At 36.2% G+C, this 144,179-nt stretch overlaps 11 protein-coding genes and 1 non-coding gene across 12 annotated transcripts in view; 5 read left to right on the top strand and 7 right to left on the bottom strand.

The window, feature by feature from the left end:
* LOC146148505 (cytochrome P450 20A1-like) overlaps window positions 1-2,901 on the top strand; it is a 10,915-nt gene extending 8,014 nt beyond the window's left edge. Inside the window, exons 7-12 of the mRNA XM_083387385.1 lie at window positions 254-439; window positions 830-947; window positions 1,642-1,753; window positions 2,063-2,127; window positions 2,291-2,392; window positions 2,461-2,901. Of these exons, the coding sequence (XP_083243511.1) occupies window positions 254-439; window positions 830-947; window positions 1,642-1,753; window positions 2,063-2,127; window positions 2,291-2,392; window positions 2,461-2,662 (785 nt within the window). The 3' untranslated portion in view covers window positions 2,663-2,901. The remainder of the gene's footprint in view (window positions 1-253; window positions 440-829; window positions 948-1,641; window positions 1,754-2,062; window positions 2,128-2,290; window positions 2,393-2,460) is intronic.
* Window positions 2,902-8,181: 5,280 nt separating this feature from the next.
* On the bottom strand, window positions 8,182-20,555 carry LOC146148504 (trifunctional enzyme subunit beta, mitochondrial-like). Its single transcript, XM_083388590.1, has 13 exons — window positions 20,367-20,555; window positions 18,166-18,301; window positions 16,637-16,751; window positions 16,408-16,525; window positions 13,941-14,062; window positions 13,690-13,764; window positions 13,040-13,220; window positions 12,330-12,454; window positions 12,060-12,139; window positions 11,581-11,716; window positions 11,227-11,301; window positions 9,542-9,706; window positions 8,182-8,803 (listed from the first exon to the last, which is right to left on the bottom strand). The coding sequence occupies exons 1-13, from the start codon at window positions 20,425-20,427 to the stop codon at window positions 8,765-8,767; spliced, it is 1,428 nt and encodes a 475-aa protein (XP_083244716.1). The 5' UTR covers window positions 20,428-20,555; the 3' UTR covers window positions 8,182-8,764.
* A 2,586-nt stretch (window positions 20,556-23,141) lies between these two features.
* On the bottom strand, window positions 23,142-30,193 carry LOC146148503 (uncharacterized). The gene is made up of 4 exons (XM_083387824.1): window positions 30,076-30,193; window positions 29,587-29,676; window positions 25,002-25,108; window positions 23,142-24,416 (listed from the first exon to the last, which is right to left on the bottom strand). The coding sequence occupies exons 1-4, from the start codon at window positions 30,134-30,136 to the stop codon at window positions 24,216-24,218; spliced, it is 459 nt and encodes a 152-aa protein (XP_083243950.1). The 5' UTR covers window positions 30,137-30,193; the 3' UTR covers window positions 23,142-24,215.
* A 1,299-nt stretch (window positions 30,194-31,492) lies between these two features.
* LOC146148502 (bifunctional arginine demethylase and lysyl-hydroxylase JMJD6-like) lies at window positions 31,493-34,552 on the bottom strand. Its single transcript, XM_083386729.1, has 7 exons — window positions 34,157-34,552; window positions 33,919-34,069; window positions 33,644-33,772; window positions 33,442-33,569; window positions 33,235-33,370; window positions 32,921-33,053; window positions 31,493-32,486 (listed from the first exon to the last, which is right to left on the bottom strand). The coding sequence occupies exons 1-7, from the start codon at window positions 34,432-34,434 to the stop codon at window positions 32,401-32,403; spliced, it is 1,041 nt and encodes a 346-aa protein (XP_083242855.1). The 5' UTR covers window positions 34,435-34,552; the 3' UTR covers window positions 31,493-32,400.
* A 19,826-nt stretch (window positions 34,553-54,378) lies between these two features.
* Window positions 54,379-55,668, top strand: LOC146148501 (kelch domain-containing protein 1-like). Its single transcript, XM_083386995.1, has one exon. The coding sequence runs from the start codon at window positions 54,403-54,405 to the stop codon at window positions 55,666-55,668; it is 1,266 nt and encodes a 421-aa protein (XP_083243121.1). The 5' UTR covers window positions 54,379-54,402.
* Window positions 55,669-55,677: 9 nt separating this feature from the next.
* Window positions 55,678-64,152, top strand: LOC146148500 (EP300-interacting inhibitor of differentiation 3-like). Its single transcript, XM_083386994.1, has 7 exons — window positions 55,678-56,505; window positions 57,463-57,602; window positions 59,324-59,448; window positions 59,692-59,822; window positions 60,073-60,257; window positions 60,394-60,596; window positions 63,984-64,152. The coding sequence occupies exons 1-7, from the start codon at window positions 56,444-56,446 to the stop codon at window positions 64,083-64,085; spliced, it is 948 nt and encodes a 315-aa protein (XP_083243120.1). The 5' UTR covers window positions 55,678-56,443; the 3' UTR covers window positions 64,086-64,152.
* Window positions 64,153-70,159: 6,007 nt separating this feature from the next.
* Window positions 70,160-81,636, bottom strand: LOC146148499 (betaine--homocysteine S-methyltransferase 1-like). The gene is made up of 7 exons (XM_083388049.1): window positions 81,385-81,636; window positions 79,925-80,116; window positions 79,305-79,467; window positions 79,054-79,227; window positions 76,000-76,130; window positions 74,331-74,428; window positions 70,160-70,256 (listed from the first exon to the last, which is right to left on the bottom strand). Exons 1-7 carry the CDS (start codon window positions 81,634-81,636, stop codon window positions 70,160-70,162), a joined length of 1,107 nt encoding a protein of 368 aa, XP_083244175.1.
* Window positions 81,637-90,706: 9,070 nt separating this feature from the next.
* On the bottom strand, window positions 90,707-94,121 carry LOC146148498 (betaine--homocysteine S-methyltransferase 1-like). The gene is made up of 7 exons (XM_083388047.1): window positions 93,870-94,121; window positions 92,885-93,076; window positions 92,651-92,813; window positions 91,790-91,963; window positions 91,596-91,726; window positions 91,409-91,506; window positions 90,707-90,803 (listed from the first exon to the last, which is right to left on the bottom strand). Exons 1-7 carry the CDS (start codon window positions 94,119-94,121, stop codon window positions 90,707-90,709), a joined length of 1,107 nt encoding a protein of 368 aa, XP_083244173.1.
* A 3,115-nt stretch (window positions 94,122-97,236) lies between these two features.
* Window positions 97,237-106,190, bottom strand: LOC146148497 (betaine--homocysteine S-methyltransferase 1-like). The gene is made up of 7 exons (XM_083388046.1): window positions 105,939-106,190; window positions 105,351-105,542; window positions 105,114-105,276; window positions 104,188-104,361; window positions 103,809-103,939; window positions 103,634-103,731; window positions 97,237-97,378 (listed from the first exon to the last, which is right to left on the bottom strand). The coding sequence occupies exons 1-7, from the start codon at window positions 106,188-106,190 to the stop codon at window positions 97,237-97,239; spliced, it is 1,152 nt and encodes a 383-aa protein (XP_083244172.1).
* Window positions 106,191-113,692: 7,502 nt separating this feature from the next.
* Window positions 113,693-128,053, bottom strand: LOC146148496 (sodium/myo-inositol cotransporter 2-like). The gene is made up of 13 exons (XM_083388045.1): window positions 127,955-128,053; window positions 123,423-123,659; window positions 122,742-122,913; window positions 122,562-122,681; window positions 121,999-122,222; window positions 119,716-119,824; window positions 119,505-119,639; window positions 119,261-119,411; window positions 116,213-116,381; window positions 115,494-115,612; window positions 114,929-115,025; window positions 114,784-114,862; window positions 113,693-113,811 (listed from the first exon to the last, which is right to left on the bottom strand). The coding sequence occupies exons 2-13, from the start codon at window positions 123,600-123,602 to the stop codon at window positions 113,693-113,695; spliced, it is 1,674 nt and encodes a 557-aa protein (XP_083244171.1). The 5' UTR covers window positions 123,603-123,659; window positions 127,955-128,053.
* Window positions 128,054-135,830: 7,777 nt separating this feature from the next.
* Window positions 135,831-135,905, top strand: Trnaa-ggc (transfer RNA alanine (anticodon GGC)). Its single transcript has one exon. It is a non-coding gene; the product is annotated as a tRNA-Ala (tRNA).
* A 2,684-nt stretch (window positions 135,906-138,589) lies between these two features.
* LOC146148494 (CYFIP-related Rac1 interactor B-like) overlaps window positions 138,590-144,179 on the top strand; it is an 11,174-nt gene continuing 5,584 nt past the window's right edge. The window contains exons 1-8 of the mRNA XM_083388471.1: window positions 138,590-138,946; window positions 140,635-140,711; window positions 141,903-142,024; window positions 142,473-142,578; window positions 143,147-143,283; window positions 143,427-143,633; window positions 143,706-143,785; window positions 143,899-144,025. Coding sequence (XP_083244597.1) covers window positions 140,642-140,711; window positions 141,903-142,024; window positions 142,473-142,578; window positions 143,147-143,283; window positions 143,427-143,633; window positions 143,706-143,785; window positions 143,899-144,025 — 849 coding nt within the window. The 5' untranslated portion in view covers window positions 138,590-138,946; window positions 140,635-140,641. The remainder of the gene's footprint in view (window positions 138,947-140,634; window positions 140,712-141,902; window positions 142,025-142,472; window positions 142,579-143,146; window positions 143,284-143,426; window positions 143,634-143,705; window positions 143,786-143,898; window positions 144,026-144,179) is intronic.

The following is a 144,179-nucleotide window of genomic DNA, read 5'->3' as shown; positions in this document are numbered from 1 at the left end:
GTTGCCACAGTGCTTTTACAGTTTGTTAAGGTCGCAAACCCTTTAACAAATATATAATGAGGCTCTATTATGCGAAGAAAAACTTTTTTAGGTATTTGAACAGCGATTTAAGCAAATTATGGCAACAAGAAATACAAGAAGTTTGTGTTCATGATGACTTAAACTTTATTTAATATGTTTCAGTGTTTCTTTTCTATACCCAAGTTACATTTGTATTTAGTTATACTGTATTATAAATACCTCTTTTTTTCAGCCACTGAAGATTTGCAAATAATATTCCAAGATGCCATAGAACATCAATGGAAACAACACAAGAAATCATCCAACCTGTCTATTATAGATGGCCTGTTAGCTGGGTCTAATGTTAAATTAACAGATGAACAGATGCTTAGTGATGTCATTACACTTTTTACCATGGGGATTCAAATAACCACTGCAGGTGACATATTTTCCTACTCCTTCGCATGTCATATTCGATTGCTGAAGGAGAGTGAACTTTTTCTCCTAGCGGACCCAATTTTGTTCCTAGGAATAAGAGATTAACCCATTAATTTATTTTACTAATAATGTTGAAAAAAATATGTTACTTTAGTTTTCCTATAGCAAACTTTAATAACGTTCATCACTCTAACACCAGTAAGGTTTTAACTTAAACTAAATGATTTTCGTTTTGATCTTAAGCTGGGAATATTAAGACTAGATTTGTTCTTAGATTGTTTGTTAAAGTTGGAAGTCCGAATTTCATGAAACCCTCAAAAGTTACTATTAGTGGCAGAACTATTTAATCTGTACCCTGGTCCGTTTTCAAAAGTATTTACCTTTCTTGCAGTGTTAACATGGACTATGTACTATCTCGCTGTTAATCCTAAGCCACAAAAGAAATTAAGAGACCACATGAAGGATGCCATTTCAATGGACGTAATGCCGGGCACCCTCGTCGATAACACGTAACTTTGTTAATAACTTTTTTTCAAGTTAACGCTGGTTGAATAGTATTGTTTATTTAAATCAATTAACACATATTTATAGTTTATGTCAGATAATTTGTTATTTGCCCCCTTTTGATATGGTATACACGCATAACTTGTGATCTTAAATGGAAAACAAATACATAAAACTGTGACTTTTGCTATCATTAATTTTATAACTTAAGTTGAGTTTTTTGCCTTTTTTGTTACATGTTTGAAAAGTTCTGTGGGAATCTTTTTAAGACAAAGACCCCTCGCGTATTTTTTTTATTGCCTTTGTATTGTAAGTAACACCTGTCTATGTTGTTAAGTCCTGAACTCATCTGTAGTCTAAAAAAATGGCTATTGTGTACTTAATAAATAAACTCCTTTGAATACCAGTCATTGGGCATATGTATATTTAATGATGTGATGTGATGTTAAGGAAGATGGTAAACAACTTGTGAAGTTGTTTTGTACGCTCATAAACACACGTTTTAATGTATAATTCTTTGTTATCGCCCACCGAAACCTTTTTAGTTAGTTTTTGACCCTCCACTATATATTAAAAACATATGTTAAACTATGCATATTTTGTGCAATTTGTTTTTGTCTATTTTTTTGTTGAAGCGAATAATATTCCAAATGTTTACCATAACGAGAGTTAATCTTTAACGGGATATTTTTATTATAGTTACATGAAATGTTTGATAAAAGAGAGCATACGTTGTGGAGAAATATTTTCATGGGCCGGTCGCCAACAGGACATGGATTTATCAATTAATCAGCATGTTGTGGAAAAAAATGTGAGATAACATGAAGAAATACCTAATATTTAATATTTTGTTAATTTTTTTATTTTTGGAAATATTGCTTGTCTCGATTTAGTGATTGATACGTAATTTTTTTCGTTTAAGCGTTGGATATGTTAAATTAGGTAACGATGTTATGATTAGTTAGTTAATTTACCAACCGTTCTCATAGTAACGAAGTATGTTGAAATCACTTAGAAAACTGTTCATTGTTAGCTTGTGAAGATGAACTTTATTGATTTTATTCATTCTGTTTAGTAGGCCTACTTTAAATTATTATCACAAAAAATATTTTTTACGCAGACGCCGATCCTTGAGGCAATATCAGTTTTAATGAAAGACGAAACGTTGTTTCCTGAACCATGCTTGTAAGTTATAACGTGTATATTGTTAAATGTTGTACAGGAGGTATAAGACGTCAATTCTGCACAAAACAGTGTTTTGTGAGATAATGTCATACTAGCTCTTAGGTAACGTCGTGTTGCCTCGTAACCGGGTTCGACTAGTGAATTTGTATTTCATTTATTGAAGGTTTGACCCATCTCGGTTTTTGAAGCATAACCCGGATGTTCCAGATCCGCGTACTTTCATACCGTTTGCATTTGGCGGAAGCAGAAAAAATCCAGAGGAAAGGTAACACTGCCTGCCAAATAGAAGCACCAGCAGTTTAAAGCAAGCAATTGACAAAATTTATTTTGCAGTCTCGTGTACCTGCTTACGTCGATAACCGTTGGTTCGATTCTGCGGGAGGTTGAACTGCGTAACGCAGGAAACGACGGCGATTTCATCGAACCTAATTGTGAGAGTTTCGTTACCATGCCGAACAAAGAGGAGACTTGGATTACCGTTGTAAGCAGCAGCAATGGAGGAGACGTTGAGATTGTCGGACAGATTGAATCGTAGATCATATGTTTTTTTGTTTCGCACGCTTTCTGCCATACGTTGTTAACTTGTACAACACACTTGTTTTTTATTATGGTTTGTGTATTTTCCACTTACTATTGCGCTATTTTGCCCACGATAATGCTTATCTTTTCGTGGGAGATACCAAACTGCTTTGTAACTTCGTTGGTAATGTAGGTGCAATTTACGCGGTGATCAATATACTCGTTAAGGCTTAAAATAAAGTTTTATTACTTTTTCATTCTTTGGCATTAACCGAGGTTTCCAAATATTAAACATTTTATTCACCAATCTGACATGTTCAAATAATATTTTGTTTTAATTTTTAACGGTTACATATGAAGACAGTTTCTGTATCGGGGACGAAGTGTTTAGCTTCAAGAGCTCTATTCACAAATGCAGCGGATTATAAATGAATACAAAGACTACAAAACATGTTTTAGTTAATTATATCAAAATTTACATAGAAATTAGTACATTGCTGGATTTTTACTAGGTACTATTTTCGGAGGTTTTAACGGGTATATTTTGCAAGGTCTTTAAAACAATTTGAGAACAATTTTAGGTTGAAGAGTGGAACAACTATAGATAATTCTTGTTCAGAATTCGACATATTAAAGCATACAGTGCGCTAAGTTTGTTGGACCGACTTTTCCCGCGCAAAGTTTTTAAATGGGAAAAAAATGATAGACATTTGTTAAATTATTGGGTCTTAAATTAGCCTATGCAAATCTTGTTGTAATATAGTCCTCGTTTTAGCCATTCATATTGCGATGAGAAACTAATGCGGATATGTAAATTGAATAAAGGAAATTCTAGTTTTAAAATGATAATTTCCAATCTAATTTGTCGTGCCGTCCGAGCTGTGGGCGATACATAAGCATGCCAACACTATGAACATTAAGTAAGACACTTTTCTTGCACCTTCACATCGTTTTCTGTGTAGTAGCGGGCTTTATAAAGCTGCAGCCGTGGTTTTCGCATTGTCCGGTTACAGTGTTGTAATGGCTTAAGTCAATGACTTGACTTAAGTGCACTGTTTTTAAATGACTTGACTTGACTTAAGTCTTTTGGGCAAAAAGACTTGACTTGACTTAAGTCTTTTGGGGAAATGACTTGACTTGACTTGACTTAAGTCATTTGGACAAATGAATTGGGTTAAAATAAATTGTTTAAATTAAGCAATTATTTATAAAATTGCATTATTTAGCCCAATCTTTGCACATAAAAGAACTTGCTTGTTGTATGCTGCTTTTATGTTATTTTTGACTTGAGTTGCTCATAATAATCGGAGGAGTTTGCCGGTTTTCATAATTTAAAGTTTTATTTATTTTTGACAAGGGCTGGACTTGAAGTTGACTTGCTCTAATTATGACTTGACTGGGACTTGACTTGGGCAACCGATGACTTGGACTGGGACTTGACTTGTACTTAAGTTATTTTCCGAATGACTTAACTGGGAGTTAAGTCATTTCAAAATGACTTGTTTACAACACTGTCCGGTTATCGGGTGCTTATATTGTTTTTCGCGCCTCGTTGTTTAGAATTAGAAACGTGGTCCATTGTTCTTTTTCTTTTTTGGTTTGTCTAATATTATTAGTCTACTAGACATATTTCTATTTTTCGCCTATAGTTGCAAGTATATTGCCCTGAAGAAGATTGCCCGAATATATAGGGGAGGTGCGGGACCCATGTAACGGATTTTATTATTTCGGTGACATTTCGTACTACAACTCAAAAACACTCGCGATTATTTTCTTTGGAAAGCTTACAGCCGAAGGTACCTACAAGGACAAGGAAATTAATGAAATCACAAGGAAATTAATGAATCTGACATATCCTTCTAAAAACTGCGCTGAGTATTGCTAAAGTGCAGAACTGCCCTCCTCTCTTCACAAAAAAAATTCACTGCTTCAATTACATAAAGACTATCAAAACACCTTACGAATATCAAGCTGACAAGTACATTTTTTACCTCGAAAAGTAAAAAATTGTAATTAATCAACCATTTCCCAAAGCACGCTCCTGAACTTTTTAAACAAAGTTGTGTACCCAAAATCTCATTACCACAACCAATTTTATCAGTTTCGCCAATAAGTGGTTCAAGCGTTCCATTTCCCGCACTCACCCTTATCGAAACGTTGGCACAGCAAATTTTGGCGGAAAAGCAATTTGCAACTAATTTTTAAAAAAGCCTAAAAAATTGTACTTGTCCTGAACCAGGCGCTCTTAATTACACTTATCCTTCTGCCACCTAATTTAAGTAAAAAAACTCGCGACACTTCAGGTTCAACAGATGTTTATAAAGTTCCCGTTGTCTGCGTGTATAAGTGTTTGATAAAGTAATTTGCAACTACGTTGAAGATATCGGTGGATCAAGTATTTTTGCCTGAAAGAGGCCACGAAAAAAAACGCGACATACTTACGAAACCTTCTGTGCTCCAAACTCGTGCGGAAATGTTCACCTAAATTAAGACTTTTGTTATCTGGGATCTATTTACTAACCAAAAAACTTCCAGCTTCTATATGGCCTTGGAAAATCCTTTATTTTTGATTTTTAAAAAGGCTGCCAGGGTCATTTCATGTCAATTCACCAGATCACATGCAACACATAGTTTCGGATGCTTGAAATTGCTATTAAATTGCATGTAACATGTCTATTCAAAAAAGTGATGTAACGTACTATCTATTTCCCTCAAGTGCTCTATATATATCCGGAGATATGGCCGGTTTCATAACTTCACTATTGTGCTCGTTAAAGCGTAACTAAAAAAGTAAAATTTTAAGTCGTGCCAGTTTATTGCATTTATCTCTGTGATATGACCTTTGGTAAGGTTCAAATTGGGGATTCGAACCGAACCCGAACTTTTTGAAGCGGTTTTGAGCCATCTTTCCCGAACGGTACCGTAACCTAGCCTAAACCGTTTCTTGTAAGATTTTGAGGCGCCGAACCGGAACTGAATATTTTGGAAAAAAATGAATCTTATCCGAACCAGAACCTGTCGAAAAGCGGTTCACGTCACAACTTGTATTTCACAGGGTCAAGTTACGCCATGCTCGAAATTTTATGAAAAAAAATAATATTTATCAGATAAAACGTTGCTTTTTAATCAGATAAAACGTTGCTTTTAGATATTAAGTGGACAAGCGAGTAGAAGCGTTTGAAGAGATGCCTACCGCAGGGATATGTGTCACAAAGATGCAAAACACAGGAACTTTGCATCCGTCGCTTGTCGCGAAAAATGTGATGAAAAACAAAGAAATTACCGCGCCGAGCAAGGACAGTTCGGGAATTGCTTGGTCGGCGGAAAAGTGACCGAGAAGAGTTCTACTGAGGAAAGTCAGTTGCACAACGAGGCATTGGAAACGACAAACGAAAGTTGTTCTGACGACGCTCAGTTGTACATCAAGCTTTCGAAAACGGAAAACGAAAGGTGTTCTAAAGACGCCCAGTTGTACAGCGAGGCTTTAGAAGCGACAAACGAACGTAGGGTTGAAGACGTTCAGTTGGGCCACGAATCATTGGAAACGGCCGACAATCCGAAGGTATTGAAGTGCGTGGAAGCGGATGATGTTCGAAAGGCAGGAATGGGGGTCACGCTTTGCACCTCTTTCTCTGAAGATGACGTGGAGCTGGAGGCCGTGTGCATTGCGGATAGTCCACGGGCGCTTTCGAAGGTGGTTCCGGTTGAAAGCAAGGTCATTACGCCGAACAACATCGACCGGATGTTTGACATGTCACCGGTTGCGCACTATGTGCGGCCCTCACCGGCCAGAGACAAAATTAAGCGGCGCGCGTTTAAATGGGTCATGGCGATGACCAGAGTTGTTTAAAGTTTAAACGACTGTACATGTGCATGTGATGTTTCTCGTTTGTTGTTTTTCATTTCGTAAATTTACCTTTTTTAAAAAAAGGTAAATTTCGTATCATGTATGCGAATTTGCTAGTATGTTTGTCTTGAATTTGCTGGTTTTCTTAGATTTGTGTCTGGCTAAAATGTAAACATTGCAAAGTCGTCTTAAGTTGGGGTAAAGTGTGGACTGTAGTTTGTTTAATTTTTGCTGGAAATTTGTGTTGTAAATTTATTGTGTGCCATCGCGAAGTTAATTTGGGTTAAAGTGTGTATTGTAGGCCTACTTTATTTTTACTTCGCTTTAAATTTGTGTTTTGTTAAATTAACCAATCGCAAGGATTGTCTTTAAGAGGGGGTAAATGTCACAAATTTAATTATTGTAACCCTTTGAAGCATAACTAATGTGTTAGGCCGCGGGAACTGCCGTCCGGGTCGGCTACCCGCCGCCACGGTTTCCCCTCAGGGACAGAACTTTGTGTGAGTTTTGGTAGCCTATGTGTCGATGTCGTTTGCTATTGCGTGGTGTCGTTTTGATATTATTCGTCGGGTGGATACCGAGAGAATCGGACGCATTTTGAGCAGTTTGCAATCTCGTTGGTTAGAGACAAGCTGTAGCCTAATGCGAGCACTTGGTGTGCATTGTTATTTGCCGTATACTGATTGTCGTACTGTACAATAAACGTCTTGCTCGAAAAAGTAAAGTCATTCCAATCCTTAGCAGCTACTTTGGGGATTGTGTCCCGACCTAGTCTGCGCCAAGCTGCTTGCGAAAGATTTATACCAGTTACAATTCAAATCACGCTCTACATTTATTGACCTACATTTTTAGATTTAACGAAACTTGTAGTGTATCCGAAACGAAACTTTATGAACCGGTTTTAAAATAACAATGGTCGAACCGGAGCTAAACCGGAACTTTTCAATTGCTTCGAAACGAAACCGAACCATATTCCGAAAAAAAAGTCTTCAACCCGAACCGAATCTGGATCGGTGACTTCCTGGTTCAAATATAATGTAAACAAACACCACGACGTGTGCGTTTTAAGTTACAGTGAAATTTGTTGTTTATTGTCTAATGTTTTTAGCACAGTTTGCGTAATCATTCAAGCAGTATAATAGTCTAATTAGCGTTTAATACAAAATCTATATTTTCATGAAGCCAAATTTTTTTGTTCTGCTTTAAATTTGCTGGTCTTTAAATACAAAAAAGTCTTGAGTCAGCCGAGAGGGATTTAATGTTTTGTGGAAGAGGCGCCGAAAGCGCCAGGGTTTGACGTTTTTTATTCCCTTATTACCAATTGGTGTTTGGGCTACATTCTTCTGAAAAGTCTAAAGCGATCTGCGTCGGTTAACCCTTATTTGTGGGTTTTAACAACATGGTATTTAGAAAATGAAACCCAAAACTTGTTTTTTGCATTAAATTCTAAAATGGTCTTTCAAGACACCAAGCGAGATAAATTTATATCGCGAAGTCGATAAAGACAATTTGACAATAGCCACTTTTACAAATCGTTTGCATCAGTTGCGAATACAGATTGGTCTTAGGAATCACGCTTTGGCAGGCCCAGAGGGTTAAAAACCATTAAAGTAGTATAATTTGGAAGACCTAATCATCTTGAAGTAGAGTTTGTTCCGAGATAATTTAAAAAAAAAAAAACAATATTTGTAAAACTTCGTAAAATATTACGTAAATCGAAGGGTATGTCTAAAAATGACAGGCATTAAACAATAAAACCCAAACATTAAATTAGGAATTTTATAATTAAAATTTAGTTTTGTATTTCAGCGACATCTGGTTCGTCTTTCAACCATACAAGCAAATGTAGAGTATAACACGAAACTTTTGGGAACAAATCTCAGACATTTTTTCTCTAATAAGGACTAATTCTGATCTAATCTGATTTAATATTTTTCAGCTTGGAGTTTAGTTTAATTTAATTTAACTTTAATTTTTTAGTAATTTTACTGCATAGCCTAAAAATATTTTCTGACAAATCTAGTAACTTCTAATTAACATTCAAGGCGGTTAGATTTTAACAAAAACACTACAGTCAGTTACAACAAAACTCTTGTTGGAAACTATGCGCTCGTTTGTTCGTGAACTTACAACATGAATCGCCCTTATTTAGTTGCATCCCAAAGAGAAATGGCAAAGGGCAAACTTCACCTTATAATTATAGAATTTGCACAGACCGTAGGAACGTACATTGAACAAGAACGATACAAATAAAACGGTGCCGAGGTAGGCCTAATAATCTGGGTGGCGTTCAAGTATCATCGAATGGCCCTGAAAGAAATAGTAAATTGCAGTCAATTTAATATATTAGTTATACGTACTGTCGCTCCATAGTAGTTTTAGTATAATATAACAAGCAACATCACGTGTTTTTACTTTCGTAGCCCGCTGAAAAAACTTCTAACTCATAATAATAATTAGCCTAAAAAGCTAACGACGGTCGGTAATTTTAAATCAAAACCGATACAAGATGCTATAAGTAGTACACGTCCGACATTCAGGGGTTATCAGTACTAATTCTACCCCAAGTCAGTATGCCTATTTCGCCCATGGTTTGCGATCCAACGAAGCGTTTGTACCCTGAACAAAACTCTTAAAGCTGAAGCAAATATTGGCCAAATACTCTGCTAAAAAAATATTCCATAACGTTTTCATTTCATCCAATTTTCTTGTTGGGGCATAGCAATAACGTATGGCGCCGTTTAATATTGAATAGCGATACTTTTTCAAACATAGCCTATCCGGTATCGCAATACAATGTCAAGGGTCAAGTATCAGACATCCCTACATTTAGCCATAAAAACACGTGTTACGTCTTTTCATTAAATTAGTTTTAGAAAGTACGCCATACAGGAAAATTAATTGAAAGTGGATGCAGCTAAAAAGCGTACGAACCCCTTCCCTAACCCAACAAATATCGTAAAGAAATTAAATGAGCAATAAAACAGTGCTTATAAATGAAGTTTTCGTGTGGCTGTCGTGTTTTTAAACGTATACTACAACACTTACGATTCCACCAGCGGCACAAGCGGCTAGCAGCGCAAATTGTCCGTCTTCGTCCTTTAGTCGATTTGCGGCAGTGGTGACCAGGCGACATCCGGTGGCACCGAACGGATGGCCAATAGACAAGGAGCCTCCCCATAAGTTAAACTTCTCCATTGGGGGTGCACCGACCTTGAGGGTAGGTATTATAAGTCTCAACAATAACAACTACATTTGCATTGAAAATTATAACACGAATATAAAAGTAGTGAAATAAAATTTATCGTTTTTTACAACACGTTGTCATATCTCTACTTAAAATAATAGTTTACACGACTAAATAAAAAACATCTGGGTATACGCTCTTTAAAATCTTACACCTTTCTGGTTTCCCAAGGGCAAAGTAACATTTAGAGCAGAGGTTCCCAACGTGGGCGGTACCGCCCCCTTGTGGGCGTTGGCGAGTTACAAGGGGGCGTTTTGGGTCCGTTTATAATTGGGGGGGCGCTGAATGCACTTAAGGGGGCGTTACATAAAACCACTTATAGGCTAAATTTTATAAATGTTCACATAAAAATAGTAACAAACAGGACTGTAGGTAACTTTTAACCTTAAATGGCAACTTTCGTACTGCGAACTTGTAGCAGTTTTCCGACCATTGTTACGTAATAAATGTAAAGTTGTTGGTTGTTGTTGCGTTTCACAGTTTTATACGCGGCAAAATCTTTGTATATTTAAAGCAGGGGTCGCCAACTTACGGCCCGCCACCTCTTTGACAACTATAGACACTAGTCCATTTTAAATACTTTTTGACTATTTTAACATAGTACGGGCAAAAATTTTTCGCGCCTCGCGCGAATGGTCTTTCTACGTCCAGTTTGTTTACGTTTTCATGCTGTTTTTGGAATAGATTAGCGCTTTTTTACCGTTGCGGACAAACGAAAACCGTATTCAAAAATATTAGACATATATTATTTAACAGTTTTTGATTTTTTTCGGCAATGTAATGAATACTAGCACGAAATTTAAAAGAAATGTTGGTATACCCCGAAAAAATTGCGCTCGCTACGCTCGCAACGTGCGCCAGGCCTTAAAGACCTTAACAAACACTGAATTACACTATCTATAAACACTAAGGTTATCGCGTTTCCTCAAACTAGCTTTATTACACTATTAGTAGTATGGATGAAAAAAATCCTTGGTCCGCCTGATTCACAGTTGTTCTAACATTCCAATAACACAATTCTTAGCGGCCCACAGAGACCTTTCTGAGTCTGATTGGTGCCCCTGACAAGAAAAGGTTGCCGACCCCTGATTTAAAGTATTGGTGCAGAAAGTTGAATTTTTCCTGGTAATGACATAACCTGGTGAATTAATGTATCCATAAATTCCTATAGTGAATGTATGTTAGACAACCTAAAATATGACTGACAGCTTATCGAAACGAAAGTGAAGACAATAAGTGTTAGGCAACGATTAATATAATACTTTACTGTATGAGGGGGCGATATGAAATAATACTGAGCCCAAGGGGGCACTAGTGTCAAAAAGGTTGGGAAACACTGATTTAGAGCATTACACCTAACAAAAACACCCTTCAATTTGATGTGGTAAATACAATTATATTATTTGTACCCCTAAATTATTTGATTTGATAAATAATAATGTAATATTTTATTGCAATTATTTTTCAACCCAGTATAGGTCTTTACCTTTCCGGGTCTATTCATATGTTTCTGGGCAAAGTAGTCAGATTCCATTGCAGCAAGATTCGCCAAAATTTGACCCTAGTAAAACAAGATTGTTATTTTAGCAGGTTAACAATGCTGTTGAAATAGTATATGTACTAGGCTGTATTTATGTAATCACACAAACTGTTAATACCTTACATCGTGTAAACAACACCAGGAGGTATTATGCAATATTGCATTCACCCAAGTTTAATGGGATAAAATATAATATATATTATATAATTATAATATATCTGTATGTACGTAATTGAAACTTGTAAATACCCTATTTCACTAAGTAGCATCTAATAGTTTGGCTGATTTATGAAAACTTACAGCAAAAGCTTCATGGAACTCAAAAACATCAATGTCGTCTAATTTTAGGCCGGCTTTCTCCAAAACAGCTGGAGTGGCATATGCGGGTCCAAGTAACAGTTGATCTTTGGGGTCTTGTGACACATATGTGTAGTTCCTAAAATGATAAAACAGTCGAAATTTAATAAAGCTGTATGCAAAATATTAAGATATGCATCCGAAAAAAACAGGGAATACCAAGACAGTTTTGTTTCTGTTAAATAGGTGTTTTCAAACTATAGGTGACAACCCTTTTAAAATGATACCTACTTCTCTATAGGCTTTAAATTTGAACTTAACGGTGTGTTAAATATTTGTTTATATTTTAATAAAAATACAGACCACATAATATAGACACTAATTCCATTTTATTTAGTAATGAAGAAACAATAGAAACAAACGTGTTTTCCAAAAGTAAACAAACAAAGTAATGAATTTGTAACCATTGGACTTCTACATACCTTAAGTATGCTTTTGGCTTAAATCCCATCTCTTTAGCCTTGGTTTCTTCCATCAAAAGAACAGCACTGGCCCCATCACTCTAGATACATCAATATAAAATTAAAAAATACAGTTATGTACACCACAAGGTAAATAAAAAGTTAAAACTTTTGACTAAAAAATAACAACCCATGTAATAATACAGATAAAAGGACCACCCTTGTTTTACTGGCTGCATAAAATGTTTACTGGAGTTCTACTATGATCTACAAAATAAAACGTGAAACTACCAAAAAAGATGAATTAGCAGCTGTTATCGTTCCATGTGGTTTAATAAAAGCAGCTCGCAATTTTGCCATCTTCTCCATTGTTGAAACCCGAATTCCATTATCCATTGTAACTGGTTCAGCAACACCTTGTTCACAGAAAAACAGTTTCAATTTTTTTTTTTAATTTTTTGAGAATACTTAACAAGATCACTTGCTCCAGTGGTTCTAAACCTTTTCTGTTGGCAAACAACCTAGTAAATTAAGATCTTGTTATTAGAGGTAGCCACAGGTTTCAAATTATGGGTTGGTAAAATGCAGCGGTTCTCAACCAGGGTGCCGCCCTGTTGTGTCATTTTAAATGCTCAAGGGTGCCAATAGGTATTTAAGAACTTTTAGGAATCTGATTTTTGCTCAATTGGTAAGCTTCTTGATACAACTATGTGTGTGTTAGAGGGTGTCACAAAGTAAATTTATGAGTTTTGAGGGGTGGCGTAAGACATAAAAGGTTGATAATCACTGCAGAAGTGGTACATACACCAAAAGTTAAGAACTATTGTCTTAGTAATTATTGTTCAAATTAAAGAGAAATGATTTAAAGAGAATAATTAAAAGCATCAGCATCTTGGACTATGCTTTGTTCCACAGCCAACATACTCTCTATATATCAATGTATATACATTTACCATGTAAAACATGTAAACTACCTAGGCATAAATATTTCATTTTTTTACCTGGAACCTTGTAATGAATGACATCCTGGAGCTTTCCTTCATCTGTTGCTTTCTTCGCAAACGAATGAGAACGGAGTGCAAATTCATCTTGTGCCATGCGAGAGATGCCGAAAGCAGCTGCAAGTCGATCAGCTGAATGACCCATAACTTCATCTGTTGAAAATTCTGCTATTGCTGGTAACTGCAGAAGTAAACAATTTTATTTTTTTGTAGCAGTCCCGAATGCTTTTTTTTATTTGCTATTCAAGGCTCAACACAAATGTATTGTGATACAGTAGCATCCCAAACGAACTATTTTTAAAACCAACTAATATGCAGCTGAAATTGGGTCCAATCGTGTTTAATATGAAAAAAAATTGTTTAAATTGTTTTAATTTGGCAAAACTGCAATTAAAATAATGTGATGCACACACACATAAAAGAGATTAGTTCATTACTCATAACAACATATATAGGCTTATTTAACAGAAATTGGACTTTATAGAGTTTAAGTAGCATGACACAAGAATATAACTTGAACAGACAAAAAGGACTAGTTTAGGTAGGGGCATGCCTGGTAACCCATGTGAAGCAATAAACTGTAGTTTAAGGGGTGAAGCAATAGATCACCTTTAAACTACAGATTTACATTTAACTTTAAAGCAATGTACCTCGGGGGTAAAATAACGTGCGGGACTCCCTGCAATTTTTGCAACTTGTCCAAGAAGCTTCATTGTTGACTTTGTCTATAACATATTAAATACACGACCTATTTCAATAAAAATAAATAAATAAATAAAAATGCATATTGCAGTAGCTTTAAGAATGAAGGCTATTTTAATTTAACCAAAAAAATATAAATCACACAGTTACTATGTAATGATTTAATTGATTAAAATCTAATTTAAAAAAAGAATCGAACCTTGTTCATTTGCAGCATCATTTTTCGCATTTTTCGATTGTAGCGAATTGGAACATCAGACATAAAATCAACACCTCCAGCCATAACCACATCACAATTGCCACTCATAATCATATTTAAGCCTGTCAATAAATCAAGCACTTTAAAGTTGCTTACATAAATAATATTCATAACAGGCAAAACGAAGAACAAACAATATTTAATATAACAAAATTAAATTGAATTGACTGTAAGTGTCAAATATACATAATGTTTATTTTTGGAGGTTTGTCTGTTGGTTGTTGTTTTATTCAGTGCAAGAGAAAGGGTGTTAAGAAAGCGCAAGAGATTAGCCAGCAAACCACAGGCATTGGGGGTAGTTGAAGAGAATAGCCAGATGACAAAATAACACAGTAGATTCTTTATATGTCTGCAGATTGGCACACTTTGAATAAGCTCTTCTTACAACCAATTGAAACACACCTATACAAGCTTAGTTAGAATCTTAGTTCACCTTTGACTGTAAACAACTTTCATGTTCTTAGTTACCATGATCACAATCTTCCCCAAAAATTACGGAAATTACATTGCAATGATCCAACATAATATCTAATAATTATTTAGGCCAGTGGTTCTTAACCTTTTTTCCTGCTAATTCTAACTGGGGAGATAAGCGGCGCATGCTGCTAGCCTTTGAAAAAGTGGCTTCTCTTAGTAAAACATATTTTATCACAAGAAATATTAATGCGAAATCTGGTGGCGGTGTAAACCTCTCTGTGTTGTTCCTAACAAACATATCAACTAAATGTCAACTGGTAAACCTAAGGCCCTGCAAAACCTTTATTGTTGCTTTCTGTAACAATCGTGGTAGACCTCATTGAAATTACACTTAATATTGCGGTAATAAATAAAGAGGCAGAGCCATATAATAAATGTTAACCGATTATGGAATGCAGGGAAGCATTAAGCTTTTCAGGGTCAAGTGCCAGCTTGTCACCTTCTCTGGGAATTGGGTTTTTGTTTTGGAGCGGCAAAAATCAGAATAAATTTAAAGTGAATATTTTGGCTGCAAAATTATTTTAATAAATTAATTTTGCATAGTCTTTACCAAACTAACGTAAATGAAAATGGTTAGGGCGCGGACTTTTAGCCCATATCTGTTTTTGCTTGCAGAAACAAGTTTAAGGACACTATATGGAGCATGCAACACATATACTAAACCACAAACCAAAGTGCAGTTACTAATATTTAAAAGTAACACTGGTAAACAACGCTATTTACACACTGACACTTCCAAACCCCCATGAAAACTAGCCCCTAAAAATATACCCTGTGACAAATATAGAACAACCGCAACCCCGTATAGTTGTTGTGTGGACTTGATTTCGACCAGCTGTTAAGGCAACTGGTTGTTCAGTACCCTATACCTTTCGGTACCCTATTCGCGAATTTGTGGAGCTACATAGCCATCCAAACGGTTGTTAATCCAACATTAATTCATTTATATTTTATTATTATATTCCACTTCTAAGACTACAAGTAGTTTAACTAAATTAATCAAGGTAGTGAAAAACAGAGGCGGGTTTGGCTAAACTCAAAACATTCAATTTAGACCATTGTAATCGAGGCCTCAAACATGGCGGCGGTATATGCATGATATTATGTGCAAATGCCCCATTTAGCGAGGTTGCGGCACAACATAATTGTCAAATAATGGTAACAAATTACTGGAGCTACTAACTTTGTATTTTTTGCAACATAGATATATACAAGAATATGTTGAGTCAAAGGGTGAGCTAGTACAAAAACAATTGGGAAACACTGGTTTACAAATTCTAAAAAAATACCGAGAAAAATGCTGCACTGGACCGGGATCTAAGTAGCAATAACATATTTTAAAACATTATTAAATATTTGAACTGTTTGGACCTAATTTAAACAGTTATTGGCTGATTTTTAAGCGAGTATTGTTTCAATACACACACTCATAAGGGCCACAACACATGTACATAACAATTTATTGAGTAGAATTAATGTTATCTGTAACAAACAAATTAAGAGATAAATAAATTTAAGAATTCAAACATTCAATTTAAACATTTTTCCAATTTGGTTATGTTTTACTGCATATAAAAATCTTTTAAAATGTAATTGTAGAAAAAAAAAAAAAAGAATCATAATAAACCTGTATGACCAGACTCTACAGCCCTACAGTGAGCTCTATGTGGCCATAAGTGATGTGAAAACATTGTAAGCACCTTGTAGATTTTATGGCGTGTTGATACAACTCTGGTGTAGATGTTTGACTATGACACTAATGTCATTTTTAATGTAAGAACAATAGTTGTTTTTTGGAAATATTAAAAATGTAAAAAGTGTGCTGTGATGAAATAAATAAAAGTGCTGCGATAAAATACTTTTTATATTGTTTTGTCTGGAGATATTTTTATGTTTTTTTACTTCTCTATGGTAAAGAAAAATATTTTACCTGTGGTCATGGCTTGATTTGATGATATGCATGCTTGTGTAACTGTGTGGGATGGTGTCTTGTTAGAAATGCCAACACCAAGAGCTGCTTCACGAGCTACATTAGCTGTCTTTGATTCCTAGGTTAACAATAGAGTCTATATAAATGAAATTGAGCAACCTAAAAAACTAACTTATAATATCTATATATAATTTTATGTATATATAAATATACTGAAAGCAATATATACCTGTATAACAGTTCCCACGATAATATAATCAATAGCATCTTTGGGAAGGTGTGTTTTTGCCAGCAAACCACGGAACGCTTCTCGCTGCAGGTCATGTGGCATCAGGTTGTTGTATCTATATAAATAAACAGCAATTTCATTATAAGTAAATATTTTAAACACATTGCATGTTTTTGATCGGGGCCTCTGGTGTTGTTAACCTATGACAATGGGACACAAATAAATAATGGCTGCTTCTGGTAGGGCCTACCAAAAGTAGTCCGCTATTTTTGCACATCCTTGTTCTGCAATGAAACAAAAAGACATTTTTTGTTTAGCAATACAGGGTTACTTTTGAGTTAAAATTTGCACTCACCAGAACAAAATAACAGTGGCCAAAAATGCTGGCATGCGGTCTGCAAATATCCGTCCTATCAAATTGTTTTTAATTATTTAACATGCCTTTCTATTTTTGAAAATTCTCATGCCCATAAGTAAACAAGTTAACTGAATGACCAAAAATTTAACTATTGATCAATCCTCGAAACCGACTTATAGTCATTACAAACATATGACCAAAAATTTAACTATTGATCAATCCTCGAAACCGACTTATAGTCATTACAAATATCCTAAACTAAGTAATACAGGGATACATTTTTTTCTGTGACAGCCATAGTGGTGCCGTAATACCAAAAAAGCCGTACACAGTGGGAGATTTCTATGAGAAATAAGTTTTTTGAAACAAAATAATAAAAGTTCTCTGAGTAAACATCTTCTCAGTGTGGACATATAAAAAATATATATATTTACCTGATGGGAAATATTTTGGTGTGCAAGGCAGTGGCAGGAAGCTTAATTAAAGTGACTTGTGTCTTAAACAAACTGCATACCTAATCTTATTAATCTAAATTGTTGAAATTTAACTCAGATTATTAAACTTATAGGCAGGGCTAAGAAGTTGGAGCTGCAGCCCGGAGCTCTTGAATCTGGATCCATGCATTTTCACTAAAACAGGAGTCAAAGCCATTTTTATTATTTTTGTTAAGCTGGAGCCAAGTTTTTAAATTAGTACAGATAAAGCTATGAATTTTTTAAGTGATCCAGCTCAAAAAAATTCAAATGCCTAAATGAAAACTACTAAACATTTTAGCAAAGCAAATTTAACTTGGTAAGCATAATATGCTAAACAACTCATAAAAAAAGAAAGCCGGAGACAATAGATATGTGTTTGGTGACTATGGGGTGGAGCCGGAGCCTTAGATATGTTTTTGGTTGCTCCGGAGCTGAGGCCATTGGGTAAGTGTTTGATTGTTTCGCAAATAGAGCCAAAGCTCTTTCACAGTTGCTCCCCAGCCCTGCTTATAGGCCCTCAAACATTTTTTTCTTGTTTCAGATGAGTTAAAAACAAGAAAAAAGAACTGAATATTACATCTGGAATGATTTGTGTGTCTTAGATCTGTGTAAATATATTTTCAGTTTCATGTATCTAGACAGCTCGAAAGAAAATATGAAAAAGATGAATAATAATATATTTAAACAAAACTTACTGTGTTCCAGACATGAGAAATGGTGTCCGTGCACCTTCAACAAGAACAACGTTTTTCTGGGTTGGTTTTGCCAAGGTAGCCTTTTTCTTAGCAGCATTGTGTTGACTTGAAATACTCAGATATCTTGAGGTGGCACCTGTTTGTTTTTTTTTGAGTAAATTTATTTAGGACAATATACTCGTATCTATTTAGGAACATATATTTTGACAAAAGATCCATTCAAAAACAAGAAGCATTTTCAAACATTTTTAATAAAAACTGGTAGTTTAGGTTGTTTGCTTGTTTAGTATAGCAATACAGTTTAATAGGAGCATCAGGAGCACTGTTATCCTTTAAAATCCCATCAAAGAAATTTATTTATTTACAACAATTAACTTCCAGATAAAAGCGTATTTTGGAGGGCTGCATGCCCAAAGCGCCTGTCTGGAAAGTATGGCAGTTGTTAAATCAAAAGTATGGCAGATGGTAAATCAAGCCAAATAAATCAGGGTGACCAGGTGCCCGAAGGTCAAAAGTACAAAATCATAAGGCATTTTGATTTTGGGGGGTAATACCAGTGTCCTGTGAAAAAAAAAGCACGCCATATAAAGTGGGCCTAGTTTGAAACCGGGTACATGTTTCCTTTTTTAAGGGTGCATATTTGGTCTGCTAAAAAAAAAATCTTACAGATGCCCTGGACATATTTCGCACAGCCAAAGGCACAGTGGTCAGAAGGCCGCTGCTGGTCTAGAATCCGGCGCTCTTTCACTATTGTACGTGAAAAGTTATGCAGAAAAAAAATATAATAATACTGCATACCACAACGCATAATGTTTGGGTTAGGGTGCTGGTTAGCGTTTGGGTGAGGGTGGGTCAAGTAATATTATGTTTATTATTAATAATAACTTGACCCACCCTCAACCAAACGCTAACCCGCACCCTAACCCAAACAATATGCATTGTGGTATGCGGCATTTGAAGAAACTTTTTTTTTCATTAATTTTTACGTACAATAGTGAAAGAGCGCCTAGAATCCCACCACATTTTTCATCTTGGGGTTTTTATTGCTAACAATATTTAAGTTACGGTGCAATTTAGCTTTTGGGTTTCAGATGGCCAAGTATTATTATTATATTTATTTTTTACATATTTATGCCTTTTTTGCAATTTAAACTTTGGCAATATGTTGCGTTAGTGTTAAAATAAATTTGGTAGGATTGTAGACTACAGTTCCTCTCAGAAAAAGTTTTGACAGGAAATTCTCGGGATTTCACGCGAAATAAGGACCCCGAATCTCAGGGAATTTTTTTATGATTGCGATTATTCGGCAACCTAGCAAAACTTTAAAAAAAATTGTAATTTTGACTAATATAAAGAAAAAAAATATTACCAAACCTACTCAAGTCGTTGCTTAAGTTGCTTTATTTGCGCTTACCAGCGAAAACTTAATTAAAATCTAGTTCTTGGAAGTGAAAAAATCCAGGAAAAAGAGGAACCCTAATTTTAGACCAGAGCCCCTAGGCCCCAGTCTGGAAAGTCTGGCAGGTATAGACAAGATCTTGCGGTTGCAAGGTCGAAAAATTCGGGTGACTGGCTGCAACCCAGTCTGGAAAGTATGGCAGATTTCGACGAGATCTTGCGGGTGCACGGCCGAAAAAATCCGGGTGACCGGGTGTAACAAAGGTCAAAAAAGTGCACCTCGGGTGCATTTTCGATTTTCCTGGTGCAATTTATGATCTTCCAATGCATTTATTGCACTGTAAACGTCTGACGCACATGCGTTTTACATATTTGGGGTGGAATTTAGAATTTTTTCAGGGTGCACTTTTAAAAGGAAAAAAAAACTTACGGGTGCACTTGCCATACTTTCCACAGTGGGCTGCAACAAAGGTCAAAAAGAGCACTTTCAAATTTCCGGGTGCACATTATGATTTTCCGATGCACTCTGTATTGGATACATTGCACTGTAAACATTGGCAGCACAAGCGTTTTACATATTTGAGGTGCAGTTAAGAATATTTTCAGGGTGCACTTTTGCAAGGTTGAAAACAACTCGCGGGTACACTTGCCATACTTTCCATAGTGGCCCAGGCCCACTATATTTACATTTAAACATGACTTTAAAAATAGCGGCGAGAAGTCGTAACTTGTAATGAGAAGGGAGAACTAAATCCAAAAATTTTTTTATAGAGTTAACACATCTAAAAAGTATTAATGTATACCTCTTGCCAACATAGCAGACTCCTTTAAGGTACAAACCGACTTTCCAATAGATGTCATCATTTTATTTTTAAGTTAAATTAAATATTTCCAAATGTTAACTAAACAAAACTGAAAGTGTAACACCACTACTTGGTTACAAATAAAACATACTGTGCTTTAGTAATAGCAATACACGGCGCATAAACGTTCGTAACTGTTTAACAGGGTAACAACCTTTTGACTTCGATTTGTTCTTCGAAGGACCAAAGTTCAACTTTGTTTAATGCATCACATTATTCAGCATATTTGGAATATTTAATTTGCCCCTTTTGGGGTGTCTTGACGGTAGACAACTATTTATCGTTTTACATCCAAAAGTCTTCAATTAATAAATAGAAACACAAATCAAGAAAAACAAGCTTATCTAAAATAAATGACAAAAAACAACGATTTTTATTGTTTTACAAATTACAAGATAAAATCTCCGTCCGTTGGCGAGGTTCAAAGGGCTATTTACCATTTTACTACTGTCATTCTCAACTTGTTATGATAAAAAAAATGCTTGAACTTAACAAAAATTTACTGAAGCCTCGTGTTATCGTCGAGGGTGAAAAGAATGATTGCACCAAAAGTAATTTAACGGATAGTTTAAACTCTAACATCTTAGTGCGGGAACACAAAATAAGACATACAGAGTAACAATATCTAAAGCAGATTAATGTGTGTTAACTCAATGATTTGCTACAATAAAAATACGGCTGTATGACAGTGATATTTAATCGACTTGCATAAGATTCGAAACCAATGGCAATCCCAAACTGTTCTCGGGTAGGATTAATAATCGAGGCGCTAACGTAAACTATCCCAAGTAAGAAAAATAACAACGACTGAGATGAGCATCCACGTCCTTATTGCGTTTATATTTTTTGTTTGTTTTGTAAAAAAAAACAGTGTTTTCCGCTGGACGGAAAACTGATCGAGTGCTGTCACGAACACATTAATGTGCCGCTACTTTGGAAATATTTCGACGCTTTTGGGCCTGTATACCCAGAGGTGTTAACTATTAGTTTCGCTTTCAACTTGGTTTTCCAGTCGAACATAAAAACACTCGTGTTTACCTTGCAACTTTTTTTCTATCGAACGCTCTGCGTTTAGTCTTCATTATTCCTAATTATCTTGCAGTCAAAATTTTTGGCGGAATGCGAAGCAGAAAACATCTTTACGAGGTTTAACAACCGGTGTATGTTAACGACGTGTTGTCTCCTTATAAGTTACTGTGTTATCCAAGGACATTCCAACGGAAAACGACCATATGTGAATGGAGGTATTGAAGTTTCCTCACGTCGAGAATGGAACGGTGACTGTTCTAATAGCCCATACCAGAGGTTCTTATACTGTGCCTCAATCGCGACTCCTGTGTTAATCTTCCAAAGGCGGCGCACAATGATTTCGTATCGAATCTCCACTGTAGTATAGATAATATGTTTCCAGATTACATTATTTCCTGACGTGGGCATTTAACTTATTATTATAAAAATGTACCAGAATTACATTTATCAATCGTGATTCTTTTCAACCGGCGACAAATTAAGAGTGAATAAGTTAGTTACCGTCCTTATTTTGAAAAGTAACGTCTTAGAAAAAATATTGTCCTTTTATTCCTAAGAAATGTCCTGTTTTTTGGTCTTTATTTTGACTTTATTTTCAACCATTACCAAACCTTCAATCTTTTTCCTCCGAGAATTTATGAGATCCCAATGCACAAGACTTTCTAAATATTAATATCAAACAAAAAATAAACATAGAGGCCTGACATGTCGTAAATTATAATTAAAAACATACAAATGCAATGATTGTGTAATATGTTGTGTTCAAGTGTGATAAATGAAAATAAATTAAGCATTAGGCTAGAAAGCGAAATAGATTATAGTTTAACACAATGTAAACTACGATAGTTGGTCCGTGTACTGTAAATCATTCTTTGAGAAAGGGAAGAAGTTTATAAGAGTTTAAGTTCTACAGACATGAACAACTAGATATCTATTTAATTTTATTTTAAATTAGATTAGAATTAGATCATTTTATTTTTTTTAAATTAGATTAGAACTATACCAATTATTAAAAACCGAAAATGAACTAAAATTTGAATTAGAATTATATTTAAATATTTTCAATCAATTTACTTTAAATCATAATTTGTTCTCATAATAATGTAACTGGCAAATATTTGTGTGCCAATTTTTATGCGTTTTAGCATAACTTATGCATTTCTCACTATAAGAATCACCTAGACTACAAGTCTTCTTACCGAAGAATATTAATTTAAATTAAGTAAGAGCCTAAAATTGTTGTTGAGGCAAAGTAGCCTAGCATTTTTGGCAAAGTGTCAATGCTTATATAAATGCAAAGATTTGTTTAAAACCGTTTGCTTAGTTTATTATGAAATGGATGCGCCGCAAGATCAACAAACTTCGGGCATCGCCAAAAAGTTGGGGTTTAAAGTCAGCCGTTGCCCTAAACTAAAGGCACACTCTTTGGGTGGACTTAGTTTGGCCCGGTTGTCCCGCCAATATTCCGTGTGGATTTCATCAATTCTCGAAAGGGTCTGCAGGAGTTAAATGCCTGCATGTGAGACACTGATTTCGGAAACGAAACTGTTGTGGCTGATTTTTCTACTTTGCGGGGAGACAGAATGGCATTTAAAAATTAGCCAAGCCAAAAAAAGAGTTGGCAACTGCGAGCTGTCTCTACCCTTGACCTGTTGATACTACATTACTGCCCGAATATCAATTTTATGGTCATCCAAACAGGTTCAGATAACGTACGGTACGGTACTTAGAAAAATTGAAGGTGAATAAGTTCTCGAAAAGAGGTTGAAAACACTGTTTACGGTTTACGAAACTTAGACAAAACGATATGTCTATAGGGCATGGGTGGCCAACCAGATGAGCCGCATTGGTTACTTGCTTAACCGCAAAGAGCCACAACAGGAGTTTTTTAAACTTGCACATTCGAAAGTTAAACGAGTTTAGCGCGAAGCGCGTTAATTTTTTAAAAATAAACTCAAATATTACTTGAACATAAAAGCTGCATGCGGCTTTAAGGATGCCAGTCGGCGGGTGGCGCGCATCTGTAATGACGAATCGCACAGCCAGTCGCATCGTTCAATAGTACGCCACAAAAGGTCAAGATAATTTATTTAGACCAGGCTAACATAATCGGTTGATTTCCGTTTAGACTAATTGAATCGTTTTAGTGTTTTAGTCCGTTTTAAGTAAATCCGTTCTATCAAAGGCGCCATGTATATTATAGCACGTTGCGCCGCGTTACTAACAAAATCTATGAAGTCTTATTTCTGTTAAGTTAGAACAAACATTCTGGTATTTATAACAGCATTGATTATTTTTACGTCCCTAAGTTTTGCTTTTAAACCAAGAAACGCATTTTTGCGAATTGTGCGATTAGACTAGATTCAGTTGCATATATTTCGCACGAATTCGTCTTTTAAAGATTAATTGTTTTATTACGTCACATTATGTCTTAAAAATTCTAATCGCGGTCGTGAGAAGAAAAAATTGACAATGCGACCGTCAACAGCTAAAAGGTTGTGCACCCCTAAAGTTTGGGTAACCATAATCCGGTTAAAAATGGTTTGAGTTTGGTTCGAATATTTTCCATAAGGGTAGCAAATTATTTATTTTCATCATAAATATCACCGTAACATGTTGTGTTACATTTTATTTTGGAAACGCGTGTATAAAATTAGGTGGTAATAGATGTTAATATAAAGTTAGTTAGCTACAGTTGCTTAAAATATAGTTTGACGCGGAAACATGTTTCAACATGATCTGCAGCCAAATATAATACTTTCACTTCTGTACGATAAGAACAGGAAAATTAGAGTGATGTGTCACGTGATCACTGACACTTTGAAGCAACGATCTCTTGAAGATGCTTTTGCCGGCATGTGAACCCATTATGATGAGATTGGCCCGCTCATCCGTCGCTATCTTAATGACACGATGTGCAACAGAGTCTTCATTTTCGATCAATTTAAACACGAAGGAAACCTGTAAGCATAACAAATCTTTCAGCCTATCATGCTACATCAACGTTAATTTATTTAAGTAGACTGCATGTGCCATGCAACAATAACTTGTATAGAAATAATTATTGACAGACTTGTATTAGATATTCTATTTTGGATTTGGATTTTTCTTCTTTTCTAATTTGGGTAATGTTTAGTCAGAGCAATCTGGTAGGATCTATGCTGTACAGTACACGGTGGTGGGAAGCTATTATAGTCTTTACCAGCTGCTCGACAAACTTTGGTCACTTGGGGAACCCCACAAATTATTAAAATTGTCCGCGGCACACCAATACGCCCATCCAAAACTATGATAAACACGAGGGCTAATATCGATAGATTGTTAATGGATATGTGTCAAAGCGCAACATTTCGACACAATATATTCTTCAAAGTCTTAAAACCACACGCTCATAGTCCTGTGACTGTTGGAGATATTTGTACAAAATAGGTGCGCAAAACCACGGGTTGCAATTTTTGTAATTAATTTCTTCATAAAACACCTGTTTCATCAAAACAATAAAACAAATATTTCAAATGATTGTTTAGGGTTAGACTTTTGGCCAACCTTTTTCTGTTGCAATGTCGCGGTGTAGTTGCTTTCAAGTTTCGCCACACTTTCGTTGTATTCTGTCATTAAAGTCTGTATTTTATCAGAGGGATACTGGCCAAAATCTACAAAAAACAAATAACAAGTTTAGGATATTATACTTAGGCAGTATCATTTGTTGCTAAAAGTAACAACAATACCCAAACAAACTTTAGATCAGGGACGGATACAGCTTGCCGTTGACATTACCTCCCAAAACCATATGTTTTGCAAACTTGAACATATAGAAATAGCGATTTTATGGCCTGTCGACTCAAATACTCTGCAAAGGTTTTCCGCGGTTTATGAAAATTCTATGGCGCCTTTTTCGTAAGTTTACATTTAAACCGATTTCAGGGCCACATTTAGGAACCAGCTTGACCGGGCTTTTACATGTTTTTCTACTTTAGGACATTTTGCTGTATTTATCTCCAGAACGGCTGATGCAATAAAAAAAACAAATTTTATATCTCCCCCTCCCACAGATATATAAGACAACTATAACGGAATCCGTTTGAATGTATTTATACTTAAATTTAGTCGCATATATGCACTATTGCATGTTCGATCATACAAGTCAGTTTTGAAGGTACGTCGCATGACGTTACGTGTTGACGTAACTTTATCCCCTAAACATCCCCCAAAAACAAAAAATATTAGATCAACCCCTGAATTCTGTTATTAATTTTGAATATTTGTGATAATACTTGCCCGATACTATGTTTCTTTAAAAGATAAATTTATCAAAATATAGTACGTAAACAACTGCAGGGAATTAAACTTTAAGGCTCAAGCAATTTTTGGCCCAATAACCTAACATAAAATATCTTTGAATTTTGCAATTTCAATCGTTTGCTTATTTGGGCATAGTACCAAACGTCATTTACTACCGGATAGGATCGCCATACTTCCTGTCCATAATATAGGGTATCGCTACGGAAAAAATGCAACAATGATGGGGGGAAGTATAGTACGTCATATGACACTTTCTAGAATGTCTGTTTTGCAATCTTTTTCCTGTAGCGCCAAATATTTTTCGTCTTTTTAGTATGAACATACCATGAAAGTATTTGTTACCTGTTTTCTGTGTGGCGACTATGACTCGCACTGACTTTTTTCCAAGATGCAGTTTCAGCCAAATTAATAGTTAAAGCATTTTTTGCGCAAATGGATATTGTCTTTATAATTTAGCAATTGCTTAAGCAACACTACTCTACCATAATTAAAAAAATGACGCACGGTTTCTATTTTACATGTTTTCAGTCTTACAGCTGTTGGAGTCAATAGTCCTCACAAATTGTTTGCTCATAACATATCGATATATGCTCGAATCGATCAACATGAGGATTTCTTAAATGTGCTTTTGATAAATTTCCAAATCAGTGGTGTGGGCCGCAGAGCCATTTTAGCGGGCCGCGAGTTAATTTATGAATAAGCTTAGTTTTAAAATGTAGTTGTAGGCCGCGTGATAGTCATACATCCATTGCACTTTATTTTAAAAGTTGGTGTGGCATAGAATTTTTAAATTAGCTGAGCTTTGAAAGGCCCACTTGCCAAACGCGGTTCCGGAAGCTTGTCGAACTACATTCTTGCCAACTTAAACTGTATGTAATCGAAAACTTTTTTATAGTATGTTTTACATCATGATATGGCAGTGTTTTGGGCACCAAGCCGTTATATATCACCTCAAAATCTAATATCCTAAATCCGCCACTTTTTCGTAGTGGTTTTACGTAGTGGGCCTTCAATTGCTCTGAAAAGAGTACTTTGGGCCGCGACAAAAAAAGTTTGCCGACTACTGTTCTAAATTAAAAGTTTTACCAAATTCAATTTAAGCAAATTTTACGTTTTTACGATGCTTTTGTAACATGTTACGTCCTGACCAAACAAAAATGTTTGATCCGCCCTTAGCACCCATACACAATACTGAACGTTGCCCGTAAAGCATATGCAAAAAATATTGCGGCACGTGATGCTGTCAACCTTGGATTACCCTGCTTTACACCAACAAACCATGTGCTTTCCACAACATAAAAGTTTAACTGCGTGTAACCCCAACACTACGTACTTCTTATCATATACACTTACACTCTACAGCAGAGGTTTCCAACGTGGGCGATGAGAAAAAGACCCAAAACGCCCCCTTGTGGGCGTTGGCGAGTTACAAGGGGGCGTTTTGGGTCTTTTTCTTATTTGGGGCGGAGGGGGGGGGGCGCTGAACGCACATAAGGGGGCGTTAAATGAAAGTACTTATGGCAAAATTTTGTAACAAGTTTACATAAAAATGGTAACAAAAGCACTGTACTTTCAACCTTATGGCAACTTCCGTAATGCGAACTTGTAGTAGTTTCCCGACCATTGTTACGTAATAATTGGCTGTCTTATGTAAAGGTTAAAGGTGTTGGTTTCTGTTGCGTCACCATTTTATACGCGGCAAAATGTTTGTATATTTAAAGCAGAGGTCGCCAACCTACGGCCCACCGCCTCTTTGACAACTAGGCACGAGTCCATTTTAAATACTTTTTGACTATTTAAACTTGGGAGGCCTACGTACGAAAAATTTGATGTTTTACGTCCGGTTTGTTTACGTTTTAATGCTGTCTTTTGAACTAGATCAGCGATTCTTTACCGATGCGCCGTGGAAGGCTGCCAAGTGCGTCGCGGACAAACGGAAAACGTATCAAAAAATAGATATATATTTTTTAACATTTTTGATTTTTTTTCGGCAATGTAATAAAAACTAGCAGGAAATTTCAAAGAAATGCCGGTAAACCCCCCAAAATTTCCTCAAAGTAGCTTTACACTTTTCATTAGTAGTATGGATGAAATAAAATCCGAGGCCCGCCTGATTCACAGTAGTTCTAACATTTTAAACCAAAACAATTATTAGTTAACATTTTGTGCGGCCGCAGAGACCTTTCTGAGTTTGGTTGGTGCCCGCGACTAAAAAAAAGTTGCCGACCACTGATTTGAAGTCTTGATGCAGAAAGTTGAATTTCTCCTGTTAATGACATAACTTTAAGTGCAGCAGCGCAACACATGTGTTTAAACCTTAACGCAATTATTGTTGAATTTAAATTACATGTTCTGTTACCTATACATGGCTTAGCTTTTTAATAGGGACTTACGTCAGAATTTTGTTGAATTTATACACATGCTCACGTAAATTCCTATTAGTGAATGTATGTTAGACAACCTAAATATGACTGACAGCTTATCGAAACGAAAGTGAAGACAATATGACGTTAGACAACTATTAATATAATACTTTATTGTAAAGCAAGATGAGGGGGGCGATATGAAATAATATTGATCTTAAGGGGCACTAGTGTAAAAAAAGTTGGGAAACACTGCTGGTGGGCAATTACCTTTGACTTTTGGCAGGGCGAGTAAAAACGAGATAGGAAATACACATAATATGAAGTGTGTTTCGTTTAAAGCAAAACTGTAAATAACCTTGTTTTAATAAGATGTTAAGCCTAGAGGTAGGTGATGATGCCTTACAATTGTACTTCATTCAGTAAAATATAGTAAAACAAATAAAAAACACTCAAAGGCTTATTTTGCCTAAAAAGTATTATGGAAAATAGGCCGCGGGGCAGATTAAGTTTACCTATACTTTTGGTGCATTTTATTTTACAGAAAGCCGCATGAGAAGCATAAAATGTTGTAGCGGACTTGGTCGAAAATAGGATTTTAAATACACACAATATGACGTCATAATGTAGCTTAAGAAACCTGCTATTAAGTTGGGAATTTTTCGTAAATGTGCAATTGAAGAAAGGTTGCACAGAAAACACGTAAAATTTAGGTAGAAGCACAAAAAAACCTACAAAGCGTTTTTCGTTTTGAGGTTTTGGGTTGCAGATGTGTTACTAACGACACAATCGCCATAAAACTAAGACGGTATAAATCGGGAGAAACAGGAAAAATGGCAAGTAAATTAGGTTAAAAAATGTAAATCAGGATGTATAATAGAAGAGAAAATGGTCGTTATACTAATTTTTGTTCGCATTGTAAAGACGGATTACATTTGATCGAAGCGCAAAAAATTGATTTAGGCTATAAGAATTTCGTCAAGCTCTCGTTTGGAACAGGGCCACGTACAGAAGCGCCCCTTGTCTGTAAATATCCCAAAAAACGCGTAAAACATACAAGAAAGACAGGTGAGAATCGCACGAAGCTCGAAAACCATTTACATTTAAATATTTTGAACAGGCAACAAGTAGAGCTTAGCTTGGTCATGACTCGATCCGTATCTGGTAACAGTAGCGTATATATTTTACAATAAAACTAATAAAAAGTCGGGCTTGTATTTACTTGTGTGTCTTACTTACTTCCTAGTGGACATTTTACCATGGTTAACATTTCTTTTGCAGAGGTGTTGTCAAGACTCAAGATTATTACAAAACAAAGAAAAAAGTGTTTTAGGAAAATTCACCGCGTATCAGATTGAATTACTTGACGAGCCGTATTTTTAACCAGGTCTGTTGAAGTGTGCTTCAAGCTGTTTGGTAAATCGGTTTAACACAATTAAAATCTAATATAGCTCAGATTTACTGACTTGTTCTGGAGAATGTTGGAAGTCTTGGCGGTGTCGGGCAATGCACCAGTATTACATAATTTCCTTCCTTGTGAATATATTTGAAGTAAACTGCACAGTATAAAAAAAATATAGTCAAAATCGTGTAGGCCTACAGTTGATTAATTTAATCGTTAAGAAGTCGATGAAGTTAAAGTTAATAAAAATCATTGAAAAACATCACACACCTGCATGGTGCGGCGTTTTGTACCTACAAATCTCTAAGACAGGGCGTATAATTTGGTTGAAACAAAACTTTTTAGGATTCATACAGCCTATTTTAAAGTAATAGTTATTTTAGTTTCTAATAAAATAGGACACGCTATATTGTTGCAAAATAATGTTGAATATAACAGCATTCTGTCCTTTGTCGATATTTTCCGATAAGTGAAGTTCTACGTCTGGCGAGCTGCAGTTTAATGTCAAATTAAGAGTTTTATTTCAGCTTTTTTTTCACCAATAGATACTTACATTCAAAAGCATATTCAGATATTTCCGACCCTTCAACTGCAATTAAAACACGTTGGTTCATGGTTTTTACTGTTGTTGTAAATAACGTCAATTTACTGCTTGGTAGTGGCGAAGTGGGTTTTTTCAAGCGCGAAAATTGCTGAGCAAGGTGTTATGCACGACTAGTTTCATTCAGATCGTTTTAACTGTAATCATGTCTAAGAATGCAAATTTAAAAAAAAATTATTAAACAATCATAAATTTATTTTACAAGTCGTAATCTTCATTTGTCCATTAATGACCTATAGAACCAAACCCTTGTTATCAGCCGATTTTTAAGGTAAGTCCAGGCCAATTTTCGAAGGTTTATATTGGAGGAGTTGTGGCAATAGTGATTAACGTTAAGCTGTGTGATGTTAAACCGAATACTCGTCCACAAGGATTCCGGGTTAAAGTTTTTTTCATCATACGGAAGGTTTTACTAGGCATTGAACCGGGTGACCTTGTCTATGATTTGCTTGGAATGGGTCTATTTTGCACTTCGCGCCGTAGCAGGCAGCAGGGCACGGCCAAATTGCACTGATCCGCAGGGATAGGATGGACGATGGCGTGACGCTTTTTATGATGCTGGGCGATTTCGTACATCTTATTATGACGGATTTAGATAATATACTGATGCTGTATACGGTGCACGGTATATTGTGTAATAAAATCCAAAATCTAGCGTTAATGCCATGATACTTTTTTTTATATTTGTCGAAGTTAAACATTCCGAGGTAGCGTTGATGTTTTGTCACCTGAATATGTTTCATTATATGAAATTAAAAGTGTGCACCGGTAGATTTGTTTATGTGTCCAAATCGTACGTTACTTTTGTGGTCGTTTATATGTTTTTCCCATCGTTTTGCCGGTTTCGACAATATTTTTTTGCCGGTTTCGACAATAAATAGCATACGCACATACAACGTTGGCTGTGTGACACAGCTACCATTCTGCTTCCCTTACACTTTACACAGCTTCCATTCTATTTTTTTATGACTTTGTATATTTTACTGTGTGAGCACACATCCACTTTTCCCCAGGGCAGTTCCCCGATTTTTATTCTTTCTTCGTTCAGGCTTCTTTCGAAAACTAAGAAAACAAACGGCCACTTTATCAAACAAGTCCACAATACAAACGAGAATAACTACGCAATTCCAAATACAAGGCCTCCCTGGTGCTTTAGATTAGATATCTATGTTTTTTTTTATATAATGATAATTAAATAGAATGCACCGTTGCGTGGTAGTTTTAAATTAATTAACCTCATCTGATATGATTGCTCACTGTTTGCACTACATCCAGATTCAACTGAAGAGGATAACAGCAGTTTTTACTCGGCTAATCGATTAAACAAAAATCTGTTTTGCAAAATTACTACTAAGCATTGCAAAGAAATATCTTTATTATGACTTTAACAAACGACAAAAAAGGCAGTAACCGCATGTCCAAACCTTAAAATTTAGTGAGATAAACCTTCGGCAACGGTAAAACGAGAAATGTATGGTTTTACTATTAGTGGCATCTTTTATATACATTATATACAAGGGAGTATTGCACTTGAGTCCCATCGACTTTGATCAGGTCTTATTGCCACAGGGCGACTTCTATTTTCCGAGTACACAATGATGTTCTATGCATAAAGTGACAGTGACAGGGGATTGGCGATTGCTGCAAGAAAAATATTATCGTTCACAAACATATTTACATAAAGATATTAAAACTGAATGAGCGGTGTAAGTTGCAATGGCCGTGACTGTTTATCGAGCAAAACTGCATTGGCACAAATAGCATCTCTACAGAACTTGTTTAGTTAATCTCGGATGGCAGTTTGCCGCGTTTACGCTTGGCAGACTTAACAGAATGCTTTTGTATAACATATAAAAAATTCTCATTAAAGCAATATTTTAAATTAAAAACAAAAACAACAACGTTTACAGCAATATTCTTGATTAATAAACTATACAAGGTATGTTTACATTCCACGAAAGTGAATGAAAACTACTGCATGTTGAACCTACATATTAAAGTTGAAGTACGTGTAGTTATTTTAAAATAAGTTAACCATTCCGCACGAAAAATAAACGCTTATTCGCACAAACTACATACAAAACAGAAAACATACCTATAGAATGGTAAACAACGATTTTTTTAATGAGAATACGACACTATGAGTTTAAAGGGCTACGCAAAAATATAGAAAAGGCGTAAACAGACGTCGAGTAAGTTTAGAAGGGTACCAGCTGCAGCATATGGCTTCATGAGCAATATGGCCGGCGCGAGCGTTTCCTCACTTCCTGATAAGAATTAAAAATACTCTGAACCAATCACGATGCTGGTATCGTTGCCGAGGATCTCCGTAGCGTGGTACCACTTATTTGTGTCCAAAACGACTGAAATGGAAAATTAAGTTTTTACTAGAGACAACAATAAGCAAGTAGTATATAAAGTTTATTCAACATTTGTTTCAAGCACAACTTCAGAAATCAACAAGAACGTGTAGCAACACTATGTGTTGTGCCATTTTATTTATTTTTATTGCGTTTTATTGAAAAAATTAGTGTTTGCAATACCATTGAATAATTAAACAATTTTACAAATGACTGCTTCTATGGGTGGTAATGTGTTAAAAAACGGTCAAGCATCCAGCTGCAAGATCTGTGCTGATTTAAAACTTACCCACAGCATCCCACCGATTTGCATTTGAGTTAAACACAAATGTGTTGCTAGGGTAAACAAACATTCAGACTGCAATTTATGTATATAGAACATTTTTAAAAGGTCTTAAAATTAACTATAAAATTGCTATATTGGTTTCTTGACTTACTAATGTCTCCTGGGTTGACAATAATCTCCATCCTGCTGATACAAGTTCCCCAACATTCCGGGGGTGTTTCTAGTATCCATTTTTTTGTCCCCTTGACTTGTGCTTGCCAAGATAAAGACCCAACAAAGTCAATCTAGAAACAAGTAAACTTAGCGTAAAACAACCTAGCAACCAAAAAGTAGTTTTTGTTTGTAATTTACAATTTATGACTACAAGTTTTAGAAACATAATATAGAAATGCCGCATTGGCTCACTAAGGGGGCAAAAATTAAACTAACACTTATAGAGTAATAAATTAGCAACCAACATCATACATGCATATTTGCTCCATATCCCGGTAATCCCATAAACACCCAATCAGTTTTGCTGTGATCAAGTTCCTTGGGTAAAAAGTATGGCAACTTATAGTGCTTTCGCAATTCATTTGCAGCTTTTCCATCACAGTTACTCCTAAAATACAGTACCATCCAAGTTTAAATATCTGTGTCTACTGAAAAGGGAATAAAACTAGGAAAACTTACCATCCAACATACCACGGTTTGCCACTACCAGCCACTCTATCATCTGACATGTTAAAAAACTCTTCCAAGTCTTTAAATTCAGTTCGGTAGGGAAAGAACTGACAGTCCTGTTTTACTCTCTCAAGTGCCTTTACAATCAAAAAAGAAAGTTCAATTTAAGCAAACACCACAAACTAGTTTAAAAAATAATTATAATGTATACCTCTGAGCCTGGCTTGTAAATTTCATTGAAGTATTTGAAGCTAAATGTTTCTTTAGCAGTCCAACCAGCCTGGCCATCTTTAATAAGCACAGGCTGCATAGAGAAGGCATAGTTGTCCAAAAAGTCATCCTAAATTTTTTTAAAGAATGTGGTTAGCAATGGCAAGAACATTCCAGAAAATAATTCCGGACATTCCTTCTCAATACCCTGAATATGTTTTCACACATACATGTATATATATTTATTTATTTACAAATGCTTGTGACAAATCTTACATGTGATAAATTGTAGACAGTCTTTACTCCAGTGACATTTGAACACTGATCACAACCAACAGGTGGGCGAAATGGGTCTTGCATTCCTTCAGGCATCATATATACACATGATTCACTTTCAGGTGATCCCAAACCCGACAAAGTAAAGAAACTAGAAATTTAAAAATATCAATTCAGATTTAAATACTTTATACATTTTACAATACAGTAGCATTTAAGTTAATTAAAATGTACGCACCTTGAAACAAAAAATCGTCCAACCTTGGTTTCCTGTTTAATAGACATGTAAACTGATGAAGGAATCCCAAAAATGATTAGGAAAGCTACACCAGCATACAGAACCGCGCCGTTTCGCCGTGACCATTTTAGTCCGTCGTTTTTGATCTGCTTTACCGACTTTGACCTGGCTACATCTTCGTCTGTTATACGTAACTCTTCTTGGGCGCTTTTCAGCAGCTTATAAAAGTCTTGCGAAGTAACAGGCAAAACCTGAGTTGCGTCAGTTTGCTCTCCCATTTGAATACCAGTTAAGTTTAAATCAAAAACTCTCTTCGGCTGATAGCTGTCTTTGATAGTGTGTGATTAATTGCAAACCCAACCAATACATTAGAAAAAAGCAGCATCAATGTGTAGAAGAAGTTTCTTGAGCGTGACATATGCGCATCGAGGCACAAGATGGCCGTCAGTTCAAATAAGGGCACCATACGTCCGGTCCACGGCTTACATCTGTGCCTGTGAGTACTATAGGAACGAATTCAACAATTCGCGTTGATTAGAATCCAGTGATGGCAGCATTTTTTCAGAAAATATTAAAACCATTGACTACTGCTGGAGTTCCTCACTGTTTTAGGCTAGGTAGGGCACTTGCAGGCTGCACTGGAGTCGCTTAAAGCGTGCACACTGCACATCGCATCAAATATTGCACCAATTATATCAATTATTAAATCAATCGCGTCATTTATATGCACATTGCATGAAAGTGCTTGCATATATATTGTCAAACAATAAAAATTGTTAAAGCCTTAAAAATATGCTGGATTCAGCATAGTTGCATAAGTAAGTCCTGCAAAAGTGTTTCAAACGGGGCAACTCGTAGCTTAATGCAAAATGACTCGCGTATTAAATGAAAAAAATAAAATGATTAAGTACACGTTACGTTAGTTTTTAAATTAAATAATTTTCAAGAAATCCAACAATTTGGCCCACATCATGGCTTTTTAAAGCAGTGGTTCTCAAGCGGGGTGACGCCGGCACCTTCGGGTGCCATTTCTAATCAAGGCTGGGGGATAGGTACGCTACATATTTTGGAATCTTTAGGTATCCGATTTTTGCTTAGCTCTTACAACTTTTTGTATTTGATGAGAGTGGAATAAATCCCATCATAAAGTTGATGTGTGTTGTTACAGATCCGTTTATTGTGACATTTTAGTGAATTACCTGCGGAAAAGTATTATAGGGGTGCCGCAATCTTATTATTTCTGAGGGGTGCCGCTAGCAGAAAAGGCTTAGAAACACTGCTTTAAAGAATCGACGCGAAAGACTGATGCAAATTGGATAAACTGAATAGCAAATTTATTTATTAATACAGCTAGTTCATTTAGGCTGCATGCTTTTATGTGTGTAGAGCAGTGGTTATCAACCGCGGCTCCGGGAGCTGTATGCGGCTTTCAAATATATTTTAGCGGCTCGGATAAATATTCAATAACAAACCACTTTTCTTTGTAAAATACTTGGTATTCCCTTATAAAAAATAACTTTAATCCCAATAAAATATACATTTTACTGTCCACCTTATAAGTCGAAAATATTACAGGCTTCGCATGTTACAATTAATAAAACGCCTCAGTAAATATAACATAAACGTTATATGACATCACAACGAAGACGTTATATGACATCACAACGAAATATTATTGGGTATAAACGAGGATGCTTTTTGTGCGGTCAAGCTACTGCTGCTGCAGTTTAAAAGCATAGCATATAGGGTTGCCATGCGTCAGGATTTTTCCTGACATGGCAGGCAGCATAGTGTTGAAATATGCGTCAGGGAGAAATGACAAAATCTGCTTATATGTTCGGGATTTGACCGTATCTGTATGAATAATATCGCCAACACATTCACAATATCGAAAACGATAATTGTAACTACTAAAATTAGTTCAAATCTTTATTCAGTTTAATAAATAGTTTTGTATATTCACATGATACGGTACGTGCAACGCTATTCATTGTTACATCACTTTACGACTTTGTTTAAAACCTTTTAATCATTTTGTTTTCACTTTGGAAAAGAGTTTTTGTGTATGTCGCAGTGTTGTAAACCAGTGATTTTGAAATTACAGAAGTCACAGTCAAGTCATTTGTGAAACAACTTAAGTCCAAGTCAAGTATTTGTAGGGGTATGGGTCCGATTAAATGAGTCTTCTGCGATAATTGCCAAGATGAATCGACCACACTCCTACAAGATTTGAGATGGCCTGTCTTCGTGAGGCCATTCAGGTCCAATTCTTTCCTTTAGTTCAGATACATGAACAGTCAATTTTGCTGTCTTAGTAAAAGCTGTAAAAGCCTCTCTGCACTAGGCAGTACTGGGTGATACTGGTTGATACTGGTTGATACTGGTTGATACTGGTTGATACTGGTTGATACTGGTTGATACTGGTTGATACTATTTTTTATTCGATTGTGTCACTATACTTATTGGCGAAAATATTTCTAAAATGCACAGGAAATATTGACGTAGATATTCTTACAATTTTCAATAATAAATCACGTGACAACAAGGCGTGGTCTAAACCTTTTTCTCTCGACTCTTATAGACGGAAATAATATTTTTGTCCAAATATGGCTTGAACAAAAGCGCTTCGATCTACATTGTGACGTAACTGGCGTTCGATTCTAAAATAATGGATTGTTGACAATAAGGCGAATTTCAAAACAAAGCGCTCACATTAAACGGATATACGTAACATCACATTCAGCTCTGACGCATAAAAATTGGTGTAACAAGGCATTCGTTGCAAGAAATCTACGTAACGGAATTTTACCGAAAACTTTCCGCTTATCGTTTGCACATTGGCTGCAAGGAGTAACGTAAACATTAGAATATGGTTACAAAGAATTTAGGCCATAGATTTTTACTGAAAATTTTCCGTTACGACACATCGATTAAAACAAAAATTCTCTGTGTAAACACAATATGACAAAATGGCTTCTACAAATATTCCCACGCTAGATTTTGGAACAGCTTGCATATTAAAAGCTGGTTATTTGTTTGTGAAATGTGTGTGGACACGTGGACGCGAAAATTGTTCGATCACATAACGCATTTGCGCAATTGTTTTAGTCAGATTCCTGATTCCTCGAGAAAGTTTTCTCTTTGGTGCCTGAATTAGCAACCGAGGACTTTGATGTCAGCGTTCGCTGAGTTGCTCGAAATTGTTGTGTGCTTGACACACCATTGCATTGCTGTGGATTGAGCTTTTCAGGCGATCTGTGCGGCAGCAGGGGAAACTCCCTGTTTGGTGCGTTGTAATTTTGACGTCACCGGAAAGCCATTCATTGTGCGCTGCGCTGTGCTGTGACCTTTCGCTGTCCAACGTGCTTTTGTATTCTGAAAAATGCGAAATATTTTTCGGCAGATATGTGTTCGTATGTCTTGAACATTTTTATTGCAACACTTCAAACTTAGGTTATTAACATTTTGGTTATAGACACACATATTTTTTATACTTATATATATATAGGCGCGACAGGTTACACTTAAAGTTTGAGACAATTAATTACTGGAATATATATTTATTTATATATTTTATATTTTATATAGTTTTTAAGCATTTTAGTAACATTAAGAAATCATCAATTAATCTATTGCAATAAATAATCATTCAATTTTACACAATATTTGATTCGTACAGTTTCTGCAAGATTTCACTCTATTACATTGGCGATACAATTACTTACATTCAACAGAGATTATAAATACGATTCATCAGGTTACATTTGTTATTCAAATTAATACAATACATATTCACATCATTTTGTTTAGTAAACGTCTGTTATTCAGTGTTCACGCAACATTCAGGTTTTCCTCTTATTTAATTATTCTTCGTCCTCCCCAGGTTCAAATGGGATTTCATTTTCGTTTGGTATTTCTATGACTTGCGGATTCGCATTTAAAAAGGGAAAACGTTGTTGAATATATCTCCTAACATTTTGTAACTGTGGGTTCATTATAGGCCGTAAGCGGATTAGACAGTTTCTTATCGTTTAAATTGTTAAGATTAGCCCCCACAATAAAGTTATTATTGTTAAGGTCGAGATTAGTGCATTAGCAATAGGGTTCGTTACCGTTGATATTAACATTAAGAAACTATTTCTCAGTAGTTTTTCTGGGCTGCCATGTAAAGGGTTCGAAAGGGCGTAGGTTGAGTCATTAGTTTCTTGCCCCTCTATAAAATATTTCAGGCGTTCTGCCTGAAGGCTTGAAGTGCGGAGAGTTGCAATGATCGCATTTAAATCATTTGCTTGATTTGAGTCATAGCCTAATTCCATGGAAGTTATGGCAAAATCATTGGCTATATGGGATACATTGATTGGCATTAGTGTTGGTGAAAGTTGCGTCACATCGTTCGATGTGTGCACTAATGTATAGTTTAGGAAAAGATAAAATGTTCCTTTTATCTTGAAACGTAAAATTCGATTAGGTTTGTACGTTTCTAAGTGGTCGATCGAAGTAGAGGCGTAATTCGCAGTTGTGTACTGGAACACCGTCTGATGGGGTTTATCGGTTGCTAGCTTACCGATTCTGTCCATAAGAGGGCGTGTGGCATATAGCCCTTTGTACGCCAAATGCCGCCGTAAGCGCAATGTTTCAGTTGAACAAGCGATTTCAGAAATTGTATCGCCAGTTCGAATTGCGTACTTTGGTGATCCTGATAAAATTGATAAGATCTGCGTTGGGAATAACGCAGCTTGGTTTTTTAGTGATAAGGATATGAGTCGCTGAAGTTTGCACTCTAGGTAATTAATTTGACTGGTTTGTGATTTTATAGTGTCTGTAAAATCATCTTCCAGGTCCTGCAGGTACGAGAGGAAAAGTTTTGGGACGTTGTCCCGTTTCAAGAGGGGAGACGCACTTTTGAATGAGTTTAATTCGCAATCATATGGAATCATTACGAAATCGCCGAAACCACAAATTGCGCCGCGATCAACGCATTGAGATTTCGCTGAACACAAGGTCCAGTGATGTATTGAAATTGAGAGGCTTTTTATCTCTAAACGGTACGGTATACCTTCGTCAGAAAAATGTAATGACAAAGTTGTATTTTTCGCAAATTTTATTTGCGGACATTTTAAGTTTCGGGGCGGTTGCCATATAAAACTTATATGGTTCAATTCGCAATGCCCGTTTCTAACATCGCAATGTGTTAGTTCTTGATAAGGGGAAATGATTTTGTTATTTTGATGGTCATAGAGGAGAGTCGATCGTGTCAATACAGCGTTGACAACAGTTTCATGAGTAGTAGTTGGCCAAACATACTTATATTTAGGACGGTTATGTGTTTTGAAAACACCTTCTTCGTTAGGCTGTAATTTTCCGATGCCATTGGCGTTTAGACTTTTATTCCACATATCGCATTCAATAGTGGAAGGCATATTATCATAATCGGTTATTTCGGAATGCGTTTTCGCACCAAAAAAATAATGAGTCATTTGTAATTTCGTTACTATTCGTTGACACGTAACTACTGGGATTTTAAGAAAGTGACGATTCGGTTTGTAAACAGCTACTTTGCATTGTTTAATTTTATGAGGAGTATGCGCGTGACAGGGAGGTGATGTTTGTATATCGTATTCCGCTTTCTTTAATTGGGGATTGCAAACTGGGAGGACGAACATAAACGATGCTTTACAAATATTTACATAAAATAATAAACACAATACTAACAAGCGTAGGGAATTCATTGTAGGTTAAGGGGCGTATTCTTCAAGGTAGGCGGGTCTCCTTGGAATACGTGCGCCGGATTTCCTTTGCGTTTGAGGTGTTGTATCAGGAGGTGAATCTCTAATATTTCGTTTCCGATTTCTGACTCGCTTGCGTTTGTTCTGTGGAGCAGAATGTTGGGATATTGTTGGAGTCTCATTGTCGGATATTTCATTATCACCAGCTGAATATTTTATTATCTCGTCTAGCGTTCGCGCTGCTTTTAATCGATTTATTGAAACCACGTATGGCTTAGAGTTTCTGAGAACTGTATAATACTTTGGCGTTCTACTTATTACGTTATACGGGCCGTCAAACATTGGTTGTAAAGGTCGTCTAACCGCATCATGTCGTATATACACTTGTTTGCAAGTGTGCAAGCGTGGGTCCATATAAGTTTTCTGTTGCGCTGATTTTCTAGGTTGGCGATATTTGAAACGCTCTAAGAACCTCTGCTGTCGTCTCATAAAGCGGCTGTCAGGCTCTGCCTCATCGCATGCATCATTACCTTCGAAAAACTGGCCTGGCAAACGCAAATTTGTACCATAGATTATTTCTGTAGGGGTTGCCTGTAAATCTTCTTTATAAGATGATCTAATAGCTAACATCGCCATCGGCAGGCAATGATACCAGTCTTCCGTGCTTAAAGCCGCTTTCAATGCTTTTTTTATTATTTGGATATTTCTTTCAGCTGAACCGTTCGCTTGCGGGTTATACGCGGTCGTGTGTATATGGCGTATGCCAAGAAATTTCATAGCGGAATCCCACTCTGCGCCCATAAATTGGCTGCCTTTATCTGTTGTTAATATTTCTGGGACACCAAAATTTGCCACCCAAGCATGCATAAAAGCGTTTAATACGGTTTCGGCTCGAATGTCTGAGATAGGCGCAGCGACTGGATATCGTGAAAATCTATCAACTATGACCAGAAGATACGAACATCCACACGATTCGGGTAACGGACCTGCTAAATCGCAGTTTACTTGTTGAAATTTGCGTGACATGTCGGGGTACTGTTGCCACGGCGAAACAGTATGTCTAGTTACTTTTGTTCGTTGACAAGCGTTGCATGCGGTCGCCCACACCGTTACATCTTTTCGTAACCCAGGCCAAACATAACGCTCTGTTATCATTTTTATTGTTTTCTTTACTCCTGCATGGGACATATTATGTACACTGTCAAAAATTATACGTCGGAAACCAATTGGAATTATCGGTCTACTGCGGTTTGGCATGCTTGTATCGCATAATAAGTTTTCGTTAGAATTGGGTACTTGCTTGCACTCTACTTTTAAGGAGTGGTTTCCTTCGAGGAACTCTATTAATTTATAGTCCTGTTTTTGTGCTGCCGCAATGTCGCTCCAATTGATTTGGGCTGCATGTTTAAAAATGTGATTTACATCGGGTCGTGACATTAAGTCAGCAACCAGGTTAGTTGCCCCAGGGAGGTATCTTATATCTGTTGTGAACTCGGATATATATGCTAAGTGTCTTGCCTGTCTATCGCAATCGGATACTCGCTCAGAGGCAAAGGCTTTGGTAATCGTTTTATGGTCAGTATAACAGGTAAATTTTCTTCCTTCAAGGAAATAACGGAAGTGCTTAATTGCCAAAACTATTGCTAATAATTCACGATCGAAAGTGCTGTAACGGCTTTGACATTGATTGAGGGATTTTGAAAAGAAACCCAGTGGCTCAACTTTCGAATCTATTTTTTGTTGTAGAACAGCGCCCACACTCTTATCTGACGCGTCGGTGACTAATGCGATCTCAGCATCCGGATTAGGATAAGCTAGCAGCGCATGATTCAACAAGCACTGTTTTGCTTTTTCAAACGCAAAATTCGCCTCGTCTGTCCACTGTACAATTGCATTTCGTTTTGACTTTTTACCCTTCATAAGGTCGTAGATTGGAGCTAAAGTTCTAGATAATAAGGGCACGCTGGGCGCAAAGAAGTTTAACATTCCAGCGTACTTTCTTAAGCCTTTTGTATCCCTAGGTCTAGGGAAATCTTTGATTGCAGTTACTTTTTCCGGATTTGGTCGCACGCCTTCGGGCGTGATCACATGCCCTAGGAAGGTTACACTTTTTCTACCATAAACGCATTTTTTTGCATTCAACTTTAGGCCAAATTCGCTTAGACGTTGGAAAACTAACTTCAAGTGTTGTATATGCTCCGCCTCATTTCTGCTGAAAACTAGGATGTCGTCTACATAGCAAAATACAAATGTCAATCCTCTCATGGCGCAATCAATTAGCCGTTGAAAATTCTGCGCGGATGTCTTAAGGCCGAAAGGACTTCTAACAAAATGAAATAGACCTAAAGGTGTCGCGAGAGCAGTTTTGTGCCTGTCTTCATTAGCAATCGGCACCTGATGGAAAGCCGATTTAAGGTCAAGGCACGAGTAAATGCTCGAGCCGTGTAATAAATCATAACTGGTTCTAAGATTAGGTAAACCGTATTTATCATCAATTAGTAGTTTATTCAATTCTCTATAGTCTCCTACAATTCTTAATTCCTTAGTCCCTGCCTTTGGAACAGCGTGCATAGCCGTAGAATAATGTGAACAACTAGGAACCAGAAGTCCGGAGTCTACCATTTCCGTAATTTGTTTTTTTAATTGAGCATAGCGTTCTGGGTGAACTCTATGCGCGCGAGCTGAGGGTGGTCTCCCAGGTTTTGTAGGGAGGTATTGCACGAAATTATGTTTGACTTCGGCGTGGAAGTCTACTGGGGAAGTGAGGTCTGGAAACTCTTTTATTAAGTTTTCGTATTGTATTTCAACCGGGATTTCGTTGCCATCAGTACGTTTAACATGATGTACGACCTTTAACTGCGTTTGTGATTTGGCGCACTCTAAAAGGTTGCTTGCTGAGTGCAAAACTAATTCATGTTCTCTAAGGAAGTTATAACCTAATATTGGCGTTTTAACTTCACATATATTGAAATTTCCTTCCATGGCGCCAAAACCTATATCAATATTAATTTGTTTCTTACCGTAACTTTTTATGTGACTGCCACTTGCTGTGCTAAAACGGGAGGGAACTTCTGTGGTATCGGCATAGGTTTTTGGTATAAAACTCTCTATGGCGCCACTATCAACCAAGTATATTTGATTTGAGATCCTATCTAAAACATACGGTAAGGTTTCATTAGATTCTAAGGCCACATATTGGTTACCTTTTCTTAAATGGTTTACATTTGGTCTGCCATAATTGCATGGCTGTTCACAGCGTTTTGCTTTATCTCCAAATAAATCATGATAATAACATATGTCTTTATTTTGTTGTGGTCTATGGGGAAAGTTCGACCTTTGGAATCCCGCGCCGTAATCTCTTTGCGCCCCCCTGCTACTATAATTTGTATTAGGCCGCGCGTCGCCGTATCGTTGACTCCGCATCGGGTAATGCCTTGCTGTTTGATAATATGAATTTTCGGGTTTTCGCGGGCTATTAAACGTGTTATTAGGTTTCCACGGCTGACGATAATTATTCTGATGTACATGGCTAGTTTTGTTACTCGTGGATGCACGCTGGGCAGTCATTAATTCATTTACTTTAGCGGTTAATGAAGCGATGGTGTCGGGTTCTTCAATCCTTTTAATAGCGCTACTAGTTTTTTTAGTAATGTCATGAAATTCATCTGCATATTTTCCTAAAACACGAAGGGTCTTACCTTTTTGGGCCTGTATTGTTGGTCTAATTATTTCTGGTAATAAATCTATAAATCTACTGTGCAATATTGCTTTGGCCGTCGCATCTGCCTCTGGGTCTAATGGGCAGAGAGCTAACAAACGGCCAATTAACATGGAGGGTCTCTCATTTGCCTCCGCACTTAAAGCATTTACCCTACGTACCCATTCGGTGGGGTTCGTTCCAAAAACATGACTCAAAATCGCCCTTTTTAACTCCGTATATGGCTTTTTAGCAAGGCTCGCTTCTGCTAATTGCGTAGCATATTTGCTAGATTGATCTGCGGTAAAACTAGCGGCCAGCAACGCGAACCTATTGTCCTCGTTGTCTATGCCATTCGAATCATAAAATTTATCCAAAAATACAAAATACGATTTAATTTTTGCGCTCGACCAGACGGACGGTATCTTGAGTAAAGAGTTTCTTAAACTTCCAATGCCATTATCCTCGTTTTTGCTCGAATGAGAGCTTGAGTCATCATTTGGGGTGCCTAATCCTGACGTGGTTGGGATATTATCGCTAAAATCAGGGGTTTGATTTTGTGGCAAAGCTATATTTTGGGTTTCTGGGGTATCAGTGGGATTTTGTATACCCATTGAACTAGCAGCCGCGACGGTGTCGCTGTCATCTGTTTGTTCGTTAGAGGCCATTAGTGCCTTGGCGTGGCTACGGGTAATTCTAGGCGAATATTCAGACGTTTTTAATTTTTCCTTTTTTTTAGAGGGAGGTTTGAAAGTTGCCTTTCGTTTAATTTTACTAACAGAAAACTGAACGTTGCGTTTCATACACTTAAAAATACGGACATTTACTTACTAATATTCAATTGGTCGAAAAGCACGCTCGTTGAAATCTCGGTGTACAGGGCTGTCGGCGAAAAAGATGTGCACAATTTTCCTTGTGCAGTCGGGTCGGGGTCGATCCAAAGTTCCGCGGTTGACGGCAAAGTATTTGACCAAGACGTCTACCTTCGTATCTGGATTGTTGCCTCTGGAGTTCTTCGAATCCTTCACTCGATGGAACCAATTTGTAGGGGTATGGGTCCGATTAAATGAGTCTTCTGCGATAATTGCCAAGATGAATCGACCACACTCCTACAAGATTTGAGATGGCCTGTCTTCGTGAGGCCATTCAGGTCCAATTCTTTCCTTTAGTTCAGATACATGAACAGTCAATTTTGCTGTCTTAGTAAAAGCTGTAAAAGCCTCTCTGCACTAGGCAGTACTGGGTGATACTGGTTGATACTGGTTGATACTGGTTGATACTGGTTGATACTGGTTGATACTGGTTGATACTGGTTGATACTATTTTTTATTCGATTGTGTCACTATACTTATTGGCGAAAATATTTCTAAAATGCACAGGAAATATTGACGTAGATATTCTTACAATTTTCAATAATAAATCACGTGACAACAAGGCGTGGTCTAAACCTTTTTCTCTCGACTCTTATAGACGGAAATAATATTTTTGTCCAAATATGGCTTGAACAAAAGCGCTTCGATCTACATTGTGACGTAACTGGCGTTCGATTCTAAAATAATGGATTGTTGACAATAAGGCGAATTTCAAAACAAAGCGCTCACATTAAACGGATATACGTAACATCACATTCAGCTCTGACGCATAAAAATTGGTGTAACAAGGCATTCGTTGCAAGAAATCTACGTAACGGAATTTTACCGAAAACTTTCCGCTTATCGTTTGCACATTGGCTGCAAGGAGTAACGTAAACATTAGAATATGGTTACAAAGAATTTAGGCCATAGATTTTTACTGAAAATTTTCCGTTACGACACATCGATTAAAACAAAAATTCTCTGTGTAAACACAATATGACAAAATGGCTTCTACATATTTTTAAAAAAGTCCCAGTCCAAGTCATCTCCAAGTCAAACCAATAATAAAATAATAATAACCATTAAATAGGACAATTAAACTCGTCCGATTATAAGCAATAATTAAAATAAAAAATAACAAAAATACAACATATACTAACCTAATGTTTTATGTTCAAAACTTCCGATAAATAGCTTAATTTTATAATAAAATAGAAAATGAATACCCTTAATTTCAACCCAAGTCAACTTAATGACTTAAGTCCAAGTAAAGTTATTTGTCTAAAAGACTTCAGTCAAGTCAAGTCATTTTACCAAAACGACTTAAGTCAAGTCAAATAATTTGAAAACAGTGACTTAAGTGCACTCAGCAAGTCATTGACTTAAGTCATCTCAACACTGGTATTGCGTTCTATTTAGTCAGTTTTAGTTAGAAACATTTAACTAGTATGTTTATTCATTTTTATACTGTAAGTTTAATAATGGCAAAACCTAGTAAGCAAGATTATATAGTATTTTTTGCAAATATAGAACTGCATATAAACACTAATCGGACCTAGCTAAATCTTTAGGGAGTTAGTTAGGGCCGGATTAAGGGTACTATAGGCCTAAGGCTACCAGGAAAGGGCCTATAATTTTGCAAACGAAGCTACAAAAAATAGTAAAAACAGATACATAAAAAATTAAAGTTATTTACTGCAAAATAACACAAACATAATATAAACATGTAATAAATGTAATTAAGTGTCATAGACTCATAGTTGTGGGACCAGTGTATCACTTTTAACATTTTTGCATCTTCAGGTTTTATTTGCGTCGTAAAATAGGATTTAGAGGTCGTAACGGGAGGTTTAATATCCCCTTCAACATACCATAGCTTTTAACTCAAAATGTAAGAAGAGAAAAGTTAAATAAATGCACCTACTTCCAATCTTGCCACTCGCAAACGTACGATTATGCGTAAAACTTTGCGAAAAAACGTAATAAAAGGATACAATATTCTACTTTGAACATCCCCACTTGCGAGTAAATCAAAGAACGTGTCAGAAAAATTAGTTACAATACGTTACAAGAAAGGTCATAATTGAAACCACAATTTAAGTTAACAGGCAAGTTTTATAAATAAAGACACTTGTGTAGTTGGGTTTTGCAAACTATGACCTAGCTAAAGAGTTATGCCCGTGGCCCCCCAATGACCTCTCCGTGGTTGAGAAACTATGTTCTAGATTCTAGAACAAAATACAAATTGTATTAGGCCATAATTACTTTTTTGCCTCAAAAATCGTTTTATTGTTTCAAATATTCGAATAACTATTTTAAATGAAAAGAGGAAAAAAGCTGACGAGTCACTGTTCCCTATGATTCACTGGTCCCACATCTCCCCTATTACAATGTAGCCTATATTTAAAATTACATTTTCCTTACCTTACAGCTAGCAACGTATATATAGGCTAGTTCATACGAAACGCGTTTTAGCGTACGACGCAACACCGGCGCCCTAATGGCGCAGGTCAAACTAGGTCGTCTAAACGTCGTTACCAAAACGACCCATGTCAGACCTAACCGAGCGATCGACCCTTACCCTCCCCCTACAGTTTCAGGCGTTATTTTGGCCATTTAGACAATATTACGATGAATTTAGGAATATTTTGACAGCTTTAGGTCTTATTCAGACGATTTGGATCTTATTCTGTACTGGGCAGTAATCTGCGTATTTGGCTTTATTATGTCATTGGTCTTAATACTATTGGTTTATAAATTTTTCTGCTTTAGGTATTGTTGCTTTTTAGGTTTTATTGTGTGTTCCCCTTAAAAGTGATAGCATAGAACATAAATAGTTCTTAACTCGTTTGCAGCAGAAATGAAACGATTTATTTATCTACTCACACACAAGGCACACATTGACTTGACTCAGTCATTCGTTTTTAAGCAAAAACTGTACTGTACTGGTATTAAATCTGTATCACTATCTGCTTACAAAAATTTAAACTTTGGAGGGCCGAAATTTTTAAAAATTAGGGCCGAATTTTTTCAGGACCTAAGGCTATAGCCTTATTAGCCTATTGGTTAATCAGGCCCTGGAGTTAGTGATGTACTTAGGGGTGAGGTTTGAGGTTAGTTAAAGTGCTGTTTAGGCCTTATTCTGACCTTCTGTAGGTCTTCTTCGGACGGATTTAGGACTTATTCCGATTTAAAACGGTGCCGGTACTAAGAACTGATTATTATGTCTTGGCCCGTTTTGTTGAAATCGGATTAGCCCGATTGTACCGTGTGTCTCATCGCAACCTCGATTATGAAATTCTCGTCAACTTAATCCATACAAAGCCATTTTTACGCTACACGCATGACGCAAGTGTTCATATGTAACTTTACGACGTAACTTGTGACGTCCCCTCTGATCTTGAGTTGGTCAACGCAGTTATTAATTTTCTAGGATTTCGCGTTTCAAACTATGGCAACCCTAGCATACAACAGTTGGTTTGCCAACTTTAACAATGAAACCGCTTAAATTTTGCGCGAATTCGTATTTGCGTTTTTTCCTGTTTTGTATATTAATTTTTTATAAATACCGGTATATCTCCCAAGTGCGTTTACATGTTTTCTTTCTTAACACAACACCAATATTATCGAATGAACGACGTAAGTATTACCTCAAATCTCAATTTTAGCCAAAAAGTCTTGTCTTACATCTTTTTTTCTAACTGAAAACAAAATATCGGCGAGAACTGGATTTTTTTTGCCGTTTTGAAAACATGGTCACCACATTGCTTGCAATACCTTTTGAATCAAATTTAACGCAATGTGCTTTTTAGCGCTTCGCGCGAACTTTTCCCGTGGTTTCTATATAGTCTTTTCCCGTGGTTTCTATATAGTCTTAGGGAAGCCTCACCAGAGGCGTAGCTAAGGGGGTGCTGGGGGGTACATATGTTCCCGGGCGCCAAGGTAGAGGGGCGCCAAAATGAGGCTTACAATTTTTTTACAACAAGGGCAAAAAACGACCACAAGCAAGATGGCACCAGCGGCTGTGGTAGACGTCATCTGATACGCAACCCACAACCAGACTGATGCTGTTAACAGCCATCACAGCAGCCAAGATACTGATTCTGGGTACAGCTGGTTTCGTCTAGCTTAGTGTTCTTAACCTTTATTAAACCGCGCCACCCTTTGGTAATTGTCCTGCGCTTCGCGCCCCCCTACGAAAAGCAATTCGGTATTTCGGAATTACATATTAGTTAGACAACATAAAAAAGAGTAAAGTGTATCGTTGGTCGCACGTAGCGCGAAAAAGTTCTGTTTATTTGGTTAAATTAGCTAAAATAAGGTTCGTGTCTCCGTGTTTCTAGCCTGTTATCATATATAAAATGGTTGGAAAAGGGATAACTTTTATCGTTTATCTATAAGTTAGCCAAACTATAATTTACATAGGACCGTTTTTCTTCGAAAAACATGCAATGGTACTCACAGAGACTTAATTGTGCTAAATACAACTGTCAACAAAACAGGAAAAAAAAAAATAAACGAGAACTTTTTAGAAGTTTCAATCGTTAAGTTGGGCAATAAAACGGAGTTTGTACAGGCGTAATAGTGGTGCCCAACCCAATTGCACAACTATAGCCTACCGTATAATTGTTCCGACTAAACATAGCCCTAGTCGGTCGTAAAAGTAGCAATTATAGTCCAGAAACTGAAAAACTATTAAAAATTAGTAGCGAAGCTCGCAAATAGCAAATCCATGAACTATGTCTTCAGTCACCTACACTTGCAATTTTAATGTAAAGTATAGCAGCGGTTGGCAACCGCCGGTCCGCGCACCGGTACCGGTCTGCGAGGAGTTTGCTACCGGTCCGTAGCAGGGTTGCCAAATTAAAATTTTGATTTAAACCCAAATTGTAAACACTTGAATAAAGTAAAACAATGGGTATTTTTATTATTAAAACAAGCTAAATGTTAGTCTGTGCTCATAGGCTCCCGCACGGGGGTGACTTGCCCCCCCCCCCCTGGAATTTCAAAATGCGAATATTAGTATTATTTTTAAGTGTAATATGTATTACTTATGAAGGTTAAAAATATTATACATTATCCATTGCCCCCAGTGGCGTATCGAGGGCCGCGGGAGTTCTTACCTCCTTTTGTAAGTGATATTATCGTTTTTTGTTCGCTTTTGTCATGGTTTAACAAACTGTTCGAAGCGGCGTGCTTTTTAAGTAATTGGGTCACGCGTCCGTATACGCTGGAAGTTTTTCTCTTTCGATATTTGTTTAGGTTGACTGATTACCAAGTGTGTATTCGACAATTGACAACGCTAAGTCAAACCTTCTTTCCTTTTTTCTCGCTAAAAAACGTCGAGTTATACGGAGTATGTTCCTCACTGTTCGGTCTCTGCGCTAATATCCGATGTTGGTGTAACATCGACATTTGTTTAACTGAAGCAGATTCTTAAAAGAAGGTATAATGGTGACTGTCGTGCGCGTTTCAAAGTCTCGATTTTTAAGTATAATAGTTAACGCAAAATTATGCTCTTTAAGCATACTGTAAGACCACGTGCTAAGTGTGCAATAGACACAGCTTATTTACCCTCAACCGCAGCTTGTAATTTAGCTGACTTGGCACACAGCTCGGCGCAGATGTTGCGCTAATCGTGGCATAATGACACCCGGAAAAAACGATCTTCGTTTAGTATTGCAGGTGGTGAAAGACGTGCTTGTAATTTAGCGCTCGTTCCGTTTCATGGACCTTGAAAAAGTCGAATTATGTGTGACTCTACCACAATTAGTCACACATATTTCACGGTCTTAGTTTGTTTTTTCGCCCCAAGTTAAAGATTGCACACTGTGATTTCGCAGGTGCCTGACAGGATTGTCGACGACGCACGCGGTCGCTTTTGCTGGACGTATTTGGCTGTTTCTAATTAGTTTTTTTATCAAGTCTTGCAATCACCATTCTATGACGTCTTACTGTCACTGTTTTATGACGTCATCATTTATTAACGTCAGACGAAAAATAGGGGAATTCCCTAAGTTGAAAATTCAGGACACCCCCTTTTTGATTTTCTGGTTACGCTCCTGATTGCCCCCCCTGGAAAATTTTCTGCGGGCGCCCCTGTCTGTGCTTCGTACATTTTTATATAACCATTATTTTATATTTTGAAATCAAAGTGTCGTGTATGGTCTGGTCAAAAAGGGATCTAAAATACATTAAATATAATACAAAGTGTAACTTATTTTAAAATAATGCTGTAAATACTCTTATTTTAACAGGCGGGTAGAAGTAGGAAAAGGTAATAATGGTATACAAGCAGTGGTGGGATTCAGCCGGTTCGCACCGGTTCTATACCGATCGACTCACAAAGATCATCCTGGAACCATTACTGTCAATGGATTTTTGCATCTAATCTTGATACACCGATTTTTGAGATCCTTTCAAAATGTGCGAAGTTCGCACGTAACAGTTATACATGGTGTTAATTTTTATAGTTTTAGTGATTTTTCTTTTGTGATTGTTTGTCTGGGGACGACTGCTGCTTTATTTTGCTATTGCACTGTCTTCTATTTATCTTCATGAAACGAAGTTCTGCCGTATATATAAAAAAATAATCAGTTTATTTGCCGAATAATATGACTTTTGACAACAGAACCAAAAAAAAAACTATGACTTTTCTGATAGAACCGGCTGACAAAATTTGAATCCTCCCACTATACAAGTGTAATTTAAGAAAAAACATTGAAGGCTTAAAAGTTTTATTGAAATGGGCCGCGGGCTTGGTTAAATTGCCAAGTTCAATAATTCCCAGTTGGGAACAGCTCTTTGAGCAAAACACTCTTAAAGTTCGCATTGAAAAAAGTTTTTTTTTACGACTAAAAGATGAACAATAAGTTTGGATATTTGCTGGACGTTAAAGACTCTTCTATCTGACACAGACGAGGATGCAACGCGTTGAAATTGTGCAGATTTTGCGAATTTCTACGACACGAACATCAATGGCAACGATCTTTTCATTGAAATTGGTGATTGCCGAATGCTGCTCAGTAACCGAACTGAAGCTCTACCAGAAACTCCTTTAGAGTTTGTTGATTTTATTGTGTTTTATGATGATGACGTATTTCCAAATATGCGATCTTCACTACAAATTCTGTTAACAATAGCAGTTTCAATTGCAAGTTGTGAGCGGTCGTTCAGCAAATTGATCTGCGTGCAACGCCGTGCATCAATGGGACAGGATCGTCTCAAAGATTTTGCTATTCTTAGAGTTGAAAGAGAAACATTGGAAACAACAGATTTCGATGACGTGATTGACCAGTTTGCGACAGTCAAATCAAGAAAAATAACCTATATAGTTGTTAATCATTCATGTTTGACAGTGACTATAAGTGAGCCTTACGTGCAGTTTGTATAACCAAAACGCTTCTTAACTGTTTTCCGTATAAAGTAGGTATATTATGTTAATTCAATAAAAAATGTGATTAAACATGGAGGAGGGGGCGCCAAATTTATAGTGTGCCCCCGGGCGCAAAATGCCCTCGCTATGCCTCCGAGTCTCACACCGTGTTTGTCAAAATCAGCTTGATTTAAACCAATATATCAAGTATGGGGAATTATTTTTGTGTTCCGAGATCTCTTAAATTAAAGTTTTAGCCAATTTAAACCAAGAATATATAGTTGCATTACCTAGATAATTTGGAAGAAATTGCATTTTGTAGAGACTAAGTCAACACTAGCATTAAGTTGTAGACACCAAGAAAGGGTAAAAATACCCAGGCGTACCTGGCGCGAAACCGAACCCGACCTGAAACCGTCGAACCGAACCCGACCTGAAACTTTATGAACCGGTTTTGGGCCAATTTTTCTCGAACCGTAAACGAACTGGGACTGTAGAGGTGGGTAGTAATGAGAATCATTTAATTGTCTTTTGTGCCTCGATGTACCAAACTCACAACTACAACGTAGATACTGCATTCAAATTGAATTGTTCATCTTCTGCTTCATACTCCTAATATGCTTCGTATTAAACCTTAGCTCAGAAAACAATCACTCGACCTTGCAGCAGCAACCATTCTGTTTATTAACTGGACAAGACTGGATGATATTCGCTTAACGCTTCTGCTTATACATGTGAGAATTTCGCATGAACAACAAAAGGACAACACGGAAAGCGGAAGTGATTCGGAACCCGAAGCCTTTCTGGCACCGGGAACTGCAACAGTAACCCGTTCACACAGGTGAAAAACCTATGACGGAAATATGTGTCACGATATAACATTATTCACGTGTGAAACAGCCAAATGCTTTGTTCTCAGAGTGACAGCGGGTGTTTGGTAAAGGCACGCACGATTTACAAATCGCCAATCATTACATTGTAAAAAGAACACAACTCAAATAAACGTCTTAAATACTCAATAAAACATCTTAAATGACCGCTGTTGCTACAGGACTGTTTTTTAAGATTGGCGTGGAACCGGAACTGAACCAAATATTTTGAAAGAATCTGAACCGTAATCGAACCCGAACCTGTCAAAAAGCGATTCACTCCAGCATTACGTCACAACCTGTATATTACAGAGTCAAGTTATATACAGTGTTTAAAATATTAAAAAAAAGAATAAAACGTTGTGATTAATGAGCTGCTTGTTTTTTAATACATCATAAAGCTTATATTAAATACGAGTTTGTATATTTCAACAGGTGAGACATGACCACCGTGCTATCTGAACTCCACTAAATCGAAACTAAACAAACTGTTATAGCATTTCAAAGTGCATACTGTCAGGTCGCTTATAGATTTATTGTACATTCACATAATTTAGCATATTTCGCTTTCAATAAAAGAGCTTACAGCGCGATAAAAACACGTGTTGCCAGTAAGGAGCGCATCATTGACTGTTGTGTTTAATCCAACAGCAGCGTGACACTATATAGCACAAGAGCGACTGCGATGGAGATTAGCTGAGTCGAATGTCGGCTAGATTTGCCAGAACGGCCACGAAAGGAAATGAGTATCTAGGTGAAATATTTAACACCTTACCAGGCGAACACGCTATAATTACAAGCACAAACAGACATGCGTCGTTTCTCTACAAGTTCAAATAATTATTTTTTTATGTTATTGATCCACATTTATAGGTGTAATAACCAAATATTATAATCCCTTTGGTGTAATGACGCATCTCCTATTTAATTCGCCCAAGAACCTAATAAACCGGTTTTAAAAAATAAATTTATTCGACCAGAAGCTAAACCGAAACTTTTAAATAGCCCGAAATAAAACCGGAACTGAACCGGATTCTGAAAGAATCTTTAAATCTGAACCGAACTTGAACCTAAAGAGTCAAAACGGTTCGACCAAAGTTCTTCGGTCGACTCGCTGGTTCCTATTGCGAGCTGAAAAGTTTATTTGGCGGGAAATTTGCTGTGTTGAGAAATTGTGGCGGGAATTCTCTGTTTGTTAAGGTTGAAGACTTAAGTTGATCAATCAAATGTGCGTTTCTGTTTACAATGCGTGGCATAAAGCTGTCTCTGGTAGGAAGCTTTTTCTATAAAAACATATCCGCTTTGAAAAGAGTCCAACACCGGGTCTATCAAATCCCATTTTATGCAAAACCATACATTGTAAAAAAAGATCGGTCGCATTTCTTTGTCATATTTTGCTCGGCAGCTTTTAATTTCAAACCATTAAGAGTTAATTTTTCAAATTCATTTAGCATAAATTATACACACATTGACATTTACTTGTGAGTAACTCGGGTGGCTACGCTGTATGATTTTATTTTATAAGTTCAGATTGTTTAGGTTTTTAGGTCTATTTTTGTTTTTAAGCTAAAATGAAGTGCCTGATGAATATTTAAGTTTGTGTGGAGAGATCTCTAGTTACCTTTATATTTAGCCACTTATTTGTAAATTTACTGAGTCAACACTTTATTTAATTTTGAAAATGAAAATGTTTTTAGTCACATAATTTTGTTTAAAGTAGAAAAAATGGGTAATGAAAATTCTGCACAAGGTCAGTATGGAAAGAAAATTACAAATAATATTGTGATAAAATGGACTAAATGTGCAAATGAGTGTCCATATCCACCAAGAGATGGCCAATCGGCAGCAGTTATTGGTTCGAAGCTTTACATATTTGGTGGAGTGCTTTTTTCCAAAGATGTTGAAAATGGTGATGGGCAAGATACAGAAACAAATGATTTGTTGGTTTTTGACTGCTCCTCCAATGAGTGGTCGAAAGAGGTTTGCCAAGGCGATCAACCTCCACCTAGATCTGGTTCTTGCCTGGCAGCTGTAGGAACTTGTCTTTATTTATTTGGTGGGCTTAGTCAGCTATGTGGATGGATGAACGACTTTAACATGTATGACACTGTAAGTAAATTATGGCATAAATTGGACTACAAAAATCCTCCACACCCAAGGGACAAACTCCATGCAGTATCTGTAGATCAAAAAATATTTGTGTTTGGTGGATTTGGTCCGGCCATTGATGTTGACAACGTGGATGAAATCTTGCTAGAGAATGAAAGTGATGAGGAGTATGAGGACATAGATGAAGGGCTTCAAGAAATGAGAAGTCAAACTGCAGCAAACTTTACCTGGTCCAATCAGTTGTTTGCATTTAATACAGTGGACAACAGTTGGTCTTTGATTTATCCAGTTGGTAAATTGTGCCCTTCACCAAGGGCTGCACACAGCCTTGATCATATCAAAGATAAAGATGGGGTTGACTGGCTCTATGTCTTTGGTGGAAAAGACAGCGAGTCCCGGCAAAATGATCTTTGGAGTTTCAATTTGTCAACAAATACCTGGACTATGTGTGAAAGCAAAGGATGTCAGCCACAACCTAGATCATTTCATGCTTCAGCGGCCATAGGCAACCGACTTGTTATTAATGGTGGTAGAGGTATAGCAAATCAGCATTTTAATGATTTGAACATTTATGACACCACTACTAAAGAATGGTTTCAGCCAAAATTTGCTGATTTAAACATGATCCCCCCAACTTTAGGACTCCATACTCTTCGATTAGTTGAAAATGAGTTGATACTGTTTGGTGGCAGTTCTGAACTAGATCCTGCAACTGGCACTTGTGCCAAATTTTACCGTCATTTGTACAAAGTTTTATCTGATGATGTTTTAACTGGTGGTGCTCAGCAGGAACAAGAACAGTCCATTCAGGAACCTCAACAAATTCCTGCTCTATTAAATCTTCAGCCGAAAACGGAGAAGCTTACAGAGCCTAATACATGATTTGCTTACAGAGCCTAATACATGATTTAAGTTTAGCTCAAACGTTCAACTTGATAATGTTTAATATTTACTTTGCTCAAAGGAACACAATCAAGTTTTTTTCCAAGAAAAACAAAGTTGTCATGACTTGAAATTTAATTTAAATGCTTGTGATGCACCTATAGGTATAGATACTTTCAGCTGTTGCACATACAAAAATTCCTTCTTCCTTAATTATAGTATATATACATTAAGTTGGCTTTTTGAGTTGTCAGACAGTTTGTTAACTTTTCAGATTTTTGTATAAATTATTGTTTCAGCCCACCAAAATGGATTTTTAAGAATATTTAAACTATGCCCTAGGGTTGTATCCACATGTTTTTAGGCATTAAATGCTACTTTGGTTGTTCCTGAACAGCCCTGTTTAAAATAAAATGTTGTTTCCTAACTTTTTTTAGTTAATTGGATTTTTTAACTATAGAATGTTTTGTAATCTGGTTAATTTTGTAATAATTTGAAACAGTGTGAATATTGTTAGAACTACAGCCTTAGATATTTTTTTAATTGTATATATAGCACTTCATTTTGCCATAATTCTAGTATTGTGGATTTTAAACCTTATGTTCAATATATTAATATAGTTTTTTCCTCTTCATTTTTTCTCAATATACAGAGAAAGGTCTTAAACTAAAGTGGGTTTAGAATTATTGAATTTCTTTCAAAGCATTTCATTTCTCTCTTTTAATTTCTTTTGTAGCTTTTACAGCAGTAATGGCAAATATTAACTGAATCAAAAATGGAAGATTCAAATGAAACATTTGGTGATTCTGTTCTTAGTCAACCGAACAAAACCACAAGGTGAGAGAAAATTTCAATAAAATGTATACATATTATAGTTACATACCATTTAAAGCTATCAAAATGTACTAAAGTAAAGTTTCTGTCAAAATGTGGCTGTAAAACTGAGTTATGAAAGTTTCACATTTGCATTTATTTGGCCCGCTTGGCAAATAAAACTTAAAAGTCAGACAGCATCCTAAACAGTTTTCTCACGCCTTCTTTTTAAGGTATTTACTGTATTAAAAAATGGCCAGTGGTCTTTTACGCTTATTTGAAATTTAATTGCTTTTTAATCAATTTCAATGTTCATGTGACTTAAAAAAAACAAAAAACAAGAAACAAATTTCTCTCAGCGCAGCTAAAAACTAGGTTTTTTACCGTAAATATCTCCATCTAAATAGGTTTCCACAGCTGAAAAAGATTGTCACTTTAAAAATGGCATTGTTCGGTTCAACGTTTGTGTGTGAACAATTTTTTAAATCCCCTCTTCGCTCAAAACTAACTGTACACTTGGAGAATGGACTTCCGGTTGCCAGCACTTGATTCAAGTGAACCTGGATAAGGTGGTTAGGAAAGCAAGCCAGCTTCAAAGCTCACATTAAAGTGATTTTAAAATCTTTTGCGTTGATTTGCAACAAACTAAAAACTGTTTTCTTTTTGTGGTAGTACTAAGAGATAGTCGACGAGATATGCAAGTGGCCCATGGTATAATCCCATACACATTTTGGCCCGACCGTATCAAAGGTTGCACACCCCTGCATTAACCAATTTGTGCAAAAAAAATTATTGAAAACATCGATACTAACAATGCATATCATATGTTAAATTTATCTTTTTCTTGTATGAAGATTTACAGAATTTAAAAAAGTTATGATTTTATGTTTTTTCATTCATGTTGCAATACCATAACAAATCAAAATCGGCTTTATATTTACATTTATACTATTTTGTTTTGAAATATTTTATTGCCTATAGAGAAGAAAGGATTTCAATCAGAAAGAGTTACAGAAGACTCATCAAGGAAACTCAACTGAACAAAGAAGAGCTGCTAAAGCCTGATAATAATGGACTGTTGCAAAGTATTCAGGAGGCTGATGAACTATTTACTAATAATGGCACGTAAATAATTATATATATGCTTAACTAAATGTTTTAGTACTTGTATAATATCTCTAAACAACCTAATGAATTTGCATAACCTCATTTAAAAAAAAGTGCTTTGGCAATATAGCACATGGCCTCAGCAAACTAACAGGGCATGGCTCAACATAATATAGATTAGGAACCCACTTCCACAGATTAAAAGATTTTTACATTTTGTTTACACATTCAAAATTCATGTAGATTTTGTAAATTGTTGTGTTTATTCAATGCTAACTATTTTGTGACAAAGCCAGTGTTGGAAATGTGCAAATTTTTGAAATTAAAAAACTCTAAAATAAATATTACTTTTCACAAATTGCAAATGCCAATCATCTTATGTAGCCCACTTGATCACTATTTTTGTAATGGTATCTTATATATTACCTTCAGTACCCATTTTTTACTTCACCAAACTTTCAAAATTATATTGACAAAAATGGCCCAAATTTTTTATTTTTTAGTTATGTACAAACAAAATATGCTCAAACTAAAATTTTTTAAGTTAGTTATGAATTAAACAGCGTCCGAATTAGTTGTTTTTACCGCACATTAAAGCATGTTTGTTTTCACCCAGTTCCATTACATTACTTTGCTATAATGTCAAGAGCAGGTGTAGCCAACTTATGTTTGAATGCACTTGACTGAAATATTTTTTAGAGACTCTCGATCAACTGGTTCAGTAAAAAGTCACAAGAATACCTCTTAAACATTTCAAACATTAATTGCATTCCAATCCAGCAATTTGTTATGTCAAAGAACGCTTTTTTAGATTTATCCAGACAACAATTGGTCATTTTAACGTTCCACTTATATGCGACAGGTACTGTAATGACATAACACATATTCACTGCAATCGCCCAGGTGAAATGCGGCAATCGACCGGTCTATCGAAAAACACATATTGGCTACCCCTGTCATTGAGGGTTTATGTTATTTACTGGAGCGTTTTAATAATTGCATTTTCCAAAGCATGTGTGTATAACAGTTAAACATGTAACTTAAATTTTATTTAAGAGTATGTAAATTGACTATATAGGTATATTGAACTATATTGGAAAATCAAGTCTTACAACAAAAAGTAATGATTTATTTTCTAATTGTTCATCAGAGCTGCTAAAAATATACTTAAAAGATACTGATTTAGAGTTTAACAGCCTAATTTAAATTACAGTATAAAGATTTACTTTCAATTTTTGCATTTACTTACCTAAAGTATTTTGATTACACCTTTTTATTGTTATGATGGATGACACCATGAATTACTTTTTTTAACAAACAAATTAATTTTTTTAACCTTTCTTCGTTCTAATATTACTCATTTTCAGGTTGCAAACATCCTTGGCCCCCCTAATTAACAATTGTTTTAGTAAAATGATTATAAACTACAAATTTTAACAAAACATTTGTCAATTATGTATTACTGTCTGCTGCAACCTTTCTGGGTTTGGCTTTAGCCATTTGATTAGGAAAAGGTTGCTAGTCCTGGGACTAAACATTCCACGGTAATAAAAGATTAGATTATGTCAATTTTTATTGTAGAAAATTTATTTATAGCAAAAATTTCCCAAAATGTTTTTAACATTTAAAAGACACAAAGCAAAACACAACTTTTTTATAATTAGTTTCTTTGTTACAACATGTTAAGTCCTGTTAATATGGCTAATTGACTTGTGTGTCTAAAACTCAGAATTAGAATGTCGTGAAGCAGCCCTAGATGCCAGATTCATGTCTATTGCGGCGGCCTTGGGTGCTCAAAAAACAAGTCTTCTTCAAACTGATCTCATGGCTTTTCATGCAGATGAATTTGCATCTAAATTAGTAAGGACATATGTTTAATGTACATCATTCTAGGAAATATTTAGTTTCATGATTTACTTAAAAAATACTATATACTTTTATATTATTATCCTTTAGTAAATTAAACTGGTGTTCATCTTTGGGATAGATGCCAGTGAATTAATTTTTTCCCCTTTAAATGGCCAGTTAAATTTAGTTTGTGCACATCACATGCTATTTAAATCACGTATGAAACCTATTGGAATGCAACCAATTTTACTTAAGATCACTTTTATGGAAGGCACAGGATCAATAGAAGATGGTAATGATGTTAGCATACCAGAATCTGGATGGGAAATGTTGGGGAAACATTCCATTTCATATTTCAAGAGCATGACTCCAGCATTGCATCCCCTGTGAGTTAGGCTTTATAAACTTTTCTGGCCCTTAGTGGTAATATCTATATTTTTCCTAGCTTTGAACAAGATAATTAAGCTGGGGCGGTGAAATCTGTCAGAAAACTAATTTTAGGAAATTGAATTGCAAACATTTTAAACATTACATAATTACTACACATACTTTTCTTTAGCGCTTAGTTAGTATTTAACTGCTCTCACAAGCAATAGAAGTATTGACCCATGGGCTTCCGTATGTCTTTAATCGTAGACTTGGAGCGTTTGATGTGAGTGGAGGAGTTAGAAAGACGCATGCTCGAATAGCAGACAATGACCAGGTGGGCAAAGCTCAGCTGCCACAACACCTAACAAATTATAGAGTCGACCAAAAAGAAGCAACACCAGAAGAAATTGAACGTGTTTATTCAGTTATCAGAGGCATTTATGCAGATGATCGTAAGTAAATGCTATATTTTGACAGGGTTTTACTGGGATTAGTCCTTACAGAAATCAAATAAAATTCATATAAGTAAGTTTTTTAAATTGTATATATTTGACCTACACCTTAACTTAAAAAAACTATATTATCCAGCAACTCCTATGGACTATTTTGAGTTGGTGACAAACCCAGATTCTTATGGACATACCATCGAAAACATTTTCCACCTCGCCTTCTTGGTAAAAGATGGTTTAGTCAAAGTATTTTTAAATGACAAAAATTTACCTGTAGTGGAACCAACAAAAGATTCAAATAAAGAGAAAAGTTCAAGGACAAGTGAAAATAATGGTAACCAGGTAAACCATTAATAGTTCAACATATGATATTTGTAACGTTTGGTTAGACCGGGCCTGCAAAATATTCGGCCCGCGGGCCACATGCGGCGGAACCTTGTAATGCAGCCCGCGCGCGGTTAACTATGTAATAGCATTTTTTCGGTTTATTGCTTTTTTCAAATCAGTGCGTACTTGTATATGTACTGCATAATCATTAACAAATCCTTTACTGTTTGTCAAAACCAACAACTCGCATATAGTAGTTTAGTTATGCGTATAGAGTTGTGACTGTAATAGTTTAGGGATAGACCAACCCAGGGGACCAAAGGCTAGTCAGCAAAAAATTTCTGGCAGATAATTTTAACGCCAAAATAAACATATATTCGTATAATTTAAAAGAAGACCGGTCTATAGTTTTCAAATTAAAAAAATTATATTAAATATTCAATATTTCATCCCAGTTTGAAGCTAGAATTTTTGGATAACGCAGAAATATACTTTCCAACGATACTTTGCTTGTTATAAATTGATTTTTGAGTATGAGTTAAATTCGGCAAACAGCGATATCAATATTCACAACAGATTGCTCTAGCATGCTCATTATAATTCGAATTGAATGAAACTTTCACACGTTGGCTTAGTTTGTTAAAGAACAAATAATTTTTTTTAAATATTGAAGTTTTTTTAAATTTTGTATGGATCTATTAATACTTAATAGTCTCATATTCGCGATTTTTATCCCAAAAACATATGACCAAAATGGGCATAAATAATTTTCATCTCAGGATAAAACCAAAATCATTGTATAGGCATCAATCTCACCTTTTTGACGATGTCTCGCTTGATATAAATTGATTGGGGACTATGGGTTTAATCCGGCAAAAAATAAAATTTCTAATTTGATTTTTATGACGAATATTAATATTTTTTTGTTTTTTTTTCTTGAAAATATTTGTTTGGGGACTAGCCTTGGGTTCCCAGGGTTATGCACACTTTTTAACTCCCCAGTCTTATTTCTAATCAGTTGTTTAATAGAGAGTCACATAAAAATAGAGTTAGCTCCACCAGGCAACATATCAATAGATAGAAATTGCTCTTCTGGTGTAAACGAAGTATAAACCGACGTTTCGGCAGCAGATACCAGCTGACCTCATCAGGGTTAATAATTAAAACGAGAGTGAGTTAGCCATCTTATATACTGAGAAGTAAAAAATTGAATAAACTTAGATTAAAATTAATAATTCTAGACGTCGCTGAAGTATGCGATAAGCTGTGACGCGTCGGAGTCATCCGGTGCAGAACTGCGCCGTCGGACAACGAGCGTTTATCAGCTATTGCGTATAGCTACAACGACGAGTAGATTGCCGGATACCATGAATCCTTTTTATTCATGGTGTTAGGAGATTTGTCAATCCGGAATGATTCAATGTATTTTGTAATAGTGCGGTTCCCAGTCTAGAATTTTACAGTTATCCCAATCAATTCCGTGTCGGAGTTCAACCGCATGCTCTGCCAGAGCTGACCGGGATGCCTTTTCGTGGCGGACATCACGCATGTGTTCGAGTTTCCTGGTATGAAAGGAACGTTTAGTTTCCCCTATTTATGTTGCTGAACAACCTCCACAGGTAATCTCATAAACAGTCCCTTGACGTTTTTCTGGTTTGACTGGATCTTTAGTTGAAGGTAAAATGTTTCCAAGTTTTAAAGCTCGGTGTAGCAGGGAACTCACAACCGAGCGTTTGTGCTATAAAGGGTGGTCCGATCTGAAATTCAAGTAGCGGTCTAAATGCCAAGGTATTTAGAAAAGTAACGCATTCAGACCGCTACTTGAATTTCAGATCGGACCACCCTTTACAGCACAAACGCTCGGTTGTGAGTTCCCTGCTACACTGAGCTTCAAAACTTTGCAGTAACTATCAGGAAGAAGGCAACGAAATTAAACATGTTAAGAAGGCCATGAGAATGAACGGATACCCCGACTGGTTGTTCAAACCTCGTAACAAAACCAACCATTTAACATCTAAACCAGAATGTAAAGGTCTGGCCATTATTCCTTACATTCCAGGTTTGGGAGAAAAATTAAAACGCATTTTGAAGGGCCACGACATCTCTACAGCTTTTAAACCAGCCAGAAAAATTGGAAACATTTTACCTTCAACTAAAGATCCAGTCAAACCAGAAAAACGTCAAGGGACTGTTTATGAGATTCCCTGTGGAGGTTGTTCAGCAACATACATAGGGGAAACTAAACGTTCCTTTCATACCAGGAAACTCGAACACATGCGTGATGTCCGCCACGAAAAGGCATCCCGGTCATGGCTAACTCACTCTCGTTTTAATTATTAACCCTGATGAGGTCAGCTGGTATCTGCTGCCGAAACGTCGGTTTATACTTCGTTTACACCAGAAGAGCGATTTCTATCTAGAGAGTCACGTAGTTAATTTTTTTGCCAACGTTTACTCTGTAAATTTCCCTTTTTCTGTTTTACTACGATTTTTTTCGTTTTAAGGAAATCTATTCAGTCCACGTGCGCTATTCATACTAAGGCACGTTGCGTTATGTCACTCATAAGCTCTAAAAGTGCAACTTCTTTTAAATTATACTATAAAATGCCATTATTTCGAGCAATGTGTGAATCTATTATATGTTCTTAATGCGCACCATCTTTTAAATCTTAAGGTTTTTCAATTTAATTCAAAGGAACGCAATTTTTTTGCACGATTTTGCTGGAGAGCAACAGATGTTTCAAGACGAATGTTTTATGACGTCGTAACTTTGTAATGCCATCCCTTAAAATTGCCATGCTACATCAGTGTGCGGCCCGCGAAATATTTTTTGCTTGTTGTGGCCCTTGTAGCTTTGGTTAGATTATAAATAATTATTTAAATGATTTCAAACCTATAGTATTTAGTTTTATTTAACACCACCCTGATGATAGAAATATGTTAACCTTAAGTTTGGTAATCTCAGATAGGAAACAAGCATTAAGGCTATAATAAAATTTACGAGATAAATCAGGGCTTCCTAAACTGGCTGTCACGACTCGCGAATGATGGCCCTGCAGGGAAAACTTGTTTTATGGGTCGCTGTTACGAAGATTTCGCACAAAGCGTTACATAAATATATATTTTATATTACACTTTTTCAACCTCGATATATGATGTCTGAACTAATGATGGAAAAGACTAAAGACCAGTATTAAGGCAAACCCTATTTTGTCTTGACGTTTTATTAATTCGTATAAAGTGCAACTGAAATGTTTGTTGCAATTTGGTATTCCACACCCCCTTAAGCGTCGAACCCAGTTTAACAATCAATGCTCAATTGAATAAAACAATGCCTTGGCAAGTTGTAAACGATCGTTCCAACAAATAGCTAAAGTTTGTTCATAAATTTATTTTTTCTAGTTCATGGTGTCTATGTCAATGGACGAATGGGAAGAAGTAGTTGACGCATATCAACTTGCTGGGAAAACTCCCTACATAAAACCGAGCATCATTGGAACTTAAAAAGTATACAACAGTTCGTGGTTTACACAAGACTGGCATATTTTTAAAATGCATTTTAGTTTAAAAGCGACGAATGCACATGCGTTTTTCTTATTTTGTGCTGTTGTTCTCGCCACTTCTTTCAGGTGTCACGTTTCTTTTCAAGTTTACTTTCACAATTGTGAAACAAATAGCAATGATAAAAAACCACGAGAAGTTTAACGACACAAAAAAGTAGATGCGATAACTAACAAGAATAAAAAGCGATAAGAGAGAGACCCACAACTCGCGTGTTATCTTTCACACCTGTTGCATGAAGCCGGAAATATAACGTCCGTACGTAAAACGTGGTGTTGTTGCGTTCCCTCAAGAAGGCATTTCTGCATAGGTTGCCGCAACGTTGGAAGAATATACATAAGTGCCAGAGGAGCTTATTTTTCATGTGCTTTTTCCTTGTTGGAAGTTGAGGTGAAATCATTTTTGTGTACTTGGGTTCTATTCTTATTTTTCTAAATAATAAACAAAAAAACAAGAAACTTTTGTTTTTAATCTTCCATCATAGTTCGCTATTGTCGCAGAGTAGCTAAGACTGGTATTAATCTCCAGTATTGAACCTATATCCATGTCCCAAGATCCAAAAGTACCACAAAGAGTAAAACAATCTAAAATCAACTTTATTAAGACAGATTACTGGAGCTCGCCAAAAACGGCAACAATAGTTCTGCTAAACATACTGGAAACAAAGAAAATACAAAGGCTCACACATAAAATATAAAACACAAAACCAGAATTACTATGTAGTCCAGATAAAAACCAGCAATCATTAAGAATGTAAGCACTGTGCCTGAAACAACTATTATTAATGAGCAAATCGACTTACAAGCTGTTGTTCTGCAGGTAGAATTGTGGGATAAACTAAAGAAACCTAATGTTGCGCAAACTATAGAAAACCAAAAATAATGTAAGATAAAATAAAAACAGGATACAGAACTTATTTTATAGTGGGTGTTAAAATTTGATGAAGGGTGACAGTAGCTCATATCTTTTGAGGTGCAATGGCGTTGTGGATCTGCCCCTGACAGCCTAATGGATTAAAAATGGTAAAACTTGTTTTATTCATGTAGATCTTAAACAGAGAATCCTAAAGCTTATTTATTTCATGTACCGGTAGATCTTAAACAAAAATAAGTCGCTTGCATTTTATTTAACAACGAACTCGTTTTAGAAACTATTTTAGATTTAATGATTCTCGTCCTTACAAAGGGAATGGAATCCCGTTTTCCGCCGCAAAATACTCGGGACTCGGCGAAAGTGCACAAGTAATGAAACTAATGGAACTCGGGTTGTTTTTTTACCGACTGCGCAGACCTGGTTAGCGCATCACCCTTTAAATTCATTAAATAAAAAATTATACAAGCCGAAGCACAATATGTTATTTCTTTACAGTAGCCTAAGTAGTTTAGTGCTGAAAAAATACAGTAAGTAGTTTAGTGCTGATTTGAATGTAAAAGCTTTTAACATAGAAAGAGATTTAACTCAGTGGGGAAAAAAATTAGCAAATTAGTTAATATAATGGCACGATTTAAGATGATTTTTGCACGTTGTGAGCTGAAACAAAAATTGCTGACCAAAAATACGTAGGTCTACTGTCTAGGTCTAGGGCCTAAAAGTTTGTGCGATGTACATAAATAAGTATTGCGTTTATCGTGTTGTTACGTCAACCGCAAAGAGTTTCTTAAAATTTGCTAAATTATCTTACAACGCTTACGTCTATTACATCACACGGTTGTTGTTTACTACTGCTAATGCTGCAGTTAGTCTTAGTCTTATTATTGTTAACTATCGTATGTGCCTTGTGTTGCTGGCTGATGTAAACATTGTATTTTAATTCGTTCATTTGAATAAGATAAGACTGTTAAAATGTTAACACCGATGATTACGCCACTGTTACTATAATAGTTCGGGATGTTAAATTGTTAGATTGTTGACCGTACTGTATTACTGGTTTACTGATTTCGTTTGTATTTAGAAACCGCATTCGTTTGACGCATTAAAGCACGACAATTGGCATCCTGTCTGAAAGATGCGTTTGGCGGATGAGTTACTGGATCCGTACCTGGTCAGCGCCTTTTTTTATTTAGTACCCTAATACGCACGTGCGGCTGTTGTAGGCAAACCTATGTAGCAGCAGCAAACTGCGCCCGCCATGTGTGATCAGCTTTTTCTTATGTTTACTAATGTAGCGTCTACTTCCGCGCCCAGGTCTGCGCAGACGGGTACTTCAGGTTTTAAAATTCAAGAACGCACTCTCCAGCTCTCCCCCGAAACTTTACAAAGGCATCCAACCAAAGTTTATTATTGATGACACGCTTTTAATCCTCATTTGGCAGGATGAGCAAGTATGCAGGCGAGTGAGCGGTTTTCCAAAATCAACGAATAAGCATATACATTTTACAACAGCAAACAACACAAAAAGTACAAATCCTACGGAAACGTTTGTAACGTTATATCCAGGCTAGTTATTGTTGGCACAATGAAAACAAACGCCGTAACAATGAGCAATAATGACGGTTCTTGAAATTGCCACTTACTGATTAATGTTTACATGTACATCTGCAAAAGTCAACACAGCACTTTAGCTTGGGTTCAAAATAACTTTTAAATACACAGCAAATGTGACTTTACTCAGTTGGTTTAAATTAAGCTTTAAATTACTACTGCAAAGGCATTAACAATAAAGCATTAGCAGCTCATTAGCAGTTGGCGGCCGTGACCGTGCTGGCATGCGTTCATGGTTGATATGCTAAATGCAGATTATAATTTTTTACGACTTAAGGTAATGTTAAATCAGTGAGCTAGGCTCTTTCGCTACATTCTCAGTGAACAGAATTCTTATGTGCGCTAAAAAAACTTAATTTCATTGATTGATTGATGCACAACGAAATGTGTATGACAGGGGTAGGCAACCTACGGCCCGCGGACCGGATCTCGCCAATGTAATTCATTCGGCCCGCGGCCTCTTTGGACAAACTAGACACGAGTCCATTACAAATACTTTTTGACTATTTTAACTATAGGTAATTGCGTAATTTTTTTCGCGCTTCGCGCAAATGATATTTGGACGTCCGCTTCGTTTACGTTTTGAGGCTGTCTTTTGAACTAGATCAGCGCTTTTTTACCGTTGAACAGTGGAAGGCTGACAAATGGGTTGCGGACAAACGGAAACCTTGTTCAAAAAAATTGGGCATATATTTTTATTTTGTTTATTTATTTTTGGCAATGTAATAAAAACTTGCACGAAATTTAAAACAAATGCCAGTATAGAAAAAAAAATGCTGAAATTGGAACTTTGGTCTAAAATTAGACGGGTTTTTTATAGGCCAGCCAGACATTCGTCTACCATTGCTGGTCATTAGATTGGCTAAGAGCATCAGAGCAGGGGTGGATCCAGAGGGGGCACTTGGCCATGCCCCCAAAAAATATTATTTTTGACAAATTTCAATGCAAACACTTTTTTTTTCGCGCTTTGCGCCAACTTCTTTTATCTGTTTTATTGTATTTTAGTCCCTTTGAAGTAAATCCGTTAATATCAAAAGTGTTTTTTATATCATGGCATATTGCGCCGCATTCCTAATAAAATCCAATTCTTACACAAATGCTTGTGTTTATAACAATATGCGATTATTTTATGTGCCTAAGCCCATTTCGATTGAATTAAAAGTTTTGCCAAATCCAAATCTAATAAACGCATTTTTTTTCGCGCTTCGCGCGATCAATCTGCATTTAGGTTCCGTATTTTTCCACGAGTTCGTTAGACAACAAAATATCTTTTATGATTAATTATCTTATGCTGTTACGATTTGACAACTTTTTGAGTCACCCCTAAAAAAATTTAACTTGCGGCCGTGAGGAAAATAAGACTGTCAATGCGGCCGTCTATAGAGCTAAAAGGTTGGACACCCCTGGCCTAGGCTATCAATGCTGCTATACCTTTAGCAGACACAGCTGCGCAATTATTAATCGAAACATTCACGAATTTTAGATATTGTTACAATCTGGCTGAGCTAATGCAGTGTCTTTAAACGTAAGTCAATACAGCTTGTTGCAGTGGCGTAGCCAGCCGAAAATTTTTTTGGGGGGGGGCAAAAAGTTGGAATTTTTTGTTTAGCTTTTGCCGTTGTATTAATTGCCGTAACGAACACAAATAAAAATGAGCAAACCGTTTTGGGCAGCAACTGACTGAGTGTTAACGTAATACACAAAAAACACTCAAAGAGCAAAAACTGAATGAAGTAGTAAAACTACATTATTCTATAGCAAACGTTATATTACTACATCGTTTGTTTACGTAACAATGCATGACAATTGAAGGTGTGGCATGTCTGTGATCGACTTGTAGTACTGCTCATAAATGCTAAAAAACGAATGATTCAGAGTAAAATATTTATAAATTTTTGGGGGACAATGGCCCCTCAGGCCCCCCCTGGCTACGCCTATGGCTTGTTGTGATTTGTTTTAGCGTAGTCTTTTTATAGTAGCTTAATTTTGTGAAGTAACAAACACGCATAGACGTCAAAAGCTAGTCATCTTATAAAAGCCTCAAAATAAACATGATAAGTATTTTATTTTAAACCAGGGGTCGGGCAACCTGCGGCCCGCCGACCGGATCTTGCCCGACCATGAAAATCATCCGGTCCGCGACCTGTTTTACAAGCTGGACACAAGGTCATCCCCATTTTAACTAACTATGTTTAAAATACTTAAAAGCCACACGTTTTATAAAACTGTGTTATTACGGCCCGCCGAGAACTTACTGAGTTTGCTTTGGCCCAAGACCAGGAAAAGGTTGCTTTAAAAGATAAAGCTACCTGGCAACAGTGGCGATATCATTAGATTATAGCTTTACAGTTATTTTTACAAAGATAACGTCGGTTGGCCTTAAGTTGTTGCGGTGGGCCTATTTTTTTGGTGGGCCTGGGGCTGCAGCCCCCTCAGCCCCCGCCTTAATCCGCCCCTGTGTGTAACAGTATTTAGCCTGTTATGTTCAAACGAACACGCGTGCAAACATTTAGTACATCACATTTCCGATGGGCAGCTTCACGTCAGATTGCATGTTTCTTTATTAATTCACTGCAACAAAATTTCCTGAAAATGTGTAATTACGTTTTGTTTATTATTATGGGAACACACAATAAGACCTACAAGGCTACAAAGCAAAAATATCTAAAGCAGAATAATATATAATATCATAACATTAAGACCAAAGACTTAATAAAGCCAAATTCGCAGTAATATTCAAGACAGAATAATATCTAAATCGTCTGAATAAGACCTAAACCTTTCGTAATAAGTTTTAAATTCATCAGTATACGGCCTAAATGGCCAAAATAACGCCTTAAACTGTAGGGATACGGTATGGAAATATCGGGGGTCGTCGGTCTAGTATCGGCCGTTGTGGTGTCGACGTTTTGGCGCCGTTAGGGCGCCGCTATTTCTGGTGGATTGTTTTTCCCTGTTTGTGCTTACTGGGGGTAATGGTTTGGGTTAAGGTTAAAATTATTACAAGAGTTAGTAATGTACTTAGGGGTGGGGTTTGGGGTTATAGGTAAAATGTTGCATAGGCCCGATTCTGGCCATTTTGGGCTTATTCCTAACTGTGTTTTTTTTCTGAATTTGGTGTTGTTCTTATTTCGGTCTGATGGCTAGAGTACATTTTTATAATTCTACGGTTTCTCGATAACTTCGAAGAGCTGATCTCGAAAATTTATTTGTTTTTTTTCTATCGTCGATCGTTAATTATAGCAGTTATAGACAATTTGCGCAAACGGGTTATGCACTTAACCAACGTTAGACATATTTAGTTATTAAATAAAACGCGAAATCTAGTTTCTTATTTTGCAGCAGCAACAGATGTACAGGTTCATAATAAAAGTCATCAAACTAACCTAAATTAAATTGTCATTCCGGGGATATTGGAATAGGCCTACTGTATTTTTCCCCTTTTAGCTAACTGTTAACCGCAATCCATGACAATTAAGTCTGCCACGTAAACAGAATACAAAGAGATCACAGATTAAAAATCGAGTTTGTGATCTTTACAATATCATTTCACAAGCTTCTATTTCGGATGTTGCTTTACTCCCAGGCCTTCCATTAGCCAGTTCAATGTTCATCCAGAAAGTATCAGAAGTTCTTTCACATAAAATTGATTATGTTACAAAAAATAAAATAACAAAACTATAAATATCACATATCTAACACTAAAATACATTTAATAAATTAACAGTAATTTAGTATAGCTTCGAGACGGATATCACCTCGGTATAGATCAGGGGTTCTTAACCTTTTTTGTGTGTTTTACCCCTTTAACAAAGATGAATATCAGATTTACCCCCCGATTATATAAAATAGTTCTCATCTATTAGAAAAAGGAAAGTAACAAATTACATCAGGTATAATCAATGCGACGGGTTCCCTTGCGTTTGGCAACGAGTTGTTGTCAAAACATTCCAGTTTGGTCTATTTTTTTCATTTCAGACTGGACAGTTTTGACTAAAAAACGCCAGTTTTTGCTCATCATAATTGGATGAGAATTTGCTAGGTGCCTTTTTAAAGGAGCCGGTTTCATGGTACTGTTTAAAAATGTTTCCACGCACGAGACACACTGAGGAATTTAAAGACCATTCTTAATAAAATATGTAAATCTAAAATTAAAATAATTTTTCTGTTACTTTCTCTTCTTTTGGGACACGCCATTTTTAAGATTACATTTTTCGTTACTTTTACAGACTATAATAATCAGTCAATGAGTTGTTTAAAGCCTTAATCATTGAACTAAAAAGATCAACAATAAACTAACTAGGCCAGTTAAGCCGTACCCAGTGACAAAATTAGGCAATCACATGTATAACCAGCACTGAAATTTCAAAAAGTGTATCGGAACTTTCAAAACTGCTCGCAGACACGTTCTCCAGTGATCTCCAATCTTTGAAATAAGCGACCCCAATTTAAATAAGATGTAATCAGAATTTACATTGCGACCCCATTTTGGAGACAATTATAGGCAATGTTAAAACAAGTGCTAGAAAGCAGCAGAACGGGCACATACTTCACCGGGGAATGTATTCATAATGACAAGTAAAAAATGTTTTTAGCGATAAGCCTCTTCGCCTGTTTGCGTTTCTAAGTGGATATGCTTTCTAATTTGGCCTGTGGAATGCATCCTCAGAAAACGCGGATGCTTTACTAGAAATCAACAGCATTTGTTATGATGTTACAAATGAGGGACGATTTTAAACATCTCCGTCTACTGTCTAAGTTTGACATACTTGTACATGTAACTTGGTGTGGTTTTAGAAAAAGTGCGACATTTGCTGCGCTAAATTAAAAAACACAAATTTTGTGAAATGTACGTTAACTGATATAGCAGCTCTTTAAGAGCTAAAAACAGCAATTTTTATGTAGAAGATGCACTTAGTCACGTTTATTAGTTGGACCTCATTGTAAACTAAATACATAAATCGTACTAAAACTTTATGAATATGGTGAGTTATGGCGACCCCACTTGGAGACGGGGATGTGAACATTTTTTGCACAATGTGCGCAAAAATGTGCACGCTAAAATGTGCAAAAAATGTGCGCACATTTTAAAATAGCTTCAAAAAAGTGCTGAAGGCAATTTGGAATGTGCGCACATTGTCAAAAAAAGTGCGCACATTTTTGAAAGCAGTTCAAAATGTGCGCAAATAGTTAAAAAAGTGCGCACATTGTTAAAAAAAGTGCGCACATTTTTGAAGGCAGTTTAAAATGTGCGCTCATTTTTTGCACATTTTGGCGTGCACATTTTTGCGCACATTGTGCAAAACAACGCCACGTTCCCTGTTGCTCACTTGGGGTCGCGACCCACAGGTTGGGGACCACTGCCTTAATCTATGCCGTGACTGCCGAAGAACCTGATTTATGTAAACAGTAAATGACATATGTATTAATGAAGTAACTGAAAGATAACTAAAAAAATGATCAATTAGCGAAGCATAACGTTATCGATACAAGGCGATAAAAAATCAATAGGGTATTAGGCTAGCTTCAAAAAAGCAGTTCTAGGAAACTATGCTACCAATACCTACAGCTGGCACTATTTTTCTGTCTCGTCAGGTGATGTGGATATTTTGATTGATAGCTAATTTACCCCCTAAAGTGAGGAAATTTACCCCCAGGGGTAAATTTACCCCATGTTAAGAAAGACTGGTATAGATCAGTGCTTCGCAACCGTTGTGCCGAGATCGTGCTAGGTGTGACCCGGTGTAAAAATACTTTTTTCTACTTGCACTTTTTTCTTAAGCCACGGTATAAAATTCAGTACTACGAAAAACGTAGTTTAGGCAGGCATTTTGAGCAATAATTCTGGTAAACATACTTTCCTTACATTTAAACCTTTTGTAAAACCTATGCTATCTTCAATCGCCAATGTCGTAATTTTGGAAATAAAAACAAACTGAACTATACCAGCAGGTCATCTGCGCGTCCAAACAATACGCTTTTCAACCTTATAAAACGGAACCCCGGAAATATTATACTCACGCTCGAAACCCATGCAACTTCCACGTAACATAATTTTTGTGCTTATTAACCGCCTATATAGGTTCGCACTGCGTTTTATTTATCTTGGTTGTTGTTACACAAATTTATCTTGGCTTGTTTACCAAAACATTCTCTGATCAGCCATTGTTAGTGCAACCGAGGCAAGTCCAAGGACTTTGAGCGGATTGTTTTAGAACTTTAACAGGCGGTGAATATGAGATGATAAAGGGATATATTACGTCAAAATTTTGCGACAAAATTTTTTATATAACCAATAACAATGTATTTGCCCTCGGCTGCATTGCTTATAGCATGGTATCGGCTCCGCTTCTATATTATTATAACTAAAATTTGTCATTAAGTCATATTTTTCATCAACAACGGAATATTTTGAGACTTAAATGATATCATGTTTTATCTGAATTTTAAGGACCATGCCAAAATATACACTGTCATAATAAAGACATATATTTAGTAATTCAGCCCAATTAATTTTGCGTATTAATGTCATAAATTAAAAAGAAAATTTTAGGTTTTGAATTATGAAATTTCGTGTTTAATGACAATGTTGACTAGTAAAAGGAGAAGTTTATTTCCGTCGGAATAAGACCTAAATGGCCAGAATCAGGCCTGTACTACATTTTGGTAAACCTCAAACCCTACCACTAAGATATCACTAACTCCCCTAATAATTTCAACCCTAATCCATTTTCTAACCCCACGGGCCCTCAATCGTCCCATATCATTTGCCTATAGTTTCAGGCGGTATTTTGGCCATAAAGGCCTTATTTCGATGAATTTAGGACGCATTACGACAGGTTTAGGTCTTATTGAGAATATTTCGATGTTACTCTGTAGTGGATATTATTGCGTATTTGGCTTTGTTAATGGTCGTTGGTCGACTCCCGCCTAAAAATGAATCTCAGTCGCGACTCGAGTCCGGATTTGACTCCGCCGCCTTTTAAATTCACGACAATAAAATAGAGTGGTTGCACAATCCACTCGTAGGTGGTGCAAAACTCATTACACACAATACGTGTTTGAAAATCATTCCACCATGTGATATCAACTTTTACGATTGTAGTGTATACGGCCTTATCGGTCCCGAGCTTCATATTGCGCATGCGCACCTCGATCTCGGGAATCAAGCAGTCGTACTCGATTCCGAGTAACATTTCAGCGAAGTAAATCGACTTAGTCGAGTCCAAAACCAAGCTTTGATACCGCAACCCTTTTTTGCTTTGATACCGGAACCATTTTTTTTTCGGCCACATGCGCTTTAGCGAGACTACAACTCTAGAGTGGATTTATGTGTCAATTTAAAATCTCGGAACCATATTACTGCATAAGGGGATAACGAAGTGTCCGGTGTGGCAAGTCCAAACTGGTGTTGTCATGTCTGTAAGTAAGTAAAACAGTTCTTTGCTAATTTTTTTGAAATGCAGTTTCGTATGACGTAACATTCTTTGCCCGTCGATTGCGTAGGTGAAAAATGGATTTAAGCATGTTCTAAAAATTTTAAAGTTACACCAAGAAGCTTTGTGAATGGCTTCTTATTTTAAATAGATTTTTTCATCGTCAATAAAGATTTTTTTTTTTTAAAGTGCGAAATACCTACGTAAATTGCAATAATAGTCTAGATAGCTTAAACTCACAGACAACCAACATAAATTTGCATATACTCACTTCTTTTTAATGTTTGTAAAAAGGCTGCAATCAAGACGAGCTCCAAGCTTGCAGCATTGTTCGGTAACAGGTGAATCCTTTTTGCGTTCTGGTGCAAGCTAAAATAAAACCTCTTAAATATTTATAAAGTTTTAGCTTTGGGCCTACACTAGAACAGTGCTTGTCAACCCTTTTGTTAACAGAATGCTACACACTTCTACGTTTACTGAAGTACTTGTACACACCACTCTTCGCTATGCACTAAAACAATATACAAACACAAGGCTTATAATGAGCCATTTAATGCGAGAGTTGCTGTTGAATTTAATCAAAAAGTTGCCTAAGGCGAGTTAGTAGCCGTGTTTCGAGTGCCCCTCTCATAAGCGTATCACCATCCACATGTGGTGGTCTTTTTTAGATTTAATTTCAATAAGAGCAGAACATCCTTGCTGGCAAACGTATATCGTGGACAGTTTTTTTTTTTTAAGTTTGGTTTGGGTGACCGCTAAGTAGTTTAAGAGACCGCAAGTGTTTCATTTAAATAAGTCCAAAATTTGGGAAACCGCTGGAGAATTCCAAAACACCTTAAAAAAAACACTGGTCGTGGACATGCGTATAACAATGGAAATCGCCTTTACACGGAATGTTATGAAAGGAAACCCAAAACTCAGTATAGTTTGAAACGTTTTAAACTCTGCCTCTTGCACAAAGTCTGATTAGCACCTTGTTAGCACCTTGCAATATAGCGATCAAGAAATTTTTTTGTCATGATGTCCCAAATAAAATATAATTTCTTACAAGCTACGTAGCCTACACTTAAATATATGTTGTGCTATGTACTGTACGCTACAGTTAGTCTGGTCATAAACCTGTTTATTTATTGTGATACCTGTTAATAGGCTTATTGTACTGCGGCATCTTGTACACCTAGTGAATTCCATCAAAGTGGTACACCCTTAAAATTCTGATACACCCTGGGGTGGACAATAAGCCCAGTTGAAAACACTGTAGGCTACTAGAATGTGGAAAACTGCAAAATTCATCATTGTAAAAATGAATTCATTTGTAAAAACAGAACTTTTCCTTGTAAATGCAACTAATACCTTTTAGAACAGTGGTTCTTAAAATAGGGTGAATGGATTTAAGTTTAACATTTGCACATAAGTTTAACCTGAAACAGCAGGTTTCTTACGTTTACCTTATATGGCGACATCTTTGAATAACTTGAAAAAAACACCCTGTTAAGTGCATTTTAGTCAAGTGGTTAACTCAAGTTATTACAACTTTGGTTATCGCAATGACAGGATGGTCGACTTTGGCCGTTTTTATCGGCCTAGTTTTGTTGGCCTGATTTTATTGTTTTGAACTATTCTTAGCATATCTTAAAAAACACCCACCCCGGTCTAGGCAAACCAAAATCATGTCCACGTTACAAATTTATAAGATTTCATGTTATGCAATAATAAAAAATCATGAATATATCCGGAAGTATTAAAAAGGCTATAAAAAGGCATATTTTGTTTAGCAGCTTTTTGTATTCCTATAGATTAATTTAGTTTATTCAAGGATTTGTTTAAATGATGCTGCCTCAACTCCCACCGCCAACAATGGTTAGGCTTTTCCCTGTTGTGTTGGACATAACTTATCAACAACATTATACATTTTTGTGAGTAAAAGACAATTAGTTTACCTCCTGGGAGAATGCCCTTATATGGTGCGACTCTACACCGCAGCACCCGCCGATATATCGTACTCCTAAGTTGTAAGCATCTCTGGCGAATTTGTGTGCCTCAATTCTTGTCATGGACCGAGCATCAAGAGCTATAAGAAATTTATTTTAACCAAAACAGCTTTACACAAACACCTACGTTTAGTCTCGAAGTAAGGAAGATTTAAACACAAATTTAAAAATAAAATTAAAATCGCGTAGTGATATTATCGTCTTTTGTTCGTTTTTGTCATGATTTAGCAAACTGTACGAAGCGACGTGCTTTTTAAGTAATTGGGACACGTATCTAATGCGAAACCAAAATCGATGGCAAAGCGCCGTTTTTCATCTTTAGTTTGGTCGACCGTAAACGCTGGATAGTTTTTCTCTTTTGTTATTTGTTTAGGACTAGGAACTCCGGCATGTTTTTTGTGGCTGTTTTAGTTGGATCATATAATTCCAAAAAATTGTTACCGAGTACCGTTTATAGACGCATTTGCCCACCCAGTCTTAGAGTGTGGTAAACATCGCTTCTTTTTAGGTACATTGCCTGAACTCTTGGTAAGTTTACATTCATGCGTGTGACGTCATAATGATGCATTGTTTGCCAAACTGCTCATGTTATTTAGGCGTTTTAAATGTAACTGACGCTAATTGCTTCAGATTCTCCCGGTTTCTTAAATATTTGGTGAGAATAATATTTGAAATTGTACTACGAGTTAATTGGATTTGACACATTGCCTTCTGTGCAGAAACCGTCTCCTTCGTGTACTGTGCCAACATATTTGCCTGTTTTGATTTCGGCAACAAGCTTTAAGTTTAAACTGTGTGTGGCTGAAATAGAAGACGCGTTTCCAGTGTTCCTTCTAAGGTGCGCAACTGCGCAATATTGCGCAGCCACACCAGACAAATTGCGCAGTAAAATTTGCTTTTGCGCACTTACATCATTCTCAAATTAAAACTAAAATATCTTCACTTTTTTGCCACAACAGTTTGAGCATTTCGCATTAGCCATTATTTCGATGATGTTTGTAGCTAAAAGCAAGTAAACAAATCAAATCCGCAATGACGATTGGGACGTAATTAATTACTTTGTCTAATCCAGACCTGGTCAACATACGGCCCGCCAAGCAGTTTAATCCGGCCCGCGGCTTATTTTCAATAAAATACATATAGGCTAAGCGAAAACCAGGGCAAGTTTGACAGATCTTGTCAAGACCCCGCCAAATTCGATTTTTAGCCTGTTCTAAATGCTAAAACGGAAATTCGTTTTCTCTTCTGTGTTGCTCGTATGTTCCACGATATTTTTTGGCAACTTCACAGACAAATAGCGTCCTCTGCTCAGTGGCACTCTCTCCAACGAAAAAAAAAACTTTTTGTTAAACTTTGTAACACATCGGTAACTTAAGGTTTTAAAAAAGAACAAAAAACATATAGGCAAGTTTTTCGTACGAAATTTTCACGTATTTTAATCTTAAGTTTTCGGTCAACCCGCCCCACAATTTAATAAACGCTAATATATCAAGCAATATACATTTTTAGGCGATGCTCAATGCTTCACGTACCATCTAAATCTAAATTAAAGTTTGCATTTTCAAACAAACATAGTCGCAAATTTTTCGCGCTTCGCGCGACGTTTCGTGACCTTCTTTAAATTCGACTTTAAAACACATTTTCGCTCAACTCGAAACGTAATAACAAATTGGTTGATTATTTGTTTTACACCGTCAGAGTATGACGTCATATTGTATGTATTTTAAATCCTATATTTGACCCGGCCCGCCACAATAGTTTAGGTTTCTCATGCGGCCCGCGGCTAAAAATAATTGCCCACCCCTGGTCTAATCGGTTTTCATCATCCATGGTATGCATGTTTTTTTATCTCGCAGAATTAAATGCCTACTCAGGAAAATCAAGCTTAAAGAAAAATATGAGTTTAGAACAGTACCGCGAACACAGCAGTGGAGTGTTTGAAAATAATTCGGGATCATGAAACCGAAATGCATTTTTTAGGACGCGATTCTAGATTTGTGAGCTAAAGGCAGGCATCACACATCCTATTTTTGAAAATTAGATATTTTGTCAATTTAACCCAAATATTCGGATATTTTTCGCGCGACCGCTTTGTCATATACTTGAACATATTTAACTTGATTGCAGTTGCAAATGCAAGTTTAATGAAAATATTTGTTTTTTGACGTCACAAAGCGATCTTTAAAATGTTCACGCCTCGCCATAATCCAAAAAACATTGATTTGGCGCGGGCTCCTGCCAACGCAGCTTTAAAATATTCTTGCGCACTACAAAAAATATTGCGCAGTAGAAAATTTTCTTAGAGGGAACACTGCGCATTCCCTACGAGTATCTATAGCCTCATATACCGTTCTGAGCATAGACCGTGACGCGTACAAAGAACGTACATGTTAACTTCAACCCTAAACAGAATATTAAACGGTTTGACTCCCCGGTATAAATTCGTCAAACCTGAAATACCTGATTTGGCCTCTGCGCAGAATATCAATAAACTTTGAATGAATTATAAAGGCATTTAAAATTTCCCGTTTTTTAACTATCCCAATCTTTTTCAAAACTGTGTGCACAGCCTATAGCCTACAAAAAAACTTTCAACAAATTTACAATCATCAAATTGAAATCGCCATACATTTATTTAAATGGCGATTTCAACACCTTTTTCAACAACAATTCAACACCTTTTTGCATCATTTGTAAAATATAATTTGGATTTAGCAATTAACACTCGTAACGGGCAGTAAATATATTCCAACTTGAATACCACTAAGTTTTAGTTTATCTCGTGCTGTAATATATAAGTCATAAAAAACATGCGAGTTTTCTATAATACATTATCCGAGAAGTAAGATTGCTGAAAACCTAATTTCAGCAAATAGATATCCATCATCCATAAACTGCAAGGTATTATTTACAAAAACGCCGTAGCGATTTAGAATCTAATTTCTCTTTGTGGTAAAAAACTATAATATAATATAATATAATACCAATTTATTTCTACATTACCAAGTGGTGTTTCCGGCAAAGCCAAATATCCGTTGGGAACATTCTCAACTTCGGGGCACATCCACCCCAGAGGTTGACACATCAGGTAAGGGTGAAGGTTAGCCTTGTCTAGTGCAGCTTTCATGCGTTTCAATGTTCTCAAGCAAATATTGATGTCAAAATTGCAGTTAACACCTTCGCATAACGAAAACTCTTTGCAACAAAATTGCGACAAGAGAAACACCTTATGGACAATGATTTAATGCAATTACCGATAATTTTCGCTCCAGCCTTTGCCATTCTCAAAGCACATTCTTCCACTGTTACTCCATTTAAATCCCCCCCTGCAGCAATCCGCATGGTGGCAGCGATAGGTTTCTTTATGCGTTTCATTACGTCAATGCAAATTTCAATTTCCTGAACGTGTCCGAAGTACTAAAAAATAGTAATATTTTGATAAAAATAAAAAGGGTATATCATAAGATAAAATTTATATGTTACTCTTTATGGACCTTATGCCAATATCTCATACTTCCATTTGTACTACAATAAAGGGAAGAGAACATCAATAAATAATGCAATAAAGGAAAAAGATACAATAATTAACAGGGAAAGAAGGGCATGCTACAGATCACCTCACGTTGCAGAAGCAAGATTTTTTATAGAAATATTAGTGGACTTTAAACTGAGAGAAAAAATCAGAAAACTATACAAAGAGAATAGTTAAAAAAATATTTTTGTTCAAGATGTGCAAATGATGAAATTGCCTTTAACAATAATAGTTACGAACAGCGTTTATTTTCAAAGTTGAATAATTTGTAAATATCAAAGAAAAAAATGTTACGCAAGATGGATTTTGGGATCTTATAAAATATTTGCAAATTAATTATACCTCTGCTAGCACAAAGTCCACATCGTGATCAATAAACACTTGAAGCTGGTTTTCAAACTCTTCCCGTATTGCCGCTTCACCCTGTTTCTTCAAGTATGACATCACAGGAGAAAGCGACCCGCAAATTATGGCATCCCCTTCGTTTGCTACCTCTCTTGCCAAGTTGCAAGCTGCAGTGTTAACTTCAGCGCACTTTTAGAAAAGAACATTAAATGACATACAATTGGAAAGAGATAAGGCCCCTACAAAAGGTGGCTAATTTGTTGTATTTGGCCTAGCAAGAATACGGAGATGGAAAAAAAATAAGTATACATAAAGCTATAGCACGGTTTATAAAAAAAATAGGTTTCATATATCGATTCGCGCTATGCGCAGCCAACGTATTGAAGAGGACACAAAATAAACCTTCTAAAGACAGCAACAAAATCTGCAGCGGAATTATCTTTAATACAACAGGATAAGGACCAATAATATTATACCATATGTACAACGATATCTTTGAGAATTAAGTCAGAAACCAGTCAGAATAAAGCCCTAAATTACCTAAACAACCTCTTAAACCAGTTGTTCTTAAACTGGGGTCCGCGGTCCATTTGGGGTCCGCGAGACAATTTTCTGGGACCGCGAAGCACCTAACAAAAATCAACTAGACCTCCTGAAGGAGAACATTTTAATTTCAACGTGTTTGCGCTCGTCATCAAAAGCTACGATTAGTTGTTCATTCACGTGATTGCATGCAGACTTGGACAACTAGATTTATTTTAGCTTTTTTAAAATGAGATTAGAATTAAAATTAGAGCATTTCAGTTTTTCCAAATTAGATTAGAATTAGAATTAGATCATTTTGAGTTTTCTCAAATTAGATTAGAATTAGAATTACCGAATTCTTAAAAAAACGAATTTGAACTAGAATTTAAACTAAAATTACATTCTATTATTCACAATCAATTACATTTAAATCGAGAAGTATTTTAATAGGAATGTGCATGCCAATTATGTGTGTGCTAATTTTTAAGAATTTTAGCATAGCATTTGATTTTTAGTCCGTGAAAATTACGTTTCAACCAAACAGTTTGAATTCAAATTCTTTGTTTTCACTAAGAGACTAAAAATGTCGTTGGAGATAGGGACAATACATACGAATAGGCTCCACCCTTTTGCCCCGGCTTTCTGGTATCGCCCTTGCAAAATTGTTTTTATTGCAAATTGTTTTAAAAGCGGATTCAGTGATAAAGTTAGAGGCATTTTGGGGAACCGTTATACTTGGGGGTTTAGATTAAGTTTGGGGTGAACGGTAAGAGCTTCTTTAAAAAGTATTCTGGTGATTTATCTCTTATTCCGATGGGCTTTGAACTCCGAATTTGACGCACAGTTGTCTTTAACTTCTAGGTCTTATATAGAATTTGTTTGTATTTCGACGTTAGCATTATTCCAATGTCTGTTTTATTGCTGTGTTTTACCGTATATTGAACGGACGCTTGTTTCAACTTTCCATCGCTTGCGTAAAATGTAGGCGTCTGTATGACGTCAGACCCAGCTCTGAGATATTCGCGTAGCAGTTCACGTACAGCGTCAGGATGCTCCACCACCGCTTCTTGAGTCCAAGGACCAGCACAAGCATAACCCCTTTTCTCCAAAGTCGTCAACAAACTGCCGTCACCAATGACAGGTCCTTCGGCCAAACGTTCCAAAATTCCTTTTTTTTGTGTCATATTTTAGCACAAAGAATTCTTAGTAAATAATTACCTTTAATCAATAATTTCAATCTAATTAACTTAATTTAATCTACCAACTGTATAGTTCGCTATCTAAGTGTTAATAATCGCAGGTTTCGCAAAAGACAAGAATGTTATACATGTCGTTAAATATTTTTTTGTTTTATGGGAGTTGAACGTTATTGTTTACCAGAAAAAATTTTGGGGCCTTTTAAAATATGTCTAAATTCCGGTTAGACAAAAAAGTTTCAGTAAGCAAGCAAAGGTCAAAACAGTAAAAACATATTGTAAATAAATGCACTTGAAAAGGTAAATTGTTTCTCGCTCTCAAAAATCAATTTTCTTTTTACAAAAAAATAGGTTGTTAGTTTGTCTGTGAGATAAAAAGCAGTATTTAAGACTTGGGTACATATTAGCAGCGTGATATTTTGTAGCCAACACAAACTTCGTCAAATCACTGGTCAACACAAATTTTGGTGCCAAGAAAGTTTTACCGTTTTTTTTTTAATACCGCTAAATCCGCACAGAGCTTTCTCAATAAAAACTATGCTTTACGTGCAAATCATAAAAATTAGAACATATTTGCAGTAAACATAAGATTTTCGTTTGCCAAAACAAGTGGCGTCAAAGCACAGACAATATATTTATTAACAATCAAAGCACATTTTATAAATTGTTAAAGCATAGTCCACCGGTAGACTTCAGACGGGCTAAACCAGTGGTTCCCAAACTTTTTAAAAAAAATTACGCAACGGTCCCCCAGCAATTTTTTTAATTGCTCACGGTCCCTTAAAAATATACGCAAAAAACACAAAACAACACGTTGTTTTCAATTGTATCAATGAGACGGATGTACTTTGCTTGCTATATGTTCGGCTATGTTTCTAACGAATCACTTTATTTGAGTAAAGCAATCACGAACAGTTTTAAAACCGTGACCGTATAAAGGCGCATAGCCCACAATATGTCAGATTGTCAGCGCAGCAAACTGTAAAAACGTAATTCTAGTTAGCACAAAGCAACACTATGACGTCATAATGGAATGGACAATTCAACTTAAAGCGTGCAATAACGTGAATGAACAACTAATGATAATATTAATCAGCTTGGTTTGTAAAAGTACGTAGCCTGAAAATTTTATTGCACAAAAAATGTTCTTCTTCAGAAGCGTCGATTTTATTTTTTGTTAGGTGCTTCGCGGTCCCAGAAAATTGTTTCGCGGACCCCAAAAGGACCGCGGACCCCAGTTTGAGAACCACTGGGCTAAACGAAATAAGTTGATCAATTAAGGATTTTCGTGCGGGCAAGATAAGGCTAGAAAAACAACTATCCTGCGGTGATGTTAGAACTCACGACCTCGGCCGTTGAAACAAAATACAGCGGACAATGATGCTGTTTACAGCTAGTCGTTTCCCGACTTACTCCCCTGCGAGTCTACTTCAGTTGGTCGAGCGACGGTCCTGCTATGGTAGAGATCGTGAGTTCGAACCTTACCGCAAGTTAGTTGTTCTCTATGTAATTTTCAGCTTCTATGTTTTAAAGAAATTTCGGTGTGACTAAAACAAACTATTGCCAAGCAGCAAACTCATCATGTATCTTCTGTGAGTTTAAGGATCTTAGGGCTAAAAATATGCATGCTTCCAGCTTATAATGAAGCAGTTGTAGGGGTCGTATTATTATATGTTGTTATTTAATGACGTGGCCCAATTGCAGATCTGCCACCATAAACATTGCTCGTAAAGTAACACGAATATGTTATTTGCATTCCGTTCACACGCCTGTGCTAAACTATGGCCAGGCGATGTACAAAATCCGTTTGCATTAAGCCAAACGAAACTTAACGGACTGATCTTAACTCAATCAACTATCGTAACTGGAACTGAACTGGACAACTCACGAAACTATAATAATGTAACGGACAAAAGTTATTATGCTGGACTGTTAGTACCAGGGCTGCGGAGTCGGAGTCGAACTCGGGACTCGAGTAAGACCGCGTAAAACTACCCGAGTCCCGAGTCCAACGTGCGCATGCGCAGTATCAAATTTGAAAACTGGAAGGCGGCAAAATGTAAGTTGTAAAAGTGTAATAGAAAATGGTGAAATATTTCTCAACCATGTAATGCGGGTGGATCAATTATGACACCAATATTAGTGGATTGTTGAAAATCCACCTTAATTTAGTTGCGTAATTGGGTAAAATACAAGTTGTAGAGTCAGAGCTGGACTCGGGACTCGACAAAATCTTACATTAGGCCGGAGTCGGACTCGGGACTCGGGAGTCGAACTAGGGTTTACTTTTTTGGCCGGAGTCGGACTCGGGTTGTTTTTAACCGACTCCGCTGCCCTGGTTAGTACTGTACCATGGACCTTAAGCTATTCCTGTAAGTTCATTGCCGTTCTGATGTTATTCAATAAACTCAGATACTTTTAATATCTTTGCTGTGGCTAAGCTGTTGAAACACGCAACCTTCAATCAACCTTTCGAACAACCTTTAACAAATGGACTGTTACTACCGTACTATGGACTCTTTTCGTTATTCAGTTTAGCCCTGCACAGTCCACAGTTGTAGCCAATGCTTTCACCAACCGCTTGATCAAACCAAGTTTTTTTTTAATTATTATTTTCTCTCTAGCAACTAAAGGTTCATTGATGACGTTAGCTTCACCAACCCTCATGTAACCTCTAGACTAGGTGAACACCCTTTTATCACCGTTTTATGTAGCAATACACACTTTATAATTTTCACTCCCATTTTCGACAGAGGCCCTTCAATGTCTTTGCAGTAAACAACTTTTTTGAGTAGTTCGCATCCCTGATGAGTTCAAACTGTTTAAATCTTTAGAAAAATTAAACTACTTTCAAACATTTCCACAGCTTTCACTTGCAGAGCTTTCTGGAGACGGACTCAAAACCAAAATGTTGTCATAGGTGCACGAAACAAAACGTGCACAATGTGCACTCGCGATATGTGCACGGTTCAGTCGTTCACTTGCGATATTTGCACTAAATCTGCATCTAATGTGCACCTCACGTGAATCTGCTCTTAATGTGCATGTGCGCCGAAAGTGGCTAAAAAGGTGCACACTTTGTTTTCCGTGATCACTTTTTCCACCGCTTGTGATAGTAAGGCGCTATTTGTCTGGCAGCCGATTATAATCGAACTTAAAAACAGACAGACATGCAGATGTAGGATTTGTACTTGCTAAATCCTTACCAGAAGATATAGAATTGAAAGAAAAACGGTCTCCGTGGATAAGGACCGCGTAATTCTCGCCAGATATTTTGCTACTTAAAATTGTATGAGAAATTCTGCAATATATATTTACAAACACGAAAGGCAATATTTTAATTCGCAGTGCTATGTGCTATGACATGCCACGTCAGATAATGTCACCTGCAGGGCTGTTAAACAAGCATTGATTGCTCGAAGTCTTTGGCGAAAAGAAAAATGAATACATTCAGGTGCAGAGCTAAAAAATTAAGTGCAAAGTTTTGCAGTAAGAGTTTTCATGCTAACGTGGCTCAAAATAGGTTTGCAATTTGTAATTAATTAATGTGGAAAAAATTGCAAACGAAATCTGGGAACATTGGCTAGTGTGTGTTTGATTCTTTATCTTTTTGGATAATGCATAAATGTATGCCTTTACTTTTTATTCTCAGTAATTATTTTTTTCTCTGTATCACATATTTAACATCATATTTTTGTTATGTTTCTGTAGCATTTTTCTATGTTCGTCTTCAATTTCCCTTCAGTGTAATTGATTTTTAATGTTTTTATTTCGATAGCCTTTCATCTTTTGTTCATCTTTAATTTATTTTTACTATAATTCCATTTTCCTTTGTCATTTGCGGTTAACGTTATTTTTTTTCTGTCGCATTTTCATATTACCTAAAAAATTTCTATTAGACCATTTCCAACTTTTTATCTTACGATTGGTTTTCGCCCTGTACTGAGTATTTTTTGTTCCCTTAATTGTTTTTGTGCTATATGTGTGCCGTGACGCCTTCAATTTTCTGGTTTTGTAAACTAAACTTTTGTGTTCAAGTTTTTTAAATTTATGGAATTATGGCCTGACTTAACGTTATACAATCACTGATTTTAAATGTTTTTTATAATAAAGAAAAATGCTTGTATTTTTTTAAATTCGGTGAATCAGAGAGGTCGATCGAACCACTAATTACGAAAGTGGTTTTAGGAGTCATTGGTTATTTAAAAAACAAACAATCTAGGCTGACGTATCGCTATTCAATGTTCAACTAATTCTAACAAAAAAAAATTTTTAGTCAACAAAATTAAAATGCAATATTTCACTTGAATTAGATTAAAAATGATCAAACATAAATCTTTACATACAAGAAGTGTTGCCTTACGTTTAAAAGGTCCTATCAACATGGAATTGGGTAGGGGTGCACAAAACTTGACATTTTATTCCGATAACCAATATCGTGGACAAAAAGTGTCACAATCCGATACCCAATGACGTCATAACCATGGCCACATAAGCAGAGTACATAAAAATTATGAACGTTTAAAAATATTTTTTCAGGTTTAACGACTAAACTTGCAGGTTTAGTTACCTCCAGTTGCTAACTTTTTTTAGTAAATTTATCCCATATAATCGGAAGTCTATAGATTTGGGAATCAATTAAAAAATATATAATAATAAAAAAAATTGCACGAAAGATAACATGCATTACTTGTTCTTCTCAATACAATAAACATCATCAGAAAAATCTAAATATAAAGTTATTTCTTTTACTGTATAACGTGCACATTGTAAGTTGCACATTGAGCGATAGTGCAATGTGCACTTTATCGCCACATATCACAAGTGAACGTTGTGCGCACAATGTGCACGTTTAGGTTTTGAGTCCTGTTGGCTTTCTGGCTCTATTTGAAACTCATCAAATTCCATGTGATAGTTAGGTCAGATGGTCCTTCTGCTATTCATTTCTCTAACTAAAAAACTGCCGTAAAAACTTTGATAATACTATTCTAGTCTACTAACACATACCTAAAAATAAGATATTTACATCGTATGATAGCTGAAAAGAGTACCGGTAGTGCTAGTCCATTTGGAATAATACAAAGAAACTGTAGCATTTTAGAATGATAAACCCACTGTTACGTTCGCATTACCTGCTACTGTCTGATGGTGAGCAATTTACCAAAAGCTAGGGAAATCAAATTTCTCGCAAATATTAACTATTACAGTACAACAACATACAAGCTGCACTAAACAACGAGTGTTTCCAATACCTTATTACTGAAGAAATACGAGGGTACAATTACAATTAAACGCACTGGAGTATCTGGTTGCGAATAAGAAATGTACACTGTCTAAGGAACATTTAAAATATGCATTTTACTGATAGTTGCTTTTAATTTTTTCTGCCAATGTTAAGTTAATAAAGATCTCTGGCCAAATGTTCAAAAATCGTTTGCTCAAAGACTAGATCCAATTTCAATAAACGGCTTTTTTTTGTTTACCCAAAATTGTCCAGAAACCATTAAAATATCTGTTTTTTGTTATAATTATTCCAATTAAATAGTACGTTGTTTGTAACCGGAGCCTTACAATCTTTTTTTTTAGCATTATTGATACTTATAATATAGTATCATTGGTCACGTGCTACACATACGCTGTCTTCGTAATTGCTGTTGTGCTGTTCATAAATTGCGCACTTAAAGGTATTTGTCACTGCATTTGTCTCTTGTATAACCAATGTGACCCGAGCCGAATTTTAAATGGGAGTTTGGTACGCAATTATAGACTATTTTGGGCCCCTGTGTTAGACTAAATCAGGGGTGTCCAACAAGCGGCACGCGTGCCAAATGTGGCACGCGACCTAATAAAAAATGGCACGCAAGCCCTCCCCAAAAATACTAAAATTGTTATTTAGCCAATTGCCAAAAAAGCTGAATTTGTTATTCAGCCCATTGTCAGAAAATACTAAGTTTGTTATACAGCCAATTTCCATTATTTGGTCACAATATAAAACAATCGCGGCAATCACGACAACCAAAAATTGCTTTTGATATAGTAACATTATACTGTGTGGAGGGGCTGTCATTCACATAATATTATATAGCTTGGTGTGAAGAAACAAGAAGTCAGCTCACCGAGAGACACTTTGATGTAGTGATGCGCATTTCTACTAGACAGTTTTTTTTTCAAGTTTAAATAAACGTCTTTATTTTTGGTAAAAAAGCGCTTTTATGATTAAAAAGAATTGGTTCGGTTACGAAACTTTGGCACGGGAAGAAGTTATAAGATAAAAATTGGCATGCCGGCATGTTTGAGTTGGACACCCCTGGACTAAATATATATTTGTCAATAAGAGTGTGCTTCCTATAAGAGTTGTGCTTTCATGCCCTGTTACTGAGTTTCTGAATAGATGCTCAAACAGAATTTCAATTATCAGAAATAAGCAAGCATAAACTGTCTCTGTCTACTTTATGCTGTGTAGAAAACTGTATTCCTCGTTAAAACGTTGGATACACCTTTGTCATGACGCTTTCTTTATCTAAAAGTGAAACTGTTATTCCTGTCCCCATACGGCGGTCTTTGCTATACGTTGTTTACTTTACTGGTTTAAGGTAAAGAGCGTCAGAGACATTGTACACAAAGTTTATGCTACCCTAAGCAATAATCACCTTGCATGACCGATTGACTCATTGCTAGCTACGGAACGAGAGATATGTGGCCATGGCGGATTCAAGAGAAATTCCCCCCTAAAAAAAAACATGTCTTCACCCCTCCAAAATATTGCTTAAATTAACAAGTAAATTCAAAATAATTTAGCCAATGTGGGGCTTTGTAGTTTTATCTTGGTTTTGGGCAACTTTTTAAAAATATATGCATTTTCAACGCTGTTCACCAATGTTTACTATTATGCTTAATTATATAAACACAACATGCATAAGTGTAAATGCCATTTTAAAATTACATATTTGCCAACTAATTTTATCATATTTACCTTTAATGTGGTTGGACACGATTTCAATTGCATGTTTGACCTTCAACAGGACGTTCATAAAGGTTACGTTGACGATGTTACGTTATATTTAACGTAAACTTATGACGTCATCTGTCCAATTCAATGCCACCAAACAAAATCCTGGATCCACCACTCATATTTGGTCAAGCTTGACATGTGAGCCTATCACGCGAATACAGCCCCGCCCTGCGTTATAAGCATTTACATATATGTCGGTTGGATTACAGCAAAGGTTCCCAACGTGGGCGGTACCGCCCCCTTGTGGGCGTTGGCGAGTTACAAGGGGGCGTTTTGGGTATTTTTCTCATGTGGAGGGGGGGGCGCTGAACGCACATAAGGGGGCGTTACATGAATGCTCTTATGGCAAAATTTTATAAAAAGTTCACATAAATTAGTAACAAACAGCACTGTAGGTAACTTTTAACCTTAAATGGTAACTTCCGTACTGCGAACTTGTGGTAGTTTCCCGACCATTGTTACGTAATAATTGGCTTTCTTATGTAAAGTTGTTGGTTGCTTTTGCGTTTCACCATTTTATACGCGGCAAAATGTTTGTATATTTAAAGCAGGGGTCGCCAACCTACGGCCCACGGGCTGGATTCGGCCCGCCGCCTCTTTGACAACTAGACACGAGTCCATTTTAAATACTTTTTCACAATTTTAATTTTTTTTCTATCTGCAGTTTGTTTACGTTTTGATGCTGTCTTTGGACTAAATCAGCGCTTCTTTACCGTTGCGCCGTGGAAGGCTGTCAAGTGCGTCGCGGACAAACGGAAAACGTATTCATAAATATCAGACATATATTTCTTAACAATTTTTGATTTTTTTGGCAATGTAATAAAACCTAGCAGGAAATTCAAAAGAAATGCCGGTATACCCCCCAAAAATCACGCTCGCTTCGCTCGTCAGCTCAGCCCGGAATTCAAAATCTATTAAGGTTATCGCGTTTTCTCAAAGTAGCTTTATTACACTTTTAATTAGTAGTATGGATGAAAAAATCCAAGGCCCGCCTGATTAACAGTTGTCTTAGCATTTGAATAACACAATTCTTAGTTAACATTTTGTGCGGCCCGCAGAGACCTTTTTGAGTTTGGTTCTGGACCGCGACTAGAAAAGGTTGCCAACCCCCGATTTAAAGTCTTGGTTCAGAAAGTTGAATTTTCCTGGTAATGACATAACCTGGTGAAATAATGTATCTATAAATTCCCATAGTGAAAGTATGTTAGACAACCTAAAATAAGACTGACAGCTTATCGAAACGAAAGTGAAGACAATATGATGTTAGACAACGATTAATATAATACTTTACTGTAAAGCAAGATGAGGGGGGCGATATGAAATAATACTGAGCCCAAGGGGGCACTAGTGTCAAAAAGGTTGGGAAACACTGGATTACAGGTATCGCTGGAGTGCTTCGGTATGCAGCCAAACTGTTTTGTGTCCTCCTTCAAACAAAGATCTCGTTCACAGCGTTTACTATAAAATATCATTCCAATTTATTTTTTTTTCAATTTAGCTAAAAGGATTACTATTTTTACAGATTTATTTATTTTCGCCATGTGTTTACTGAATTCCTAAAACATTTTATCAAGTTTAATTAGGTGTTAGCGTTTTGATTATGGTGGTGTCATTAATGTTAGTATCAATAAATGTAATTTTCACAGTTTTGTATTATTTCCTTTATTTATCCCTTTATCCAAACAGTTTTGAGTCGGTTACGCACACAACTATACTATTGAATGCATTGATTTAAACGTGGTTTAGTTCATTGTGCAGGAATAATATTATCTTAAAGTTATCGCTAACATAGTTACACATGAAATAATAAGGTATATTACAACATTTAATGTTGAAATAGTGTAACCGTAGCCTACTGATCTATGGCAAGTTAAACCAACCTGTTAATGACAATTAAGTTTAAGTTGCGGACAATAGTTTTTCCTCGAGCTTTTGTGCCTATACATGCTTTTATTTACAATTGAGCAAAATTTCTTAAACAATTAAACACAATCACGCTACATTAAAGCGGGACATAACATCTTCAGCAAAAACGCCAGTACAAAACTACAGCAGCATTTTGCAATCCTCTGGCACAGATGTTGACTTACTCTCTGGTCTTCCTGTAGCTGGAATCATATCAATCCAAAATTCATCGGACACTCTACAATTGTTCACATTTATCATTAAATTGTTTAAATTTATAATTAAATAATGCTTGCAGCTGGAATTCGTAAATAAAATTCTCGTCGGCGCAATTCGAAGTACCTAAACGCCTTATTTAGAAGGAAATCGTTGTTGTTCTACTGTTTTTGTTATGCAAAACTAGAATGTCCTTAGTTTAGATAGCACAGACATTTCCGAAATGGCAAATACCAGTCGTATAGACAATTTTAGATATAATTCGAAGTATTCGATTCCGAATAAAGATTCCTTTAATGAGTTGTCGTAGACAAGCAGGTGCAGTAGGCAATGTTGACCATGTAATCTTGTTTTTGTGTGCGATACTCCTGTTGTGAGACTAATGAGTCTATGCTTATAAGGTATTGAGTAGGCTACAAATCTTACCGCAGCTCATGGTCTTTACTCATAAACACTGTGTTCTGATACGGTTACAAATATTTATATTTGCAAATAATATCTATAAACATTCATGGATGTTTATATTGCTGCATAAACAAAATTAATTGAAATACCGGTACTTTGAGTGCAAACGTAGTCATGCACTATATTTACCGATTTGATCATTCGATTGTTAACACAACTTACTTCTTTCTGATGTTTGTAAAAATGTTCTTTCCCAACAGCGCTCCTAGTTTCGGACATAAATCATTCGCCGCTGGTACTTTTTTTCGCTCTGCGGCAAGCTATAACAAAGCCTGGGTGACAATTGCTGTACAGAGCTAACGGTGATTGAGCTTCGCTTGCGAATATGCGTCTTTTGTGCAAATATTACCTCATGTGCAAATGCCCTAATATGATGCGACTCTATTCCACAGCAGCCGCCGATGTAGCGTACTCCTAAGTTGTAAGCATCTCTTGCAAATCTGTGGGCTTCACTTCGTGTGATAGAACGTGCATCGAGTCCTAATTAAGTGTCAAAGTAATCCAGGGCAACTTTCAATTTTATTGCTAAGTATAATTACTTACCTAAAGGATTTTCTGGCAATGACAAGTAACCATTTGGAACATATTCGATTTCAGGACACAACCAGCCAAGAGGTTGGCACATTAGGTAAGGATGAAGATCAGCCTTGTCTAGCGCAGATTTCATGCGTTTCAACGTCTTTAGACACGTGTTTATATCAAACAGGCAGTTTATTCCTGAAATAATAAAATAAAAGCCTACTGCAAAGATTTTGTAAAAATAACTACGGTGTAAGTCAACCTTAACACACATATATTGGCTATACTTTTAAGCAATCCACCTTAACCCACTGCTACGCCAGCGACTTTTTTTTCTCAGAGTACGCTGTAGCACTTGAACCGGATATGCAGCCAATGTGGCAATTCAAAAACGCAATTTCTCACAAGATTTATATTATTTAGAAGTTTATCGTTAAATTCCAATATAGGACCTCATTGATGTCACCATCAAGTTTAGTTGATTGCTTGATTTTAAACCTACTTTTTAAAAACGGTAAGTTTTTATTCAAATTTCTGTACAATACGCAATATTAACAAATCAAAGCAGAAACGAGAATGTTGCAAACCCAAGCAACGTTATATTTTTTAATGTAGAAGGCATGGCTGCGTATAGTTCAGTCCGAACATGAAACTCGGGACTCCACTTTCTTTTCTAGGCCGTAGTTGGAGTCAAAATTTCTAGTCATGTGAAGAACGTATTGTCATTTGTAAAACTAAGAAGATCGAACTGTAAAACTACGTTAAAAGTGTCATTAATTTGTCTTAAACAGGGGTTAAACTAGATGTATTTCCCACACTGAGAAATGCCACTCACACTGAGAAATACCACTAAAAGTTACATGAGAATTATACAAAAACACTTACCGACGATATCAGCACCCGCCTTGGTCATTCTAATGGCACACTCTTCCACTGAAACTCCGTTGTTATCTCCGCCTGGGCCAATCCGCATGGTGGCAGCAATCGGCATTTTAGCACTTTTCATGACGTCAATGCAAATCTCAATTTCCTCTATGTGTCCGAAAAACTACCAATACAAGACGTGTGGTAAAATTATGAGTGTAAACACCCTTTCCTGGATTCAAATGAAGCAGATACCTCTGCGAGAATGAAGTCAACTTTATGGTCAATGAAGACTTGTAGCTGTGTTTTGAACTCTTCTCTTATCGCTGCATCTCCCTTATTATTGAAGTAGGACATTACTGGCGACAAACCACCGCATGTAATTGCATCACCCTCGTTAGCCACTTCTCTCGCCATTTTGCAAGCAGCGTCGTTGATGTCCGAACACTAACCAAAAATGAAATCAACGATCTATTTTCTTATTATAGATGTGTCGGAAAATCCTTTATATGTAATTTAATTTAGACATTTAAGAATTGAATTTTCGTGCTTTGCCATCTTATTTAACATTTAAGAATTTGCTAAATGTTTAACCAGCTTATAAGTGTTCACCACTGGTATAGTTTTATGCTTTGTGTTTAGCGAGGTATTTATTTCAAAAAATGTTCTTCTTTGAAGTTTAACTCGTATCACAAACATTGGTTTCAGTTATTGTCTTAGGCCTACCATATTTTTATCACCCCCCGAAAAACATTTTCGTTCGAAAGAAAACAAAAAGTAGATGGAAATGAAGTTTTACTTAGTTACAACTTATGACCTCTGATTTAAGCTTTTCTAGTCCGAAGTAGTGTGAGTAAGACTAAAATTAAAAAGATGACAGTACAATGGGATATCAAGGATCTAACAAAACACGGACGTTTTATCGATCTGATGATCTTAAGTAGAAATCGTGATTAGAATGAGCTTATAGATGAAAAAATGAAGCGATTCTACGGCACACATATAATAGTAAGTTAAATTTCTTGTTAAAACTGTGTATAACTTATTCACACACGCTTATCAGTCACAAACGCACGGTTTTGTTTTGAGAGTGTCAGCCTTTTTAACGACTGAAAAGTTAATGTTTACCTGCATTATTACTCTAGCAAACAAACCCCGGCTAAAAAGGCATTCATCAAAACAAATTATTTTTGAGACATTCACTCTTAAGAGTTTGTAATGATTGTTTTTGCAAACTTACAGTAAACGAAATGTCCGAGTGTTCCAGCTTTCCGTCGCTTGCATAAAAGCAAGGTGTTTGCAGAACGTCAGCTCCGGCACGTAAGTATTCCCTTAGCAATTGTCGAACAGCGTCAGGATACATCACTGTAGCCTCTGGTGTCCATGGACCAGCCGATGCATATCCGCGTTTCTCTAGAGTCATAACCATGCTACCATCTCCTATCACGGGTCCCTCTGCCAAGCGTTCTAAAATACCCTTTCGCTTTGCCATGATATATTAGTATTACCTTATAAAAAAATAGAAAAAAATTGAATATAATACTTTATTACTCTTGAACAGCATTTGTTTCAATTTAAGTGCTTTCATTCTGGCGTGGAGTTGAATCTTTTTGCAATCGAAACATACATGTTTGCTGTTCTTCGTCCCAATATTTTTAGGCGTAATTTTTTTTTTTATGTACAAAGCATTTATCGAAGAAATCGTCGTTTTAAGACTGCACAGTCTAACTGAAGACAAATAAAACCTTAACCAGAACCTTCCTTACTTTTGATGTGCTTGTGGTCGAAAATGCAACCACGCAATTTTAGTATTCAACAATTCAGTTTGTAGTTATAATATTTTTTTATAGTGCACTACACATAAAGGATGATATGAGTACAAGACCAAGCCTGGCGTGCTATAGGTTCAATGTGAAATCCTTCTACATGCAATCGATTAAATTATTTTTGTGCAGCCTTAATTACTGATATTAGGACAGTGCTTCTTAAACTTTTTGAGACTCGCCTCCCCTTTACAACTTTAACAAAACTCGCGCCCCACCTTTTTGTTTAAAATAAAAAAAAAAACATAAAGAAGAGCAGCAATGTATTTCCAGGTAAGTTGCATTAATGCGAAGGATGTAACTGATTTTTAGATACCAAATGTTTAATTCGAGGTTTAGTAGCAGGGAAATATCACTTCGCCTTAATTTTTAGTCATAATTCATACAGAATTTGCCAATTTTCGCGCGCCCCCTTTTGAACCTCACATGCCCCCAAAGGGGGGCGTGCCCCCCAGTTTAAGAACCACTGCTCTAGGAGATTAATTTTTGGGAAAATCTTAAAACTCGACTCATTGCTAAAACGATAACATCCAATCTACAAATGTCAAACCAATATAAAATTGAAACTATCTTTATAGGAAAAACATTTGCCTTATTTGTGATCACAAAACTGTACACTTGCTGATGTCATACAGATTACGATATAAACGTTTTGTAGGTATTCGATTTGTTGATGTTTCCTTATTCTGAAAACTTAAAACTAAAATGACTTGTTCAGGGTTAGTAGATAATTTTAGCGCTTAAACAAAAAAAATTTCCAAATATAACTCGCCAAAACTAGTTATAACTGGTTTCATTCACTAAATGCAACATGTGGCGAGATTCACACGCAAAGGTTCATTTACTTAATAAACATTAAACAATGGCTTATGTTTAAGAGCACACAAAAAGGAGCTGAGTCGTCAAAAACACACAAAAAAGCAAAATCATACTTGAGCTATTGCAGGGGTGGGCAACACGCGGCTTGCGGCTCTTTCGTTCTTGTTACATTTTATTTATTTTGAGATTGTAAGTCAACTTCGGATAATTCGCCAATTTACTTTGTCACTCACGTTTCAAGCTATACTTTAAATAATACCTATTATCACTAATTGAATATCTCAAGCCTAACAGCGTGATTGCATTGGATTTTGTTACAAATCCCCATTGTAAATACCAATTGGCGTTTGTCTAATTAGCGTAAAATATTTTCGTTTCCGTTTAGTTCAGTTATATACGCGTTTCAAACTTTCAGTCACCATACCAGTCTGTTTAAATAGGTAAAACGTTATAGGTTTTGTCATTAGTCCAACACGCGCACCTATAGTCCCCACGCAGTCTCTCTTCTGCTAAACAGTGTCACGCGTTTCACGCGGCTGCTGGACAAAATTTGCGAAACAAAAATTGCTAACCTAGTACAAACCGTGTTTGCGTTTGTCAACAAACTGAAGCTATTTAAGGCACATGTACAAAAGGGGAGATTTCTAACACTTTTCCACCCTGCTAAAAAAATAGTCCAAAAATTATATGTGTATTACATTTTGAAACCCTTCAACAAAGCTCTGTCACTCGTTTCTGTGATCTACACCTGAAAAGGCGATAGATTACGTTTTGCGTCGACCCATCTAAGAGTTCTTGAAAGCCTTGCTATGTCTCGATTGGCAACAACGGAATTCCAGTCCGATTTGAAAAGAATTGCTCAACAAGGATATATAGAAGTCCCGCTAAGTACTGTGAACACACATGACACTAAATGCCAATAATTTCTTGTTGGTGTGTAACGTTTTAAAATCATCTGATTGGGTAAGATACAGTATTTGTGCATGTCTGTAAAACGGCGTTTAACTATAGTCATTTCTTCCATTTGTAAGGTGCGGCTCTTTGCGGTTAGCACTCCAATGTATCCCTTGAACTCTGAATGGGGTGGCAACCCAGAGCTGTGTCCCGTTTAAATACAGAAAGCACGGGGTTCGTTTTTTAACTGTTTTCTATTTTATGATGTGTTCCATGCATTAAAATAATCAAGGGGGAATTGTACAATATTTTCTGCATCTACTTGGTGGTTTGCATTTACTTGCGTAGTCGTGCGTTAAAATTAATAATTAATTTGGTGTGTTGTTGATATAATTGGTGCCTTCAGTGGCTTAGACGAACGTTTGGCAAATTTTGAAACAAAATGCTTGAAAACACTGGTAAGCCTTCAACCCATCATACAGAGGCAACTTTTTGTTTGTAAATGACGTCTTATTTGCGAAATCCGAATTTTCGTCTTACAGAAAACCTGCACCGTTTCTGCACTGTTTTTGCTCTGTACCGCGTAAAAATTGTACGTCGCTATCGCCATTAAATAAAACAATAATAATAGAAACCAGTGCCTGTGATAACAAAGCTTGATTTGTACCCGAAGTTTAAAGTAAAATCACAAACAACTAAAATTCAGAGAAGAAAGAAGGTGTTAAATTTCTGGCTACTCGCATCATAGTCTAAATTGATTGATGACAAATAATTCTAATAGTGCAAATTTTGTCAAAAGAAAGTGGCTATAAAACCCTCGTTCACCGAGTTATAACAATTTATTTGTGCGCTCCTAAGATATAGCCCAATTCAGCCAAGCGGGTGTGCACAAAATGACATTTTTTTACCTACTTCTTTAGTATACTAACGGCATACATGCTTCCATAACATGAGTTTATTTTCGCAATCTTCTGCATTCGATCAATATATATATATAACTACATTAAACGGTACTACCACACGTTGTTATAAAGCTACACAAAATCACAGCGAAAGCAACATTGTTCAAAATTATACCATCATTTTGCAATCCTCTGGTACGGATGTAGCTTTGCTCCCAGGTCGTCCAGTAGCAGGGATCATGTCTTTCCAGTATTCGTCCGATGCTCTATAAAAAGTCAAAAGTGGCATCCATCGTCCTTTATCCAACGTCCTTTATTTGCAATATTACAAAAAACTTAAAATATTAAAATGCTGCATTGTGTCTAGATTATACGCTAAACAAAGTACAGTCGAATTCGCCTATAGTGACTTTTGCTATAGTAATACTTATCCCTTTCATGGCCGCGAGACCATGAAAGCAGTGCCGCGACGATCCCGGAGGAGTGCTACTTTGCGTTTATAACAGTACATTTTAAATCAGTCGATTTAACGCAAAAAATGCATAGCTTATCAAGGTAGGTATCTTGATCTTATGCAATAAACCAGGTGTAATTTTATTACTTTTCCATAATATTTCAAACTTTTTAAAAGCCTATACCCTACGGTATGTTATCTTCTATCGCCGGAAATCAAATATCTAAATAATTGTCTTTAATTTACTCAAATACTATAGGAGTATAAGCATACAACAATTGTTTTCAAAATTTGCACCAAAGTGAAACCCCATGAAACTTCCTCACGGCCCCAGTTTGAGGATTGCTGCATGAAACTTAAGGAGAAAAGAGTATTCGTTGTAGGAAAAATATCAAGTCGTGAAAGCTGCAAAAAGAGGGCATAGCAAAAAGTCTTTAGCTGGCGCTAGAACAATGCCAAAAAGTTTCGTTATCAAATGGTGAAAAAACTCTCGGATGCAATTAGTTCATATAGTGTGAAAGCGTATGCAGATGCAGTGTACACAGTATATACAAACAGTAGATTATCACAGTGCTTCTTAAACTTTTTTAGTTTTGTTCACCCCTAGCATCTATCTCAGAATTCCATTCACCCTTGTCTCATGATATGATAAAACTATCTCGTCTATATATAACAGCACAAAATGACTTTGATTGTTTCGATTTTCGTTAAGATCAACTCAAGCTAAGTTTTACCATTGCAAATCTGCTATTTCTCGAGTCCAGAAATATAAAGCTACAAAAGAACAAAACACAGTCACCAAATTTGTGTACTTAAAAACAACAGTTCAGTAGTCGATTCACTGTAGAGCTATTATCCATTTCTGACAGTTTACCCTTATTCGCCCCTTTTGGTTGGTTCACCCCTGCAAAAATTTTATTCACCCTGAGGTGAACCATTCACCAGTTTAAGAAACACTGGATTATCGTATGGTGTTTGTATTGTACTATACTGAACTAGTCGACTCAAATAAAGCTTTTTACATTAGAACTCGCACGTAACGGTCCCGTTTTAACGGATACCGGTAACCGTCTACAACTAATTTATCCAGTCTCTTTGAGAAAATGTGTAAAATACATCGTATAAAACGGATGTTCTCGCGTCGTTATGTACGAGTTGTACTGTGGTCGTCTGTGGTCACTTTACCTTGACTTTGTTGTAGATGTTAAAAAAACCTTAATGTATTCCAAGTCAGAACGACATAAAAATCTTATGTCGCCAAACAAAATATAAATCTTACGGCATAGAAAAATAGCACTCAAACTGGCGCTGCAGGGTCAAACAGAGCTAACCCACCAATAAATAGACGTTGAAATTAATCAAGCCAAAGAAGTAGAATCACTGGAGGGAATTTCAGAAACTACCAAAGTGATGCTTCACATAACAAGATCGTTGGAATGTCAAACGTAGTTGATTTGGCACCATGTTGACTTGTATAACTACTAAGATTTTTGTAGTCTTAATTTTAAGCTTTCCTGCAGTTTATTCGTATATGAGATATAGACATATAGTACATGTTAATAGCCTAGTTACCAAAGTGTTATAATGATATGACCAATAGCCTTGCATATTAATTAGAATGTTTGAAGAAAGATTGAGGTTACAGCATCTTTGGAGGAAGCCTTAAGTATATTTTCACTTGAAACTGGAAATCCGGAACCAACGACCGTGTTCACTGAAGTTTACAAGCATTTGGTTTCCTTAATCAACGTTCAAAACATGGAGATAGAAATTGAAAGGTCAAGTTTTAATCCAAAAAACGTGAAAAAAGTAAAGAAGAGAAAAGCAAAAAACGACATAGTCAATATCCAAGGAAAAATGTTGGTTACAGTGGAGAATATTTTAAAGGTGTGAAGAGACTGATATAGATTACCTGTAGCAAAGGAAATGCTACATATAAACTGAAAAAGCAATATGGTAGGAAAAAATCACACTATTGGGGAGTCAGAAGATTTAGGAGGCATTGTCGAATAGCCTAAAGCTATTATCAATGATTGTGTTCGGCGGGCACAAACTGCACTGACCATCGCTGGGTCAATGTCGACAGACGGATTCTTAAGGGATCAACGTGGTTAGAGTATGATTCAATTCTATTTTATTACAGCAAAGGAATTACATTTTCGGGGAAAATATTTTGTAGTATGCAACAAGCGTATTTTTTGCGACCTTATAGTTGGCCTGTGGCACGTGGCCCAGCCGCCTACCACCGTGATCTAGGATTCGCCATCTTCGTTTAAGGACGCCGAAAGCTCTAAAACAGGGGTGGGCAACGTGCGGCCCTTTTCCATTTTTTGTGCGGCCCTTCACCTTCTTCCAGCTATTTTTCCCTAAATAAGGCTACGAGTGTGCACCATGTTGGGACTTTTTCTCTATCAAATTCCTGTTTGAAGTGCGATGTAACCCATAAGCTACACCGCTAAACTAATGCAGTTGAACTAGAATGGAAAGCATCTATTACAAAACAATCTTCATTCCAAAAGTTTTACTTGTGTCATGTTGTTACGATAAAGAATTGTTTTGCAACAATTACATTGTCTAGTACGGTCAAGGTGTAACAGACTTTTGCCGCGCATAATGACTAAGATGTTATGTTTAACAGCTGGTTTTGAATTAAGGCTGTTAATTAAAAATTGTACTAAGTCGATCCGTACGAGAAAGGCGTCATTGGAAGTGTAGTAAAAGGCATTTCCGAATCCACAAGTAGACAGCTGTGACAAAATAGCCGTAGTTGCAGCCTAGTAGGTCATTAGTTTTTCTAGTAAATACAGAAAATATGAATTAGCGTTTATTTGATGTGCGACCCTCCTGTAAGCATTACATTTTCTTACTGGCCCTTGTGTTAAAAAGGTTGCCTACCCCTGTTCTAAAACTAAAACACTAATATTTCCCATAAAATAAAATAAGCCTTCTGACATGCATTTAATGGGTAGTCGTAAGATGTTTGGCACAGATGTTTATTTTGACATTCTATTTTGATTTTTGCCTGAACCCAACTTAGTTAGGTGTACTTTTACGACGCTGTTTTCAAAAATTAGAGAAATCTTGCTCAGAACCAATCTCAATAATTCTATCAAAATAAAACGACACTGATACCGAAAAAGCTTATCCATAACGCGACAACAATTGCAAAATAATAATAACTGTCTATGCTTGTTTTATGAAGTATGAAACATGTTGTCCCGTCTTTAGGAAATTAGTATGTATATAACACAAGTAATAAAACAAACTTTAATTTTTTTTGTAATTAATAAATGACTAACCCTTGTTGCCCACAGTTTCGCTTGCTTGTTTGCATGCCTAATTATAATAAGCGCCTATTTACATTTTCTGATGGTTTTGTATGAACGTAAAAACACTGCCTATTAGGGCGGGTCGAAAAAAACACTTTTTGTGATATTCACCTGTTTTATATAGATTTTGACCTAAAACGGTTGTATACCAAATTTAAGCTTATTCGAACATGGTTTGGTTTGAGGAAATCGAGTTGAATTTTTGCCGAAAGTTGCAAATTCGGGTAAAATTGCGATGTTTTAGCATATGTTTAATCTATATATTTTAATAAATTTCATTTGCTGTGGCCTTATTCTTATGTTTTAAAAAGTTAGGGACTTAAGTTAGACCTACAGAATTTGCATTTTATTGCTTATTGCAGTAGTTTTTAACATTGAACTTTTGCCGAAAATTTCAATAATGCAAGACCAAGGCTGGTTCCAATATAAACCAAGGCTGGTCCTATAAAACCTCTCATGAATGATAAATCCATCCGGAATGAATTGGGACTCACATTAAAGAATATATGTCAGTTTGAAGAAAAAATGTCTAACCGCAAAGAAGAAGAGATTTTTTGTGGAACGATTAGATAAAATTGTAGGTACTATTAAGTGTAATTGTCCGATTTGGTTTTGTATTGATTATGTGGTAGTGATGGTTGCAAATACAAAGCTCACACAGGATGCCAATGTGCAACAAATGCTAAACTCCTATTAATAGACATTCATATTGTTACGGGTCAAAGACAAGAAACTGTGATAGACCTAGCGGTTATCATATACAAAATATTCACCGTGCTGAAACATCGCATCTACAAAAAAGCTTTAGGGCTACTACGATGTTATGGAAGGATCACGTCAATCAGCGCAGGTATATAATGAAAAAATAGCCGCTGATAGTTTTTCTAACTTATCAAGTTTTTTAGTTTTCTTGACTTATTAGGCATCAGTTAACAATTCGGAATCAGAATATTAAGCAAATTTGTAAACAACATTACAGGCTGAAGAATTTCATGTACTGGCATCAAAACATTGGGAATACAGTGATTGTATCGGAGAGGTAATCGCGCCACAGCAGCCATTTGTACTGCGTTCCTTGTTGATTTGGGCGTGGTTACTTGAGATGGCACACATTAATAACATAATCCATTACAACTAAATTAGATTATTTAAACAGGAAATAAGAAACGAAAATGTTTAACCAGCTACAAAGCCATTGCAATATGTTTTACGTCAGGGTACATTTTTTGATGGGTGAAAGAAGATCTAACAATGAAGGATAGGCATAAGACTGGTGGATACCATTGGGTAAAAAGAGAACACTAGGCAATTGTCAAACAGCCTGATGAAGAGTTTTTAACTAACACATGTGACTCCAGAAAGTGGACGCAGTCAGGATATAGCTAATTGCAAGGGATGTGTTTAAAAAAATAAAAGAAAATACGTATGTATATTTTGGTTGTGATTTAATTAATGTAAACACAGAAAGATTTGGTTGAGTAATTGCTCTTGTTGAAAAATACTTAGGTCACAGATTTACAGTGTTGCAATGACTTAAGTCAATGACTTGACTTAAGTGCACTTAAGTCACTGTTTTTATATGACTTGACTTGACTTAAGTCTTTCGGACAAATGACTTGACTTGACTTAAGTCTTTTGAACAAATGACATGGGTTGAAATAAAGCATTTCTTTAAGTATTTTTTTAATAAAATTGAGCTATTTGTCCAAATTTTTGCACAAAATAACAAATTGCTTGCTCTATGTTCCCTTTTCCTTATTTTTTAGTTCAGTTATTGTTCATAATCATACGAGTTTGAAGTCTAATGGGTTTAACGTTGTATTTTTATGACAAGGACATGGCTTGCAGTTGACTTGCTCTAATTATGACTTGACTGGGACTTGACTTGCGCAACTGATGACTCGGACTGGGACTCGACTTGTTATTTATTCGAAAAGACTTGACTTGGACTTAAGTTATTTCACAAATAACTTGACTGGGACTTAAGTCTTTTTAAAATGACTTGTTTACAACACTGCAGATTTATATGGTAGATTTTTTTTGTTACACACAAACCAACTGCCATTTGCACACTTGTTTAGTGAACTGGACGGGAAAACCACAGAAAATAAAACATTCAGGACCTTGTGGTCGTTTGGTGAAAGTGTTAAAGATTTTTATCATTAATAGCTTCACCCCAACTACTAATGATGCTAGGCTTTCACTTCCAGAATTACCTGGCGATGTTGTTAAAGATATTTCATGCGAACAAAAATATTTAAGATCACACACTCCATTGCATCAGAAAACATTACCCACATACTAAATAAAAAATATGGCCTCAACTCATGCTTCCTGGCTTACACTTGCATCCACGTTTTATCGTCCGCGGCCCGAAAAAGGTTAAGATCCCCCTGGATCTATTATATGCCGCCATTGTTGTCAAGTTTTTGTAAAATTTACACGATGCAGTTGGCGTTAGTACGTTTGCGAAGTGTTTTGTTCGTTAAAAATAACCGAGCTGAATTCTGTAATCCCCAAATTGCCCTTTTTTCAAGAATAGACAGGTTTTACTAACGCGTTAAACTTTGTCTAATCAGCCTCCATGTATTTTAAGTGAGACAAAACTAATGACGGCAGGTATATTTATAGAAATTGTTTATTCTTAGAGGAATAGCGGTGAAATACTAGGCTACACGGGATAAACAGGTTGAGAACCACTGGTCTATATAGGGACAATATCCATTATGACACTTTTTCCACGGTTCCTTAAGGTGTACTATAATTTATTATATAAAACTTACTTTTTTTGATGGTTTGTGAATATACTTTTACCCATCAGAGCTCCTAATTTCGGACACGAATCATTTACCGGTGGTACCTTTTTTCGCTCCGGCGCAAGCTTTAAAATTATATCTGTGGTTATTTAAAAGTATAGTTAATGTGTTCATGCAAATAAATATTATACTTAAAAATTACCTCTTGCGCAAATGCCCTAATATGGTGCGACTCTACTCCGCAACAACCACCGATGTAACGTACTCCTAAGTTGTAAGCATCTCTTGCAAATCTGTGGGCTTCAATTCGTGTGATAGAACGTGCATCGAGTCCTAAGCGATAAAATGGTTTATTAAAATTTCTTTTTTTAACCTATAAAACAGGCTTTCAATGCCAATTAGTAGCTTCCATAAAACAAGGCACAATATTAGAATAACCTATTGTATGGTAATTGCTCTGTCCGATCCTGGTTGACTAATAAATATACCTAAATTACAGTATCATACCTAACGGATTTTCTGGCAAAGTCACGTAACCATTGGGAATAATTAATATAATACCAATTTTACTGCTACATTACCAAATGGTGTTTCCGGCAAAGCCAGATATCCGTTGGGGACATTCTCAACTTCGGGGCACATCCACCCCAGAGGTTGACACATCAGGTAAGGGTGAAGGTTAGCCTCTTCTAGTGCAGATTTCATGCGTTTCAATGTCTTCAGGCACGTGTTCATGTCAAATAAACAGTTTATACCTGAAACGTATATAATGTTCTTCTAAAAAGGCGATTTTTTCCAGGCTATATACAAAAACGTGATTGCCAAGATAAAACAAAATACAGAAAAGGGAACCTTTGAAACGTATAATGTAAACGGAAAAATATTATTACATCGAGGGCCGCAATAAAAATTTGCATGGGCCGTATGTTGTGCAGCCTGCCTTAAAGGAATATTTTAATGTAAGTGACGAATTTAATACTTAGAGAAGACAACACAATATATGTCATAATATGATACAATACAAATATATTTAATAAACCCACTTTACCTGATAAATCTAGGGGAAAAGAGTAGAAATTCATTTAGGCTCATAGTGGGTGGGCAATCCGCGGTCCTAGAGCTTAACGTTCAATTAATTAGACAGAGTTAGCAAAAATGACATTTCTTAAAGTTCGAGCAACGCGCCCATGGTTTAAACGTATCGATAGGCAATAATTCGGAAAACCGAGGTAAATGTTAGGCTATTGTCATTAAGTTTGAAAGTTTAAGGTAAAATGTTACTTGAAATGGCCGTTAAACCCTCGATGATATGTTGATAATTATAAGAAATCTAACATTTCGCGCTAAAGCATGTGCATAACCTGGCATGAATTTCATTTTGAAAAGTGCCTTGAGCTTTTGTGCTAGAAAGGGTCCCTTAAATCGGGTTTGAATATAGTCGTTAACAAAATCTATTTTTTATTAATTATCCCTTTGTCGTGAATACTTACAACACGCGAACACTTACCGACGATATCGGCACCCGCCTTGGCCATTCTAATGGCACAATCCTCCACTGAAACTCCGTTGTTATCTCCACATGGGCCAATCCGCATGGTGGCAGCAATCGGCATTTTAGCTCTTTTCATGACGTCAATGCAAATCTCGATTTCCTCAACGTGTCCGAAAAACTACTAATACAAGACCAGTGGTAAATTTATGTGTGTGAACACATTTTACTGGATACAAACGAAGCAGGAGATACCTCTGCTAGTATGAAGTCAACCTTATGGTGAATGAAGACTTGTAGCTGTTTTTCGAACTCTTCTCTTATCGCTGCATCTCCCTTCTTATTGAAGTAGGACATTACTGGCGACAAACCACCGCATATATTTGCATCGCCCTCGTTAGCCACATCTCTCGCCATTTTGCAAGCAGCGTTGTTGATGTCTGAGCACTAAATTAGTACCAAAAGTATTATGCAGTTATTTAACTTAAATTCTAGGTCAATCTTTCGCGAACAATCTATAATCATATAGTAAGGGGAAAAATCGCGGCGAACGCAACACGCCAGTGCGATAATTGTACTCGCTTCCTAATATGCTGAGTTCTTTCCATAATCTTTTAATAAATAATCCCTTTACCGTGAAAATTAAAAAAACATTTTTATCCTGCTTTATATTAAAATATTTTCCAATCTAAACAAGGTATCTAGCATCTTTTTTTAATTAGCATTTTCTCTTAAGCCACTGAAATTTAGAAAATGTGCGTGGATCCGTGAAAGGGAAAAAAATATTATAGCCTATCGTGACTTAACAAGTTGGGCATCCCTGTTCTGAACTCTCACACTTACGGTAAACGAAATATCCGAGTGTTCCAGCTTTCCGTCGCTTGCATAAAAGCAAGGTGTTTGCAGAACGTCAGCCCCGGCACGTAAGTATTCCCTCAGCAATTGTCGAACAGCGTCAGGATACATCACTGTGGCCTCTGGTGTCCATGGACCAGCCGATGCATATCCGCGTTTCTCCAGAGTCATAACCATGCTACCATCTCCTATCACGGGTCCCTCTGCCAAGCGTTCTAAAATACCTTTTCGCTTTTCCATGTTTAGCCTATTTAAGTACTACCTGATGTGATAGTAAACAGTTTTTTACTTGTCCAACATTTAACACATATTTCTTACTGAACACAAATATCATCACCATCAAGTATATAGCCGCATATAAATTTAACAGCACTCCACACGAACATAGACATTACACCAGTGATTCTCAAGCTTTTATGGTTTGCGGCACCCCTTAGCAATAATACATACATTGCGTCCAGTCCAGTCCTACTTACATCACATTCTACCATGTTTTGTAATGCTCCTATGCATAACAACTTCTTTGAACGTAGCCTACTAAGGCTTGTTACCTAAATGACATGATGACACAACACCGCAATTTTTATCAGAAACATTCACGTCTTGCAGATTGTGTGACATTCTGGATGAGCTAGAATACTGTCTGTAACGTTAAGGTGGCTCATTGTAATTTGTTTTAGCATTGTTTTCGCATCGTAGCTTCATATGTGAAGTAACAACACGCACCACGTCACAAGTTTATTTTATGATGGCCTCAAATTAAAAAAACAATATGGGTCTATACTCAAATTCTTTTTTTTTTGGAAAAATAACTTTTGTAAAATATCTAAAGCTTATAAAAAAGTTGGGCACTAGCGGGCAGTTAAGCGGGTTGAATATTTCCACGTTTCAAATGTGCACAACCAAGAGAAAGAGGAACGTGCAAATACCAGACAAAAACCACACACGGTTGTTACATCTTGTTTGCCAGTAATCGCTGATTTACATAAGATAATATACTGCGCCACTGCGGCGTTCTAAATTGACTCCAGAGAAATGCGGTCGAACGGCTGTGGAAGATGTTGTGTTGCTGTTGTTTTGGAAAGGAGTCAATAAGTGGGTTGTGGCTTCTGGCAAATCTAACAAATGTAACCGCGGTGACCTAAGTTGCCAGTTCCCAACAGAATAGCTTGTATAAAGAATCATTCTTGTATACTGTATAGTATTTATACTGTGTTTCTTTATTTTATATTCTTGCTTGCTTGTAGCCAGGGATGCCGGAGCGATTTCAGGGCAAGGGGGGCGACTTTTTGGTAAGGGCAACATAGACCGCAGGCGAGCGTATCGAGCCGAAATATTATAGGGTTCCGGGGGTTCTCCCCCGGAAAACTTTTGCGGCCACGCCCTTTAGATTGGCTTAAAATGGTACCAAAAATGCTTTAACAAATGTCAACCATGTCATTTTACGATTTTTTTTGCATTTTTCCGTAGCTCAAGACCTACTCCTGTGGAAAAGGTACATGAATTTTTAATTTTTTCTATTTTTAAGTTAAACAAGAGAGCTTAATATTTAACGTTGTGGAAGCAATATATCATTTTTCAAAAAAAGGGCACTTTTACCCCCCCCCCCCCCCTTGACCCCCTTAGCAAAGGGCAGGAGGGGCCCTTGCTCCCCTCCCCCCCTCTACGGCGTCCCTGCTTGTAACGTTGTATTTTGAACTGCCCAGCTTTTCGATAAGCGTTACGCGTGTGACGTCATAACGGCTGATCATGATTTAAAATTGCTCGTATATCATTTAGTTTGGGGATCGGAAATGAGTGTTTGATATAACGCAATGTTTTGAATCGAATTCGTCACCAATGCTCTACTTCAAACCGAGCGTGCGTGTTTGAAGGTGACGCGCTTCACTGTAAAACTTTCGCCTTGTGTCACGTGATCGAACGATACAACGACAGTTTAAGTGTGTATTCATACAACACAACATAAGTCTCTCATTTGTTTCTAAATAACTACTTAACCTACCGCAAGGGTGCGCTGACGAACAAGGACAATGAACAGCTGAAACACACGGCTGATTAATCCAGCTATTAGCAGCTTAGAAAACTTCAAGCAGAGCTGAAAACTCTAATCAAATTAAACCAGTGGTTCTCAACCTGTGGTACGCGAAGTCATTTTGGGTGGTACGCTGTACGCAGTATGTTTTTAAGTAAAATTACAGTTTTACTAAAGGGTTAAGCATTTTTTTTCATCGTAATGATTGTATAGTTAAATATTTTATGCTTCTTTAACGATAGGAACTATTATCTTTCCGGAACATCTATGCAAATTTCTTTTATGACATCATAGCAAAACAACAAAGAATTACAAAACTTGACTACCAGTATCTTGCAAGTTGAAAAAGAGAAACTTTTTCAAGATTAGTGAGCGTTGTGAAATTTCCGGGCTAACTAATTAGCTAATCCACCCTTGTTAATAATCCTATATACATTTTGAGTAAAGTTGAGTTTTTCGACATTTTGTTGGTGCGCAACAAGATCATAGAAGCTCGAGGTTGTACGCAGCGAAAAAAGGTTGAGAACCACTGAATTAAACAAACCTAGCGATACTGCTGCAGTTCGAATTTTATCCTACATATATGTCAAGTAAAAAAATCAAACATTAGGTCATATAATCAGAAATGGTTTTACTAGCGAAGAAGTATAAGGTATGTACCTTTTCAGAAAAACACAAGATCGGATTTAAAAAATACACACCAAAACACACTTCTTGGATGTCCGAGAAAGCAAACTTAAAAAAAACATTTAACGTGTTTGCCCAACGTCAGCAAGCTTGATTGCTGCTGCATCTATTCTTATTTCTTCCGTCTTAAGTAACCAATGCGCATACAAAAACGTTTGGATTGATATGGCCGCTCGGATCTTGTAACGCTCGGTATGTTTCTTAGAAATCATTTGCGATTACAATTACTGGGAAAACGAAGTCCAATAGGAGCAGTACTCCCGAAACAACAAACGGTTCTTCGCCTTTTCAGTTCTGTTAAAAGTATTCCTGCTATTACATGCTGTTATAAATACTGTAGTAGGCCTAATAAAATTCAGCGAACTTAGCTAAATTTAATAAAAAAGTTTGAGGACGTTTTGGAAGACCAGTGTGGGGTTGGCCAGTAGATTAAAAGGCTCTTTTAAATTAAATGGTATAAAGAAAGATATATTTTTTGCCTATTTCAGCAAATAAAAAAAGTATTTCCCCTTGCCTAGACCACGAGTGAGCAAATACGGTTTGGTGCGACAAAAAATATAGTAGCCAATAACATTCTACAACAGGGGTGGGCAATTATTTTTACCGCGGGTCACATGACAAACATGATATGTTGTGGCGGGTCGAGTAAAAAAAAATTTTAAACACACGTAATATGACGCCATACTGTGACTGAATAAAACACGAAAGCACGAGAAATTAAAGAAAATATTGCCGTATGTATTACGGCTAATGTTGTTGAGTAGCCCAACAGCAGCAAGATGCATGTAAAATTTATGCTTTTTCTTCAAACTGTTTTCCTCTAACTCTTCATCCTATAACTTCCTTCCTCTAACTCTTCTCCTCTAACTCTTCTCTTCCAACTTTAGTCTTCTAACTCTTCCCCTCTAACCCCTCATCTCTAAATCTTCTTTCTAACTTTTCACTCAACTATTTTTGCAATTATTTTCCTTCGTCCTTTAATGCAACTTCTTCTACCAAACCCTTCTTTTATCTTTACTTCCAACTCTTTTTTAAAACGCTTCAAAAACTCTTCCTTCAACTCTTGCCGGACTCTTCTTTCGAATTTTCCTCCAACTCTAACTACAACTTAAAAACGCTGCGCTCGTTTTAAAGCAATTTTAAAATGTGCCCACATTCTGAAAAAAAAGTGGGCATATTCTTGAAGGCATTTTAAAATGTGAGCACATTTTTTTGCACATTTTGCGCGCAATGTGCAAAACAATGCCACGTCCCCTGTTGCTAGTATCGAGGTTTGAATTTATGCTGTTTCCTTGCTGCTTTTGCCCTACCAACGTTTGATCCTATTTGATTTTCCTTATCAGCTTAATTTTTCGTTACGCCGCTGATTTATATATGGCTTCCATTTTGGTTGCGTGTTTATGTGGCGACCGGCTGATTTTTGTTTGAAGAGGTTAATTGCACTACTCAAGCTTATACGTATTAGACTTTTGCAACCCGATATGAACGCTATAGTTGCAGACAGAGGCGGATCCAGGGGGCACGTGACCATGCACCCCAAAAAATGTCCTACCTCATTTAATATTTTTTCAACCCAAAGTCGTCCTTGCGTCTCGTCGCACCATCCAAAACAATTTTTCTAACAATATAAAGGTGTGTTTTCGCTTTGTGTGAATCGATAACATCTATGTAATATAATTTTTGCATTGAAAGTAACACCACTAAATCCTACAACAAAATAAACGAACTGTGAGTGGTTTTCAGATTACTTCTTTGTGACGTCACGTTTAGATGTAACTTTGTAACGTCACGCTATGACGGAACTTTGTGACGTCATCTCTGACTTTTTATGTCTTCCATACCAAAATCCTTAAGCCTTGTTTGCTTGTCATATTTCTAAACTAAAGATACCGCGGAGTTGAAATTATTTTTGGTAGCCAAAATGTGTTTCGCAAGACGTCTAAAACGTTAAAGTTAAAAATGTGACATAATATAAATAATTTATAGATGCATAGTTAGAGGATACAAATTTAAACAATGACTAAGAAAAGGCACTGTGAATAAACAGTAAACACCTTAGCCGTGTGATGTATAGGAAGATAATTAATGTATTTACGAAGCCAGTGATGACGAATAAATTATGTAAGTACATAGTTTACAATACCGCTTTAAGATAATATAATAAATATGTATTCTAGTTTTAATCTGCAAAATCTGTTTTTTTTATGTAATCTAGGTTTTGCTATAAATTCGCTGACAACCCTGTAAGTAAAGCTATAGTGTTTTTCGAGCAATTTTTTGTTGCTATTTGCGCCAGGTGGTTTTGTACATATAAGGCAGTGGTAGGTGGGCCTAACTGGAGCCATTTTTAATGGGCCGCAAGTTACTTTTGAATAGTTCAGTGTTATCGTGTAGTTGTGGGCCGCGTGATAGCCGTATATTCATTGAGTGTATTTCCAAAGTCAGCGTAGTTAAGAAAGTTTATATTGCCTCAGCGTGGTTCGGCCGACATGACAAATGTGGTCCTGAGAGTTCCAGTCAAACTTTATTTTTGCCAACTTGAACTATATGTTAACGTAATTTTTTTCGCGCTTTGCGCGTATATTTTTTGTTTTATAGTATGTTTTACATTATATAGTAATTTTTTTTATTTATTATCCTAAAAATATATTTTTTGGAGGGCGCCTAAAAACTCCTCGAAAACCTATTTTCGTCCATTCCCTGACAATACGAATTTATTTTCGGCCTCTATACAATAGCAATGGACTATTAAACCTAACATGGCCATATATAAATAAAGTAGGCATAAATAAATTTAATATTACAAATGTCTTACATCATGTCTTACGTCCTAAAACAAATAAAACGACATGAAACAAATTTATCATATTATTATTTATTAATTTTCAAGCCATGAATTAAAAATCAACGTAATTTTTACGGCATGCATAATAATAATCAAAATTACATTGTGGAGCGCCTTTTCTGGTATTTCCAATTTCCAAAATATATTTTTTGTGATATCATTTGAAGTAGTGGTTCCCTATACCTCAGGGTCGCGACCCCTAAGCCCTTAAGGGGGTCGCAAGAGGTTGTCTGGGGTCGGCATGTGTTTTTTGCTAAACGCATAATTAACAAAAACCAACCAGTTTAAACAAAAAAACAGCAGTACAAGGGGCAAGAACAACCGCTAGTATAATAAATGTGTAAATTGTATTTATTTCAGTGAACCAGTGGTGTTTATGACGTTACCATTGCAGTTGAATTTAATCAATGGCATAGCTCCAATCTAATAGTTTTGTCAAATACAAATAGGAACGGTTATATAGAATTGAGATCCCGTTTTATGACACGACAAAACTCTATGTAAACACTATTCAAAATTGAAACTGACCGTTCAGGATGTCAATTTTCCAATATTACGTAATATGTGCGAAATTAATTTCTACTTTATTAAATCCGGACATTATTGCCTAAATTTAAAACAATCTGTCAAAAAGATTTAACATTTTTCCGAATTTTATATGATAGTATAATATGGTTCATGTGTTCTAGACAAAAAATGGGGGTTCGCATAGGTTTTTGAAAACTAAAAAGGAGTTGACGAAAACAAAAAGGTTGGAAACCTCTGATTTAAAGGTATAATAGTTAAGTAGTGGTCTAAACAATGGTTGGGAATTGCATCAAAGCAAAATATTTGTTTGTCACGCGTAATAACCCATAAGAAAAGTGCACGCCATTCCAAGTGCTACGGCAAAACAATTCAGTACAACATTTCTTGATATACCTGAAGTTTCTGTTCCGTCGTGGATTTCTAAAAAATGTAAATTAAAGCAATCAGCTGTTTCTTTGTAATTTAAAACGTGTTCAAACAACATTCAAAGTGCCAAAAGCCCATTAGGGCCCAATACAGATTTGCAAAGCTATTTACGTAACAAGTGGACTAAACCGTACCTGGACGACACTTCGATTGATATTATAAACATTGTTTTAGGTTAATTTAACATTTGGCTCAAACCACAAAGGAAACGCGATAGCCTACATCAGGTCTACGGTCCGCAACCTTTTAATGCGACCTATAAATATTTGAAGTGACTGTAGGCTTACAATTATTTAGTGATTAACCAATTTAGGATGAGCAACATTTTAGTTAACGAGTCGTATTTAAAAGTCATTAGTATTATGAATAGTCGCAGAGAGTTGGATTAACATAACATAATTATAAATGAGGGTAGTTTAAGAGTGACAACCCGGCCATGCCCCAAAACTATATTTTTTCTAACTTTTACCTATGTAAATACTATGTAACTTTTATCCGTTTTAATTATGTTTTGTTCGTTTTAAGTTTAAGGAAACGTATTTAGCTCAAAAGCGAAGGCAACTCTTTAAAGTTTAACTTATGGTAACTTAGACTAAACTAGCAATACGCGAATCTGATTTAAGTGCCTAATGCTGCACGTATCCTTCTAAATTGAAAGTAATTTAAACCAAACATAATAAATGCATTTTTAGGCTGGGTTTTAACTGCGTATTTGCACACGAAGATTATATGCATGGAATAGGAACAATATATGTACGTTGGTTATATCAACTTCAGTATGCGGCCGGCGAAGATGTTTTTGGTTTTGCTTCAGTTGTGGCCCTTGTATACCATTTTGTGTTGTACAGGCCTGTCTAGCATTTTGTACACGTCTTGGGTAGTTTAGCTTATCTCACCTGTTTCCTTAACTTCGCTCCGCTCACTATCAACCAAAACGATTTCAGATTTATGTGTTTTGCGACTTGCACTTGTTTCATAATTTGTTTCTACAGTAAACAAGTCTTGCGTTTCGACGGTGTCTGATGCTTTCTTTTGCAGCATAGTTGTTCCTTTATTTAGTCATTAGAATTAAAAGAAGAAATTAAGAAAACGGCAACATATGCTATACATAAAACATTTATTTTTAAATAATAATCTTTATTTGGAAATGAAATAAGGGAATCGCAAACTATATTTTGAGAATACGGTTTATTTGTCAATTTAAAAGTAATTGCTTTTATTTTTTTATTGTGTTTCAACCATAATATTGGCACCTGTTGTTTTGTATGTGTTTTCCAGTTCGTTGTCCTTTAATTCCCCAACGTGTTCTTGTGAATTCACTACTTCTTTCAAAAGAATTTTATCTGGAAAAGAAAAATATGATTAATTTTGGTAAATGTGCAAACTGATTTAGGCGTTCAATATGTGAGTTTGGTTTAAATATCAGCATGAAAATTGTGTATTTTACCATGTTTAAACAGTGGTACGGCACTTCAACCGGTCAAAAGTTTAAGATTTTTTTTTGCGAAGTTTAAGACTTCGAACTGCATCCTAAAAGTAAATGTGGTCGCAGAAACGTTTCCTGGTCAACTTCCTCAGAGTGTAGATGATATATCATAATTAAATCACTTTATGTTGGATTACCAATCGAAGTTAGTTTTAACCAAAGGGGTTAATCTGTATGCAACAAGACTAAATTTCCTTTTTTTTTACCTATAGCTAATATTTGATGGTTTACGTATAGCTAATAATTGATGCACTGTATAGTGACTCTGGTCTTGGCATTTTCGCATCGCATAACTGGATTGACTTCGCATCGCATAACTATATTGACTATAGTTTGATGTTTTTTCTTGTTTTTAAAACTTTAAATAGTGTTAATCGGCAAATCCACCCAGTTAAGACAATGATAAATATCCAAACGTGGTATGAATGCTTGTGTTTGATGCGTTGAGAGTTCACGGGTTTGTCAGTGTACAAACCTAAAACTGAGAAGGTTTCGTTGGCACAAAACGTGGAAGACAATTTAAGCTCTTGCCAAAAAAAAATTATTTTTTAAAAAGGTCTCGCGTACCGCGGCCCACTTGTTTGACACCCCTGCCTTAAACCGTAATGCTTATTTTTTGAAACACACTGTTGAGAAAATGTTGAGGAAATCGAAAAGAAAAATGTTGCGAACCACTGATCTGGAATAGCTTGACTAAACTTACACTGCAAAAATAAGAAAATTGTCTAAATTAAATTTACCATTTAAAAAGACCTAAGCTGCTACTTTCAATACTTCTAATTTATATGCAATTTTTTTATTCTTGTATAGAACACTACATCAATCCTACCCAGCTGCTTGTTTTCCTCTTCACGTTCGATGTCTGTTTTTCTCTTTTGATTTTTAGTAAGCCACGTCGTGCCAGCCAACTTGAAACAAAAAATGGCAAGCCTTTAAATTTCACTAGGCCTGATAAAATCTTTAAAAACCCATACCTGTTTATTTGGCAGCGGTTCTGTTGCATAGCTGATAGCTATTGTGGTTACAGAAGATATGATAAAGACAATAGGAGCCACATAAAGATAATTGACTCTAAAGCAGGTATATCGTTAGTTATAGTTTCAGTTGAAAAGTAATCGTAGGTCGAACATTTCAATTTAAATTTAAACCATTGTGTATATTTTATAACAAATGGTAAATGCAATTATTTTGTGGTCCTTTCTTAATTTGACATCTTATGGTCAGAATAAAGGTTTAGTAAATTACAATTGAAACAAAATGTTTTACTCTATAAAGGCTATAAAAAACATCATATATGCCCTTAAAAATGTAAATAAAATTGTCGCAAACCGTTGTTAGGCTAAATTGTACACCTCTATGTGCACTCCATCACATTATTTTATTTAGATTGTCATAATGAAGAAATTAAATAGAACACAGTTTCCAAAGCAACTGACAAAAAATCAATGTTTGACTATCTATCTATTTTCATCAAAGCAATCTTATTTGTGACAAGTAAAGTTAACACCATGTCTCGCAATCAGCTAAGATAAGGCTTGCCTGTATATGATCCAAGGTCGTGTTTCTTCTTCGTCGCAACTTGGAGCTGAATAGGAAAAGTCGAGAACTAGCCGAATAACGCCTACAGTAAATCCGCTAACAAGTCCCCAAAATGCACCCTGGAATAAACAATTACATGTTTTAGTCTTAAAACTACGTCATTTTAAACCGTGGCTTTCTAAGCACACAGTTAACCCAACGGTATTGTCTATCAGACTTTCCCGAAAATGAAAAGTATAAAATTTGGTATTGCAACATAAGCTTTTCCAAAAGCGTTAGCTTCTAATTGTGCACTCTTTTAAATTACTGTAGAAAAATATATCAAATACGAAGTCATATACCAGTTTACATTTTCCTTAAAGCAGTATTATCAACCTTTTTGGCGGAGACCCAAATATTAATTTTTGACGAGCCCATACTCTCAATAAACTTGTTGTAAGTTTAAAGCGGACAACATACAAATTAGACAATAGCTGTTATCAATTCGAATTTAACTAAAATGGGTCATGTCTACGCATTGCTCACCCGAATCAAATCAAACGACGACTAAGTTTTGGGTCGGGAACCATAATTAAACGTTGAAAAAAAAATGTTTTATTGGACAATTTATTACCACAAATAAAATATACCCCCAAATAGGTTAATTTGAAATAAGACGACATCTATTTTTTGTTAGCAAAAAAGAAGAAAGAACCGCATTATAATAAATTAATACTTACTGTCTCATTAATTCTGGGCCACAAAATCCCCAGAATATACAATACAAATATTGGAGGTCCCAGTGCTGATTGAATTGATTGTAGGTAAATGAAAAGCTGACCACCGGCAGACGAAAGTATGACAGGTATCCAAAGAATGCTGATCACCACGAGAACACAAACTGTTACTCTGCGATCCGATATACATTAGACATATATTTTTTAACAGTTTCTGATTTTTTTTCGGCAATGTAATAAAAACTAGCAGGAAATTTCAAAGAAATGCCGGTATACACCCCCACAAATCGCGCTCGCTTCGCTCGCCAGGTGCGCCCGGACTTAAAAACATTAACAAACACTGAACTACACAATATCTATAAAGTTTATCGCGTTTCCTCTAAATACCTTTATTACACTTTTCATAGTAGTATGGATGAAAAAAATCCGAGGCCCGCCTGATTGACAGTTGTTCTAAGTTCTAACATTTTAATAACACAATTATTAGTTAACATTTTTTGCGGCCCGCAGAGAGTTTGGTTGGTGCCCGCGACTAGAAAAAGTTGCCGACCGCTGATTTAAAGTCTTGGTGCAGAAAGTTGAATTTTTCCTGGTAATGACTAAACCTTGTAATCTTTTATGTTGAGCTAACGACCAAACTGGGTTGCATTATGAAACAATATGTTAAATCGTTAGATATTTTAATAGTAGCGCAAAGTAGTTTGCGTAGTAGCGCAAATTAGTTTGCACAAGTGTTTAACCCTTAACGCAATCATTGTTGTATGTAAATTAAATGTTCTGTTATCTAAACTTGCCTTATTTTTTAATAGGCTCCTACGTCTTAATTTTGTTTAATTTATACACATGCTCATGTAAAATTCCTATAGTGAATGTATGTGAGACAACCAAAAATTTGACTGACAGCTTATCGAAACGAAAGTAAAGACTATGTGATGTTAGACAACTATTAATATAATACTTTACAGTAAAGCAGCGGTTCTTAAACCTATAGGTAAATATCCACATGGGTAATTTCAGGATAGCAGGTGTGTAATTAGCTGATTCAGAATATTTAGAATTATGGATGTAACAAACAATGTCATAGCTGTAAGTGGTAAAGTTGCTTTATTACTTAAACTTTTTTGGATTTTTTGAGTCATTTCAAAACCACCAAACAAGCACAGTGATATTTTATCATTTTCAGAATTGTTTCGTCTAGTAAAATTATTTTTGTCGCCGGTTTTACGTATTTTACTTTTACGTGACGTAATAGTAAGATTTTTCTTGTATCCGCTAGCCTAACTTTGTTTATAATCTGTTACAGCTGTTTTATAAGCAAGCTTGGTGGCTGCGTTACTATTAGTGTTTATTTTTTAAGGTATTCTGAGTGAGTTTTAAGGTATTCTGAGTGAGTTGTACAGTATAGCTAAGTGTACATTTAGTTAGTGTTAAGACGAGCTAGCCTTATTTTGTTTAGTACAGTAAATTAGCAATTTTGATAAAATGAGATTTTGGGTAATGCGACTTTGATCTGTACAGAAATGGGTAATAAGAGAAAAAAGGTTAAGAACCCCTGCTGTAAAGCAAGATAAGGGGGCAATATGAAATAATATTGAGCTCAAATTGGGAAACAATGATTTAAACGGTCTGAATAAGACCTAAATCTGGGATAAGGCATAAATGGCCAAAATACCGCCTGAAACTGTAAGTTTGTCCCTGAGGGTTAGTGAGGGGTAATGGTACGGGTTAGAAATTGGGTTAGTCTTACAATTCCTAGGTTAGTTAGTGATGTACTTAGGGCTTGGGTTTTGGCTTACGTAAAATGTGGCACTGGCCTGATTCTGGCCATTTAGAAACTATGTCGACAGGTTTTTTTCCCATTTTTGTCTTATTCCGAACCGTTTATTATTCCGACGTTGATTTTGTTCTTATTTCCGTCTTATGGCTGACATCCGCCTGAAACCAGGACTAGATTAACCATTAAGCGAAGTAAGCAAGTGCTTAGGACACCAATAAATGGGGGGCACCTCAAAATTTTCCATAGTAAAATTATCAATGCTTCCCTAATAAAATAATCCGAGTTGATCAGACGGCTCGTAGCTCAATAGTTGCCCGGTTAAAATAAATTTTGCTTATTTGCTTTCTCAAGTATCACCTTTAAACTCCCTATAATTTTGAAAATTTTATGGATATATCTTGTGAGGTGTATTTTGTTTATTCTTTGGCTAACGCATATAGGGCACCAAAGTCTTAAGTGCTGCGAGCCTGACCCGACCCTGTCTGAAACTGTCTCTAACTCCGTATGTTGTCATTTAATTATATAGTAGTTAACATATAAGTGACCTGTTTATTATGAATTCATGGTTGTTTTACAGTTTAGTTAGGCAAACCTTTATGTGTTTTTTTTTGCTTTCGTGCTACGTTTTTCAGTTGAATTATTTATTGTGGCATCTTTTAGTTTTGTGTTGTGTTAACGAGCATTTTGTTTTCACAGGCTTTTAACTGTTGGTGATGGGTTTACTTAAATAAACTAATTCGTTAGAGTTTTTAAATGTTTCGGGAGACTTCGACCGCGATCGCCGATCGGTGTTATACCTTAGAGGCAGCGTGTGAGGAACCTAGCCACTTCCACAACAGGCTATGTTACAGTTGGTCTAAGCTAGTCAAAAAATTGAGCGACCATCAATAGGAACTTTGTTGAGCTGTGTTGGAATAATTGCAGGAAAATTATCACAAGTTTCGAATGATCTCAGATAATATAAGCTGAAATTCACGAAGCTTAGATGTCCTATTGTAAGTGACTAAAACGCCTTCATTCTAAATTACGTATATAAAAGGAGTGCGTTTCGCCAAACATAATCATAAATTCAATGTTTATTTAAGGTGTTTTGGGGGACCGAAACGGTCCCCCAAATTTCTCCAGCGGTTTCCCAACTTTTGGACTTGCAACTTTTTGGTATTTAAATGAAACACTTGCGGTCTCTTAAAACTACTTAGCGGTCACCCAAACCAAACCTTAAAAAAAAAACCTGATATAATGATCGTAGTTAAAAATGCAGAGTTTTTACTTACTTCCCCACAATAAGCATCTCTTTCTCCGATGAGCCTTTGCGAATGCGTTTCCAGACGTCGATTGTAAAAATTGTGCTCGCGCTGTTAAATATTGATGTTAGAGAGCTCATAAGAGCTGACAGCATAGCAGCTATCATTACACCACGCAAACCTGCAAAAGAATACAATAAAAAAGTAATATTAGGTATAAATATATATATTTTTGATGTAAATAGTTTTACTGCAACTATCTAAATCAGTATACCAGTTGGCAACATTTCCAAGACGAGTTTTGGGTAAGCGATGTTGGAACAACCTTGACGATTACCACAAATCATTTCACATTCAGTCGGATCGGCACAAGCAACTTCGTTGGGGAAGAAGACACGACTTATCATTCCTATGAATCGTTTAAGACATCCGTAATAAAGACTTTTGGCATCGTTTTTTAAGTAAATAGTTTATGTTTGGGCTACCTGTCATTACAATCATGTACATAGGCAAAATCTTCAATGATCCGGCAAGTATACATGCGGATTTAGCATGTGTGAGTGATTTGGCTGCCAGGGCTCTTTGTACGATTACCTAAAATAAAAAGAATAAAACTTATAGTTTGTCACCAAAACTTCGGATACATGGTATGAACCTTACACACAAAAAGACCTATTAAATGAAGTGAAGTCTGTTTAAGAAAATGCAGTTTTATTGCACTACTTGCTGCCCAAAAAAACAAATACTAGACTAGAGCACTGCTTTGCAATTTGTGTACCGCGATGCCCCTGGAGGAGTTTCACTTGCATTTTTAAGGGAACTTCTTAATAAACGTTAAGGACTTTGCTTAATAAGTATTTTTTCAACCGATGTTATTCTTTCGATTGCCGGAACTTTCAAGTCAAACTTCAAATTTTTTTCAACGAGCCAAACTACCAGAGGTTTAGCGCATCTAAACTATAAAACAATGGTTGTAAGTAACGGTCGTGGCTGCAACTATACGCGACCTGCGTAGCCTGGCCTATATAAACCGTTGCATTGGTGTTTTTCTAGTTGGAACGAGACCCGCTCGCTTGTGCCTAGACTTCGAAAAAAAAAATCAAAATACGAAAATCTCATTATGTCGTCTTACACAGCTACGAAAGAAGAACATTACCATATTTCATTACATAACTATTGTTTTCACAATTTAGCATAAACCGATGACAATGTTCTTAATCAAATGGCATTTTGTTTTTTACATTAGCGACAAGGAAGAATAACCACAAAACGTTTACGTAGCCTACCAACTTGAAGGGAACTAGGACTGACTTGGATATAATCATGCACATCTAAATTTCAGCTTCATTTCAATTTTATCAATAAATGACTAAACAAGCAACAAACATAATATTAATAACTTTCTAAAAATTATAAACTTAATACGACTATAATCAACACAAATAACTAGTACAGTATAGAAATATCCAATTTACAGTAAGGAACTAAAAATTAAGAACTTGCGCCATAGTTGCCATTTTTTGTAAACAGTAAACATCTAGAATTACAAGAAAATAAATTTAGAAAGATCTACATTTTTTATATAATAATCTAAATAATAATCTAGAAAATATAATATAATCAAGTAAATATTGCAGGCGTTTAAAATTACTTCAGGGCATCGTTGCAACTTCATATTTTGCTCGCTTGTTTCTTTTTATTGTGCGCCTTTTTCCCAGTTTACACTTGCTTAAACTTTAGTAAAATTCAAGCTGCGACCACCTCTGCGAATTTCATAGCAAAAAATAGACAAGCACATGATGGAATTCCTCAAGCAGCAAGAGGGGGTGAAGAAGAAACAGGAGCGAGAACAATAGAAAGGGGGAGAAAGTGAGTTGACTTAAAATACTTAAAAGGAGAGTTTAGTGGAAGAAGTAACATTAAAGGAACAAAGTTAGGAAAAGTCGAAGATAAGAGTTGGAAGAAAAGTTGCGGAAAGAGTTAGAGAAGAAGATTCAACAACGAAGAGTTCGAGGAGCATATTTAGAGGACAGGAGCTAGAGGAGAAGATTTAGAGAACAACAGGTAGAGAAGTAGAGTTAAAGGAAGAACAGTAAGAGGAAAACAGTTAGAAGAAGATGCATCAAATTGGCCCGCCAAACCATTTTAAAATGTGCGCAAATTTTTGGCACATTCTTTGCACAAAATTTGCAAAAATTGTTGCATCCGTGTCTCGGACTTGCGGACCCCCTCGAACATTCGTACAGACCCCCTAGCGTTGATCTACATTATTTTATTGAAACCCGCGAAATATTATTGTAAAATTATTGACAAATCTCGTGCATTATTATCTCCTCGGTTCGCACTGTATTAATTAAATTTGACTGCCTGTTTCATAATACCCTGTAATCCGATATTGTAAGGTAGTACAATTTGTAACTATTGACCTGGTAAAGATATATTTTAAAGGCCGTTGGACCTATTATAAAGGAAAACAGGTTAATTGTTTGGCGCTTTGGGGCAGGTTAATTGTTTGGCGCTTTGGGCACATTTAATAATGAAACGCCATTTTTGCTCTTGGTTGTCTTAAATATTTGCTTAGGTGGTCTATCATCGATTAACATATATTTTGTGGGTCTGCCAACGAATTATTTCTTCTCTGTTAGTGTGCCGCAAGTGAAAAAAAGTTTGCGGAGCACTGTAACAGAGACTCATTGAAAATATGTCAACCAACTCCATGATAATAAAAACAATTTAAAAAGCATTTATCAGACTGCTGTCTTACCCACCTGGTCAGTGCACCAATACCAAGAGCCGAGGAAATATATTCCTAAGATCATTCCTGGCCACGGAATGTCTGATGTCAATGGGTCGCGAAAGAGATGAAAAGAATCATTTCGTGGAAATCCGCAGGTGGTCGTGTTGCCAGCCTTAATTGTGTTAACCGTACTTTGCGGAATAGCTGTCATATATTTCGTCTTTAAATTCTCGTACCCTTCCACTTTGATAAAACCTGTTCAATATGTGACAACTGCTCAGTTTTTGAAACCAAAGCTTTGGCCGGAGTAATTACTTTTAAGTCAATATATTCTTTAAAAGTGACCTACTTGAACTTTAGTCAAATTATCTTCTTAAATCATTATAACACTCAATATAAGTGGGGTTTAAATTAAAAGTAACAGCTTTAAGCAATAAAGCCAGGGATACGAAAAAAGGAGTTCAAATAACAATAAAAAACAATATCAGCCTATAATAGCTAAAGTGACAATGTAAAATTTTGTCGTCGACCTTACCAGGCGCGACAGCAACAGTTCTCCCAAAATAAAGATTACATTTTATGAACAAAACTTACTAATGACCATAAGTAGTATTCCGCCAGCAAGCATGATGATGGTTTGTAATGTATCCGTGTATATAACCGCTTTAAGTCCGCCCAACACTGTGTAGATTGCTGTGATCACCAGAAGTGAAACTAAAATATTAAACATAATGTCGCTGCAGAAAACGGCCCACATAAATGTAAAAAAATTACCAATCGCCAAATATAGGTTGATGTTAAACGCTTGCTGAATAAAGAGCGCCCCAGCATAAAGATCAACGGCGATCTTGGTAAGTACATATAGAGCAAGAGAAATCACAGAAAGCGTAACTCGCAGTCGAGCGCCACCAAAGCGTAGGTTGAGATATTCCGGCATTGTATACACCTGAAAAGTGCCAATCATATATAGCAGTTGCTAGAAAATCAAGCAGCATAATTTTGCCAAACGGTGCAGGAGACTTTTCGGTAGGACTAAAATTAAAACAATATCTAATAATTGCGTAATGTAATTACCGTTTAAAACAAATATTGTTGGATAATAAATACTAGTTATATTCATCAATTTTTTAAACAATAAAAATATGTTTTGGCTTTAGAACTAATTGCATCAAAAACTTCTGCTGTAACATACACTTTTAAGTTATCAGTTAAGTGCATGTTAATCCAAGATTCATAAAGTCGTTTAGACTGCGTTTTCCATTATTAAAAATGAGGGTCACTGGGCAGTCTAACCACGGATAGAAAAAGTGAAATTACAATAATTAGCACAAAAAAACAGACTTACGTTAAAATAAGAAAACGGCAAAGGCTACATGGTTATAGGGTTTATTCTGATAAAACAAAGTGTAATTTAACAAACGTACATATATGAATAAATATATATGTGCAACTTACTTTACACGATGCATAGATGGGTAGAAATAGCCAACCTAGCTGAATGATTTGGTATGGGGCAATCCATTCGAAAGAGCCTATTGCAATTCCACTAGCCGCTCCAGCCCCCGCTAAACCAATGAAATGACCGCTCCCGATATTCGACGCAAATAAAGATGCCCCGACCGGAATCCAGGTCATACTTTTTCCGGCAAGGAAGTATTTTTTTACTGTGTCTCGACTTTGACCGCACGATGCCTACAGATATATAAGAAGATGCAGGCCTGGATTAACCAATAGGCTAATAAGGCTATAGCCTTAGGCCCTGGAAAATTCGTCCCCCAATTTTTTAGGGTTAAATTTTTGTAAGGCTGATAGAGATACAGATCCAGTACCGGTGCAGTACAGATTTTGCTTAAAAACGAATGACTGAGTTGAGTCAATATGTGCCTTGTGTGTGAGTAAATAAATAAATCGTTTCCTTTATGCTGTAAACGAGTTAAGAACTTTCTACGTTCTGTGCTATCACTTTCAAAGGAAACACACAATAAAACCTAAAAAGCAACAATACCTAAAGCAAAAAAATCTATAAAACCATAGTATTAAGACCAATGACATAATAAAGACAAATACGCAGATTACTGCCCAGTATAAAATAAGATCGAAATCGTCTGAATAAGACCTACATCTGTCAAAATACGTCATAACTTCATCGTAATATTGCCTATATTGTCAAAATAACACTTGAAGCTGTAGGGAGAGGGTATGGGTCGATCAAGTGATGTGTTAGGTCTGGCATGGGCCGTTTTAATGTCGACGTTTGGACGTCCTAGTTTGACAGAAACCATTAAGGCGCCGTGTTTGCATTGGATTTTTGGCCATGTTTGGGGTTATTGGTGGGTAATGGGCGGGGTTAGAAAATGGGTAGGCCTAGGGGTTCAAATTATTAGGGGAGTTAGTGATGTATACTTAGGGGTGAGGTTTGACGTTAGGTAAAGTGTTGTTTAGTGTTTTTGTCTTATTTAGAAGTGTGTTTTTTTTTCGACGTTGATGTTTTCCTTATTTCGGTCTCATGACTGGAGTCCCTTTCAAGAATAGATAGTGATGTTGTTAGAGGTTTGAATGTCGATGACATCATCATTCATAAGTTTGGTTCACACTAGACGCGTTTGGCGTTGAGGTAAAAACGTTCTTTAAAAACCGCTTTCGGTTAGGAGCGAGGAAATTTTTCGTTAACGCAATTTTTTATGTATGTGTTTTTACTTCTTTTTGTAGCTTGGTTTGCAAAATTAGGCCCTTCCCTGGTAAATAGCTTTAGGCCTACAGTACCCTTAATCCGGCCATGAGAAGATGTTGACACTATAAAGGTGATATAGGGCTAGGCCATTGCTCACCAAACGTTTATCATAGTGGACCGGATAACTCATAGGATGGGCGATCGCAATCGAATTTATAACTTTGTATACTCACCTTGTTTGATTTATTACAAAATGATATAACGACACACAATATTATCAAAATTTATACTTTATGAGGGTTATCGTTTAGTTCAAGGTTTCATTAAAACTTAGCTTAGATTTGTATTCAACAAATATTTCGGTTAATTAAGTATTAATAACCGTGCTTAACGATCATTTTGGAATATGACGCAGGACCGGAAGAACTAAACCGACTGACTGGATCCGGCCGCGTTCTGTACTCTGGTGATACCTGATTTAGGACGTGTAAGTGCTCAAATGTCCTAAACACGCAGCCGCCGGGGGCCGGTGGCCTATGAGAAAATTTGGTACAGCTGACCCGGCATACAAATATAACCACTAAATAAAATCAGGCATCACATGTAGCGATATAAATTGTCATAATATGAGTTACGACAGAATCATCAATACGTATTTTGTGAAAGCCTTTTATGACTGTGGTCCTTGAAATAATCTACATGCTTTCATTTGACCCTCAGAGCTATTTAAGTTTGACACCTTTCCAACCTCCCATCGCAACATCTTATTTAGCCGCCCAGCTGTTTAGTTAACTATGAAAACAGATCACATATTTAATTGGGCACTTACCAAATCCAGGATTTCTAAATAAATTATACACACATATGGACAACTGTCCGTTAACTCGAGGGAGGGTACTCAACTAGCTTTAATAAAATCAGGGCTACTCAGATATAATTTTAATAAAGGTCCGTCTACAAAAAGTAAAATTATTCGGTCAAATCACTGCGTTCTTCCACAGTAAAAGTGCTTTAAAAACACAATTCGACATGTGTTGCGCATTTCAACACGTCATTAGATCCTGCGGCCAGCAACTTAGATTCCTATCCTAAAGGTTTATTGACAAACGATAACGGCACACACACAACCGGGCAGGGGTTGTATTTAGTATTTTTGTTTGAGATAAACATAAAACTTTTCAGCAATGATGTGACAAAGTTATACGAAATCTACTGTTGTACCATGTGAAAAATCCAGTAATAATACATCCACGGAACAGAGCAAAGTCTTTTCATATAACCTATGAGATAGAATAAGACGTGGGGCATTGTCACACAATGAGGATTTTCCACGTTTCTCTATTCCAGGAATGATCAACCTTTTAGCAGAATAAGCCGCATTGCCATTTTAAAAAGTTCACTGGGCTGCAAAACCTCTTGCATTAAAGGGGTGACGTCATGAGTTACGTCATATCGTGACGTCGTAAAACAACTTAACTTATAAACACTCGCTCTCAGGAGTAGGCCCAAACTCGTGCGCAAATATGCAAGTAAATCTCGGCGTAACCGCGCGAATTGAGTTTACGTGCCGCATCATGCCAAGGTACGACACCTTTTGGGCTTATATGTTTTCTTAACAGGACCGCAAAAACACATATTTAGAAAAACACACATGTTGCTTAACTATGATGGGTGAACAAGTGTTCCATGAATATTAAAATGCGACATTGGATTCGATTATAAAAAAATATATGAGATTTTTTAAAAAATATATAAGATTATGCCTGCATCAAATACCGCGCGTTCTACACGTTTCGATGTTAGTTGAAGCATTGTTTTAAATAAATGATATTGAAAGTGAGAATAAGTGGTCGGCCGCACGTAAACATCAGACGGGCCGAAATGAGCCGCTGGTTGAACATCCCTGCTCTATTCTATTGGTAAACTACACAACAATTTCTGTTAACAGTGCATGTCCACGAGTTTCTGTTTTAATGTTCAAATGACAATACAGTAGGCCTACATATACGCTATATCAGCGATTTTTTGTCTTGTTGCTATATACAAAAACATACATGCCTCTCTAAAGTTGTGTGTGTTGGCCCCACCGTTGGAAAGCACGCGCCCCACTATGAGAAGCACTATGCCATAGCCCATGGTCATTAGTCAACAAAAATACAAAAAATCAAATTTACCCCTTTTTTAACTTTTAAATATTACATTTTTCTTACTCATTTTTCGCAGTGGTGTACAGTGTACACTCTAGTCAAATACTTTACTCGAATCCTTGTTCACTAAAATGAGTCGTGATTCGACAATCAGTATTTGGAGAAGTTAGTCTCAAAACTTCTCGATGTTCCACCATCACAGTTTAAAACAATATCTTCTTTTTATTATTATTAGTTAATAAAAAAACAGGTTTTCAAACCAACGTCATTGATTTTACCGTCTAAATCGTTACTTGGCTGGTTTAATTATTAGATTTTATTAATGAAGCAATGAATTTAATACATTCATACAATGCGTTTTAATAGTTTAAAACCCTTTTTGTTTCGCAGTAGCGGAGATGTGACTAAATGGATGACATATGAGGGTTTGATTAAGTTGTAAAAAATATTAGCCTATAATATAGTTGCGTCCAGCCCCCCCAAAAAAACGTCACACAGGATGTACGTTTGCTATAACTTTAATGTGGTTTTACTAATGGCCTGTGAGTATTACGTTAAAACTCAGTCAGTTTCTGCTCGAAACGGTTTGCTAGCATATTTATTTGTGATCGATACGGCAGACAATGGCAAAAGTTAAACAAAAGAGTTCAAAACTTTTGCCCTCCAAATTTTTCGGCTGGCTACGCCACTGCTCTCTGTCACGACACATTATGCCTCCACAAATCCTTACTGAAATCAGTTGGACTAATCAGGATTTTCGTGCGAGCAAGGCAAGAATGGAACAACAACGGCTTTTTACCGAATGGGCAGCTGGTCGAGAAACAATCATAACACCGTTTCCTATTGCAGCACCCTTTTCGTACATACTACATCATTTGAAGGGAATTAACAGCCCGTATGAGCAACTAAGCATTTATATACATGATGTGTTTAATCTATGAACAAGTCCTTCTGGAGTCGTACTGGCCAACGATAACGGCACAAATAATGTGTTACTCGAAAAAAATAAAAGATTTAATTCAGTCGGCCTATTCAGGATTTTCACGGCAACATGTGTACTACATTTTGTGTGCCGTTATCGTTGATCACTACGAGCTTGTATGGATTGAACTGTTGATAAATAACTTCTTTGCTATGGAAAAATAAATATATACTGTTACAACACGTACCCATATGCCAAGTGCAAACGTTAAAACGATGTAAGCGATGACAACGACGATGTCAACAATCCCCAGATTAGACTTTTCAACAGGTGTATCTGATATGTCGGCGGCAAATCCATTTGCTGTTGTCACGACCGATTGCGGAGATGACACAAAATCAGTCATGTTCCCGAGTTAAATTACTACTTTGTTAAAACTGTAGGTAACTAAATAATTCAAAACAAAGCAAATCGCCAAAAATTTAAAATCAAATTAGGGCCACAGGTCAATTTAAACTGCTTATAGCATTTCACACAATCTACTGCACACATATTGCGTGATTAAAACACATGTAGGCTACAAACCAAGAGCTTACAACAATAACTTTTGTCAAATGTTTTAGTCCAAATCGAACGCAACTAATTGAAAACCTAGGCCATAAAGAGTTGCTTTTAAAATGCATTAAGTTAATGGAAGAGGCAAAAGATAACGTTAGGTATAAAGATAGGATTATTTGAATCTGGTTAAAATAAATACTTAATATGTTTAAAGAGAATGTATTTTTCTTAAATTATTTTAATCCTATTTTCTGGTTTCTATTTTCTAAAGAAATATATAAAGCACTGCATCTTCTTTATGCCTTTAACTTTTCTGATATTTGGACATTTACTGAAATTTCATCAATTGCAATAATGTTGTCTCTTAAATTTTCTTTATTCAACAACGACTACATTCATAATACTAACTGCTATAGCAAAAACGAAAAGCTACTATCAGCATCATTGCATTCGTCATGTAAATCGGGGCAAAGCAAGCGTTCAAATTTGTATTTTAAACAGACCACTTCAAACACTGACAAATGTTTAAACCTAACATACTACGTTGTAAAGCGATAACAAAATCAGCAAAGCTACCAAGCTTTCTGATAAGAGAATGTAGGTTTAACCTATTTTACTTTAATCGGCTAATCCTTCAAAGTCGTATTTTGTTCAACTGTTTAAATCAGTGTTTCTCAACCTGTCGCGACCCACAGTTGGGTTGCTGTTTAATTGAAGTAGTTTATATGGTTAGATTTGTAGCGATTAGTTCCCAGCAAGAGTTTTCCAAAATATTTAAAACTGCGAAAGCAATACGAAGACATGCCTCATATTAAAAAAAAAGGCTTTATTAACTTCACTCTCTTATTTCTTTTTTGTTCACTTCAAGCTTAAAAAGTTCAGGGAGGATAAGTGGATCGCCAAGACTTCTCTATTTTACAAAACCTTTTTAAGGTCTGATATTATATCCCTAGAGAAAATAATATGTCGAACTCCATTTGATCATGCTTTCAATAGCCAAAATTGTTTCCGTGAACAACTTCTATAATTATTTGTTTAATTGAACATCTTATTAGAAGGGCGATTATCAATTATTACAAATCAAAATTGAATAACAATGCACATAAATTGTTTACAAAATCAAAAAAACTAATGTCAGATTTTTAAAATCGTCGTTCAGTTGAAATTTTATTCAGCAAATTTAGTTTTGAATTTTACTCAACGACATTTTTAACTGTACTTTTTTGCTTTTTATAGTTATTTATCTCTTATTTGGACAAATGAATTGACCAGTTTTTGCTGTCTTCGCTTGTCATTTGCAATTTTCCCATTTTCTATTTTGATAATATGCTCAGTCTTTGTTAATGTTCTGCAATTATTTTTACATAGATTTTAACTGGTTTACATAACATTTTTCTAAAATAACCAGCGTCTTATTTTGGAAAAACCCGAAAAAACTGATTTGCGTTCGATTCACAGTCACGAAAACATCAAAAACGCGTGGTTGACAATGCCAAGACACTAATGCAGTACTTACATGGTGTTTACATCAAAGCATTTTTAATAGGTCAAAATTTAGTCAAAAAAATATATTTTTAGGTCAAAGTTTGTCATAATTTCGATTTTTCAGGTCAAAATTTCTCATTTTTAGGTCAAAATAATCGCCCTACAATCATTAGCCTTAACCATTGAACTTTAAACATCGCAAAAGTGCCAGTAATAATTCAAACACAAAACAAAGAATGACATATCGCTAGGTTAAACAGAGAGTAAACGAAAAGCTGTTGTTTCAATAATTTTCCGGCAACACAAACCAATGTGCATGTTTGAGATTGATTCGGTTGGAAACTTTACGTATACCGGTAGTGCTAGTTATTTAGGGCACATTTTTAGTGATATTTATTTTATCAACTTAATGGTTGCATGTTTTTGCACCTGATACCCTTAATTTTATTGAATGAAACAAACTCGGTTTAACTAGTAGTCATAATAACGTAATAAAAACAAGTGTGTTTTTTGCAACACGGCGAATAGTGATAGTCAGGTACGCGTGGGGTGCGGTACACGTGACATAAAAAGTTGTCTTATGTTTTGAGCTTTTTATGTAATTTAAACAAAAAAGAAGTACATAAAAGTGCATTATACTATAGTTTATTATTAATAAATATTGCCGTTCATAGCTGAAACTAAAAAACGAAGTTCGTTTCGTGACGGATAGCAGATAAATCTTATTTAACGATTTTCAATTAAAATCATAATTTTATTTGAAGACCTTTTTTAAATCATGTACTATTTTTTAATCGTGCCTACATGGCGTCATGTAACTTAAACCCAGCCAAATGCGCACGAAGATGCAGCTGAAATCTAAGGAGTTAAACGCGCCAAACGGATTTAATTATCTGTTTATTTAGCTTAAGCATTGTGGAAAGCTTGTCCCGGCAGCCACTCAACATATTTAAAAAATATAACAAAATGTTTTCGGAAATCGGGCTAAATTATTGCGTTTATGTTATGGCTAATTAAGGAGGGGGTGATTGGGCTGCAGGTCTATAGGCCGGCCCAAAAACTAATACGATTTTTGTATAATAAAAAATGTAAAATTTAAGATAGCGTTTACAACAGTACATCATATGTTAACCCGGTTATTATAATACCCGTGTCTGTTGGACAAGCATGATTTCGACTCTTTACAAATGCAAGTTCTGCCAAATTATCCGATTATAGTTTGCGCAAATAGATAAGGTCTTTGAGTAGCACTCTATCCCAGTTTGTTTTAATCTAAAAAGCAAAAAAAGATGATTATTTGCACATCAGATGATGTTTTACGTTGGTTCGGTGCAGTCATTTAGCTGTGAAGTCATTATTGCTAATCATTTTATGTGCCCTAATCGATCAAGTAAGTCTCTTCTATATGGTGAAAGTTTTTGCCGCCTAAAATCAAACAAAACAAATTAACTTCAGTTGCATAATTGCTTTGCGCGAATCTCATTTATCTTTCTCGTACGGTCCACATGATTTTTTGGCATATTTACAGACAAATGGCGTCCTATGCACTGTGGCACTCTTTCCAACAAAAACTAACAAACTTTTTAGCCTTATATCTATATACTTTTTGCGCTTCGGTCGAAAGTATTTCCTGTTTGTAAATACTGAAATATAACAATTCACATTTTGTCAACCTAGTTTAGTTAATGTTGTGTGTTTCTCCTGATTATATCGTTTTTGCAATATGGCCGTTGTACCGCAAGTAACACATCGGTAACTTTGACATTTTTACGTATTTTAATCTTAACTTTTGGTTCTACGCGCCCCACAACCTGATAAACGCCAATATAGCAATTGTAATGTACATTTTTATCTGTGCTCAGTGCGTCACGTCTCCCTCTAAATCTAAATCTGAATTAAATTTTGAATTTAAAACAAATATAGTCGCATTTTTTCGCGCTTCGCGCGACGTCGTGGCCTTCTTTAGATTTGACTTAAAATGCACATTTTACCACAACCCTAAACGTAATAACAAGTTCGCTAGCTATGTTTTTATACCGTCAGAGTATGATGTTATATTGTGTGTATTTGAGATTCTATTTTTGACTTGGCCCGCCACAACATTTTAAGTTTCTCATGCGGCCCGCGGTTAAAAATAATTGCCCACCCCTGGTGACTGGTCTAGCATATAGCCCCCACAGCTGCGGAGTTGGTTAAAAAAACTAGAGTCCGACTCTCGAGCCCGGCCCGACTCCACAGCCTATATTGTGCTTATCTACGCAGCAAAAATAAGGTGAATAATAATATAACAGTAATTTACCCATGGGGTGTAGCGACTCTGTACCTCTGTATTTGACGTAACTTTATCTGACAAACGATATTCCTGTTGTATTCAAACTCCCGTCCTGAAAATATTCGCTGAAAATTCACTAAAGATAACCAAAATGTGAGATAAAATTAATAACACTTGACCCTCCTGAACCCAAACGCTAACCGGAATCCTAACTTAAATAATGTGCGTTAATTTAATTATTTGACCGCTTGGAAAAAGCCCAAACTCGGGTGGGCATAAGATAGTTCAGGGTGGTCCAAACCCAGGCCCATCATTGTTCATGGCCCGCGAAGCACTGTGGAATCATTGCAATGCGTACCTTTGAGCGTTTAATCAAATAAATCTTAGTGACCAACCAACAGTAAGCATAATGCAATTGTTTGGTTGTGATCACATTTTTCCAGTTATACCATGAAATAAACCAGTTTCCTCTCGCTCACCCAATTCGGATCCAGCCACCAGCCCAGGGGGTGGCAAGAACGCCTAATTTTGGTATGTGTGAGACCGGGATGAAAGTAGCAGGAAGTCGTATATGATGGTTTATAGCTGTTTTGCGAACTTAAAAGTTATATTTGCGCTTGAAAGTAAATATACGATAAAATATATCGCGCTGCTAGAAAATATTGTTTTACAGGTTTTCACTGCGATTTTTAGCCTAAGCGCCCTGACCCTTTCCAAGATGCAATTTCAGCCAAATTGATCTGGTTAATAAAACCTTTTTGCTCGAAACGAGAACGTTTTTGTAATTTGGCCATTGTGTATATCTCTCTTAAAATTTTAATTAGATACGCGCGCTGTTTTCGCGAACATTCTACGCTTATAAAATGCAGTGTTCTAAATTAAAAGTTTTGTCAAATACGCAAATTTTTCGTCTTTAAACATTTCATGCCCCGACCAAACGAAAATCATTGATTCGCCCCTGAAACTATGTAGCACTTTATGGCCCGCGATGCAGTCAAACTTGGACCAGCCTGAGATAGTTTGTCGTCCATGGTATATATAGGATTGTTACGTCACAAATTAAGGTATTGAGACTTTAAGCGTTTATGTAATTAAATCAACGCTCAATATTTGGGTTAGGGTGCTGCATGGTTAGCGTTTGGTTTTGGGTTTGGGTGGGTTTAATGGGATTATTAAACTTAAACTTCTTATGTACTAAGTCAAATTAGTTCATTTTCCAAGACCTCAAAGTCTAAAAGTCAAACATTTCGATCCTTTTGATGCACTAATTGTCGTACACCTTTTTGCTTAGACCTGCACTAATTTTAACGGATAGGGTGTATATTCTATTATCGCCTTCTTCTCGTGTCTGCTTATATGCCTCTTTAATAAGATCGTAGGCTACATGGGAAAGAAGAAGACATGCTTCCAAATCTACTGTTTTCGGCTGAGACCGCCCTGTCGCTCGTCAAGGCCAGACCGCAGACACCTCTGGTCTCTTTGCTTTCCCTCTAAAAAGGAATAAACTAAACAAGCTAACCGTGCCATCAGTAGTCGGCATTACATATAAGATGCCCTACACCAGGGGCGCCGCAGAAAATTTTCCAGGGGTGGGCAACCAGGGGCGTAACCAGAAAATCAAAAAGAGGGGTCCTGAATTTTCAACTTAGGGAATTCCCCTATTTTTCGTCTGACGTTAATAAATAATCAGCAGCACAGTTTTCAAGTACCATGAACGGAGCGAGCGCTAAATTACAAGCACGTCTTTCACCACCTGCAATACTAAACGAAGATCTTTTTTTCCGGGTGTTATTATTCCACGATTAGCGCAACATCTGCGCCGAGCTGTGTCCCAAGTGTACGACAGTCACCATTATACCTCGTTTTAAAAATCTGCTTCAGTTCAAATGACAAATGTCGATGTTACACCAACATCGGATATTAGCGCAGAGACCGAACAGCGAGGAACATACTGCGTATAACTCGTTTTTCAGCGATAAAAAAATTAAGAAGGTTTGACTTAGCGTTGTCAATTGTCGAATACACACTTAGTAATCAGTCAACCTAAACAAATGACGAAAGAGAAAAACTTCCAGCGTTTACGGTCGACCAAACAAAAGACGAAAAACGGCGATTTGCACTCGACTTTGATTTCGCATTAGATTAGGACTCGTGACCCAATTACAAAAAGCACGCCACTTCGAACAGTTTGTAAAACCATGACAAAAACGAACAAAAAACGATAATATCACCTACAAAAAGGTGGTAAGAACTTCCGCCCTCTGGATACGCCACTGGGGGCAATGGATAATGTATAATATTTTTAACCTTCATAAGAAATACATATTACACTTATAAATAATACTAATAAACGCATTTTGAAACTCCAGAGGGAGGCAAGTGCCCCCCCTCCCCCTTGCCCCCCCGTGCGGGCGCCCATGCCCTACACCAGGGGTCGGCAACCTTTCGTACGCAGTGTGCCAGTTTATGAATAATGAACAACTCGCGTGCCAAACAGTTTTCTATGTTTGGTTTCGCACTGGCAATCAGGGCTGCGGAGTTGGTTAAAAACAACCCGAGTCCGGCTCCGGCCAAATTCAGATTTCATCACGTCCCGAGTCCGACTCAATTTACGTAACTAAATTAAGGTGGATATTCCACAATCCACTCTATGGTCATGGAAAATATGCCACGAGCATATGCTATTCCACCCTAACAAATAACAGTTTTCTGTCTTATAAGTTTCGAAATTTGGTACTGCGCATGCCGCACACGTCGGACTCGGGTAGTTTTACCTGGTCTTACTCGACTCCCGAGTCTAATTTACGTATGTTTTTTGAAATATACTTTACCTAGAAGTGTTAACTGTCAGTTTCGCTTTTTGTTGGTTTGTCAGTCGCACAAAAACAAACGTGCTTACTTTTAATGTAGAACAGTGGTTCTCAACCTTTTTAGCTTACGGACCGGTGAAATTTTAAAACAATTTTTGCGAACCGGTAGACCTTCAAAAATTAAAATCAACCCAAAATGTAATCATTTCATTGATTGATACGGACTGAAGATCCCCCAGTGTGAAGTTGCTTGTACCAACAAAATGTGCAAGTATTGGCGCATGATTGTTTCTCGACTCGCTCCTCTCTGAGTCTGCATAGCTTAGTTGGTAGAGCGACGGTCCCGGCTTGGCCGGAGGTCGTGAGTTCGAACCTCACTGCAGGCCAGTTGTTTTTCTGGCTTGCTCTGCTTGCATCAAAAATCGACAGATTCGGCAAGTCTGCGATGGCTTTTTGGTGTACTATTGATACGGAAGCTGTAATCGTTGGTCATAAAGCAACTTCCGAGGGGCTAGATCACAGATGTTATTAAACACATATGTTTGTGTGTGTCTTTCATTGATTGATACGGACTGATGATCCCCCAGTGTGAAGTTGCTTGTACTAACAAAATGTGCAAGTATTGGCGCATGGTTGTTTCTCGACTCGCTCCTCTCTGAGCCTGCATAGCTCGGTTGGTAGAGCGACGGTCCCGGCTTGACCGGAGGTCGTGAGTTCGAACCTCACTGCAGGCCAGTTGTTTTTCTGGCTTGCATCATAGATCGACAGATTCGGCGAGTCTGCGATGGCTCTTCGGTGTACTATTGATACGGAAGCTGTAATCGTTGGTCATAAAGCAACTTCCGAGGGGCTAGATCACAGATGTTATTAAACACATATGTTTGTGTGTGTCTTTCATTGATTGATACGGACTGGTGATCCCCCAGTGTGAAGTTGCTTGCACTAACAAAATGTGCAAGTATTGGCGCATGGTTGTTTCTCGACTCGCTCCTCTCTGAGCCTGCATAGCTCAGTTGGTAGAGCGACGGTCCCGGCTTGACCGGAGGTCGTGAGTTCGAACCTCACTGCAGGCCAGTTGTTTTTCTGGCTTGCTCTGCTTGCATCATAGATCGACAGATTTGGCGAGTCTGCGATGGCTTTTCGGTGTAGGCTACTATTGATACGGAAGCCGTAATCGTTGGTCATAAAGCAACTTCCGAGGGGCTAGATCACAGATGTTATTAAACACATATGTTTGTGTGTGTCTTTCATACGTGGTTCTGTTGGAGTTTTTCGCGTACAACTGGTCTTAAAGTTAAGGATTTAAACGAGTTGTAGCCTACTTTTAAATAGTTAGGCACAACACTTGCAGCATTGTCACGTAAGATGAAGTCCAAAGTAGACCGTTAACTCTATGTTACGTCACAATGCTGCAAATTACGGAACTGGCTAAGTTCTAAATTTGATGGACAAACCGCCTTCAACATCTTGCTTTTTGCAATTGAGATATAAATTTGTAATATATTTGGCTGACCGGCAGGAAAGTTGACGCGGGACGGCGGTTGAGAACCACTGATGTAGAATGCCCTGCTTTAACGTAGTAAACGTTACGCCAAATTTGGTGGATTGTGACGTAATACGAACGGTTAGTGGTAAACAACAAGCACGCCCACAAAAAATAATATTAAATACAACACAGTTAAGACACTTATTTGTGACATAAACTGGCAATGTGTGCAACAATTTAGTTAGCGCTAGTGTTAGTAATGTAATAGTAATGAAATGTTAATGATGTGGTAGTGATGTAATGGTTGCACTTTCTTAAGGTGTTATAACCAGGGCTGGGGAGCCACCGTAAAATAGCATTAGCTCCGGCTCCAGCTCCGGAGCCATCAGGCAATTATTAAATGGCTCCGGCTCCAGCTCCGGAGTCGTAAAACTCAATCCTTTGGCTCCGGCTCCAGCTCCGGAGTAGTAAAACTCAATCCTTTGGCTCCGGCTCCAGCTCCGGAGCCATCAAACACACACCCAATGACTCCGGCTCCAGCTCCGGTGCCACCAGTCACTTATTCAATGGCAAATTTTAAAAATTGCTTTTGGCTAAATAACGTTGGAGATGGAACAAAATATAATTTCTTAGCTTTAGCACCACAAATTGAAAAATGGCTCCAGCTCCACAAAAATAATAAAAAGGGCTCCGGCTCCGGCTCCACAAAAATAATAAAAATGGCTCCGGCTCCGGCTCCGGCTCCGGCTCCAGCTCCAGCTCCACAAAAATAATGCCAGGGGTTGCCGACCCCTGCCCTACACTATTTAGGTGTCATATAAACCATCCAACCTCGTTGAAAAATATTTTACCATTATCGTATTCCAATTGTGCGGTTTCGTCAGTTTAGAAATTTGTTACGGTACATGCGCACGTTGGCCGCGTTGGTCTCGGGCAGTCTTACAGAAATAATTAATCCGTAACAATTTTTTGAAGTCGGTGACAGGGTCTCATCAAATTGCTGATTAGTGTCGCGAAATCGGTGACATTATGTCAAAAAATCGGTGATAGTGTGTCACCAAATTGCTGACAGGGTGTCATCGAACAAGTAACTGAGCACTGAACTGAAACCGTTTTATAAAGATCAGCGTGATGGCGGGCTTAACAAATCAGTGACAGGTGACATGTGTCAGTAATTTTTGACACTGGACAGGGTGTCACTAAAAAGTCAAACCAAGTTTGCGTTATTTAGGTTCACTTGCTCAGGCCTCAGGGTTGCGATCTCACTAGATTTTTTGAAGTTCGTTTAGGTTTCTAGTTTTTTTTTCCTAAAATAAAACAAGTCTAGGTTTTTTATTTGTTGAATGTTTTACAATAACTTTTAATGTAGAATAATTCGAATATTATGTGTTTAATAAAGATATTTATTATTATTATGTGTTTAATAAACACAAAAAACAATTTTATTTTTTAAGTTAAAATTTGGGGCTGGTTTAGATTCTAGAATTCTCCCATGTATATTCCTAACATCATTTGGGTTAGGGTGCTAGTTTGGATTTCGGTGGGTCAAGTGTTATTATTATTATATTTGTTCTTCAATATTTTTATTTCTTTCTTGCAATTTCAAATTTGACAACTTGCTTGTTATTGTTAAAAGGTGGTAGGGTTCTAGACCAGCGCCTAAAATGTAATTTTACGGTCGTAAAAAGCCCATACTAAGCATCAATGTAGCCCAGCACATAACAGCTATAAATTTGAATGTAGTTTCAGGCTTGCCAAATTAGGAAAGAAGTCAATTATTTCTCAAGACTTTTCTTTTGCAACAGGTTTCAAGTCAGACACTTTATAAGCTAGTAGTATTTGATAAATACTGTTTGTGAGTACTAAACTATTTAACATATGTTGTTTTTTCTAGCCAAAATTAGTTTTGCTAAGTTACTGAAAACATTTATTGTTAAAGAAACACATCATATATATATACAATGTTTTAAAGATGCATGGTTTGAGGGATTGTATTCCACTGCCTCTCCACCAAAGATGACCATGCCAGTGACTTTACAAAGAAAAATAGCCCATTTCTATAAAAAATATTTGGCATAAATATTAAGCTGCAAGGAGTTATGAAATGTAGTAGCGTGGCTAAGAAGAGGCACTGTGAATAAACAAATTAGTTAAGTGACATAGAAGCTAAAACTAATTAAAATCTTGGTTCATATACTATGTTAGGGAGCAGGTTCAGGATATTAAAAAGATCTCTTGGTTGCACTGGTATACTTTTCATGTTGGTCAATCTATTACTGATTATCCACTTTAATATAAAAAATACAATATTCCTAAGATGGTTAGTTATTTTTGAATGTACCAGAAATTGCAACTCACAGAACCTGTTTATTTATGTTATTTTTTTTATATCTCAGTTGATTAGTGCATTTGTTCTTTTTATCATGTAATTAAAATCCATGGTAATTCTAATCTACTTTAAATATTCATTTCGATATGTAATTTATTTATAGGGTATGTATATAAATATTAAATAAATTAATGTGAACTACAAGTACAGTCTATAGAAGTTGTATGTAATCTTTATCTAGCACAATTTAAAGGAATCTGTCTTGAAGTCAAATTGGCTGTAAAAGGCTGCTAAATAAGGTATTATATAATAAACCTAATTAGTTGTTTTTTTACATTAGTGGTGATGCTTACAAAGAAAAAAATATATATATATTGTTTTATATGCAAGTGAAAATTTGGAACAGTGCAAAGATTGTTATATGCAGTGGTATATTCTGTCTAATAAACTAATATTTTTAGTCTGAGTTTGATTGAGTATATTATTATTTATGTGATGTCAGTAAACAGCTGTTTAAACCCACTCATAGGTAGTGTGTATTATTTTATATTGAGTACCACAAAAAATTAAAAAAAAAAGTTAAATCCCAATGTACCAGTAAAAGTATCCATATTTGTATTAATTAAGCTTCAAAAGGCGTAAATTTATGAAAAAGTTTAAATATTTTTTATTTTAGCTCTACTTAAATATAAAAGTTTATTTATACTTGGCAGCATGTGTAAAAAATCCTAATGTACAAGCAGTGTGTATATACATTAAATGTCAAATTTCTAAATATTTTCACTGCTTGTAATATCTGCTTTTCTTTTTATTGGAACTGTGCTTGATTTAAAATATACAATTCTTTTATAACTGCACCTGAATCTATTAAACCAAAATTTGTTTTGTACCTGTGCATGAAAGTTGTCCAACCTAAATATTTATCAAATAATAGTGGTTAACAAAATTCAAATTTATCAGTATTTCAGTGCAAAAAGTGTTTAAATTCTTAAAAATATAAACTAAAGGAAAACAATATGTCTAAATCCTTAAATATGTAAGCTAAGTGCAAGAAACATGTTTCAATTAAAAAAATGCTGTAGAAGCTATGAAAAAATACACATAGCACAAATGTGTAGTGAATACTATACATGTATTAATGTTTCCAGATGGTATGATAGGTTTATTACATCATTAGATTAAAATAAAACAGCCATCATACTTAGGAACACTAAACACGGATCTGTTGATTATCTTCAGTAGAAAGAGAGTGGCCCAAATAATAGATAAAAGACTGCACTGATGATGGCAAAAGAAATTGCCGAAACGTTTGCTAAAACAGCCATGTCTGCTAAATTGGTGTAACCCGTATAGTTTCTTTTCATGACTGTGTTGCCTTAATTCTCACCATTGTTCTTTACCGCTATCCATACTAGCTCCCATTACTAACCATACCCCTATTATATATAACCCCTTGCTTTGCAGCCGCTAGATATAAATATTTTTTTTCTACTTTGCCGATTAATATTTTAAAAAGAACACTATATAGCAATTGTAGTAGATAACAAAGAGCGCAATATAATGTTATAATCAGGAAGTGTAAACTTCAGTCAAAATTGTGTATACAACGCTTGTAAAAATACCTGCACTGTTTATATTAAGAAGTTGGCTCTGCTCAAAACTTGTATTAATATATTTCACCCCAAACTAAATGTGCTTTTTTGATCAAACTCCCCCTTGAAACTTAAAGTTTCCTCTTAAATGAAATCCTTCCCCGGCTGGGAACTTCTAACAGAAACCAATGAATACTTTGTGTAAAAATACATCAAACCGATTCATTGACCTTTAATTAAAAGAGTCAACAAATTAAGAATCTAGAAGTCAGCCAATGATTGTAAATCTCAATTTGTTTTTTAGATTGCTTTCTATATTTTGAACACATATTTGACTTTACCTCATTTCTAATATTTGAAACCCCAAATATATATATATCCATTTTGGATTTAAGGTTTGAAATGGGGAACCTTCTTCGTGTATTGCAATGCAAGGAAGAAGCATTGGAAGACATATTTTTGGATTTTGAAAGTAAGAAATTTATCATTTTTATTTATTTCTATCAAATCTGGCCTGTGAAAGTTGTCAAATTATGTTTTAGCTAAATGTATCATGGCCAGTGTTCCCTCTAATTTTTTACTATGTGCACAGGTCCACAAAATTTTGCGCAAGAGTTGAAAATCAGTGCGCAAAGTGCCCAAATAGACTCCGCAGAAGACCAGTTTTTTTTATCTTCGCTTTTTTAGTCTGTCCCCAAATAGAATCTGTAATTATTTTTGGCATGGTATGTCAATCAAACAGCTATTTCATTGCAAGGGAGTAACAAGGCAATATGACATAAAAATGAGTCTCTTTATTTAATGTATTGCGCTTGCTTGAGTTTCGCCGTGTTTTGTGTGGTGGACTTCGCCAAGTGTAGGGCGATTTAACTGCCCAATGGTCAAGGCAATTTTATAATTGTACCGCCCCGTTTTGAAAAGAACAATTCTTGTATAACAATTTTCGGTACATTTTTTCACACATAGCTTGAAGTTAACTAATTTGTGCACTTTTGTCCGAACATATTGCCCGGACAAACTAGCTTTTTTTTTGGTTGTATGTAGCTGAAATAAAACTAATTTGGGCACTTTTTTGGTTGTATGCAGCTGAAATAAACAATTTTTTTTCGTCTGGATATAGCTAGGATAAAACTAATTTAGACACTTTTAAAACTTTGCTGAAGTAGAAATGGGGTACTTAAGATAATATATACAATAATCCTTGCAAAATAGTGATCATGTGGGCTTCAAAAAAATGCGCTTTCCGGGAACACTGGTCATGGCTTAATCCAAACCATTGAAAATAATGTTTTAATGGATAGAACTATATTGTATAATCACTTACTTGTAAGTAATGTTAAATAACAGAAAAATAATATATATATATTCTTCTAATAAAACCTGTTTTAAAATGTTCAGATGTTATTGTACAGTCTGTTGTTAGAATCCAAACCAGGAAACAGCTTTGCAGTGTCATTTAATTATTCTTGAGAAGTTTTTTTGTTTAAATATATCTACTTCCTGGTGAATATACTGTTGCTGCCAGGCATTGTTTCAATTGTAAACTTGTTCTTCTAGCAAAATTTTAGTACTTTTGTTAAACAAAATTTGTATTATCTATATTATATTAGTTTGCTTGACATAAATATCATGATTTAATTAGTAATTCACATTTATTTGTAAGATGCACGTCCTAGTGATGAAGAAAAAGAAGTATATGATGGTGTTGCTCATGTTTTATCATTTGCTCCTGGTATTATTACTGAACTAAAATCATACAAAGGCGCTGGTGAAGAAATAAGAGTGGTATGTAAAAATCTTCTTTATATAACATCAAACTGTAAGGTCAGATGTAATTTCTTCTTTACTTTGATAGTAGCATATCACATTTGGGTTAGCAGCCTTATCGAAGTAATCCACGACTAGTAGCAGACTGCAACATGTTTTAATGGGCCATGTTGGGCCATTCAAACTGTTGATACTTCCTGTTCTTTTCGTATGGGCACTTGCCTGTCTTGAATGTGGAACTAAAAATGTGCGCGAACATAAGCGCTACTGCACCTGTCGAGAAAAGGATGTAGGTTATTTATGTAGTACACGCTCATGTCGGATTGTGGGACACACTTTCTCTTACCACCACAGTTCAATTTAGTTAAAATTTAAGAAAACACTTCTATTAATATTTGTTTAGATAGTTTCCTGTAACTTGGTTTATGAAACTTAAATTATTGTATTGTTTATGATTTGGTTTTAGGCTATTTCCAATCCATCTTCTCAAGAAAAGCAGGCTTCCACTTGGCATGCAATAATCCCTCTTGTGAAGCAACTTAAGGAGTTTTATGAGTTCTCCAAGCACTTACGTATGCACTACATATATTTAAATCTCTACAAACAATGTTTAACCCTATGTGGTCCAATTTTGTTTGTGGAGCTATTTACTTTCCTAATATCTTTCCATCTGTTTTTATTTGATTTGAAGGTATTAAATGACCTGGGTATTACATTTTTTTCTGGTTATTCTAACTTCGGGGGCAACTATCTGGAGTGAGCTAGCCTTTTTTTAATTTCCACATTGTGATCTTTAGCTTCTATAATATTTGTTGTGGCGAAAGCCGCGCAAAGAAAAGAGTTAGATCTAATTAATAAACTTATCAACTTCATTAGTTTTAATGTAGTCCCACCCTTATTACATTAAAACTAATGATAATAAATTATATCTGCAATTATGTTACATTTGTCAGGTGACATGGGACTGTGAATGTAGCTACTGTCCTACTTGCATTATTCTGGGATGAACTGGGACCTCAAATGGTTGATAATGCTATGACTATTTTAATCTTGTTGATAACTATAGTATACTAAAATATTTTTTTCGCCCTAATCAGTTATTGCAAGTAGCAAATATTATATTATTTGTAATTTCTTTAGAAAAATGTATACAAGAGTTACTGCGGGCATTGACCTGTCAGCCCTTATCTCCATTGCAGCACCTTGAAACAAAGCAAGCTCTTGCAAAGCAGTTTGCTGAAATCATGCATTTCACGTTAAAGTTTGATGACCTCAAGGTGAGTGGAAACTTTTATAAAATTTGCTGGTTTATGGTATAGATTGTTGTTGCCATTAAGTATACAGTATATATTGTTCTGAATAATATATTATTAAAAGTATGAATAGCTTGTAAATGTAGGTGTTTGTTTAAAACTACTAGATGAACAACCCAGCCATTCAAAATGACTTCTCCTATTTCCGGCGGACCATGTCCAGGAGAGGAATGAACTCTGCTTCAACCGGCATTGACTATGATGAGGGTAAATGCATTTCCACAGAAATGGCAAATGAGATGTCACTTTTTTATGCTGAAGCTACCCCAATGTTAAAAACATTAAGCTATGCCACCACAGCATTTGTTCAAGAGGTTGGTTACACCTTTCTTTATGTAAAGCAAATAATATTTCAATGTATTTTACTGGTTTTATTCATGTTTCAGAATGCTGATGTTGAAACAGAGAGAGCTTTGGAAGTTCTCAGTACTATGGCCAATATTTGTAAAGTTATGTTAGAAAATCCGTAAGTTATGATTAAACTATATTGCTAGATTAGAAGATAATCCATTGCTTTCTTCCTAAACGTATTCAATCAAGAAAGCATTGTTAAGCCTTTGTTTTGTTTGTTACATATAGGGATGATTCAAGGTTCCAAATGGGAGCAGACACAGTATCATTTTGTGTAAGAGTTATGGTTGGTGTAATAATCCTTTATGATCATGTCCATAGAGAAGGTGCATTTGCCAAAGGTTCAAGAATTGATGTAAGTATAACTGAATGTCAATTTATTTTAGTCTCTAATGATTTCCAGAAATCAAAAACAGGGTCCCAATCTTAAACTTGGCCAATTACCCTTCTTTAATTGTTGGAAATATATTGTGTATGTTACAATTGGTACAACTTTTAGTTGCACAAGC

Source organism: Ascidiella aspersa, chromosome 4 (genome assembly GCF_963924565.1).
Source record: "Ascidiella aspersa chromosome 4, kaAscAspe10.2, whole genome shotgun sequence".
In the NCBI taxonomy this organism is placed as follows: Eukaryota; Metazoa; Chordata; class Ascidiacea; order Phlebobranchia; family Ascidiidae; genus Ascidiella; species Ascidiella aspersa.
This window is presented reverse-complemented; position numbering and strand designations above follow the sequence as displayed.

Coding starts and splice junctions, on each gene's coding strand:
- LOC146148496 (XM_083388045.1), bottom strand. CDS start 123,602: ATGACCTGGATTCCGGTCGGGGCATCTTTATTTGCGTCGAATATCGGG. Junction 119,825..121,998: donor GGTATTGGTGCACTGACCAG/GTGGGTAAGACA, acceptor TTTTTATTTTAG/GTAATCGTACAAAGAGCCCT. Junction 119,412..119,504: donor CTTGGAAATGTTGCCAACTG/GTATACTGATTT, acceptor ATTCTTTTGCAG/GTTTGCGTGGTGTAATGATA.
- LOC146148499 (XM_083388049.1), bottom strand. CDS start 81,636: ATGACACAAAAAAAAGGAATTTTGGAACGTTTGGCCGAAGGACCTGTC. Junction 76,131..79,053: donor TTTGCCGGAAACACCACTTG/GTAATGTAGAAA, acceptor AATTTCTTATAG/CTCTTGATGCTCGGTCCATG. Junction 70,257..74,330: donor TTTACAAACATTAAAAAGAA/GTGAGTATATGC, acceptor TTTATGTGAAAG/AACTTCTGATACTTTCTGGA.
- LOC146148498 (XM_083388047.1), bottom strand. CDS start 94,121: ATGGCAAAGCGAAAGGGTATTTTAGAACGCTTGGCAGAGGGACCCGTG. Junction 92,814..92,884: donor TTGACTTCATTCTCGCAGAG/GTATCTGCTTCA, acceptor TTGTATTGGTAG/TTTTTCGGACACATAGAGGA. Junction 91,964..92,650: donor GGCGGGTGCTGATATCGTCG/GTAAGTGTTTTT, acceptor TTATTATTTCAG/GAATAAACTGCCTGTTTGAT.
- LOC146148503 (XM_083387824.1), bottom strand. CDS start 30,136: ATGAACCAACGTGTTTTAATTGCAGTTGAAGGGTCGGAAATATCTGAA. Junction 25,109..29,586: donor TCCAACATTCTCCAGAACAA/GTCAGTAAATCT, acceptor TGTTTTTTGTAG/ATTTTGGCCAGTATCCCTCT. Junction 24,417..25,001: donor CGACATTGCAACAGAAAAAG/GTTGGCCAAAAG, acceptor TTATGCTTACAG/GTTTCCTTCGTGTTTAAATT.
- LOC146148501 (XM_083386995.1), top strand. CDS start 54,403: ATGGGTAATGAAAATTCTGCACAAGGTCAGTATGGAAAGAAAATTACA.
- LOC146148502 (XM_083386729.1), bottom strand. CDS start 34,434: ATGGGAGAGCAAACTGACGCAACTCAGGTTTTGCCTGTTACTTCGCAA. Junction 33,570..33,643: donor TTTACAAGCCAGGCTCAGAG/GTATACATTATA, acceptor TTGATTGTAAAG/GCACTTGAGAGAGTAAAACA. Junction 33,371..33,441: donor AAACCGTGGTATGTTGGATG/GTAAGTTTTCCT, acceptor ACTGTATTTTAG/GAGTAACTGTGATGGAAAAG.
- LOC146148500 (XM_083386994.1), top strand. CDS start 56,444: ATGGAAGATTCAAATGAAACATTTGGTGATTCTGTTCTTAGTCAACCG. Junction 56,506..57,462: donor CAACCGAACAAAACCACAAG/GTGAGAGAAAAT, acceptor TATTGCCTATAG/AGAAGAAAGGATTTCAATCA. Junction 59,449..59,691: donor ATGAATTTGCATCTAAATTA/GTAAGGACATAT, acceptor ATTTTACTTAAG/ATCACTTTTATGGAAGGCAC.
- LOC146148497 (XM_083388046.1), bottom strand. CDS start 106,190: ATGGAAAAGCGAAAAGGTATTTTAGAACGCTTGGCAGAGGGACCCGTG. Junction 105,277..105,350: donor TTGACTTCATACTAGCAGAG/GTATCTCCTGCT, acceptor TTGTATTAGTAG/TTTTTCGGACACGTTGAGGA. Junction 103,940..104,187: donor TTTGCCGGAAACACCATTTG/GTAATGTAGCAG, acceptor TTTATCGCTTAG/GACTCGATGCACGTTCTATC.
- LOC146148504 (XM_083388590.1), bottom strand. CDS start 20,427: ATGATGACATCTATTGGAAAGTCGGTTTGTACCTTAAAGGAGTCTGCT. Junction 18,302..20,366: donor GTCTGCTATGTTGGCAAGAG/GTATACATTAAT, acceptor AAAAACAAACAG/GTGCCACCTCAAGATATCTG. Junction 12,140..12,329: donor CTGCTAATTCATCTTTTTTG/GTAGTTTCACGT, acceptor TGATGTATCTAG/AGTGATGGGGCCAGTGCTGT.